This window comes from Elephas maximus, chromosome 1 (assembly GCF_024166365.1).
Source record: "Elephas maximus indicus isolate mEleMax1 chromosome 1, mEleMax1 primary haplotype, whole genome shotgun sequence".
NCBI lineage: Eukaryota > Metazoa > Chordata > Mammalia > Proboscidea > Elephantidae > Elephas > Elephas maximus.
The window spans coordinates 77671873-77816051 of record NC_064819.1 but is presented as its reverse complement, the minus strand read 5'-3'; the positions used below and the strand labels follow the sequence as shown (position 1 = coordinate 77816051).

The window sequence follows — 144179 nt, the reverse complement described above, 5'->3', positions numbered from 1 at the left end:
TTTGTCGACTGTTCGGTTTGAGTTGCGAGAGATGCGTCTTTCTCTGCTGTGCTTCCCCGGGGTATTGGTACAGACACTCTGGGCCTTTTGCAGGAGTATTCGGGGCTGTACATCTTTGAGGCAGAAAGGATTGCACTATGGACAATGGGAACAGAGTGAAGGCCAAGAAACGGAGAGTGATGGCCTAGTGCTTAAAAAAGTGCTTGGAGGGCCCCAAAACCGGGCGACCCTGACAGGGCTACCGGTTGTGATTGCCAAAGCAGGAAGAGAGTTAAGGCAGCCAAGAGCGAGAAGAAGCCTCAGGTATTGCGGGCTGGAAGGTTAAACTTTTAATCTTTTAACAAAAGAAAACCCTGTCACAAGTGGGATTCGAACCCATGCCTCCACCTGGAGACCAGAAACCCCAAGCACGGGAAGTCTGGCGTCTTGGACCATTCGGTCATCCTGACACTAAGTGTGGCACTTACGAATGATGACCGCGGTACATTTTGAGGACAGTTTCCTGCAGGAAAGACGAAAAGATTATTTTTAAAAACAGAAAAGCAGGAAGAAACACGTTTTGCAGGGAACCTGAAACTTGCGCTGGGCGACAGAATTAACGCAATTCTGAAGACCGGAGTCTACGCCACTCACCCCACATCCCCCCTACCCCAGCCTGCCCCAAAAGACCGCGAATTACACCGTCAGCTTTAAAGAGTAGAGGACGTGGGATGCAGATTTTGTCTGCGCTTTGTCGAACCGTCCTTCAACAGCTTTCCAGGAGACTTACAGTATCTCTTGCCCATATTTTATTTTAAGACGTTGTATTAGTGGGGATTGAACCCGTGCGCCGAACTTAAATATTCGCTGAACAATCCTATTGTCGGCATTTTTACTTCCGCAAGTGTACGCGGATTGCGTGACCATTTTCCACACTCCTCCAGTTCCCTCCCCTACGCACGCCCTCCGTAACCCAACCTCTCTTTCCTTTTCTTGCCTTTTTCCCGTTGCCCTTTTCTTTCTCTCAAATACCATACCCCTTTCTATTCTTTCTGCCGGCCGTGGGAGACAAGATGGGAAGTGAAATCAGCGCGGTCACAGGTTACATAATAATAGAAACATGAGCCCATAGACAAAAAACAACAAAAAGATTCTTCTCGGTATAAAAACTTAATGTAAATAGGTAGATAGATGGATAATAGATGATAGATAGATACATCCCTACAGGTTTGGTTCAGGTGAGAGGCATTCATTCACTGTTCACTTTCCATCCTGTCTCACAGTAACGTTTTATTAGTTACACCCTCAAAATGATAGCTTTCAGAGCCTTCACTTTCTGTGGAGGGCAATTGAAATATTGTATGCATGGACTGGCAAACTGCTAATGTAAGATCCTAATTTTTGTGCCCAGTGATCAGGGTAAGCTGTTTTATTTCGTTTCTTTCTTCTTTCCTCCCTACCCTAATCCTTATAGGAAGAACCTAAATATTGTTTTCAAGGAAATGTAAAGTAGTAGAAAATGTGAGGTCTTGAATTAGATGTAAGTGTACTTCAATTTATGCTTCATTATTTAATAAAGTGTGATATTTTCCATTACTTTGACCCTCTGGGAACCATTTCTTCACCTTTTAAGTAAAGGTAACCAAGCAGAAAGGAATAGAAGAAAGATTCAGAACAAAAGCAAGATAATACATTTTAAAAAATAAACCTAACCATGTTGATAAGTGAGGAGTGGGTTATGGTAGAATTAGAACAATCACTGTATGCAACCCCCAGAGAAATAATAGGCCTAGGCGAAGAGCATTAGTGATCTTAAAACCATTAGACAGAGGGTTATTGGTGTGCATGGTGCTAAAGTTACCACCCCACAGATTACTTGCCAATTGGAAGGGAAAAAATAAAGAACCCTGGGAGCACCACTTTATTTTCACTATCATTGGGGTATCCTGACAAATGACTCCTGATATGAACTAAGTACCGTATAAAGTATACATTTCAGGCCAAAAATGTTGAACCTGAATCTACTCAATTAATCAAAATGATATAACCAATCATTTAGACTTCCAGTGTACAAGAAATAGAGGAATAAAAGATTGCATGAGGAGACAATGAGACAAATCCAGAAGGTAGGGCATTCCACAAGACAATTGGCTTGGACTTCCAAAAAAAAAAAAAGGCAGCATCAAAACAAAGCAAAAACAGCAGTGATGGTAGGCTGGTCTAGACTAAAAGGGACTAAGAAAACAAACAAATGCAATGAATGACCTTTGATTGAATCCTGGTTAGAAAATCGTGTCTGAAAGATGTTGTTAGTTACTGCTAATTATTATTAAGTCCTTATTAAAACAAAAAATGGCATGGAGTAGATAATATATGATAAAATAGAGTACATTGTAAAAACCTCTAAGCATCTATAGTTATGGTCAGTTGGTTAAAGCAATGCACGAGAAATCCATCGGGGTCACCCCGAGGGACTATGAACACTGACTTTTATCTCTTCATATCAGTCTCTGATCATGAATCACCATATTGCATTGAAAGCTACTTTTAAAAATATTAATCTTTCTCTCTTGTCTTTTACAAGTTCCTAACAATGGGTTTCTCATTGCCCTGAAAGGAATTATTTTAGGTGGCTATGCTAAGTCAAGTGAACCAAAAGAACCTTGTTTTGTTTCAGTTCTGAGGTTTCTTAGGTTCAAAATCCTGATGACTGAATGTCATGGATTGAATTATGTCCCCCCAAAAATGTGTGTATCAACTTGGTTAGGCCATGATTCCCAGTATTGTGTGGTTGTTCTCCATCTTGTGATTGTAATTTTATGTTGAGAGTGTTAGGGTGGAATTGTAACACCACACTTACTGAGGTCACCTCCCTGATCCAAGGTAAAGGGAGTTTCCCTGGGGTGTGGCCAGCACCACCTTTTATATCTCAAGTGATAAAAGGAAAGAGAAGCCAGCAGAGAGTTGGGGACCTCATACCACCAAGAAAGCAGCACCAGGAGCAGAGCATGTCGTTCGGACCCGGGGTTCCCTGCACCTGAGAAGCTCTTCGATCAGAAGAAGATTGAGGACAAGGACTTTCCTCCAGAGCCAACAAAGAGAGAAAGCCTTTCCCTGGAGCTGACACCCTGAATTTAGACTTGTAACCTACTAGACTGTGAGGAAATAAATTTCTCTTTGTTAAAGCCATCCACTTGTGGTATTTCTGTTCTAGCAGTACTAAATGACTAAGACACTGAGGAAAGGAAGCTAAAATAAGGGCTTCATATAGTCACCTTTAAAAAAGCACAGCGATCCTACCACTTCCTTCTTCTGTAGGCGTAACGGGTGCAGCTCTTGATTTGAGATGCAATGTCATCTAAATCAAGAAATTTGGGAGACAGCTACCTATTCAACTGACTGGAAGAGATCCATATTTGTACCCATTCTAAAGAAAGGCAATCCAACGGATTGCAGAAATTATTGAACAATGTCATTATATCATATACAAGTAAAATTTTGCTCAAGATCACTCAAAAGCAGCTATAGCAGTACTTCGACAGGGAACTGCCAGAAATTCAATCCAGATTCAAAAGAGGATGTGGAGCAAGGGATATCATTACTGATTTCAGATGGATCATGGCTGAAAGCAGAGAATATCAGAGAGATGTTTACCTGTTTTATTTAGTTATTTCTTCTTGAAAATGGATTTTTATCTTTACTTAATTTTGATCAAGCATTTGGGATAATATTTAAATGATTAGCCTGAAGAATGAAAATGCTATGCTAGAAGAAACGGATTCGATGGTGTATTCTAAAACATTTATTTTCTTCTCATTCTTAGCCTCCATCGAAACCCTTGCTGATGTAAATATTTTCTGATCTTTCTCTAGAAACCCAAATCCCTGCATCCAGCATGAATAGATAACTCCTGAGCAGGAACCCAGATTGTTGAGAGAAAAGCACTAAACGTTCTTCTTAATTTCAAGAAACCAACACATAAATGAACCAAAAGAACCTCTGGGGACGTTTTGCCACATCACTTAAACAACAACAACAAAAAAAAAACCCAAACCAGTGGATTCTGATTCACAGCAACTTTATATGACAGAGTAGAATGGCCCCATAGGGTTTCCAAGGAACACCTGGTGGATTCAAACTGCCAACCTTTTCTTGGAAGCGGTAGCTCTTAACCACTATGCAACCAATGTTCCCTCAGACCTACATCTGGCTAAAATACTTAGGACCTTTAATATGCAATTGATTGAAACTAACTACAAATTTCTTTATCAGAATGGGGGATAGTGGTTAAGATTTTGGTGCTAACCAAAATGTCGACAGTTCAAAGGCACCAGGTGTTCCTTGGAAACCCTGTGGAACAGTTCTACTCTGCCCTGTTGCACCAATATGAGTCAGAATCGACTCGATGGCTGCTGGTTTGGCTTTTGGTTTTATCAGAAAGAGGCACTTGCTAACTAGCTTATATTGGCTTAGATTGACACTAATTGTGCAATACTCCCCATTCGCTGAATCCTGCTCGAAGCCACGGTGCAAGAAAGCCCAAGTAAAGCAGCCTTCAATGGTAGAGGGTAGAGCAGAAAATGGTCTTGGAAGGGGAAATGGAGAATAAATCAGTACACTGGTGCTATAATTTGTGTGATTCCTTCCTACATTTGGTTGGTGCATGAATTTCTATCCTATATAAACCTTGGATTATAAGGGAGATAGGAGCCTGAGCAGCTGATAACAAATAGTTACCTCTAGACATTTTTGTTTTATCTCCATGGCGAGAAGCAACACAAATATGTTTGCCATAAACTTTCACAAAGTGAGGATGCAGGCATCAAATATAGATTCCTTCCAACAGATGTACCCCAGTGAGACTGGTGTGTGGAAGGTGCAGGTTTTGTCAAGTAGGGCAGAGGAGGCATCTGGTTGTGGGGAGAATGTGGCGAAGCTCTGACTTCAGCTATAACTTCATTTATGCCAAGCAGCCATTGAAGGCTGCAGTAATATTTCTTGGCTGTACTGCTTCTGCTACAGAGCAACATAGTCTGTTTCTTTTGGGGACTTTGTGAGCTTCAGAATACTATTTTGTAAACCTCTTTCTTCTTATACTCCTATAACAAATTTTCATTTTGAAATGTGTAATACTGATCTATGTTCTAATGTTGGAATGCTTCTCTGATACCACACCAAAAAACCAAACTAATCGCCATCAAGTCAATTGCAACTCATGATGACCCCACGTGTTGCAGAATAGAACACAGCTCCATAGAGTTTTCCCGTCTGTGACCTTTCACGAGCAGATCACCTTTTCTGATGTGCCTCTGAGTGGGTTTGAAACTCCAATCGTTCAGTTAGCAGCTGAACCCTTAATCATTTGCACCATCAGGGACTCAATTCTCCATGCCAGTGGTGTGCAAAGGTGTCAGTTGGGGAACATCAGTTACTGGTTCACAAAAGATGTTAACTTCCAAGTCACCAACTTCATATGGAAGGGAAAGAGGCCCCGGATAAATAAGGCATTACTGAAAAAGAAGAACAAAATGAGAGACCTTACTTTACCTGATTTTAGAACCTATTATACCACCATAGTAGTCAAAACAGCCTGGTACTGGTACTACAACAGATACATGGACCAATGGAACAGAATTGAGAATCCAGACATAAATTCATCCACATACGAGCAGTTGATATTTGACAAAGGCCCCAAAACAGTTAAATGGGGAAAAGACAGTCTTTTTAACAAATGGTACTGGCATAACTGGATATCCATCTGCAAAAAAATGAAACAAGACCCATACCTCACTCCATGCACAAAAACTAGCTCAAAATGGATCAAAGACCTAAATACAAAATCTAAAATGATAAAGATCCTGGAAGAAAAAATACAGACAACATTAGGAGCCCTAATACATGGCATAAACAGTATACAAAACATTATTAAGAATGTAGAAGAAAAACTAGATAACTGGGCGCTCCTAAAAATCAAACACCTATGCTCATCCAAGGACTTTACAAAAGATTAAAAAGACTACCTACGGACTGGGAAAAAAGTTTTTAGCTATGACATTTCTGATCAGCATCTGATCTCTAAAATCTACGTGATACTGCAAAAAGACAAATAACCCAATTAAAAAATGGACAAAAGACATGAATAGACACTTCACTAAAGAAGACCTTCAGGTAGCTAACAGATACATGAGGAAATGTTCACGATCATTAGCCATTAGAGAAATGCAGATCAAAACTACAATGAGATTTCATCTCACTCCAACAAGGCTGGCATTAATCCAAAAAACACAAGAGAATAAATGCTGGAGAGGCTGTGGAGAGATTGGAGCACTTCTACTGCTGGTGGGAATGTCCAATGGTACAACCACTTTGGAAACCGATTTGGCGCTTCCTTAAAAAGCTAGAAATAGAACTACCATACGATCCAGCAATACCACTCCTTGGAATATATCCTAGAGAAATAAGAGCCTTTACACAAACAGATATATGCACACCCATGTTTTTTGCAGCACTGTTTACAATAGCAAAAACATGGAAGCAGCCAAGGTGCCCATCAACAGAAGAATGGACAAATAAATTATGGCATATTCACACGATGGAATACTACGCATCGATAAAGAACAGTGAAGAATCTGTGAAACATTTCATAACATGGAGGAACCTGGAAGGCATTATACTGAGTGAAATTAGTCAGTTGCAAAAGGACAAATATTGTATAAGACCACTATTATAAGGAAGTGAGAAATAGTTTAAACTGAGAAGAAAACATTCTTTTGTGGTTTTGAGAGGGGGGAAGACGGGGGTGAGAGAGGGTCATTCACTAATTAGATAGTAGATAAGAACTACTTTAGGTGAAGGGAAAGACAGCACACAACCCAGGCAAGGTCAGCACGATTGGACTAAACCTAAAGCAAAGAAGTTTCCTGAATAAACTGAATGCTTCGAAGGCCAGTGTAGCAGGGGCACGGGTCTGGGTACCATGGTTTCAGGGGACATCTAAGTCAATTGGCATAATAAAATCTATTTAGAAAACATTCTGCATCCCACTTTGAAGAGTGGCGTCTGGGGTCTTAAACGCTAGCAATCAGCCATCTAAGATGCATCAATTGGTCCCAATCCACCTGGATCAAAGGAGAATGAAGAACACCAAGGACACAAGGTGATTATGAGTCCAAGAGACAGAAAGGGCCATATGAACCAGAGACTACGCCATCCTGAGACCAGAAGAACTAGGTGGTGCCTGGCTACAATCGATGACTGTCCTGACAGGGAACACAACAGAGAACCCCTGAGGGAGCAGGAGAGCAGTGGGATGCAGACTCCAAATTCTCATAAGACCAGACTTAATGGTCTGACTGAGACTAGAAGGACCCCAGTGGTCATGGCCCCCAGGCCCTCTGTTGGCCCAGGACAGGAACCATTCCCGAAGCCAACTCTTCAGACATGGGTTGGGCTGGACAATGGGTTGGAGAGGGATGCTGGTGAGGAGTGAGCTTCTTGGATCAGGTGGACACCAGAGACTATCTTGGCATCTCCTGCCTGGAGGGGAGATGAGAGGGTGGAGGGGGTTAGAAGCTGGTGAAATGGACACGAAAAGAGAGAATGGAAGGAGAGAATGGGCTGTCTCATTGGGGGAGAGTAATTGAGAGTGTGTAGCAAGGAGTATATGGGTTTTTTGTGTGAGAGACTGACTTGATTTGTAAACTTTTACTTAAAGCACAAAAAAAGAAAAAAATATTTAGGGTCATGTAAAGTTTATTATAAAAAGGAATAAATGTTGTTTTAAGCCAAAAAAAAAAAAAAAGATGTAAACTTGTACCAGAATATAATTAAATGCACTACTGACTTCATTGAAGAACTCCTTCTACAACTAATAAATAAATGAATAATCAAACAATTGATCAAGAGAACTAGGCAAAATGCTTAGTGATATAGCTGATTTACATTCTGGCACTAGCTCTGTATCTCAAAATCGTGCTGACCGGTAGCAAACAGTTACGGATTAGCACTGGTCTGTAGACCACATTTTCAGTGACTGCGCTCTACATCATATTCTATGGAGATACCATCGTAGTCACTTACTTCAAAATCGCAACTATCCACTGACAGTGTCCACACACATTGGTATGACCTTGAGTCCATAGGTACCTAAGCAATGGTACACAAAACAAAGAGAGGTCCCAATTTTGCAATACAGTAGTTCCTTTTGGAGGTATCCAACAAACAGGACTCCACTAGAATTCATAACATCTCTCCTTAAACCTAAAGAAAGTGTAATGTGGTTGTAATTGTTATAGGCCTTTCAACTCTCCAACAGATAAGATTTAGTGGAGCAAGTATTTTTGTCTCCTCTGCTGGGAGCCAGGCTGCAAGGGCGGCCCCTCTGCACCCACTGCCCCCAGCATAAACATCAAAGAATCCCTGAAAAGTCAGGAGGAGCCAGGCTGCAAGGGCAGCCTCTCTGCACGCACTGCCCCCAGCATAAACATTGAAGAATTCCTGAAAAGTCAGGAAGAGCCAGGCTGCAAGGGCGGCCCCTTTGCACCCACTGCCCCTAGCATAAACATCGAAGAATTCCTGAAAAGTCAGGAATATCTCTGTCATCTGTGTTATGTTTCTGTTTCATTTTCAGCCTGTGTATAGCAGAATGTATAAGCATAAAATTCCATTATAGATTTAGGGACCTTTGGACGGGGGGCGTCCTACTCATAATCCCCTGGTGAAATCCCGGGTAGGGACAGCCCGTGTATTACCTGGGGATCAACATGAAGTTGTCTTAGGGGAAAAACAAATAGCTCGACTATGGAAAACAAAAACAGGATGGTGGAATCCTGGTATTTACCAAGGCCCTTTTTGTGATTAAACCACCACCCACACATGACCCCATAAAAGTGGAAAAACAAAAGGCAGTGAGTTCTCTCAGCCAATTTCTCAGCCAATTACAGGTCAACCTTCTCATCTACCCCGCTCACTGCTGCGCTTGACTGGTCTTTGGGTATAGAGATTGGGCTAATTGTCCTTGGCATAATCGCGGACAATATGACGTAACCCAAAGTGGCTGGACTTCAAAAATTTGGCCACCCTGGACAAAATGGACAAAGCCTATGTGGCAATGGTTTTTGCAAAAAGATTAATTATTATAAAAACTGTGGAAGGAATTGCAAGATTAAGCATAAAGTGTAAAGCAGTATGAAGTCAATTGTTACTTTGTGTAAAAATATATCAACAAAATATTCTCTTCAATTAAACAAAAACTCATTGTACTTGTGTGTGTATGCGGAACTGTACTATGTGTCACTTGGAAAATTATGTCTCTGGGAAATGATGTTTATGATTATATCTTGTACTGCCCCTTTATTGATCATGCGATGTTATGCTTTTGTAAGCTTATGATATAAAAGACCATGTAAAAAATAAAGAGCAGAGAGGCTTCTTTTTCTGCAAAATGAAAATATAAGACACACTACCTCTCATTCTTTTTCGCCGAACTCTACCCCTCCTCTGGTAACCCTGTTCATTGCTGAGGCTGGCCCCCGGCACTCCTCCTCTGTAGGATGGGAAGGAGGCAGCCACAGAACCTGAGAAGGTGTCAATACATTTCTAGCCAGGCATAAATAACTTTAGCTGGATTTGAAGAGGCTGGAAAGGAGTCCCAAGAATGCCAAAGATTCCATAAATACACCATTCTATTTCTCTTCCTGGAAGACTAAAAACACAAGAGTTTATTGGCCTTGTGGGAATTCTGTAGATAGTCTTTATCACCTTCTTAGGTAAAGAAACGTTGTCGAAGCGCACCAGAGTATGAAAAGAAGGCCAATAGAGCCTCCAGTGCAGCACAATTCAGTGGGTAATGGGCCTAGTTCTCTGCTTTCCACAGAGCTCTAAGCCGTAGATTCCTACCCCAAACCACTCTAAGTCATGCTTCTCCATAAATGGAAGCTTGTCCAGGATAGAGAGAAATTATTAGCCTAAGAAGCCTAGAGTTGGTTCCAAAATAAGCATGTTTGGTTCCTTTCCCTTCTTGTAATGTCAAATATGAATGAATACGAGCTCCCAAATCTTGTTCGAAATTTGAGTTCCATTATTTGACTTTGTTTTTTCTCTTCTGTAGTGTTCGTTTGTGATATTATCTTTTTTTCATGATTATTTTTGCAGTACTACGGCTGCACAACAAATTATCCCAAAAAACAGGGCCATAAAACAATAAAATTTGTTTGTTCAAAAGTCTGTAAGTTGGTAGGCCTGAAGGGGTGGAGAGGATAGGTCATCTGGGCTCCTCTCAGGTAGAGTGGCTTGAAAGCTGTGACTAAAATTCCCTGAATGCTTGTTCATTCATCAGTCTGTTTGAAGGATCACTTGAATCTTTCTGAGGCCTGAACAAAGGGTTTTACAGTCATGCCCTTAGCTTTGTATTTAGAATCTACTTTTCTGACAATGCCTTGGGTCTGCTGTGTTCCCAGAAGCCTTTTCTTATATGGCATTGTTTGTCATCTGGAGGAGCTGGAAATGAGAAGGTTTTATTTTTTAATATACACCAAGTCATGGTTCTTTTGTACTTAACAATTCACCCATCTTACCTTAGGGAACTAGAAAAACCCAGGGGTCACCATCAACACATTGCTTCTAAATATCCTTAACTAAATCACCCGGTTCATTAGGTATATTTTTTACTTTCTGCATTACCACAGTGACAGTGTTGCTAAAATTTCTGTCACTAGATGACAAGAACCCCCTTTCCTTCTGCTTCTAATAATAGTTTCTTCATTCTCCTGACTAGGCAGCAGATAGAAATTGTCTTCCCATTTTGGGGACCTTTTCACTAACAGTCTCCTGAAGGTCTTTCAGTTTCCAACTCCTGCCTGGCCCCAAAACCACATACCTTAGGGTGTGTTACAGTAGTACCTCATTCTCAGGTAAAAGAAAAAAAAAATATATATATATATATGTATTAGTGCCTATTACGGACTTATTTTCTCTCTGTCCCAAATCATCCTTTTACCTGCTTTGGGAAAATAAATCTGAATCCTTAAAATATTTTTCCTTTGCTCCCTAGCCCTGAGAATTTGCTGGAGGGAATGCTGGACAGGCATTGCAGGAGGAAGAGGGCTTTGCTTCCTGGTGTCCAGGTGTTGCTTGGCCTGCCACTTACCCAGTGCTCCTGCCCCATGCATGGTTTTCTCCTGCATCAAGCACCCCGGGGTTTAAATTTTGTCCAAATGGCTCTGGAAACATTCCAGAATTCTCTAGTTCAGGTCTTTTCGTTCGTCTACTGTATGGTTTGAGTTGCCATAGATGCGTCTTTCTTTGCTGTGTTTTGCTGTGAGATCAGTACAGACTCACTAGGCCGATGGCAAGAGTATTAGGGGCTGGGCACCTTTTAGGTAGAAAGGGTTGCACTCTGGACAGTGGAAAGAGGGTAAGGGCCAAGAAACGGAGAGTGATGGCCTAGTACCTAGAGGGGCCCAAGATGGGGCGACGCGGACAGGACGAGCTGGTGTGACTGCAAGAGCAAGAGGAGAGCAGAGCAAGAGGAGAGTTAAGCCGGCAAGAGCAAGAAGAAACCTCAGATGTTGTGGGCTTCAAGGTTCAACTTTTAATGCTGCCTGACAGGAACAAAATGAGATTTTGTCAGAAGTGGGATTTGAACCCACGCCTCTATTTGGAGACCAGAAACCCCGGGGGTGAGAATCGAAAAACTTTAGTCTGGCGCTTTAGACCACTCTGCCACCGCGACACTTCCTGCACCAGTCTTCGAGGATGGCAGTTGTAAAAAATGGCTGAAAACTGGTTCGTTTAGGAAAGAGAAAAAAGATTATTTTTAAAAACAGAAAAGTAGGAAAGAGCACGTTTTACAGCGAACCTGGAACTTGAGCTGGGCAACAGAATTAATGCGGTTGTAAAGACCGGAGCCCACTCCATCCACACCCAGTCTCCTTTTCCCACTGACCCTACCTCCGCCCCGCTCGAGTCTGCCCCTCAAGACCTCGAGTTACAGGATCGGCTTTAAGGAGCAGTGGACTCAGAAGCAGATTTTATCCGCGCTGCGTTGAAACAGTCTTTCAGCAGCTTTCTGCGATGCCCACAGTATCTGTCGCCCACATTTTATTTTAAGTTATATTAGTCCCATGCTCGGAACTTAAATATTCCCTGTACAATCCTGCTTTCGGCATTTTTACTTTTTCTGCAAGGGTACACGGTCGGTTGGACGGTTTTCCACGCTCCTGCCGTTTCCTTCCCTACGCACGCTCCCCTCCCACCCCAATCTCTTTTTCCTTTTCTTCTCCCGTTGCGCCTTTCTTTCTCTTTCTTACATACTATACCCTTCTTATTTTCTTTCTGCCTGCCGTGGGAGAAAGGATGTGACGTGAAAGTCAGGACGTGTTTAAAAAAGGAAAGAAAAAACCCACTGCGGTCGAGTCGATTGGGACTCACAGCGACCCTATAGAACAGAGTAGAACTGCCTCATAGGGTTTCCAAGGAGCTCCTGGTGTGTTTAAACTGCTGACTTTTTGGTTAGCAGCCATTGTACCTAACCACTAGGCCACCAGGGCTTGTGTATGGGATACATAATAAGAGAAGTATGAGACCACAGACAACAACAACAAAAAGATCTTTGTCTTGGTGTAAAATCTCTACATAGATGATAGATAGGTAGATAGACAGGGAGGCAGACAGATAGATACAGAGACTGACTGACAGATATATTCCTACAGGTTTGGTTAAGGTGAGAGGCACTCATTCACTGTTCACTTTCCATCCTACCTCACAGCAAAATTTTATTATGCAGTCTCCCAACTGATAGCTTTAGAGACTTCATTTTCTGTGGAAGATAATCCAAGTATTGTATGTAGGGATTGGCAAACGACTAATGTAGGATCCTAATTTCTGTCCCCAGTGATCAGGGATAAGTTGTTTTATTTTGTTTCTTTCTGCTTTTTCCCCAGCCCTCATATAGAGAACCAAAATACTATTGTGAAGGCAATGTAAAGAGTAGAAAATGTGAGGGCTTGAATTAGATGTAAGTGTACTTAAATTTATGCCTTATTACTTATAAAAGTTGATGTTTTATATTACTTTGACCCTCTGGGGACCCTTTTTTCACCTCTTAAGTAAAGTTAACCAAGTAGGAAGGAATAGAAGATTCAGAATGAAAGCAAGATGATGCATTTTAAAAAATAAACCTAACCACATCGATAAGCAAGGAGTGAGTGTATTCCACAGGGCAAAAAAAAACTTAGTGTTTGAGATTATCTTTTCTACTGGGCAAAATGGTACCACAACTGAGCAAAATTGTTTGCATTGATGCGTACAAGTATCATATGTATTGTTATCACATTTCCATGATTTCTACCAACTCAGAGGTCTGAAAGAGCCTACTGATTGGAACTTATCGGTGAAACTAGCCTGCAAGTTTCCATTTACCTCAGGGCCATTACAAATTGGTTTGGAAAGAGAACAGGTCGTGAAACAAACACATAATGTGGAGTTAGTCTAAGTTACATTTCTTAACTTGGAGCAGTAGCCGTTCTTTTCTTATGTTCTCTAGGCCAGTCCTTTTATCATCGTAATGAGCTTACTTACAGATGACCTAAGAATCTGGTTAAAATACAGGTTTGCATTTAGTATATACAGTATAAGTAAGAATCTCCCAGAGCATTTGTTAAAACACAGATTTATGGACGTGACCCCCAGAGATATTGACTTGGTAGGTCTAGATTGTGGTCCAAGAATTTGCATTTTTAGTTGACTCCTGGATGCTGCTGATACTACTGGTCAACTCACCACCCTTTGAATAACACTGCTCTAAACCAGTACTTCTCACACTATAATGTGCATAGGAATTGGCCTCAATATTTTCCTAAAATGCAGATTCTCTTTCTGTAGATGTGAGTGTGTCTGGAGACTTTGTACTTCTAACCATCTCCCTGGTGCTGCAGATGTTACTGATACAGGGACCAGACTTGGAGTAGAAAGTTCTCAATGATCCCCAAATATTGCTGTACTTTGAAATCACCAACAGATCTTTTAAAAACTGATGTCTGAGTGGCATCCCATAGCATTAAATCAGATTGTCTGTGGATGGGAGCCAGCAAACTGATATTTTATAAATATTCTGAGGTGATTCCAATGTCCAAAGCTTGGGAAGCATTACTCTAGGCCATTTCTTCATCATTGGTTATTCTGATTATGCTATTTGCATGCGTACAGTTTTTATTGCATATGATAAAATCAAATTTTTTTACATGCAAAAAATTCCACCCATAATCTAGCATAGATCATTTTTAACACCATCCACCATGTAACAACAATAAAGTAATGAAGACTGCACACTATGCAGTCACCACAGAATGCCAAAATGTACAGTTGGATGGGTATATTTTCATCTTAGGAAAGTATGTCTTTTTTGGTTGGCATCTTCCATAGCTCTAATTTATTAAATCGTCTGTTGTTCATATGTAAGAAGCAAAACCTGTGGTCTTGGCCAAAAAAGAACTGAGGGAATATCAATTGAGATGTTTGAACAAACAGATGCAGCAGTGGAGATGCTCACTCATCTATGCCAAGAAATATGGAAGACAGATTCCTGGCCAACTGACTGGAAGAGATCCATATTTATGCCTATTCCCAAGAAAGGTGATCCAACTGAATGTGGGAATTATAGAACAATATCATTAATATCAGCAAACTTTTGCTGAAGATCATTCAAAAATGGATGCAGCAATATATTGACAGGGAACTGCCAGAAATTCAGGCTGGTTTCAGAAGAGGACGTGGAAACAGGGATATCATTGCTGATGTCAGATGGATCCTGGCTGAAAGCAGAGACTACCAGAAGGATGTTTACCTGTGTTTTATTGACTATGCAAAGGCATTTCACTGTGTGGATCATAACAAATTATGGATAACATTGCAAAGAATGGGAATTCCAGAACACTTATTTGTACTCATGAGAAACCTTTACATAGATCAAGAGGCAGTTGTTCAGACAGAACATGGGGATACTGAGTGGCCTAAAGTCAGGAAAGTTGTGTGTCAAGGTTGTATTCTTTCACCATACCTATTCAATCTGTATGCTGAGCAAATAATACCAGAGACTGGACTACATTAAGAAAAATGGGGCATCAGGATTGGAGGAAGACTCATTAACAACCTGCATTGTGCAGATGACACAACCTTGCTTGCTGAAAGTGAAAAAGACTTGAAGCACTTACTAATGAAGATCGAAGACCACAGCCTTCAGTATGGATTGGACCTCAAGACAAAGAAAACAAAAATCCTCACAATTGGACCAATGGGCAACATCATGATAAATGGAGAAAAGATTGAAGTTGACATGGATTTCATTTTACTTGGATCCACAATCAACAGCCATGGAAGCAGCAGTCAAGAAATCAAAAGACGCATTGCATTGGGTAAATCTGCTGCAAAGGACCTCTTTAAAGTGTTGAAGAGCAAAGATGTCACCTTGGACACTAAGGTGTGCCTGACCCAAGCCATGGGATTTTCAATCGCATCACATGCATGTGAAAGCTGGACAATGAATAAGGAAGACTGAAGAAGAATTAACACCTTTGAATTGTGGTGTTGGCGAAGAATATTGACTATACCGTGGACTGCCAAAAGAACGAACAAATCTGTCTTAGAAGAAGTACAACCAGAATGCTCCTTAGAAGCAAGGATGATGGGACTGTATCTTCATACTTTGGACATGTTGTCAGGAGGGATCAGTCCCTGGAGAAGGACATCATGCTTGGCAAAGTACACGGTCAGCGGAAAAGAGGAAGACGCTCAATGAGGTGGATTGACACAGTGGCTGCAACAAAGAGCTCAAGCATAACAATGACTGTAAAGATGGCGCAGGATTGGGCAGTGTTTCATTCTGTTGTGCATAGGGTCGCTATGAGTCGGAACCGACTCGACGGCACCTAACAACAACAATAACAGTGAAGTTATTAGAGACTAACTAACATAAAGTATCTAAATATATTAGCAATTAAAACCTGCTGGCAGCTTTTATGTGCTGAATTTTGGAAAATCTTCATAATGAAAAATAGAAACAAAAATTTGTTTCATTACTCTTTCAGGTGAATTTTTTTAATTATTATTTTGTTTATTGTACTTTAGATGAAGGTTTACAAAACAAACTAGTTTCTCATCAAACAGTTAGTACACAAATTTTTGTATGACACTGGTTAACAACCCCACAATATGTCAACACTATCCTTTCTCAACCCTGGGTTTCCTGTTACCAGCTTTCCTGTTCCCTCCTGCCTTCCAGTCTCTGTCTCAGGGCTAGGGTGCCCCTTTAGTTCTGTTTTGTTCCATGGGTCAGTTCAATCTTTGGCTGAAAGGTGAACCTCAGGAGTGACCTCATTACTGAGCTGAAAGGGTGTCTAGGGGGCATACTCTCAGGGTTTCTCCAGTCTCTATCAGGTCAGCAAGGCTGGTCCTTCTTATTGAGTTAGAATTTTATTCTACGTTTTACTCCAGCCCCTTCAGGGACCTTCTATTGTGATCCCTGTCAGAGCAGTCAGGGGTGGTAGCCGGGCACCATCTAGTTGTACTAGACTCAGTCTGGTGGAGGCCATGGTAGATGTGGTCCATTAGTCCTTTGGACTAATCTTTCCCTTGTATCTTTATAGTTTTCTTCATTTTTTCCTTGATCCCAAAGGGGTGAGACCAGTGGAGTATCCTAGATGACCGCTCATAGGCTTTTAAGACCCAGACGCTACTCACTAAAGTAGAAAGTAGAACATTTTCTTTGTAAACTATGTTTTGCCAATTGAGCTATATGTTCACCAAGACCATGGTCCCCACAGCCCTCAGCCCAGCAATTTGGTCCTTCAGGGAGTTTAGATGTGTCTATGGAGCTACTATGAGCTTTCCTTGTACAGGTTGTGCTGGCTTCCTCAGTATTCTATACTGTCTTGCCCTTCACCCAAGTTACCAGTTATCTATGGTCTAATACCTATTTTTCATCCCCAGCCGTCCCCTCCCTTGTAACCATCGAAGACTGCTTCTTTTTGTGTGTAAACCTTTTCATGAGTCTTTACAGTAGTGGTCTCATACAATATTTGTCCTTTTGTGACTGACTTATTTCGCTCAGCATAATGGCTTCCAGATTCATCCATGTGATGAGATGCTTCACAGATTCATCATTGTTCTTTAACATTGTGTAACACGCCATAGTGTGTAGGTACCACAGTTTCCTTGTCTATTCATCTGTCGATGGGCATCTAGGCTGTTTCCATCTTTTTGCTATTGTGAACAATGCTGCAATAAACATGGGTGTGCATATGTCTGTTCATGTGACAGCTCCTATTTCTCTCGGATATTTTCCTAGGACTGGGATTGCTGGATCCTCCAGTATTTCTATTTTTAGCATTCTAAGGAAGCTCCATATCATTTTCCAAAATGGTCATATCATTTTGCATTCCCACCAGCAGTTCATAAGGGTTATAATCTCCCCACAGCCTCTCCAACATTTGTTTTTTCCTGTTTTATTGATTTGTACCAGTAATGCTGGGGTAAGAAGCTATCTCATTGTGGTTTTGATTTGCATTTTTTTAATGGCTAGAGTTTGTGAACATTTCCTCATGTGTCTGTTGACGGTTCGAATGTTTTCTTTGGTGAAGTGTCTGTTCATTTCCTTTGCCCATTTTTTCATTGGATTATTTGTCTTTTTGTTGTAGAGGTGCTGGATTTTCTTGTAGATTTTAGAGATTAGACCTTTGATTTGTAATAGCCAAATTTTTTTCCCAGTCTGTAGGTTTTCTTTTTACTCTTTTGGTGAAGTCTTTTGATGAATATAAGTGTTAAATGTTTAGAAGATCCCAGTTGTCTAGCATATCCTCTGACGCTTGTATGTTGTTGGTTGTAGTTTGTACCCTGTTAATACTGTGTATGAGGGCCTCTAGTATTGATCCTGTTTTTTCTTCTATGAATTTCATAGTTTCTGGCTTTATATTTAGGTCTTTGATCCATTGTGAGTTAGTTTTTGAATATGGTGTGAGGTATGGGTCTTATTTCATTTTTTTGCAGATGGACATCCAGTTTTTCCAGCATAATTTGTTAAAAAGACTGTCTTTTCCCTATTTGATGGACTTTGGGCCCTTCTCAAAGATCAGGTGACCATAGGTGGATGGATTTACATCTGGGTTCTCAATGTATCTGTCATTGTACCTGTTTTGACTACCGTAGCTGTGTATTAGGTTCTGAGGTCAGGTAGTGCGAGTCCTCCTATTTTATTCTTCTTTTTAAACAGTGCTTTACTTATCCAGGGTTTCTTCCCTTTCCATGTAAAGTTAATGATGTTTTTCCATCTCTTTAAAGAATATTGCTGGTATTTGGATTGGTATTACATTGTATTTGTAAATCGCTTTGGGTCGAATTGTCATTTTCATAATGTTGAGTCTACCTATCCATGAGCAGGGTATGTTTTTCCGTTTATGTAGATCTTTTTTGGTTTCTTGCAGTAGTGTTTTGTAGTTATCATTGTATAGGTCTTTTATATCCCTGGTTAGATTTACTCCCAAGTATTTGGGGGGGGGTTATTATAAATGGTATTGTTTTCCTGATGAAAACATTGTTCTCTTTACTGGTGTATAGGAATCCAAATGATTCTTGTATGTTTATCTTGTATACTTCTACTCTGCTGAATCTTTCTATTAGTTCCAGTAGTTTTCTCATGGAGTCTTTTGGGTTTTGTATATATAGTATCACATCATCTGCAAATAGGGACAGTATAACTTCTTCATTACCAATTCGAATCCCCTTTATATTTCTTCCTTTATTGCTCTAACTAGGACTTCCAACACAATGTGAAATAGGAGTGATGATAAAGGGCATCCTTTTAGGGGAAATTTTAAGAGCATCTGATGACTCTTGATATTAATGCAATTATATTTTTTAATATACCTATTGGCCTTTAAAAGCTGGGCTAATTCAATTCTAACATAATAAATGTATTTATTGACTTAAACGTCTTTTAAAAATAATTCTTCAACACTGAATTTATATGTCACTAGAAAGTATGCTCTTTAAAGGCAGAATTTCTTTTTTTAAATTCATAGTAATGGAACCAGACAGATTTAACCAGTTCAAAGGAGAATCCAAAGAACAGGCATGTTTACAGAGGATGAATATCAAAGCAAAGGTGAGAATGGATACAAAGTTAGCCCCTTGCACAGTAAACAAACCAAACCAGGAAGAAGGAAATTATATGAAACTCTAGTAGACAGATCAGAGTTACACATCTATAGACAAGAATTATTTTGTATTGCTATCAGTTATTTAGTATTTACACAGTTGGAAATTGAATCAGAATAGGTAGATAACCCAGAGAGGTATCTTCTAGAAAACGCATCATTTTCCGCTGACCCAGGACTTTTTATCCTACAGTGCTAATTAAATTTTTTACGTTTTTTTTCCTTTAATCTCAATTTATTTATTTTTTATTGTGTTTTAGGTGAAAGTTTACAGTGCAAATTAGTTTCTTATTCAAAAATTTATACACATTGTTTCGTGACATTGGTTGAAATTCTAGCAATATGTTAGCACTCTCGCTTTTTCCCTTTATACCCAGAGTTCCCCGTGTCCATTCCTCCAGATCTCCTGTCACTTCCTGCCTTCTCATTTTTCCTTTTGGGTAGGTGTTCCTCATTAGGTCTCCTATACTTCATTGAACTAAGAAGCACATTCCTCACATGCGTTATTGATTGTTTTATAAGCCTGTCTGATCTTTGGCTAAAAGGTGGACTTCAGGAGTAGCTTCAGTTCTGCGTTAGCAAGGTGTCAGGGGACTATATTTTTGGGGGTGCTCATTAAATCTTTGTTGACTAAAAAAAAAAAAAACCTTTATAAAAGATAAAAAAAAGTCTTAGTGCCAATAAAATGTTTGTTTTCTAACATCTAATTTCGTGAACATTAACTGTTTTTTACTCCTTTTCAGAGTAGTTTTATCTTTTTATACTTGAGCTTGGACAGAATTGTTTCCAGTTATTGGAAAACCAAATGCATGCTATTTGGTATGATTTATAAAGATGAAATTGCAAAAGCATTAGCTTTTATCTCTTTCCACAAACCCCGGGGTACTGGAATCACAGTAATACAAAAATAATTTTTGTTTGTGGGTTTCAGTGAAAATATTTTTCCCTCAATAAAAGAAAGATAGTGAAGGGGTTGTACTGGCAGGAATCAAAACAAGACAAAAATACTGGAATACTAAAGTCATGTTAATGTAGACATTAAGCTGTGGGGGTAGTTTCAATTCTCACATTCAGTACAAGGCTCACATAAATTAAAAAGATGCATTTTCTTCAGGTAATCTTAAAAAGCAGTGTATTAAAAAATAAGCTCTGGAAAAAATATTAACCAGAAGTTATTAGTTGTCTTACAGTAAAGTTTAAAATACTCACTGCTTTACTATTCCTCCTGATGGAAATTAGAATCTACTTCCTAATATCCTGGGTTTTTAAAATAAGCTTTGGATTGGCATTTTATGGAAATGATATATTAGCTTGGTTTCTACAGTGAAACAGAGGCAGAATGTAACATTTCCTTACCAAATGCTGGAATCAGTAAATATGGTTGTAATATATCAGTATGTTAGACATCCTAACTAGAGTATGCAGTGGGGGTGGTGGTGGGAAATGAAATCAAATGCTCAGCTAAAAGATAAATCTAGTAAAAACAGAAGAGTATGCATATATCAAACCTGAAATTGGGAAATCCATGTGTGAGACTGAATAAAAACGTCACTTTTGTTCTCAAAAAACAGAATAATTTTTAAAGTCATTTTTAGAAATCAGTCAACCTCCCAGACATGATTACTGCTTCTTTTTTGTCTCTTGTTCCAGGCTTTGGACCTCAGCTTTATTGGTAGACTAAACTCAGTGAAAATATCACCTGAGGGTAATAAGGTTCTAGGCACTGATTCACATTAATAGGGATCACAGGAACCTGATGTTGTAAATCAGAATACAATTTATTAACTTGGAGGGGTGTTTATCTTTTCAAGACTGGTCTTTGTAGCTGCAGTTCAGGTCACCTTGATTCAGGTCATAAGGTTCTCTAGACGGTGACTCAGTGGTAAGAAAGGGGTCTGGTGGCATACCATCAAAGGAAAAGAAAATAACTCTTAAGGGATATTTCATCCAGGTTATGATAAATCCTGATGAACTGCCCAAGGATTTTTGTTTTGTTTTTTTCAATTTTGTTGTGTTTTTGTTAAAAGTTTACAGCTCAAATTACTTTTTCATTAAAAAATTTTATATACAAATTGTTTTGTGACATTAGTTGCCACCCAAGGTTATTTTTTTAAAGGAGATTCTTATATGTTATTCCATTTCATGCTGCAAGAGCCCAACAATTACAGCTAAACTATCTACCGCATCTTTCATGGTACAGAGAAATGACAAGATATAAGAAACAATGTAACATGCTTTATGCTGTTCTGACTTCTTAACTCTTACTCTGTCTAATTCTCTTCCAATTAACAGACAATTATGAATCTCCTACCACATATTTAGCCCTAGGTGTGGCTCTGGATAAAACATACATGGTTCCTGCCCTCACTTGTTTTGGAGTTTGAAGGAAGAAACAAGCTGGTAAAACATGCAATTTCACTTAATTGAGTTAATACAGTGACAGAATTATTTCAAGATACTATGGAAGCACAAAAACATAGCATTTTTAAAGTTTATTGGATACTTTAAAATAATCATACCACCTTTTCATGTACAAAACCCATGTTGGGAGCTCAGAGCCTTTTTTTGTTTGTTTTTCTTGTTCTTGGTTTGTTTTTTGTTCATATATGTAAAAACAAGCAAACAAGCAAAATTGTATCTACCTAGCATACAAATTTCTTTTCTGCCCTCCTACCTGTTTTTTCCATCATAGATATCTCTTATTTATGGTTCAAAAATCTGCTCCATTGTACCTGTTCTCTGAATTCTTCCCTGTCTTAGGCTGGGTTCTCTAGAGAAGCAAAACCAGTAAAGTATATAAATATATATATAAAGAGAAAGATTTATATCAAGCTGTAGAAGCTGTAGGGTCCCAATTCCGTGGGTCAGGAAAGAGGCTTCTGATTCACAAAGCCTCAGGTGCTGGCGAGCCCAAGATCTGCAGGCAAGAGAGCAGGGCTGTTGCTCACAGGTTGTGAAGATCGACAAATTCCAAGATCAGCAGAAAAGACCGCAGGTAAGCTGCTAACTGAAGTCCCAAGAACCGAAGGTCAGATGAGTAGCACCCAGCTGCAGGATCCAGTAGGAGCAAAAGCGTTCCAGCCTTGCCAGAATGTCCATCCATACTCAATGCAGGTGACATGCCCAAGGAAGCTCCCCTTCAACTCATTGGCTACTTACAGCAGATCCCATCATGAGGGTGATCATGTATCAAATCTCAACAGGGAAGTGATCACAACATTACATGACTGCCAAAAACCTAAGACTCATGGCTCAGCCAAGTTGACACACAATCTCAACCATCACAGTCTACCCCTTGTCACTTTGGCACCTGTACACATCTCCTTAAACCATACATAATTTCTAAATGAAGACAATTATGAAGTCATACATGGTCCTAAAATGATGGAATGAACACACATACAACTGAAAATGCAATAGCTCTGTTTACATCTTATAATCAGCTGGTGGTTACGTGGCTGTAACTGGTATTTATAGCTACGTTCTTCCATCACCCATTCCATATTCCGTTTTCCCTCAGCAAACACCTCAGCTGGCTGTGCTTCTTTGCCTGATGGGGTGACCCCAAACATCATTGCTGAAGGGTTTGGACCATTAGTAGTCATGTCAGAATTGGGTTGCTGTAGTTTCCCATTTAATCACAAGGCATGGTAGTACTAAGAGATGTCCCAAGGGATCTCCTGCATTCCAGAGAAACTGTTCTTTACCTCCCTTATGTAATATCAATTCAATTTCTTCTTGGTAATCAGGATCAATCACAGCACCCAGTTTGGTAACTCCTTTCTTTGCCTTTGATCCAGAGGCATAAGGAAACCAAAGTGGCCAGGTGGCATTCTTAGTTTCTAGTTCAATGGAATCAGTGATATGCCTCCAGGTGGGAGCATTCCTCCATTTGGAACTAAGACCTCTAGACCTGCACAGCATAAATTCACGGGCACAGGAAACAAAAATCTTGTGAGTAGTTCACTAGTGGTAATAGTGAGTGGTGCCACTCCCATTTCCACCCTTGGATTCCTGGACCCATGAATCCTGGCTATCGATGATACAGCACAATGTATTGAATGCTGGTTTAGAGCATATACAGCTTCCTGAAGAACACTGCCCCAACCCTGCATGGTATTGCCACCTAACTGGCACCATAATTATGTCTTTGGGAGCCCATTTCATCATTCTATTAAGGATGTTGGGAAACATGGTAAGACCGGTGAATTCCATAAGCATGGTCCCACTGCTGCAATTCATTTGGTGTGAAGTGATTATGTTGACCTGAACTAATGCTTTGTGGAATGCCATGATGGTAGATAAGGCATTCTATACCTCCACAGATGGTACTTTTGGCAGAAGCATTGCGCCCTGGGAAGGAAAATCCATATCAACAGTAAGTGTCTATTCCAGTAAGAATAAAAAGCTGCCCTTTCCATGATGGAAGTGGTCCAATGTAATCAACTTGCCAACAGATTGCTAGCTGATCACCTCAAGGGATGTTGCCATACTGGGGACTCAGTGTTGGTCTCTGCTGCTGGCAGATTGGGCATTCAGCAGTGGCTATAGCCAAGTCAGCCATGATGAGTGGGAGTCCATGTTGCTGGGCGCATGTATAACCTCCATCCCTGCCACAAAGGCCATTTTGTTCACGAGCCCATTGAGCAACAATGGGAGTAGTTGGGGAAAGAGAATGAGTGGTTTCCATGGAACGCATCATCCTATTCACTTGACTGTTAAACTCCTCCCCTGCAGAGGTCACCCTTTGGTGAGAATTCAAAAAAGACACAAATATCTTCACTTCTTTGGCCCATTCAGAGAGGTGTATCCACATACCTTGTCCACAGAAATCCTTGTCTCCAATTTTCCTCTCATGTTCCTTCCAAGTTCCTGAACATCAAGCCAAACCATTGGCCACAGCCTATGAATCAGTATACAATCACACATCTGGCCATTTCTCCTTCCAAGCAAAGTGAAGAGTCAGGTGCTGTTCTGCTTATTGGGAGGATTTTCCTTCATCACTGCCCTTCAGGGTGGTCCCAGAAAAGGGTTATGGTGCTGCCGCTGTCCACTTTCTAGTGGTGCCCACATATTGCCCAGAACCATCTATAAACCAGGCATGAGTTTTCCCTTCCTCAGTCAGCTGATCATAATGAACTCCCCATGAAGCCATAGGTACAGATTGGGGTATGGAAGATAATGTGATAGGAGTGGAGACCCTGGACATTTGGGCCACTTCCTCATGCAACTTACTTGTCCCTTCAGGCCCTGCTCAGGCCAAATCTTGTATATACCACTTCCATTTAATGATGGACTGCTGCTTTGCATGTCCAACTTCATGATTTTGCGGGTCAGACAACACCCAGTTCATGATGGGCAGCTCAGACCGCATGGTCACTTGATGTCCCATGGTTAAGTATTCAGTCTCTACTAAGGCAGAGTAAGAACCCAAACTTGTTTCTCAAAAGGAAGGTACTTATCTGCAGATAATGGCAGGGCTTTCCCCAAAAGTTCTAAAGGTCTGTGCTGTGATTCTCCAATGGGGACCTGCCAATGGCTTCAAACGGCATCTCTATCTGCCACGGACACTTCAAGCATCATTGAATCAGATGAATCATATGGCCCAAGTGGCAGAGTGGCTTGCACAGCAGCATGAACCTGTTGCAGAGCCTTCTCTTGCTCTGGGTCTGTCATGGACTGAATTATGTCACCCCAAAATTATGTGTATCTGTTGGTCTGGGCCATGATTCCTGGTATTGTGTGATTTTCCTATATGTTGTAAATCCTGCCTCTACGATGTTAATGAGGAAGGATGGGCAGCAGTTGTGTTAGTGAAGCAGGACTCAACCTACAGGATTGGATTATGTCTTGAGGCAATCTCTTGAGATATAAAAGATAGAAACAAGCAGAGAGAAAGGGAAGCTTACACCACCAAAAAAGCAGTGCCAGGAGCAGAGTGCTTCCTTTGGAGTGGGGGTTCCTATGCAAAGAAGCCCATAGTCTAGGGGAAGATTGATGAGAAGGCTGACAGAGAGAGAGAAAGCCTTCTCCTGGAGAGTGACACCCTGAATTTGGACTTTTAGCCGACTTCACTGTGAAGAAATAAATTTCTCTTTGTTAAAGCTATCCACCTGTGGTGTTTTTGTTATAGCAGCACTAGATGACTAAGACAGGAACTCACTAAAAACTAGGAGCTTTTCGAGTCACTTGAAAAATAGGCCAGAGTAGCACACACAAATGAGGACTATATTGCCTCCAAAACTCAACGAGGCCCACAAGGTGTTGTACCTTCTTTTTAATTGTGGGAGGAGCCAGATGCAATAACGTTGCCTCCTCTTTAGAAGCAATATCTTGACATCCCCCACACCACTGGACACCTAGGAATTTCACTAAGGTGGAAGGTGCCTGAAATTTTGTGGGATTGATTTCCCCACATTCTAGCACACAAATATTTTGCCAAAAAGTCCAGAGTCATTGACATTTCTTCCTTACTAGGTCCATTCATCACAATATCATCAATGTAATGGATCAGCATGATGTCTTGTGGAAGGGAAATGTGATCGGGGTCCCTGTGGGTTAAATTATGACGTAGAGCTGGAGAGTTGATGTAGCCCTGTACAACTGAAGGTGTATTGCTGCCTTTGCCAGCTAAAGGTAAACTGCTTCTGATGGTCTTTCAAAACAAGTATGGAGAAAAAGGCATTAGCCAGATCAATACCTGCATACTAGGTACCAAGAGATGCATTAATTTGCTCAAGTAGTGAGACTACATCTGAAATAGCAGCTCCAATTGGAGTTGTTACCTGGTTAAGTTTCTGAAAATCCATTGTTATCCTCCAAGGTCCATCTGTTTTTATTGCAGGCCAAACAAGTGAGTTGAATGGGGAGGAGGTGGGAATCACCACCTCTGCATCCTTCAAGTCTTTGGTGATGGCAGAAATCTCTGCAATCCCTCCAGAATTGTGGTACTGACTTTCATTTACCATTTTCCTACTTAGGGGCAGTTCTAATGGCTTCTACTTGGCTTTTCGTACTCTATAGACCTTACTCTATTTGTCAGGGACCCAATATGGAGGTTCTGCCTGTTGCTAAGTATATCTATTTCAAATATGCATTCTGGAACTGGGGAAATTACTACAGAATGGGTTCAGGGACACACTGGACCTACTGTGAGACTGACATGAGCTAAGACTCCATTAATAACCTGATCTCCATATGCCTGCACTCTGGCTGGCTGGCCACAGTGACATTTTGCATCTCCTGGAATTAGCGTCAGTTCAGAGCCAGTATCCAGTAATCCCAGAAAATCCTGATTATTTCCATTTCTCCAATAAACAATCATTCTTGTAATAGGCTGTAGATGTCTTAGGGAAAGGCTGGGAGAAAGACTAACAGTATAAGTTTTGGGCAGCGTATTGAAGTCCTTCTTGAAAGGGGCACGTCCTCCCCTTTAATCAAGGGGTTGTGGGTCTGTAAACTAGCTCAAGTCTGGGTATTGATTTAGGGGCCGTGACTCTTTATTTTTGTGATTTGAGTTAGACTGCTGTTCACTTGACCTAGAATCCATCTGCTTGTACAGACCAAGTAAATATTTAGTAGATTTCATATCTATTCCACTTCTAGGGACACCATGACTAGGTAGCCAACTCCATAAGTCCATCTGAGTTGGACTATTCTGATTACTGATTTGACTCTGCTGTCCACTATGGTAACCATGCCCACTTTTACTTCATCAGTCGAGTGCTGTCACCTGGCCCTTACCACCACAGGCTGTAATGGGTCCCATTGTAGTTAGGTGTCTTAACTAAGTTAGGGCAGTTCCCACTGTCAAATCCGACACATATAAAATAGCAATCACAGATTCAAGGATGCTGGAACTCCCTTCACAAATTTGTTCCTCACAGTTGTGGTAAAAGGTGTATCTTCTGGGCACTCCATGTGTGGGTCTGTGGGTCTAACCTGATAAATGCACTCTAGCATGCCGATTTCCCTAAGTCTTGGGATACCTTCTTCTACAGGATATCAAGAGAGGTCTGGTACTTCAACTTCATTTAGTGTAGGCCACCATGTAATCCATGCTTCAGCAACCCAACCAAATAAACTATTAGATCCTTTCCTAAAATCTTGAGCTGAAACTTTGAATGAAGAATCTGTACTTAGTGAGCCCATATCAATAAACTCAGACTGACCCATCTTTATGTTCCTTGCACCATTATCCCACACCCTTAATAGCCATTCCCACACATATTCCCCAGGTTTTTACTTGTGCATATTAGAAAAGTCAAGCAGTTCTTTCAGAGTGTAGCATACATCCTCCTGGGTTACACTTTCTACTTCATCTTTTGGGGCTTGCTGAGACTTAAGTCTAGTTATAGGTCTAGGAGCCAGAATCGATGTGGAAATTTTCTGAGTACTTTCAGCATTGTCTTTTAAAGCATCTGCCTCAGGCGATGTCCCAGGCAATGGCTCAGACAAGGGCATTTTAGATGCAGCTGGGTTAACCTCATTAGATGGGAGTGGAGAGGCTAATAGTTCTACTGTTAGCAGTGATTCCATGGGATTTAGGGGCTGAGTGTCTCCAGCTTCCTGATCGTCTGCCCATATGTCCCTATCTCAGGTTTCAGGATCCCAATTCTTCCCAATAAATGCCCTCACTTTAACTTCAGATACCTCTTGAGGTTGGCAGTTGAGTTGGAGTTTTAATTCAGCCACTCTTATGATAAGACTCTAGGTTGGGTTTTTGGCAATATTAGCCCTGTTACTACAGGAAATAAGACTTCTCTTCAAGGCACCAACGGAAACATTGAGGTCATATATGTGGTGCTCAAGCTTTGACTCTGAAGCCCTGAATGAATCTCTTTCTTTCTCTACTTTGTCTAGAAAAAGTAGGACAAAACAACCAGCTTCCTTATACTTCTCATTATGACAAAATTGTAGAAAAGTATCAGACATGCAATCACCCAGAGCCTCATCTTTCACCAATACCTGATCTATTGGTGGTGATATTTTTCATCTTTGGATTGCCCCCTCATGTCTTGAATTAACAGCACCATCTTTACTACTTGAAGCAGAGTCATCAACATCTTTAAGACTAATCAGACTTAAGAACCAATTTAGGAAATTCCTCCTTGCAATTTTGTTTCTCTAGAACCACTGATTACCAAATGTCTTAGGCTGGGCTCTCTAGAGAAGCAAAACCATTAAAGCATATATATATGTGTGTGTGTGTGTGTATGTATATATATATATATATATATATATATATATATATATATATATATATATATATATAACAAAAAAAAACAAACCCAGTGCCGTCGAGTCGATTCCCAATCATAGCGACCCTATAGGACAGAGTAGAACTGCCCCCATAGAGTTTCCAAGGAGCATCTGGCAGATTCAAACTGCCGACCCTTTGGTTAGCAGCTGTACACTTAACCACTACGCCACCAGGGTTTCCACATATATATATATATATATATATTTTAAAACCCCAGTACAACTGAGTCGATTCTGACATATAGCAATCCTACAGGACAGAGTAGAACTGCCTCCAAAGAGTTTCCAAGGAGCTCCTGGAGGATTCGAACTGCCAACCCTTTGGTTAGCAGCCATAGTACTTAACCACTACACCATCACTTTTAGAGAGAGAGAGAGAGAAATTTATATTAAGGAAAAGGCTCACACGGTTGTAGAGGCCGTAACTTCCCAAGTTCGTGGGTCAGAAAAGAGGCTTCTCCTGATTCACTTAGTCCCAGGGGCTGGTGAACTCAAGATTTGCAGGCCAGAGAGCAGGGCTGCTGCTCATGGGCTGTGAAGATCGACAAATCCCAAGATCGACAGACAAAACAGCAGGTAAGCTGCTAGCTCAAGTCCCAAGAACTGAAGGTCAGACAAACAGGAGCCAGCTGTAGGATTCAGAAAGGGCAAAAGCCCCTAGCATTGTCAGAATAGTTGCCCACACTTGATGCAGGTGACTCACCCAAGGAAACATCCCTTTAACTGATTGGCTACTCACAGCAGATCCCATCATGAGGGTGATCACTTATCAAATCTCAATGGGGAAGTGATCAAAACATTGTAAGTATCGTGCCCCAGCCAAGTTGACACACAGTCTTAACCATTACACTCCCTAAGTCCCACACTCTGTACTCTTGACACTAACACTGTCCATCAGAGTCAATCACTTTTAAATCTCTATTAAACCTGGGTCAAATGTGCTTGTCCTTTTATGTTTCATAGTTTATGCTAATTATGAACTCATGCTGCCACCGTTTCCAGAGCAGAAGCTCCTGTGTATGATTCCTCTTTCTATAGAGCTGGCAGAACACATGCTCAGTAACTTTTTAAAATAATTTCTATATTTTCCACTTTTTAAATAAAACCTTATCCTTATGAAACATTTGAAAAATACAAGTCAGCAAAAAAAGAAACAAATTGAATTAGTGTCTAATCTCATGCCCAGAGATAACCACTGTTAGTATTGTAGTGTTGGCATGAGCTCGTTAGACTTATGAATCATATGGGTGTAAATCTAACTGGATGATATAGTACCAGTAAATAGTTGCCAAATGCATCTTTTGTCCACTTCAAATGTCTTAAACATCTTTCTGTATCATTAGTTATTTTTCTTTGATATCATTTTAATGGCTACATAATATTCTACTCTGTCATAAACATACATTTCTTTAACCAGTACTCCCCTGTTAGTGTTTTGTTTTGATTGACCATCAAAAGATGAGTGTCTGAATCATGCAGTGAAGGACATAGAACATTCCTTAGAGAGGAAATGGCAGGGGCAAAGACCCTGTGGTGGGAAGGAGCATAATGCATTGAGGAACTGAAAGAAGGCCCCTGTGGCAAAGGGTTAATAAGCACAGCTAATTATTTTGTTTTCTTTTTTGCAAGAGAAAGTCAGTATAAGACATGCATTTAAAAGCAAGCATAATAAGAAGACCGATTTAACAGAGCAAGAGATTTGGAGAGAGCAGCTAGGAGGTTAGTGTCAATATCCCTGACAAGGAATAATTGGTGGAAGGAAAGAGGTCACTGTGGTAATGAAGAGAGGAAGACAGCGTGTAACATATTAGGAAGTAAAGCTTCACATAACTCGCTGCTCAAATTGGGAATTAAAGAAGAGAAAGTGTAGTCCAGGATGGCTCCAGGTTCTTGGCTCATCAGGGCTGGGGATGAAACGGTGGGCCAGATGAGAAGAACGCAGGAAATGTTGGAGGCCTATAAGAAAAGGAACAGTCCGGAAGCAAACAAGGGCCAAGAAATCGTCTCAGGATTGGCCAATACTTAGGTGGATGGGAGGGTCTTGAGTAGCTAAGGAAAGTGAGAAGTGATAAGAAAGGAGGGTACTAGGCGACTATGTAGTCCCTCGTGTCAGCGAGGAGACTTAAATATCTTTTTAAAGTAAGGTAGCACAAGATGGACGGCCTAGGTGGGGATTCTGTCCCCCATCTTAGAATCCCAACAGCAAGCCAAAGACAGAAGAGGAGATACAGTCACATCCCACTGAAACTCTAGAAAGGTGGATCATCTGTTCTCTTTGTGTCTACTCAGTCTCAGGCAGCCCTAACAGGTCTCACACTGGGGATCAACTTCAGGCAACCATGCTTCGAAGGTAAGTAGACTGTCAAATGGATTTTTTGTTTCTCTCTCCAAAACGTAATCACCGTGACCCCGACGTGATTTGAACACGCAACCTTCTGATCTGGAGTCAGACGCGCTACCGTTGCGCCACGAGGTCACAGGCAAGGGTCCCTCCTCCTTCCTTCCATAGAATTCTGAATAATTCCCCTCCCCTATCTCCAGATCCAAAATATTTATTTCCTTACCATTAACTTTGAACATTTTCTCTCCACCGTTTACAGTTTTGCTAATGCTTCCTTGAGAAAAAATAAGGGATTGACCCTATTAAATATTAATTCCAAATGCTCCGTATTGAGAAGAAAAAAAAAAAAACAGAAAGAAACGTTCAATCTTTCCCCTTGTCGAAATTTCTGTTTTGAGACAAATCGTGTACTTACTCGGTTTAGACCCTCAGTGAAACAGGAATATAAACGGCTACAAAGTTTCCGGTATTGCTTTTCCTATAAAGTCACTAGACACCACCCTCTTCCGTCACAAACTTGTAGCCTTGCCGGGCCCGGCTTCGCATCTTCCACGTTCCGCCTCCCTATCTGCGCACCCGCCCCATTTTCAACCTGCTAAAAAAGCTGCTTGTCCTCAAGGCATAGCGCCGGTGGCACATCTTCCCAAAACTCTTATTTCCTCAGTCAGAATCCAAGAGACTTGTGGTCTCTCTCCTGTGCACCTGACATTCACTTCACAGCATTGACCCAGACAAACCGCTAGCATTTACTGAGCGCTTAGCATTCACTGCTAGTCCTGTGTTAACGAGCTTTTTAATTCGTATTATTTTATGTATGTGGCAGGAAACTATTCCATTTTCTGCCCCGCCTTCCAGGTCTTCAGGGGCGGATGAGAAGAACACAAGAAATTTTGGCGGCCTATAAGAAAAGGAAGAGTCCTGAAGTAAAGAGGACCAAGGAAGAGGCTTCTTCAAAGAAGCTTTTCAAAGCCTCAAAGAAGTTTCAAAGAGGCTTTTCAAGGAGCCAGGGCTTTGGCAATAGTAACTTGTTAGAAATTACTAACCACCCCCCAGACATACTGAATTTGACACTCTGGGCTTGAGGTCCAGCAATCTGTGTTTTAACAAGCTTTCCAGGTGATCTTGCTGCGCGGAAAAGTCTGAGAATCTCTGACCCAGCCTAGAGACCATATACTTTATGCTGTCAAGAAAATAAACTTCCAGCCTTCTTCCAGAACTGAGGAAGGGCAGTTTCCAAATGAAGCTAGTGCTGAAATTCATGAGACAATGAGGTTATTTCATGGGGGGTGGAGATGGGGGTTCTGTGGTGAAAATCTTGTTGCTTCTTTGCTTTTCCCACTATTTGCTTAGGATTCAGCTTTCTAAGGTCTGACAAATCAGCTCTCACTTCTCCAGATTACGAAACTTCGTTGCTGTTATTTCCTCTCTGGAAATTTTTGTCCAATGTGAATTTGTATTTTAGGATTATTCGAGTGTGATTTCTGGGGACGAAAAAGTAAATTTTTGTGTTTCATCCACCATCAATGTTTACCTGGAGGTTCCCGGGTTCTGTAAAGCAACAAGGTTCTGTCTTGGCTTAGTTTACCCCTGTCAGCTCTTCAAATAAATAAATAAATAAACCTGTTGCCACCGAGTCGATTCTCGCTTACAGCGGCCCTGTAGCAGAGTAGAACCGCCCCACAGAGTTTCCAAGGAGCGCCTGGTGGATTCAAACTGCCAACCTTCGTGGATAGGAGTGTAGCTCTTAACCACTATGCCACCAAGGTTTCCTCTGAAGCACTTCCTCCCTGGTGCGGCCTTTCTCCCTAATTCCCACACTAAAATAAGGCAAACTGTCAGTTAGGACATTCTTTCTATTAACAGTGCCACCTTTCAGTTATTTTAGCATTATATTCCTCTCCTCGGTGGTTATTTCGTTGTACCTTTACAGTATTTTTGATAGATTAATTTTTTTCCCTAATACATATATTACATTTATCGCACAAATAAAGAGGAGTAGATTGTTCTTCTTTTAAAAAGTTTCAGTACGTCTCGTTCGGGAACCACGTGGCCTAATGGATAAGGCGTCTGACTTCGGATCAGAAGATTGAGGGTTCGAGTCCCTTCGTGGTTGTGTAGCGCCTTTTGTATTTCTATTGGAAAAATCCCAAAACGTTTTGTTCCTAGTGGCATTTCTGCTCCCTTTTAATACTTTTTTTGGTTAAAGTCGGAAGTAAGAAATTTACTCATTTTCATCTTAATATTTTATCCTCCGTGTGTTTCCCCTCCACATCCTTTGCCTTTCTTTTTGTGTCTTTTTCTCCCTCCAAGTGCCTTTCGTTTATATGTCCTCATTACCACTAAACAGCCTGTCCATTCTCTCGTCCGGCCCTACTCAAAATTTCCTCGGTGGACCCTCGGCAACCCCTGGGAGCTGCTTAGAAATGCAAACTTCAGCGGTGCTCCCGCAGCTCCGCACCACCCTCGATTTACTGAATTAGAATCTCTGGAGGTGGATGGAGCCCAGGAATCTGGTTTTTAACCAGTTATCCAAGTGATTCCTGTATGCACTCGAGTTTGAGAACCACTGGAGACTTTACAGTCTGCATACTGCCGCGTTCTTCCCGTCCACTTGGACCGGAAAGTGCAAACTCTCCCGAGCCTTTTAGCGCCCACCAGCCAGAGTTTCCAGCTTGCTACCGAAAGACTGGGAGGCGCGGCGGGAAGGAGAGGGAGGCAAGAAAGAGGGCAACAACCTTGACAAGAATGACCTCTCACAAATGTAGAAAGAATGGTAGAATGAAAGCAATCACTATCACCAACCCCCAGAGAAATGGTAGACCTAGGCAAAGAGCATCACCCCGAAAACCATTAGCGATCTTAAAACCATTAGGCAAAGGGTTACTGGGAAATAACAGACGTGCAAGGTACAAAACTTACCACCTTACCAATTACTTGCCAATTGGAAAGGGAAAACATAGAGAACCCTGGGAGTACCACTTTATTTTTATTATCATTGGGATATCTTGACAAGTGCCTCTTGATGTGAAGCAAGTACTGTATAAAGTATACAGCATCAGGCCAAAAATATTTAATGTGAATTTAATCAGTTAATGAAAAGAATAGAACAAATCCTTTAGACTTCCAGTGTACAGGACATAGAGGAATAAATTAAAAGATTGCATGATGAAACAATGAGACAAATCCACAAGACAATTGGCTTGGACTTTTTTAAAAAGTCCGTGTCAAAATAAAGCAAAAACAACAAAAAATGATGGGATGCTGGCCTAGATTAAAACAGATTAAGGAAACAATCAAATAAATGAATGACTTTTGATTGCATCCTGTTTAGTAAAAATGGTTCTGAAAGATGAAGTGTTGTTATTAGTTACTGTCAGTTATTATTAAGTCCTTATTAAAATAAAAAATAGCATGGAATAGATGATACATGGTAACACAGAGTACATTGTAAAGAATGTATGGGCATCTGTAGTTGTGGTTGAGTGGTTAAGGTGATGGATTAGAAGTCCATTGGGGTCTCCCTTTGGAACTAGGAACATTGACTATTATGCCTTCATTTCCATCTCCGCCCGCTAATTACCATATTGTAATGCAATCTACTTTTAAAAATATTAAACTTTCTTTTGAATCCTTTACAAGTTACCTAACGAATGGATTCCTCATTGCCCTGGAAGAAATTATTTTGGATGACTAAACTAAGTCAAGGGAACGAACAGAACTTTGTTTTGTTTCAATGCTGAGGTTTCTTGTGTTCAAATTCCCATTGACTGAAGAAAACCAAGCTATAAGAAGGGCTTCACATAGTCACATTTAGAACGACACAGTAATCCCACCACTTCCTTTTTCTGTAGGCATAAAGGATGCAGCACTTGATATAGGTTGCGATGTCACCTAAATCTAGATACTTGAAAGGCAACTGCCTATTCAAATGACTGGAAGAGATCCATATTTGTATCCATTCTGAAGAATGGTGATCTAAAGATTGCAGAAATTATTGAACAGTATCATTAATGTCACAAAAAGTAAAATTTTGCTGAAAATCATTCAAAAGTGGTTGCAACAGGACATCAACAGGAAACTTCCATAAATTCAAGCCAGCTTCAGAAGAGGATGTGGAACAAGGGATATCATGGCTGATGTCACATGGATCATGGCTGAAAGCAGAGAATATCAGAAACTTGTCTACCTGTGTTTTATTTTTTTATTTATTTACTTTGAGCAAATGGATTTTTATCTTTATTTAATTTTGATCAAGCATTTGGGATAATATTTAAATGATTAGCCTGATGAATCATAGCACTATGCTAGAAGAAACAAATTGATGCTACATTCTAAAATACATATTCTCCTCACAACTTACCTCTCACCCAAATCCTTGCCGCTGTCAATATTTTCTGGTCTGTCTCTAGAAACCAAAATTCCTGCATCTGGTGTAAATAGATAACTCCTGAGCAGAAACCCAGATTATGGAGAGAAGAGCACTAAACGTTCTCGATAATTGCAAGAAGCCAACACATAAACAAATCAAAAGAAGTTCCGAGGTCCTATTGCAGCCACACATAAAGAAGAGCTGCAAATTAAGTTAATGTTCCCAGGCCACATCAGAGAGTGAGGATGAAAAAATTCTAATGACCTCAAGGGTAAATTAAGCCCTATGGTATAATTACTAACAAAGGACACCCAAGATTAGTCTAAACTGTTTAAAGGCAGCAACAGTGCTTTTTCTAAGCTAAATCTGAGTTAATGGCAAGAGTCATCCTATTAAAGCGAAGGATGGAATTTGTCTAAACTATTTTTGCAATGGGTGACATTAACTAGGCCTCATGGGTGTGACTGACATTATCATTCTGTATTGTAGCTGAGCTCCCCAGAGTTCAGGATGAATGGGAAATGACAGAGTCCATCGGTACAGTTGCACTGGATGGTCCAACTCCATCCCCAGCTTGAGAAAGCAGCAAATACTCTTCCTGATTCAAAGCCTGAGACTCTGATGTAAAATGGTGTCCAGCTGGGCCCCTTTTCTTTTCAATACACAATCCACCATTTGAGGAAGAATTGGGTCAGGGTATTATTATCAATGCTTGTTTTTTGGTATCCCCAAGATTCACCTGTGTTTTTTTGACTATGCAAAGGTACTCGACTTTGTCAATCATAAGAAATTATGAATAACATTGTAGAGAATGGGAATTCCAGAACACTCCGTTGTACACGTGAGGAACTTGTACTTAGAACAAGGGGTTATCATTAGAACAGAAAAAGAGGATACTGTGAGGTTCAACTCGACGGCAGTGGATGGGTTTGTGAGGTTTAAAGTCAGGAAAGGAGTGCATCAGGGTTTTATCTTTTCACCATATTTATTCAATCTGTATGCGGAGCAAATAATCCAGCTGGACCATATGAAGAACGTGGCATCAGGATTGCAGGAAGACTCACAAAAACCTGCGATATACAGATGATACAACCTTGCTTGGTGAAAATGAAGAGGACTTGAAGCACTTACGGATGCAGATCAAAGACTACAGACTTCAGTAGATTATACCTCAATACCAAACAAAAATCCTCACAGCTGTACCTATAAGCAACATCATAATAAACGGAGAAAAGCCTGAAGTTGTTCAGGATTTCATCTTATTTGGAGCCACAATCAACACCCACAGAAGCAGCAGTCAAGAAATCAAAAGACTCATTGCATAGGACAATTCTGCTGCAAAAGACCTCTTAAAGTGTTAAAAGGCAAAGATATTACTTTAAGGACTAAGGTGCTCCAGACCGAAGCCATGGTGTTTTCAATTGCCTCATATGCATGTGAAAGCTAGACACTGAATGGGGAAGGCTTAAGAAGAAACCATACCTTTGCATTGCAGTGTTGGTGAAGAATGTTGAATATATCATGGACTGCCAGAAAGACGAACAAATTTGTCTCGGAAGAAGGACAGCCAGAACGCTCCTTGGAAGCGAGGATAGTGAGACTCATCTCACATTGGACATGCTATCAGGAGGGACCAATCCCTGGAGAAGGACACCATGCTTGGTAGAGCAGAAAAAAAAAAAAAAAAAGAGGTTCAGAGAAAAGGAGGAAAATGTTAAACGAGGTGGATTGACCCAGTGACTGCAACAATGGGCTCAAGCATAAGAACGACTGTGAGGATGGCTCAGGACCTGCAGTGTTTCCCTCTCTTGTACGTAGGGTTGCTATGAATCGAAATCGACTTGATGGCACCTAACAACAAAAACTCTAACAAGCTCTAAAGGAGTGGGCCAGTGGCGCAATGGATAACGCGTCTGACTACGGATCAGAAGACTCCAGGTTCGACTCCTGGCTGGCTCGTTTTTGCCTAAGTCTTTTGGGTTCCACAAATTTAAAAGGTTAGTGTGGAAATAGCAGGTCCTGAGAGATGCCCTTTGCAGGGGTTTTGTTCTCACACTAACAAGTATTTGTTATGTGTCTACTTAATACAAAGTACAGTGAGAAATGAAAGGTGTTGGAGAGACTCCGTGTCTGACTTCCTGTAACGATCTCATGAGTGCTGCTTTGTGTTCTCATCTCTGTCTCACTCTAACCAAATACAAAAGAGCTCTTGCTGCCTCTTCAACTGTTTCTTTTCTTTCTTTCTTTTTTTTTTTTTTTTTGGCTGATCGATATAATTTTGAAGAAATAACATTGCCTTAGGTTGGGTTCCCTAGAGGAGCAAAACCAGTGAAGAGTGTAAACATATATACAAATATATATAGATATCTATATCTATATATCCAGTTGCTGTGGAGTCAATTCCGACTCATAGGACAGAGTAGAACTGGCCCATAGGGTTTCCAGAAGTGACTGGTGGATTCTAACTGCCTTTGGTTAGCAGCCAAACGCTTAACCATTGCACCACCAAAAAACCAACCCCATTGCTGTCGACTCAAATCTGACTCATAGCGACCCTACAGGACAGAGTAGAACTGCCCCATAGGGTTTCCAAGAAGAGTCGGTTGGACTCAAGGTACCGACCCTTTGGTTAGCAGCCTTACCTCTTAACCGCTATGCCACCAGGGTTCCTATTGTACCATCAAAACCAAAACCAAACCAGTTGCCATCTGGCCGATTCCCACTCATAGCGACTGTATAGGAGAGAGTAGAACTGCCCCACAGGGTTTCCAAGGAGCACCTGGTGGATTCAAACTGCTGACCTTTTGGTTAACAGCCAAACTCTTAACCACTTTGCCACCAAGGTTTTCAAAAGGTGAAATGGAGGTGGCAGAGATTAAACCAGGGACCTCGTACGTGCGAAGCACACACTCTACCACTGAGCTACATCTACTGATTGCAGCATCAGGGCCCACTAATTAAACATTTCCTTTTAAAGCCCTGCTCGAGTCATCCCAATTTGAAAAGGCCATTTTTCTCCTGTTGAGACCCTGACTGATAGAAACCATGATACAAGTGATGAGGTCATTATGAGCGGCTGGAAATAATTTGCGGAGAGGGTGGCTAATAGATAATATTATAAATGTTTTGAATATGGGGCAAAAAACACGGAAATGAACGTATACTAGTTTCGTAATAGTTATAAAAATACAGAAAGATCACTGAGTTTTTGCATGCTTTTTAAGAAGGAGATGAAGACCTGATAGCAAGCAGTAATGGTACGTGATACTCAAATTCTCTCTCAGAGAGATGATTCTGAAGGACCCAAGACTCATGGCTCTATTCATTCTGTTCCAGAAGAATTAGATATGGTCCTGCCTCTTTTTGCCATCTGATGAAAATAATTAGCTTTTTATAACCTAAGAAAAATGCCATTTACTTTTGGTGTGCTTTCTACTCACAAAATCTGTAACAATACACTGTTGTCATTGTTGTTGCATGCCATATGGTGGATTCCTATTCATAGCAACCCTATAGGACAGAGTAGAACTGCCCCCACAGGTTTTCCTAACCTGTGATATTTACCAGAGCAAATCCCTGTCTTTTCTCCTGCAGAGCTGCTGGTGGAACAAGACTCCTGTCTTCAAGGAAGCTCAAAGTTCAGTAGATAAAAAATTGATGATAGAAACAACAAGTATAACATAGTTTCTTTAGATCTACAGCTGGCTAAGTTAGTTAGCGCTCTTAAAGTTGCAAGCGACTGAAACAAATTACAAATTCGTGTGCGTAGTGGTTAAGAGCTAATGGCTAACATGAACCAGAGAGTACCTTATCCTGAGACCAGAAGAACTACTTGGTGCCTGGTTACAACCAATAACTACCCTGACAGGGAACACAACAAAGAACCCCTGAGGGAGCAGGAGAGCAGTGGATGCAGACCCCAAATTCTCATAAAAAGACCAGACTTAATGGTCTGACTGAGACTAGAAGGACCCCGGTGGCCATGGCCCCCAGACCTTCTGTTGGCCCAGAACAGGAACGATTCCCGAAGCCAATTCTTCAGACATGGCTTGGACTTGACAAAGGGTTGGAGAGGGAAGCTGGTGAGGAGTGAGCTTCTTGGATCCGGTGGACACTTGAGACTGTTGGCATCTCCTGCCTGGAAGGGAGGCTAGAGGATAGAGGGGGTTAGAAGCTGGAGAAATGGACACGAAAAGAGAGAGTGGAGGGAGAGAGCGGGCTGTCTCATTAAAAAAAAAAAAAAAAAAAAAACTAGTGCCAGAGTAATTGGGAGTATGTAGCAAGGTGTATATAAATTTTGTGAGAGACTGACTTGATTTGCAAACTTTCACTTAAAGCGCAATAAAAATTATTATTTTTTAAAAGCAAATGGCTACTAACCAAGAGGTCTGCTGCTTGAATCCGCTAAACCCTATGGTTCTGTTCGAATCCACCAGGCGCTCCTCGCAAAGCCTATGGGACCCCTACCCTATACGGTCGCTATGAGGCGGAATCGACTCGAAAGCAAAGGGTTAAAGGGTTTTATCAGAAAGTTCCACTTGTTAACTCGCTTAGATAGACACTAATCGTGCATTGGTAGCTTTTAGCAGGTTTCTTACAGCCGAATTTCCTGTATTTTCAACAACTGAGCCGCTTTGTTTCCATTTTTTCTGAGGAATTTTCGTATTAGAATTTTCTATATTTGTTAGTAGAGAGTTCCTGTATCCTGAGAAGGTAAGCATAATAAAAAATAACGGGCTCAAATTCCTAGAGATTTGGCTTTAAGGAAACCCAAATAACCCGTTGACCTCCAGTCCGACGTGTAGCGACTCATAGGACAGAATAGAACTGCCCTGTAGTGTTCCTGAGGCTGTAATTTCTACATCTTTCCCCTGCGGAGGAGTGCCTGGACGGTTCGAACTGCTACGTTTCGATGCTTAACCACTTTTTTAGGAAACCAAAAAAAGAAAGCAAACCAGTTACCACCGAGTAGATTACGACTCCTAGCGATCCTATAGGACAGAGTAGAACTGCCCCATAGAGTTTCCAAGGAGCGCCTGGTGGATTCGATGCGCCGACCTTTTGGTTAGCAGAAAGCCAAAAATAAACAAACAAACAGATTGCCGTCGGTTAGCAGCCGTAGCACTTAAACCCAACGGTACCAGGGTTTCGAAAACAACCCTTCAAATCATCTAAACAACGAGAAAAGCAGCAAGCTAAGGCTCCAGTGAGATTCGAACTCACGACCCCTGGTTTACGAGACCAGTGCTCTAACCCCTGAGCTACGGAGCCTTTTCCTGAAACTGATGACTGACACAATCAAACTTTAATTTTTAGTTTTATTTCGTTTCTAGAAAATCTGACCTTCCACCCTCATTTCCTCTCTGGTTTTCTGTGTTGTTTTCGAACAAGTCCCACACTCTGGTAGTTTTAACTTCCCGTCCATTGACCTTTGTCAAAAGAAAAAAAAAAAAAGAAGTGCCCCCCAAAACGAAACAAAACCTGTTGCCATGGAGTCAATTCCGACTCATAGTGACCCTATAGGACAGCTTAGAACTGCACCATAGAGTTTCCAAGAAGTGCCTGGTGGATTCGAACTGCTGACCTCTTGGGTAGCTGCGATAGCTCTTAACCACTACGCCGCCAGAGTTTCTAAAAGAAGTATAAAAAACCGTAATACTCCTGAGAATTTTGCTAAAATCCCGCATAGTCGAAGATCAGGGACTACAAGTTGACCAGAGATGGAAATAACAGTCTGTTCGTTGTCAAGAGAGGGAATTTGGGGTGAGGTCTTCGGTGCCGTCTTGATTTTACTTACAGCCAGGCCCTCCGCTGTGCAGTACTTTTCTCAGGGTTTGCGCCCAGGTATTCCGAACTTCAGTTCTTAAGAGACAGGCTAAAAGGGGGAGGGTCGGGATGACGGTGACGCAGCCTGAAAGGGGAAAATGAGACCAGCTCCCAGGAACAGGAGCCTAATCGAGGGAGTCCTCCTGTTGCACCTTGGTCTTTGAGGTTGAAAAAATTGTTTCCGAGCGTCGATTCAGGTCTCAAATCCCGTGGCCGTGTTTCTTATTCTCCATCCGGCGGCGCTGAAATCCAAATAGAAGAGTCCTGTCCAAGCGCGTTGTGGCAAAGAAACTAGAAAATTGTTACCAGATAAATTCCACTGTTACTGGAGCTTTGAGTGGGGGCATCAGAAAAGCTATTTTGGGACCCGGCGGAGAAAACCTACAACCATAAAGTAAGTAGACAGGGGCAAAAAGGAAAGTCAACCGTGAATCCTAGGTCTCCTGTTCCAAGCCAGGGTCCCTGCACGTCCGCCCCACAGGGCATCCGAAAAGAAGCAGGAATTGTTTTCCTCTCTACTTTAATACTTTGATAGCTCACCATAAACAGTAGCCCGTAATAATAATAAAACAAAATCCTCTACTACTGATGAGTACAAGTAACTTATTAAAACGACCCAGAAAAATAGGAGTCGCTAGTCAGAAGGCGAGGAATCCCGGCTCTGTATGTTTGTTCCATCTCGGGGATACAGCTCTCTCAGCTTCCAGAAAAGAGACTGCAAAATGTATGGTTTAAGGGCAGGAGGAAGGAGTGGAGTTTCCAGAACCTGGCATGAGCTCTCGCCAGCAGAGAGGAGCCACCCACCAGGGGCTGTGCCCTTGGGAGAAACGCAGCCTGGCAGGGAATGAGTGGGAGGAACATTTGCATCACCTCTCTCTCTTCCTGCCATGTGATCTCCTGCTAATGCTTCCCATTGGAATTCTGAATCCAGCCAGAACCCAGGGGGCAAGAAAGCCCGAGTGAAGCAGCCTTCCAAGCTACAGAGCAGAGCAGAAAATGGTCGTGGGAGGGCAAATGGAGAACACAACAGCACACTGGTTTTGTAATTTGTGTCATCCATTCCTACATTTGATTGGGGCATGAATTTCTATCATATATATATATATATAATCCTTGGATAACAAGAAAGATTGGAGCTCGAGCAGCTGATAGAAAATATTTACCCCTAGACATTTTTTATTAGGGGCATAACCATGACAAGAAGGAACACAAATATGTTTGCCATAAACTTTCATGAAGTGAGGTTGCCTGAACACCTAACCTAGTGCTAAGTGAGGTTGCAGACAGGCAATATAGACTCTTTCCATCAGATGCACCGCGGCAAGACTGGTATATGGAAGGCATATCTTCTTTCAAGTAAGGCTGAGGAGTCAAGTCAATTGCAGCTCATGGTGACCCCATGTGTTGCAGAGTAGAACTGAGCTCCATAGAGTTTTCATATTTGTGACCTTTCAGAAGCAGCTTACCTTTTCTAAGGTGCCTCTGGGTGTGTTTGAACCTCCAACTTTTCAGTTAGCAGCCAAGCATTTAACCATTTGCACCACCAGGCACTCATTTCTCAGTATTGGTGGTGAGCAAAGTTGTCCATTAGGGAACATCAGTTACTGGTTCGCAAAAGAAGTGAACTTGCAGCAGAATATAATTAAATGCAGTACTGCTTTCATTGAGGAACTCTTTCTACACATGAAAAATAAATAAATAATAAATTGATCAATATGCTTGGTGATATAGCTGATTTACGTTATGGCACAAGCTCTGTATCTGGAAATGGAGCTGTATGGTAGCAAACACATGGATTAGCACTCTTCTGCAGACCACATTTTCAGTGGCTGTGCTCCACATCATATTCTATGGAGATACCATCATAGTCATTTGCTTTGAGAGTATCCACTGACAGTGTCCACACGCATTGGCATGACCTTGAGCCCATAGGTACCTAGCTGGTTCTGTTGGACTAAGTGAGGGTATATAAAGCAAAGAGAGATCCCAACTTTGTAATACAGTAGTTCCTTTTGGAGGCAGGTATCTGACAAACAGGGCTCAACTAGAATTCATAACATCTCTCTTTAAACCTAAAGAAAGCCTAACGTGGTTGTAATTGTTACATACCTTTCAAATCTGTAATAGGTAAGATTTAGCGGAACAAGTACTTTTGCCTCCTCATTTGTAGGATGAGAAGGAGGCAGCAGCAGAAGCTGAAAAGGTGCAGATACGTTTCTAAAATAAAGAATTTTAGCTAGGTTCGAAGAAGCTGGAAGGAAGTCCCGAGAATGCCAAAGACTCCATAAATGAGTCAATCTCTTTTGCTTTCAAGAAGAATCAGAACACAAGAGCTTATTGGTCTTGTGGACAGTCGGTAGATAGTCTTTATCACCTTCTGAGGTAAAGAAACGTATTGAAGTGCACCACAGTGCAGAAAGAAGGCTAATAGAGCCTCCAGTGCAGCACAATCCAGTGGGCGTTGTGCCTAGTTCTCTGTTTTCCACAGAGTTCTCGCTAAGCCTTAGATTCATACCCCACACCACTCTAAGTCATGCTTCTCCATAAGTGGAAGCTTGTCCAGAATAGAGAGAAATTGTTAGTCTAAGAAGCCTGGAGTTGGTTCCAAAATAAATCAGCCTGGGTCCTTCCCTTCCCCTTCCTCTAATATCAAATGTGAATGAATTACAAGCTCTCAGTCTTGTTAGAAATTTAAACTCCTTTATTTGAATTTATTTTCTTTCTCCTTTATAGTGTTTGTGATATTGTATTTTTTGTCATAATTATTGTTTCAGTTCTATGACTGCATAACAAATTACAAAAAAAAAAAAAACAGAGACATAGGATCACTGTGATTCAGTGCTGACTCAAGGGCAATGGGTTTAGTTTGGTTTGGTCTTTATGACAATGAAGCACTGATGGCGCAATGGTTAAGAGCTCAGGCTGCTAACCAAAAGAATGTCAGTTTAAATCCATCAGCTGCTCCATGGAAACCCTATGGGGCATTTCTACGCTCTCCTGTGAGTCGGAATCAACTCAATGGCAACGTTTTGTTTGTTTAACAATGCCTTGGGTCTGATGTTTTCCAGAAGCCTTTTCTTAATTGTAGCATAGCTTGTCATCTGGAAAGTCTGAAAATGAGAAAATTTTATTTTTTAACATCCACCAAGTGGTGGTTCCTTTATAATTAACAATTATTTCTTTAGTTTATCTCACACACACACCCACACACAACCCATTTTACCATAGGCAGCTAGAAAAACCCAGGGTTCACCTTCAACACATTGCCTGGAAATATCCTTAGCTAAATCATCCATTTCTGCATCACCGCGGTGAGCATTGCTAAACTTTGCCACTAGGTAACAAGAGCCCCCTTTCCTTCTGCTTCTAATAACATTTTCCTCATTCTTCTGACTAGGCAGCAGATAGAAGCTGTATTTCTGTCTTGGGGAACTTTCACTAACATTCTCCTGAAGGTTTTACCAGTTTCCACCTGCTGCCTGGTCCCAAAGCCACGCCTTTGGGTGTGTTACAGCAGTATCTCATTTTCAGGTAAAAAAAAAAAAAAAAAAGTATATATACATATACATATATACACATACATAGGTGGAAATCCTGGTGGTGTAGTGATTAAGCGTTATGGCTGCTAACCAAAAACTTGACAGTTCGAATCCACCAGGCGCTCCTTGGGTACCTAGTAAGGCATTTCTACTCTGTCCTATAGGATCGATACGAGTCGGAATCGACTGGACAGCAATGGATTTTTATACATAAATCTGTATTAGTTTTTGCCCATTATCGATTCATTCTCTCTCAGCCCCAAATCATCCTTTTCCCTGCTTTGTGAAAATAAATCTGGGTCTTTAAAATATTTTTCCTTTGCTGCCTAGCACTGAGGATTGCCTGGAGAGAATACTGGAGAGACATTGCAGGCGGAAGAGGGTTTTGCTTCCTGGTGTCCAGGTGTTGCTTGGCCTGCGGCTTCCCCAGTGCTCTTGCCACACGCATGGCTGTCTCCTGCATCAGGCCCCTGCACCACAGAGCCAACAGCACCCAAAAGCCAGTGACTTCCCCAGCATCCCCTTTGAGCATTTTGTAGCAGAGTGCCCCCCACCCCCATCTCGGTGAAAGACCTCTCCATGATTCGCTTTCGGAGCATCCTAGAAAATGGATTTCCAGCAAGTTCCAGGCGGCGGAATTCAAGCAAGTTCTGCGAGTTTGGCACAACAGTGTCAAATTTCTGTTAGTCAGTGCCTTCCCCAACAAAGGGAGGTGGCGAGCAAGCGGAGGGCGCGGACGGTGCTGGGCCTAGGACTGGGCCAGGAATACTAGGGCGGGGGAGGAGAGAGGGACGAGCTGCCCTCAATAACCTGGCTCCCTCTTCTCCAGGCCTGTAAGAATCATTCAGCTCCTGTCTACCATCGGACTCTCCTGCTTTTTGAGTTCTTTTTTTTTTTTTTTTTTTTGGTCAGTGAGTTTAGAGCTTCCACTTAGTCCAACAAATACCACAATTTCTTTTTTCTGTTGAGTGCTAGGTAGGAGCTGATACTTTAGTCTGCTGAAAGACTAATATAACATCTTATGTTGTATGTCAGGATGGCCGAGTGGTCTAAGGCGCCAGACTCAAGCTCCTGCTTCCCACTCTTGGGGTTTCTGGTCTCTGAATGGAGGCGTGGGTTCGAATCCCACTTCTGACAGAGTTCTATTTTGTTGCCGTCACGCTCAGTCAAAAGTATCACCTTTGAACCAGCAACATCTGAGGTTTCTAAGGTTTCTTCTCTTTCTTAAACGGTTCTCCTCCCCAATTCTCCTACTCTTGAAATCCCTGACTTTCCCCCTGCGTGTGCCGCCCTAACTTGGGCTCCCCCTTCACTAAAATCACTAGCACATCACAATCCCATATTTCGCCTTCCTCCTGCCTCCCAAGTGTAACCTTTTCTCTTCCAAAGAAACCCACCACTGACAGCCCACCCTCAACCCTCACCACTGACCTGTTTGTTGTTAGGTGCCATCGAGTCGGTTTCAACTCATAGCGACCCCATGCACAACAGAATGAAACACTGCCCAGTCCTGCGCCATCTTTACAATCGTTGTTATGCTTGAGCTCATTGTTGCAGCCACTGTGCCAACCCGCCTCGTTGAGGGTCTTCCTCTTTCCCACTGACCCTGTATTCTGGCAAGCATGATGTCCTTCTCCAGGGACTGATCCCTCCTGACAACATGTCCAATGTATGTAACACGCAGTCTCCCCATCTTTGCTTCTAAGGAGCGTTCTGGTTGTACTTCTTCTAAGACAGATCTGTTCGTTCTTTTGGCAGTCCACGGTATAGTCAATATTCTTCACCAGCACCACAGTTCAAAGGTGTCAATTCTTCTTCCGTCTTCCCTATTCATTGTCCAGCTTTCACATGCATATGATGCAATTGAAAATACCATGGTTTGGGTCAGGCCCACTTTAGTCTCCAAGGTGACATCTTTGCTCTTCAACACTTTAAAGAGGTCCTTTGCAGCAGACTTACCCAATACAATGCACCTTTTGATTTCTTGCCTGCTGCTTCCATGGCTGTTGATTGTGGATCCAAGTAAAATGAAGTCCTTGACAACTTCAATCTTTTTTCCGTTTATCATGATGTTGCTCATTGATCCAGTTGTGAGGATTTTTGTTTTCTTTACGTTGAGGTGCAATCCATTAGGAAGTGCTTCAAGTCCTTTTCACTTTCAGCAAGCAAGGTTGTGTCATCTGCACAATGCAGGTTGTTAATGAGTCTTCCTCCAATCGTGATGCCCCACTCTTCTTCACATAGTCCAGCTTCTCGTATTATTTGCTCAGCATGCAGATTGAATAGGTATGGTGAAAGAATACAACCCTGACGCACACCTTTTCTGACTCTAAACCAATCAGTATCCCCTTGTTCTGTCTGAACAACTCCCTCTTGATCTATGTAAAGGTTCCTCATGAGCACAATTAAGTGTTCTGGAATTCCCATTCTTCTCGATGTTATCCATAATTTGTTGTGATCCACACAGTCGAATGCCTTTGCATAGTCAATAAAACACAGGTAAACATCCTTCTGGTATCCTCTGCTTTCAGCCAGGATCCATCTGACATCAGCAATGATATCCCTGGTTCCACGTCCTCTTCTGAAGCTGGCCTAATGTACCTGAAAGAAAGGTATCTCTTGCACCTCAAATGAAACACTCGACAACTGAAAATCCCAACTACAGATTCTGGAATATTTTCGGAGCTAATGGGACACATTTTAAATCCTGGCGTCATTGGTGACTCCTTCTGCAAGAAAGAAGGATGGATTTCCACCAAAAGGTCAAGCCTTTTGACCATAACACCACAGAATTTGGCCTTAAAAACAAGACAAAACATACATATAATCTTCCCACAAGAAGACCTCTAGCCAGATTGCAGTGAAAACAAAATAAAACCCATTGCCATCGAGTATATTCCGATTCCTAGGGACCATATAGGACAGAGTAGAACTGTCCCACAGAGTTTCCCCAAGGAACAGCTGGTGGATTCCAGCTGCCTCCCTTTTGGTTAGCAGCCAAAGACTTAGCCATTGCACCACCAAGGCCGCAGATTGCTGTGGGCAGGAGGAAAATGCTACATTGTCTGCCTTGATGTTGGACACTCATCCATCTCCTATGTGAACAGCAAGGATATTCCTCACCATATGAATGAGAAAAACATACACTTTCTTTAGTGGTAGTTTGGGTGACTGAGCTCCCACACATCTGTCCCAGACTTTTCCAGGTGAGGAATTACTGGAAAATTTACTGATTTTCTCCATATGGAGGAATTTAGGAAAATAAAATGGAGACATAATAAACTGCTCTAATCAATTTGCAGCCATTGTATTTTTGTATTATGAAGACATACTGTGGCAGTGAATACATACATTTTTTTGCTTCTGCGTTTTGCATTTAAAAATAGCATCAAAATGCATTGTATTATTACCTCTTCTATGTTAAGTAAGAAATAACACATTGTAGAAGGTGGCAAATACTCAGAACATGAATTCATAAGTTTCTATCAAGCTCCACATGCTTTCTTGGCTAGAGGAATCTTTGGAACTCAGTACTCAACATCCTAAGCAGGGGGTGGGTACTTAATAGAGGAAGCAAACATTGAAAAATGGTTTCTATTTTATTTTATTTTTTGGGTTCCTCCACCTAGTCCAAAGTACATTGTGAATGCCTTGAAATGCAGAAAGTAAAATGAGTAACAGAAAAATGAACAGTTCCAATTCAAAAGAAGGGTTGGAAAAGATGAAAGCACCCTTTGGCACCCCAAAATTCATGTTCTTTCCACATGCAAAACATGTTCACCCCATCACATCATCTCAAAAGTCTTAAATCAACTGCAAGTCCAAGATCTCATCTTCTGAGTCATATAAATCAGATACTAGTGAAAATTTAAGCGTATTCCATCCTGAAGCAAAATTCCTCTTGATCTGTGTACCTGTGAAATGTAGACTACAAGTTACCTACTTCCAAAATACAATGATGGAATAGGCACAAGGTAGACATTTCCACTACAAACCGGAGAAATTGGAGGGAAAGAAGGGATAGTAGGCACCAAACAAGTCAGCAGGACACATTACATTAGCTCTCAAGGCTTGAAAATAATCCTCTGTTCTCTGAGATCATCTGGGCACTTGCTCTGCCCTCCAAACTATGGATACTAGTCATGCCTTCTGTGTTCTGGGTGGGGATCCTTGGCCTTGGGCTTCAGCCCAGGCTCTAGGCCTACTAGGTTGGCAATTCCGCTCCCTCAGCTTTGGGCAGCCCCATTCTCCTAGTCCATCTGAGTGGTGACCCAACACCTCAGGCTGGGTGGGCTCCATTCTCCTGTCTCTTGAGCATGGCAGCCCCGTCCCCTCAGCTTTGGGAGGCAGCCCTATCCTCTTGGCCTTTGGGCCTGGCAGCCCCACACTCCAGAACAGAGTTGGTAGAGATCTTAATCTTTGAAACCTATGAGGCGGGAACTCCACCATTTGGAACAATGGTAGCCCTGCTTCCGTTGCTCCTTCCAACATTTCTGCTGATCTCTCAGCTGCTCCAGGGATGGTCCTTCTCTTTTCTTGGAGGACAACAAATGTGTCCACATATCTAGCAACATACTGTGGCTAGTGCCATATGTGTTCTCTAAGATGATAGAGACTATCCTTATGGCTCTCCTCACTTCCTTCTGAGCCCTCACCAGAATTGCCTTTGACATCCATAATTTTACCAACAGTCTCTTCAAGGAAATCTAGGATTTTACTATACTATTAGACATCTTAAAACTCTTCCAGTCTCTACTCATACCCAATTCTAAAATCTATTCCATATTTTAGGTTAACTCTTAGACCAGCACCCCACTCCTAGTACCAAATTCTTAGTTATCTCTGCTGCTGTAACAGAAATAGCATAAACTGAAATTTATTTTCTCACAGTTTAGGAGCTCAGAAGTGTGAATTCAGGGTTCCAGCTCTAGGGGAAGGCTTTCTCTCTCTGTCGCCTCAGAGGAAGGTCCTTATCTCTTCTGAGGTGCTTCTGCACACTCTTCATGTGGCTTGGCATCTCTCTCCTCCATCTCTACTTCTCTCACTTGCTTATTTAATCTCTGTTATATCTCAAAAGTGATGGACTTAAAATGCACCTTACACTAATCATGTGTCATTAACACAACAAAGAAAACCCTTTCCCAAATGGGATTATAACCATACTCGAAGGCAACAGGTGGGGTCAGGGTATACCCAGAAAACCCACTGCCGTCGAGTCAACTCATAGTTGACTCTACAGGACAGAGTAGAACAGCCCCATAGAGTTTCCAAGGAGCGCCTGGCGGATTCGAACTGCTGACCTCTTGGTTAGCATCCCTAGCACTTAACCACTATGCCGCCAGGGTTTCCACCATGGATATAGGGGTTAGGATTTACGACAAGTATTTTGGGGGAACACAATTCAATCCATAACACAGAGAATGGAAAAAATTGAAAATTTGGAAGATATGTAAGGGAGAATGTAAAACAGAAAAGAGTGTTAGGTCTTATGAATCTGTAGGGATGAGAAGGAGAATGTAAAAGTAGACTTTAATCCTTGGAGTGGGGTGTTGTGTAGGGTCCAGAGAGGTAAATTAATCACACTTGACTCTCTGTGGCTCATTTTTGTTATTGGTCCATGAAAGGCGACCCTTAGTTTTACTTTGTTTATTTTTCCCTGTCATGCCCTGTGTCCAGCCTCTCCCCCATCATTTGGACACCCTCTCTAATGTATTTAATATATTATTTAGAAAAGAAATTATCTTAGAAATATGTGTTCGTTGAATTGTGTGATTTTAATCATCATAATCGAGATATATTTTTTTTTCTTTTACTTGACACAGCTTGAAAAAACTATCAGTCTTGCTACACTTACATTTGCTTCATTACTTGAGGCTGCTGCATAGTGTGAAAATCATAGGCAGCCACTGAAGTACATTTAATGGACTTCTAAATTGCCTCTAACAACCTGTTACCTCAAAATGCTACAAAGACTATCCTAGGGAAGGCCAGCCAGAGAGCTGAGCTGGAATTTATTTCACTGAGATCCACTGTCAGGAAAGGAAATGGTGGGTGGTAGTTTAAAACTATACAGAAAAAAAAAAAAAAAACTAATTCAATGACAATGCTGCAAAAATCTAAGACCAAGTTCCATGTAGAAGTTCACATGTATGAAAGTTTTATCTTTAAAAAACAAAAGAAGTGACGTCTTTATAGATAGAACGTTATAACAGATTCTTGCCCGTGTGCAGAAAGCCGTGAAGATTTCATTAATTCTTTCCACAGGAAAAGCCCAGGACCAGACGCATGGATAACACGCCAGTAAAAAGACTGAGAGAACTCTTACTTTACCGTAAGCACAACGGTGGGTTTTTAGCTTGCTACTTGTGAGGCCAAGTTTCATAGTTTCATTACCCAACCTGGAGACAAGTAATATACATTACGGAAATCTGCATAGAGGCCTCTCTTCCTGAAAGAGAAGCCTTTTTCTCTTTTGTTTCTATGTTTTTTAATGGAATTTCCCCGTTTTTGACTTCTCAGTTGGCTCACGGAGCATGTGATGACTAACTAATGGAAATCCACTGCCTGCTTTCTTCTGAAAGGAGAGAACCTGAGGCGGCGCCGGGGGTTTAAATTTTGTCGAAATGGCTCTGGAAACATTGCAGAATTCTCTAGTTCAGGGCTTTTGTTTTGTGGACTGTTTGGTTTGAGTTGCGATGGATGCCTCTTTGCTGTGCTTTTCTGTGGGATCGGTGCAGACGCGCTGAGCCGTTGGCAAGAGTATTGGGGGCTGAGCATCTCTGAGGCAGAAAGGGTTGCACCAGGACAGTGGGAACAGAGAGAAGGCCAAGAAACGGAGAGTGATGGCCTAGTGTTTGGAGGGGCCCAAGATGGGATGACGCGGACAGAGAGAGCAGGTGTGATTGCAAGAGCGGGAGGAGAGTTAAGCCGGCAAGAGCTAGAAGAAACCTCAATTGCTGGCTCAAAGGTGATACTTTCGATTAGGCATGACGGGAACAAAACTAAGCTCTGTCAGAAGTGGGATTCGAACCCACGCCTCCAATCGGAGACCAGAAACCCCGCGAACGGGAAGCTGAAGCTTGAGTCTGGCGCCTTAGACCACTCGGCCATCCTGACACTGAGCGCAATATGCTTCCAGGATGGCAACTCTACACAGTGACCGAAGACTGTTTAGTCCAAGAAAGAAAAAAAAAAAAGAGGAAGACATTATTTCTAAAAACAGAAAAGCGGAAAGAACACGTTTTACAGCGAACGTATAAGTTGCCCTGGACAACGGAGTTAATGCAATCCTTAAGACCGGAGCACACGCCACCCACCCCACGTCCCCTTTTTCCAATGACCCCTCCCCCGCCCCGCCTGAGCCTGCCCCTAAAGACCGGGAGTTACAGGATCGGCTTTAAGGAGTAGAGGACTTGGGATGCAGATTTTGTCCGCGCTGAGTTGAAACAGTATTTCAGCAGCTTTCCGCGATGCACACAGTATCTCTCGCCCATATTTTATTTTAAGAAGTTATATTAGTGGGGATTGGGCCCGTGGCGGGACTAATATATTCCGTGTACAATCCTATTTTCGGCATTTTTACTTTTCTGGAAGGGTAGAGGAGGGCTTGACTGTTTTCCAGGCTCCTCCAGTTTCCCTCCCTACGCACGCCCCGCCTAACCCAACCTCTTTTTCCTTTTCTTGTCTTCCTCCATTGCCCTTTTCTTTCTCTCTCTCACATACCATACCCCCTTCTATTCTTTCTGCCAGCTGTGGGAGAAGGAATGTGAAGTGAAAGTCAGGACGTGGTTATAGGATACATAATAAGAGAAATATGACACCACGGAGAACAACAACAAAAAGATCTTTGTCCTGGTGTAAAGTCTCTACATAGGTAATAGACAGAGACAGACAGATTAGATAGATAGATAGATAGATAGACGGATGGATAGACGGATGGATGGACGGATGGATGGACGGATGGATGGATGGATGGATTGATAGATATCCCTACAATGTTGATTCATGTGAGAGGCATTCATTCACTGTTCACTTTCCATCCTGTCTCACAGTAACGTTTTATTAGTTAGTCCCCCAAATCCATAGCTTTTAGAGACTTCATTTCCTGTGGAAGACAATCCAAATATTGTATGCAGGGACTGGCAAACAACTGTTGTAAGATCCTAATTTGTGTGCCCAATGATCAGGGATAAGTTGTTTTGTTTTGTTTGTTTCAACATTCCCCCTCCCCCAGCCCTCATATGGAGAACCAAAATATTGTTTTGAAGGCAATGTAAAGTAGTAGAAAAAGTGAGGTTCTTGAACTAAATATAAGTGTACTTGAATTCATGGTTCACTACTTTAAAAAGTATGATGTTTTATGGTACTTTGATCCTCTGGGAACAGTTTCTTCATCTTTTGGATAAAGTAACCAAGTAGGAAGGAACAGAAGAAAATTCAGAACAAAAGCAAATTAATACATTTTTTAAAATAAACCTAACCATGTCAATAAATGAGGAGTGGGTGTATTCTATAGTGCAAAAAAAACTTAATGTTTGAGGTTATCTTTTCTACTGAGCAAAATTGTACCTCAACTGAGCAAAATTCTTTGCACTGATGTGGACAAGTACCATTATATTATTATCACATTCCCATAATTTAATTTCTACCAACACAGAGGTCTTGAAGTCCACTGAATCAATCTTAGTCATTCAAAGGCATATTCCCTCTATGTATCAGATAATTCTTGGAGCATGTGCTAGGCAATGCCCAACATTTCACTGAAAGGCAGGACCCCGTAATTTCTTTGGTCCATTTTTAAATTTTTGACAATTTTTCCTGACACACGTAACACCATACATAAAAAAAAAAAAAAAAACCAAACCCAGTGCCGTCGAGTCAATTCCGACTCATAGCAACCCTATAAGACAGAGTAGAACTGCCCCATAGAGTTTCCAAAGAGCCTGTATGTTATTTAAAAGTAAGTTAGTAAGTAAGGTGTTAGCAAAAATGGAGATGACATGTTTGATCAGATCACTTAGTTCTAACTCTGGTCCTTAGTTTATCATTTATAAAACTAGGGGCTCATATCTATTTTCAGCACTGTGGTTAGGTGGAACATTTTTAAATATTTTAGAGTTTCCTTAGATATACACTCTTTCTAATGGACTCTTATGTTTCTGATATGAATAAAAACAAATGTTTTATTTTGTTCTGAATCTTTCTTCTATTCCTTCCTACTTGGTTATCTTTGTTTAAAATATCAGATATATGTAGTGTGAAGGGATTTCAAAATCAACAGGCTTCGCGTGCCCAAGGCAACATACAAGTCAACTGAGAACAATGTGGCAATCTAGAGATATAGCAAGGTCATTAAAGACTCCACAATGTAATTGATTGAAGTTTTCATTTGTAAGGATGTCTTTTAGAATGGAGAGCAGTAAAAATGCATTTTCTATTAATTATATCTGTGCTCTTGAAAGAAGTATAGACTTCTTAGTAGACTCCTTACACAGTAGTTTGTGACCACAGCTGTTTGCACAAAAGTCACATAATTGACTGATAAGCTGTGAGGTGAGTGGAATATAAACCATTCTGCAAGTCATTTCCATTTATCTCAGGGCCATTACAAATTGATCTGGAAAGACCAATTAAGTTATTTTCCTGAACTTGGAGCAGGAGGCTTTCCTTTCTTACATTCTAGACCAGGGCTTTTTATCATCTTAATGAGCTTACAAAACAGCTAGAAATCTGGCGAAAATGCATATTTTTTATTTAGTATATGTAGTATGTATAAGAATCACCTACAGCTATTGTTAAAACACAGATTTCTGGACCCACCCCCAGAGACACAGATTTAGTAGGTCTGGAGTGAGGTCCAAGAACTTGCTTTTTTAATTGGCTCCTGGGTGCTGCTGGTGGCAGCTGACCACCCCTTGAGTAACACTGCTCTAAACCAAAACTTCTCACACTCTAAATGTGCATAGGAGTTGCCTCAATATTTTGCTAAAATTCAGATTGTCTTTCGGTAAATCTGGGTGTGGTGGAGATTCTGTACTTCTAACCAGCTCTCTGGTGCTGCAGAAGTTGCTGGTACAGAGACCAGACTTGGAATAGAAGCCTCTCAATATTCCCAAATACTACTGTATATTGGAATCACCAGCAGAGCTTTTAAAAACTCTGATGCCTGAGTGACATCCCATACCAATTAAATCAGGATGTCTGGGGGTGGGAGCCGGCAAACTGATATTTTATAAAGATCCTGAGGTGACTCTAATGTGCAAAGTTTGGGAACAAGTGCTTTAGGCCATTTCCTTATCATTGGTTATTCTGATTATCCTACTTGCATGCTTACAGTTTTTATTGTATATAATAAAATCAAATCTGTTTTTACGTGCAAAACTCTCATCCATAGTCTAGCATAGATCGTATTTAACACCATCAATCATGTAACAACGGAAATTCTGGTGGCATAGTGGTTAAGAGATCCTCTTGTCCATTAGTCCGGATCTCCCGTCACTCCCTGCCTTCTCGACATTGCTTTTGGGCAGGTGTTGCCCATTAGGTCTTCTATATTTGATTGAACTAAGAAGCACGTTCCTCACGTGTGTTATTGTTTGTTTTATAGGCCTGTCCAATCTCTGGCTGAAGATGGACTTCAGGATTGGCTTCAGCTCTGAGTTAGCAGGGAGTCTGGAGGCTGTACTCTGGGTTGCGGGGGCTGGGCGGGTCATGAAACTTTGGTTGATTAAAAAACAATTACCATTGTAAAAAAAAATAGTGTCACAGTGTCAATAAAAACATTTGCTTTATGAGAGCTTCTAACACCTAACTTCGAGAAGATTAACTTTGTTTTCTCTTTTTAAGAGAAGTTGTTTTATATTTTTATACTTTAACTTGGACAGAATTGTTTCGGATTATTGGAAAACCAAACGCACGCTAGTTGGAATAATTTATACACATGAAATTGCAAAAGCGTTATCTTTGATATTTTTCCAAAATCCCTGGGGTAAGAGAACCATGTTAACTGTATAATAATTTTCGTGTTTTTGTTTTTCAGTGAAAGTGTTCTTTTCCCAAAGAGGAAAAGATGGTCGACAAGCTGCATTGGCCGGGAATCGAACCCCGGCCTCCCGCGTGGGAGGCGAGAATTCTACCACTGAACCACCAATGCTTCCCATTGCGCTGTTTTTCTTTTTTAAGCCTCATATAGCTATACTAACTCCATTCCTAAATTGTTAGTAAAATAAAAATGCATGTTTTTTTTCCCTCTGGGAATTTCGTAAGTCCAGTTAAAGAAAAGATTATATCTAAAAGATGTTCTGAGAAAACCCATAAAGTAGCAGGAAGCTAAACCTCCTCTGATATGTGACCCTTGATGAAAAATACCTACAAACACAAAACATAGGAAAATGTCTTTCTCCATCCCACCATCAATTTAAATCTCTAGTGAAAACAAATTCTGAAAATCCCTCTTTTAGCATGCAAGCCAATTTTATTAATGTAGTAGATCAAAGCACTCAATTCAACTCTGAAACACCAAGTTACAACATCTCCAGGAGAAAACAAAAACTTCTATTGACATTCTGTTTAGGAGACCCAAGATTGGAAAGGAAGGTATTGTCACTGAAAGTGGGAATGATAACGTAGAATTCTGAAAGTATTCTTCTAATCTCCTCCATATGGGCATCCCCATTACTTGACCCCTGGAGAGGGTGACCACCAGTTACTGAGATTGCTGTGGCACTTTGCAACCAAAAGTCAAAAAGAGGCCTCAAAATAAATGAAGATATGACCCTTGTTTCTGAGGATTTTGGAGAAGAAGCCAACACATAGAAAACCAAAGTCAAACAATGAAGAGTAAATTGGGAGAAAAAAGCTGAGTTAATTGGGTAAGGAGGAACGCAACCTCCAGAGTCTTAAACGTGTCTTACAGGTTATAAGAGCAAAGTTGAACTATTTATTGAGATTTTGAAGTCCAGTTTATGGTGGTCTTTCAAAGTGAGGAGGAGGTTCAGATTGGGTAAGGATCATGATATAATAGTTTAGAATTGGTAGACACAGCCAGGAAAGGATTTTGAGGTTGTAAACATTATCTATTGCTGTGTAACAAATTGTCCTAAAAAGTAGTGGGTTACAGCAACAAGCATTTATCATCTCATAGTTTCTGTAGGTCAAGAATTCAGGGGGCTTAGCTGATGGGGTTTCTTATGAGGTTGCAAACAAGATGCTGACAGGGGCTACAATTATCTGAAGGCTTACCTGGGGCTGGAGAACACTCTTCCAAACTCAGTCACTTGGCTGTTGAATGGAACCTTAGTTTTTGTTTTGACCACATGGGCCTCTCCATGCTATGTCCTCCTGATGTGGCTGCTGGATTCCACCAGATCAAGTGATCTGAGAAAGCCAAGAGGAAGCTGTAGCATCTTGTATGACTTAGTATGGCACTGTCACTTGCACATTATTCTATTCACTAGAACCACTCAAGGGGAAGGAAATTGAAGGACAGGGGTATTTAAGGCTGTGTGGACGTATTTTAAAAACACCACAGCTACTTAAAGAGTATTGGTGTGTAATCCGTCATTCCGTATCTTCTAACGAGAAGTTGATAGGCCTTCCAAGAAATTCCTGCAATGAACAATAAAGTTCCTGGAATAAGCAAAAAGTTTTTTGCAACTTTCGTCTTCCTAGGCAAGAATCTCAGAGAATGGTAGTGTTATGCATGAAAATACTGGAATACTAAACTCATGTGAATGTAGACAGTAATCTGTGGGGATGGTTTCAATTCTCACATTCATTATAAAATCAAACCCGTTGTCGTGGGGTTGATTCTGACCCGTAGCAACTCTATAGAACAAAGTAGATCTGCCCATAGAGTTTCTAAGGATCGCCTGGTGAATTATGAACTGTGGAATTTTTGGTTAGCAGCCTTAGCTCTTAACCACTAGGCCAAGGCTCCCATAAATTATGCAGATACAGTTTCTGACAGAGGAACTTAAAAAGCAATATTAAAAACAATAAACTCTGGAAAAAAATTACCTAGAAATTACTGGCTGACTTACAATAAAGTTTAAAATACTCATTGTTTTAATATCCCTCCTTTTTCAAAATTAGACACTACTTCCTAATATTCAGGATTTTTAAAAGCAGCTTTGGATTGGTATTTTATGGAAATGATACACTAGCTTGACTTTTAAATTGAAACAGAGGTGGAATGTAGCATTCCCTTATCAAACATCAGAGTCAATAAAAACGGTTACAATGTATCAGTATGTTAGACGTTGTGACTAGAGGATGCCCTGGGGATGGCAGTGAGATGAAACTGAATGCTCAGCTAAAAGACAAATCTAGGGAAAACGGGAGAGTGTGCACATATCAAACCTAAAATTGGGAAACCCATGTATGAGACAGAATAAAAATGTCATTTTGTTCACCTAAAACACAATAAAATATCTTTTTTTTAAATCTCGTATTTGGAGGTAAGTCAACCTCCCCGACAAGATTACTGCCTCCTTTTTGTCTCTTGTTCTAGGGTCTGGGCCTCAGCTTTGTTGGTAAACTCAGTGAAATTATCACCTGAGGGTAGTTAGGTTCAGGGACTGATTCACACTAATAGGACTCACAGAAGCCTGATGTTATAAATCCGAACACAATTTATTAACTGGGAGGGGAGTTTAATTTTTCAAGACAGATATTCATAGCCACTCTTCAGGTCACCTTGATCCTGATCATGAGGTTCTCTAGAGGGTGACTCAGTAATGATAAAGGGGCCTGGTAGCATGGCATCGGAGGAAAGAAAAGCGGGTCTTGAGGGATATTTCATCCTGGTTATGATAAAGCCTGATGAAGTGCCCAAGGTTATTTTTTAAAGGAGATTCCTACATGTTATTCTATACCGTATTGCAAGAGCCCCACAATTACAGCTAAACTACCCACTGCATCTTTCATAACACAAAGAAATCATAAACTATAAGAAACAATGTAACATGCTTCACGTCATTCTGCCTTCTCAACTCTTGATCTGTTTAATTCCCTTCCAATTAACAGACATTTATGGATCTCCTACTATGTACTTTTTTTTTTTTTTTTTACTATGTACTTAGCATTGGGTATTTAATAAAAAAAAAAAAAAAAAGGAGTTCCAGTAGACCCAGTTCCGACTCGTCGATCCGCCCCATTCGGTTTCCAAGGAGCTCCTGGTTGAGCCTAGATGCCCACCTTTTGGTTAGCAGCCGTAGTTCTCCACCACTACGCCACCAGGCTTTCTTAACGTTACTTATGGCTCTCAATGAAGTAGACATAGTTTCTGATGCCATAAAAATGAGAGTTAAATATCTTTTTAAGTAAGGCGGCAAAAGGTGCACGGCGCATCTGAGGATTTTGTGCCCCCATCATAGAATCCCAACAGCAAGTCAAAGGCAAAAGAAAACTCTGAAAACGTACAATCTTCTAGTCTCTGCAGCCTTAACAGATTTCAAACTGGAGATCTTCACAGTTAACTACGCCTCGAAGGAAAGTATACTGTGAAATTTACTTATTTTTTCTTCCTCCAGGAGACAACGACCCGTGACCCCGGCGTGACTTGAACACGCAACCTTCTGATCTGGAGTCAGACGCGCTACCGTTGCGCCACGAGGTCACAGCTCACCGATTTAGCCTATTTAAAATAGGATCTTGATTCATCCCCCTTCCTCCAGAGCCAAAATATTTATTTCTCTGTTATTAGCTTTGACCGTTTTTCTCTCCACCTTTCACAGTTTTGCCAACTCTTCCTTGAGAAAAAAATGAAGGATTGACCAGAGTGAATATTAATCTCAAACGTTCCGTGTAAGAAAAGCCCAGGAAAAAACTTTCGATCTTTCTACTCGTCGACATTTCCCTATTATTGGGTTTAGAGTCTCAGTGAAACAGAAGTAAAAACGGCTACAAAGTTTGCAGTATTACTTTTCCTATAAATTCACTAGATGCCTCTCTCTTCTGTATCCCACTTTCAGCCTTGTGGTGCCAGGCCTCGCGGTCTTCTGCCTTCCTCCTCCCTATCCGAATGCCCACCGGCCTCTCCTCAGCCTGGTGAAAAGCTGCTTGTCCTCAAAGCCTAGAGCGGGTGGCATCTCTTGACAAAATCCTCACTTTCTCAGTCAGGATCCGTGGGCACTGCGGCCTCTATTGCGTGCAAGTGACATTCAGTTTACAACAGGAACTCCGGATTTATAAACGGTTAACATTTACTGAGTGCTTACCACTTACTATTAGTCCTGTGTTAATGGGATTTTTAATTCATATTACCTTATATATGTGGTAGAAAACTATTCCACCTTTGCCTGAATGGTGAAGGTCTGGAAGCCAGGGCTTTGGGAATAAGTAAATTGTTAGAAATGTAAAATCTCCGCCACACTCCAGACGTGCTGAATGGGACACTCTGGGCTTGAAGCCCCAGCGATCTGTGTTTTAACAAACTCTCCAGGTGGTCGTGATGCACAGAAAAGTTTGAGAATTGCTGCTCTAGCCTAGAAACGCTATATTTTACTTTCTCAAGGAAATAAACTTCCCGTCTTCTTCCAGGATAGAGGAAGGGCAGTTTCCAGGTGAAGCTGGTGCTGACAATTCCTGAGACAATGAGGCCATATCATGGGTGATAGAGATGGGGGTTCTGCGGTGCAAATCTGGTTGCCTCTCTGCTTTTCCCACTGTTGGTTTAGGTCTGACAAATCAGCTATCACTCCTCAACAGCCTTTCCAGATTATAACACCTTGTTGCTGTTTTCTCCACTCTTGAGCTTTATATCCTACATGAATTTGTATTTTAGAATTATTTCAGTGTGATGTCTGGAGTACCCAAAAGTAAAGTGTTGTGTTTACTTCAGAAACTTTACCTGGAAGGCAAGGGAGTGGAGGTTTCCTGGACCTGTAAAGCAGCTGGGTTCTGTGTTGGCCTAGTTAACTCCTCTCCTCCTTCAGCTCTCAGCTCAAGCATTTCCTCCCTGGTGTGGCCTTCCTCCCTGATTTCCATACAGAGATAAAGCACTCTATCAAGTAAAGCCTTCTAACTAATAATAGCACCATATTCCAATTATTGTAACATTGTTTCCCTCCTTTGCAGTTATCTAGTTGTAACTCTACAGTATTTTTGATCATTAAATTAAATTTGTTTCCCCAGTTAGTCTGCAGCATTTTCGAGGCATTGGAATCTCCCTGAAATACAATAATAATTTCCCTATATTATATATACACGTACCAAAAACAAAAAAAAGAAACCCAAACCCGTTGCCTTGGAGTCATTCCAATTCATAGCAACCCTATATATATACTGTAAAAGGTATACATATGTACTTTACAAAGTATATATATATACTTTATAAATTATAAATATGAATTTATAAATACTTTATAAATTATATGTGTATGCTATATTAGCGGAAACGCTGGTGGCGTAGTGGTTAAGTGCTATGGCTGCTAACTACAAGGTCGGCAGTTCGAATCCACCAGGCGGTCATTGGAAACCTTGTGGGGCAGTTCTACTCTGTCCCGTAGGGTCGCTATGGGTCAGAATTCACTCGACGGCAATGAGTTTGGTTTTTTTTAGTTTATTACATTTACAGCTCAAGTTTTAAAAGTTTTAAAAAGTTTTCGGCACCCAGTTTTACAGGCTTAGGTTGACTAATGATTAGGGCGTCTGACATTGGATCTAGAAAATGGAGGAGGTCGAATCCTTTAGTGGTTAATGAATAGCTTCCACTGGAAGAATCCCAGAGCTTGTTGGTCGCTGTGCTCGGTTTTAAAATGTGTATTTTCTTTTCTTGGTTAAAGTCGGAAATAAGAAATCTACTTATTTTCACCTTAATATTTTATCCTCCATGTATTTCCCCTCCACATTCTTTGTTTTTGTTTCTTTTTTTCTCCCTCCAAGTGTCTCTTTGTTTATATCTGCCACTTCTCGTTACCGAGTCCTATGAGTCGGAACAACTCGACGGCACGCAACAACAACCCCTCATTACCACCACACCAGTCAGTCCATTCCGGGTCGGAGCTACTCAAAATTTGGTTGGTGGACCGGCAGCAGCCGCTGGGAGCTGCTTAGAAATGCAAATTTGGGGAGTACATCAAGTGCTACAGCTGCTAACCAAGAGGTCTGCAGTTCCTATCCGCCAGGCCCTCCTTGGAAAATCTAGGAGGCAGTTCTACTCTGTTCTATAGGGTCGCTATGAGTCGGAATCGACTCGACGGCACTGGGGTTTTTGGGATCCCTCAGCCCCGCGCCACCCTCCATTTACTGAATTAGAATCTCTGGAGGTGGGGCCCAGGAATCTGGATTTTAACAAGATATCCAAGTGATTCCTATATGCACTCGAGTTTGAGAACCTCGGAGACCTTACAATCTACATAATGTCACTTTCTTCCCGTCCACTTGACATGAAAGTGAAAACTCCTCCAAGCCTTTTGGCGCCAATCAAGTTGAGTTCACAGGTTGCTAAGCAAAGACTTGGAGGCGCGTGGAGAGGTGCACCCGGGAAAAGAAAGCAGGAAAGAAGGCAACGGTCTTGACAAGAGTAACCTCTCACAAATGCAGAAAGAATGATAGAAGTAGAACAATCACTATCCGTAGCCCCCAGAGAAATAGTAGACTTAGGCAAAGAGCGTTCGCGATCTTAAAACCATTAGGCAAAAGGTTACTGGGAAATAAGAGATGTGCATGGCGCTAAAGTTACCATCCCACAGATTAAGTCCCAAATGGAAAGGTAAAAAATAAAAAACCCTGGGAGCACCAATTTATTTTCATTATCATCGGTATATCTTGACAAGTGCCTGTTAAAGTGAAGTAAAACAAACAAAAAAAAACAAACCTATTGCCAATAGCGGCCGATGGATTAGAACTCCCAATCTTTTGGTTAGCAGCCGAACGCTTAACCATCGAGCCTCCAGAGATCCTTAACAGCATACAGTGTCAGGCCAAAAATGCTGAACCTGAATCTAATCAATTAATCAAAATGATATAATCATTCCAGTGTACAGGTAGTAGAGGAATGAATTAAAAGATGGCATGAGGAAACCATGAGACAAATTGAGAATGTAGGACATTCCACAAGGCAATTGGCTTGGGCTTTTTAAAAATGAATGCCAAAACAGGCAAAACAAGAAAACATGATGGGAGGCTGGTCTAAACTAAAAGGGATTAAGGAAAAACCAAAGGCAATGAATGACCTTTGGCTGGATCCTGGTTAGAAAAAAACAGTTATGAAAGAAGTATCGTTGTTATTGGTTACAGTCGATTATTATCAAGTCCTTATTAAAATGAAAGTATCATGGAATAGAGGATATGTGGTAACAGAGTACAGTGTAAAGAACCTATGGGTATCTGTAGTTGTCGAGTGGTTAAGGCGATGATCTAGAAGTCCACTGAGGTTACCTCGCGGACTACGAGCGTTGACTTTTGTCTTCATCTCTGCCTCTGATTGCTAATTACCATATTGTATTGCAAGCTACTTTCAAAAATATTGAACGTTCTCTCGGACCTTTTACAAGTTACTTAACAATGGATTTCTCATTGCCCTGGGTGGAATTATTTTGAATGACTAAACTAAGTCAAGGGCACCAATAGAATCCTATTTTGATTCAGTTCTGAGCTTTCTTGGGTTTGAAATTCCGACGATTGAAAAAAGCAAGCTGAAAGTAGGGCTTCACATAGTCACCTTTAGAATGACACCGTAATCCCATCACTTCGTTTTTCTATGGGTGTAATTAAAAAACTTCTTGTGTAGACGGGCCAGTGGCGCAATGGATAACGCGTCTGACTACGGATCAGAAGATTCCAGGTTCGACTCCTGGCTGGTTCGTTCCCAACTGCGTTTTTAAGATTCCACTAATTAAAAAGGTTCCATGGAAATATTAGGTTCAGAGAAATAACTCCACCAGAAATATTATTCTCTCACCATCAAAGTGTTTGTTCTGCGTCTACTGAGTACAAAGGACATTGAGCAAAGACGTTGGAGAGACTCCGTTGTCTGACATCCTGTAATGATCTGCTGAGTGCTGCCTTCTGTTCTCATTTCTCCCTCGCTCCAAATACAAAAGAGCTGTTGCTGCCTCTTCCACTATTCTGTAGGTGTTTTTGTTTTGTTTGTTTGATTGATTTAATTTGGAAGAAATACCTCTGTTTTAGGCTGAGTTCTCTAGAAGAGCAATACCAGTGAAGTGTCCCATAAACTTCCAAAATGCGGCTGAGGGGTTCGAACTGCCAATCTTTTAACCACTGCACCGTTAAAAAATAAAAAAATAAAAAGCTCCATAAATATATATACAAAAAGCCAAAACCAAACTCAGTGCCCCGAAGTCGATTGCGACTCTATAGGACAGAGTAGGACTGCCCCACAGTTTCCAAGGAGCTCCTGGCAAATTCGAACTGCCGAATCCATTGGTTAGCAGCTGTAGCACTTAACCACTACGCCACCAGGGCTTTCCGTAAGGATTCGTAAAATCTAGCCCCAGAAACCTCTTATGTTACCTGCTATACTAGTCATTCGCTCATTTCCAGGCACATTGGCCTTTTACCATTCTTGGAACAAACGAGGCTGCTCCTGCCACAGAATGTTTGCATTTTCTGTTCTCTCTGCCTGCAACCACCATTCCTCATATAGCAATGTGGCTCTCTCTCTCATCTCTTTAAAATAGTTGCTGAAATTCATCTTCTCAGTGAGACTTTCCCTGACTTTTCTGTTTAAATTTGCAACACCTCCACTGCCCACCAACACAAACACTCTTTATTCTCCTTCCCTGCCTTATCTTTCTTCACGGTTTATTTATTTTTTTGTTTCCTCCACTGGAATGTAAGCTTCATAAGAGCAGGGTTTTGTTTTGTTTTGTTTTTCATTTATTGGCTGCTGTAGTCCTAGCACTACACAGTGACTGGCAATCAAATATTTTTTTGCTTGAATAAATGAATAAATAACTACAAAAATAGAGTAAAGAGGATTTTGGAATTAGTAAAGGAATAAATGAATGCAGCAAGAGCTTTTGCTCTGCACAACTTTGAACAAGTTATTTAAACTCTAAAAACTTCAGTATTCTCATTTGTAAAGTGAGAATAATAGTAGTACTTTGTAGAATTGTGAAGATTAAATGATTTGGAACTGGGACTAGTGAATGGCACATAAATGCTCAAGCAATCAATAAAAGCCATTATTGTTGCTTTTATTGTTCTAGTTATTTTTGAGAGTTGGTTTTTGGATAGTGGTGTATGGCAGACAGAGAAGCAGAAGTCTGAGAGAACTGCACATCAAAAAGTTTCTTCTCAGGCCCCATGGCAACTGTAGCAGGTTCCCCCTCATATTACAAATTAGTGCCCTTTTTCTCTTATCTAAAGCAGATGCTGGGAGTAGGTCCGAATCATGGCGACACTTCTCGGTGGTAGATCGCCAGGTCTTTCTTCAAGGGGCCTTTGAATGGACTCCAGCCTTTTGGTTAGCTGACAAGAGCCGTTTTCTACCACCTTGGAATTTGGGGCGAAAAAGATATCAAGATAGCAGAGGATGGTTTCGATCCATCGACCTCGGGGTTATGGGTCCAGCACGCTTCCGCTGCGCCACTCTGCTCCCTCATTGTTAGTCTTTTCTTTGAACAATCCAATGTAAATTTCTAGTTGTTTTCTGTTTGCATCGGGTATGGTATAAGGTATTTCCTTTCCGCTTTCTCTGACCTGTAAACGCTGGTGGCTTAGTGGTTAAGTGCTATGACTGGTAACCTTAAAGGCTGGCATTGTGACTCCACCACGCGCTTCTTGGAAATTCTACGGGGCAGTTATACTCTGTCCTAAAAAGCCACTAGGAGTCGGAATCGACTCGACTGCAACGGGTTTTTCTGGTGGTTTTGGTCTTTCCACCTACCTCCTCTATTTTTCGTCTTTCATCTTGGGCCTGCTCCACATTCCCTTTTCAAAATCGTTGCCTAAAAACAGTTTCTAAGATGTCTGCACTTTTGCAGCTTACTGAAGAAAACCGAAGCTCTGAAACTCTGTCTTAGGAACTTGGCACTCAACTCGTTAGAGTCTCAAATACTGATTTCTAGGAATGAATTTTGAACTCAGGTTTTTCCGGCGCCTCCCACGGTGCACGTACTGACTCTGCAGCTGGAACCAACTCCTGGGTTCTTCGCGTCCTTGGGAAGGCAGAGGAGAGGAAGGGGCGCTGACTAGTCCTGTGGCCCTTTTCCTGGCCATGCTGGAGCGACCAAGTCAAAACTGAAGAGGGAGCAGAAAAGAAAAGCAAATCATTCTGTGAGTCGTCTTTCGCGAAGGATGCGGGAGACGTGGAGAGCACACGCTGTGACTATACACAAGGTTCAGCGCTCCTTTTCCCTTACACGGTGAAAGTTCACAAAGATTGTAGGGGCGATTTCTCTCTATTTACAAGACTGAATAAGAGAGTGTGTGTATTGACAACTTGTTCTATGGACTTTGGATCAGAAAATAAAGGCTAAAATCGCTTTCTAGTTACGCTTGTCATCGGTTTTTGTCAGCGAGTCTTGGTTCTTCCAGGGAAAGAATCGGGCAAAGTCATTTGAAAACTTTTCCATTGCGTCATTTCTTAGGCAACGCCCTTTCCCTCAGTTTCCCTTCTTGTTCCTCCCACCGACTATCTATTCTTTCCACCATCTGCCAGGGACACTCGCGGAAGTATCTTTGAAAACTCCAGAGAGCCCGAATGGACCCGCATTGTTCTGAGCCCAACTCTCCTCGTCCTTCTCCCTGCAGTAAACACTGAGCAGTAATCGTGTAACAAACAGCTTGGCGGTTAAATAGAACGCTCAGTATAATAAGGCTCGGTTGCAGTCCTGAGGCCTGGGGTATGTGATTAACAACTTTAAAAAATCCTAGTAATTCCCGAAATCATGATAATTTCTAATACTTCTTGGTGATCTCGGTCATTTTATATAGTGAATTAAAGAAAGTACATCTCACTTGTGGTCTAAATTGCTTAGTTGCTAGAGCATCAGACCTTTAAAATGAGAGTTCAAGGTTCAAGTCTCTATTGAGTTGATGTACGCTGTTTTTGTTTCACTTCTGGATAGGTAACAGAGCCAGTTTAGGGACGTATCTGGAGTTGGCATACATGACAGCCCAAACCCACAAAGGCACTGCCCTGAAAGAACTTATGCTCTAGTCTGTCTTCATTTGTTACCCTTTCCCAATGTTAACTGAACCAACCCCCCGCCAAGTTTCCAAGGAAAATAGAAAAAGTTTCATGTAAAAATAATAAGCTAGTGATGTAATAACTAGGAAGTCAAGCCTTTAAAAATTCCCTTTGGGTGGTTCATTAATCTGGGTGTGGGAAGAGCAGTTTAGGGAAGCCCCAGTAGAATGTAAAATCTTTGAGAGCAGTGACATTTGCATCTTCTGTCTCCAGAGCAGATGTATAAAGACTTAGGGACATGGAATGTGGCCGTTGTTCTCGCGAGTTCCCCTGCCACTTGGGTCATATGACCCAGCAGACTTTTTAATACTAGAAGTGTCTGTGAAGGGAAAAAATGACTTGTGGAATTTTTTTGCAAGTCTTAGTAGCAGAATCTGGAACAGGACCAGTATCAATGTATTAATGTGGGGTGGACACTACATGTTTAAGGTCTTTCTTCAGATCCAAGATAGTTCTCCTGTTCTATGCTATAACAATTCCAAAGGATTCTGGAACAAAGCCATGCCACCATTTGAAAAGCAGTTCTGGGTGTGCTACTGCGTCCTGGTAAAGACGGATCATATGACCACAAGAAATTAAATGGTCTTGTAGCCAGGATGCCCATCATCAGCTGGGTTTGGTTAGGAACAATAAGTTATAAGATAAGGAACCTGTTGTACAATCAAAGAGATTCGTCCAGGAGAAGAGACAAGCAGGGCCAAGAGATGCAAGTAATCTGCATGAGCATGTGTTCCAGACCACCAAGTCAGTCACCACTTGGGCCCCAATTCCTCTCCCTCAATTCAAAACCATTGCTTCAGGTGAATCCTTATGATGAGTAGATGAAGGAAGAAAGTCCGAGTTTAATTCACAGATGTGTCAGCTTGGCATATGAGTGCAAGCCAAAAGTGATTTTCTGGAGCACTACAGCTCCACACTACAGCTCTGAATAACAATGGAGAGGAAATATCCCAAATTGATAGGGCTTGTCTTAATTTCCTAGGGCTTCCAAAGCAAAAATACCACAAAGTGTGTGAATTTAAAGAACAGAAATTTATTTCCATCAGCTATTTTCTCTTTGTCAACTCTAGGGAACAGCCTTCCTTGTCTCTTTCAGTTTCTGACAGTCCCAGGCATTTACTGGCATTCTTTGCCTTTAGACAGATCTTCACATGCTGTCTTCCCCCTATGTGTGACTCTTTTTATAAGACACACTGGGGAGGGGAGGGAGTCCCTAAAAAAAAAAAACTAACCAAAAGGTTAGTAGATCAAACTCATCCAGAGGCAACTTGGAAAAAAGGCCTGACAATCTGCTTTCACAGCCTTACGAACCTATGGAGTGCAGTTCTACTCTGCTCACGTGGCGTTGCCGTGAGTCAGAATTGACTCCATGGTAATTGATTTAGTCTCCTGGTTTCTATTGAGAGGGGATTATACCCACCCTACTCTGGCAGGATGTTGTTAACTAATAACACCTGCAAAGGAAAACACTGTTTTCCCAAACAAGGTCACAATCTCAGGTACAGGGGTTAAGACATCAACATATCTTTTTCAGGGATTATTATAGAATGTATTGAATATGTATTGAAGTCCTGGCACCTCTACCTGTAGTTGTGACCCCAACTGAAAATAAGATTTTTCTTTTGTTATATTAATGAGGTCATACTGAAATAGGATGGGTCTTAAACCTAATCACGTATGAGTTATAAAAAGAGCAGAATAGACAAAGAGACCCACAGGAGGAAGACAGATGCTATCTGAGAATGGAGACAACCCCAGGAATTCCAAGGATTCCGGCTACTAGAAACTGAAATGGCCAAAGAAGAATGTCTCCCTAGAGCCACGCCCTGAATTTGGACTTTTAGCCTTCTAAACTGTGAGAAAATAAATTTCTGTTCTTTAAAGCTACCCACTGTGGTATTTCTTGTAGATCGCACTTATCTATTTGTCCTCAGATTTATACATCACCCATGCTGTTTTGTGCTCTATACAACCAAGATGGTGGACTGTATAAGTTGCATTTCCCATCCTCTCTTATCAGCTGGGTTCTGGCTGGGGTTAGCCAGCATCAGGCACCAGATAGAGATTACAGGCAAGAAAGAAAATTGAAATTGAGATATCACCCACCCCTGCTTGGCCTTGATTACATCTTTCAATGACTCGAATGCCTGATGGACAACTGGTTCAGGTTCTTCCAGGTGGCCCAGGTTTTTGGCCTTCAATGGATTCAAAGGATTACTATTGGTAATCGCTGTCCCATTTATCAGATCAGCTCTTCCATCACCAGTGTAGTCAATTTACTGTTTTAAATTTTCTCCATTTTATTATCTACAATAATCTATGCAGGGTTCTCATGGATTCACATACATACTAACAAGAGTTAAAAGTGTCATTTTTGACATTTATATCCTTGATCCTTCTGATGTTAATTTTTAATCAACTTCACATTTTCCCCATGAGAATATATTTTTTCCTAGATCCATTTATTAAACAGCTATAACTCTCCTCTAATCTGACATGTTGCCTCTGTCAATATACCAAATTGTATATATACATGAATCTGTTTCTGAACTCTCTATTTTATTTGTCCATTTGAGATTCTGTATCAGTGCCTGTATTGTAATGTTTTAATAAATAGTGTCTCATAAGTTCTGCAAGTTTCTGGCAATTATCTCCCTATTTTTAGTCGAAAGTGTATGTGCTTTTATAGGTTCTACCACTTTTGCATAATTGTAAAACCAGTATAACAAGTTCTTGGAAAACACTGTTGAAATTTATGTTGAAATTACGTTGAACCAATAGGTCAATTTAGGATGAAATTATATACTTGAGATTAAGTTTTTGTATCTGTAAACATATATTTATCTGTGTATTTAGGTCTTTAACGTCTGTCTGAAATTAGGCTACTTGTCATTCTACCTCTTCTAATATCATTAGAAAGTTTGTATTTTTCATCTATTAGTTATCTTCATCATTGTATCATTGTATAAGAGCATCATTCCCTCTTTCTTTAGACAATCTTTTATTTGCTTAGTTTAAGAAGTAATAACAAGATTGTGTACTCTTATCTCCCTACCTCCCTTTCTTCTCCACAACCGAATTTAATTATTTTTGGCTCTTAACGTTTACATTAGTGCAGTTAGCTAAGCTTGTGCATGCAGCACTTTCCCCCTTATTCTTATTTGTTAATGCTTTTTTTTTTTTTTTTTTCCTTTTCCTCAGTACATAATTTTGGTGATGGCCATCCAGGTTGCCTCCAACTCTCTGCTACCTCAAGCTGTTACAATGACTAACCTCACCGAAGCCGTCTAGGATGGGGCTCAACTGGAATTTTACTGAGGAACTTTCTATGGAGTGGAATTTCATTTAATGCCAGCACTGTTCTAAGACCTAGATTTTAAGACTGGATCTTAAATTTATACATATGCAATTTTCATCATCACAATCCGAAACATAGGAGGAATATCTAACTCACACTGGTCTGAGAAAAGGTCCCAGGGGAAGGTGGGCCTAGAGATAAATCTAAAATACTGAGTAAACTTGAAGTGAAGGGAGAAGTTATTTTGAGCGGAGGAACAGTTTTAAGTTTAACGCACTCTTTGCTCTTAATAACGTTTGCTATTAATGACCTAAAAATATTTACGGCAATGTCTTCTACGGGCCTGTCCTTCTTGGAGTTTTGACGTAACATGGAGAAACCCGTTTTATAGACTCTTACTGTAAGTTCTTCATGTGAGGTTCAGTGAATTCCCCGGTGGTTTTCTGCCCAGTAAAACTTGTACCCAAAGTGTCGAGGTTTCCTCAATAGATATTTCTTTTACACCTGTTTCCTGTCTTCCTCGTTAGTATAGTGGTGAGTATCCCCGCCTGTCACGCGGGAGACCGGGGTTCGATTCCCCGACGGGGAGGCTAAGGTATTCCGTTTTGCAGTAATTTTTTTTTTTTTTTTTTTTAACATGTGTTCACTTGGCTCGAAAATACTCCAAGATCTCTGCTGTCAGGTCTTCGTTTGCCCACTGTTTGGTGTGAGGTGCGAAAAATGTCTCTTACTTTACTGCAACGCATTCCAGCACTGAGTCGTTGGCGAGTGTCTGTTGCAGACATGAGGGGGAAGGAGATGTTTCGCGGGGAAAAAAGGGTGAACTGTGAATGGGGGCCGAAGGTGAAATAACAGAGGCTAGAGCTCTATTGCGCAGGGGAGCCTAACTTGGGGCGAGGCTGGCAGGGCGAATGGGTGTGATTGGAAGAGCCGAGGAAAACTGAAGGAGGAAGAGCGGAAGGAAACCTCAGGTGTTACACACTGAGAAAAGAGAGACTCTGAAATGGCCAAACAGCAAAATTATGCCTTTGTCAGGCAAAGAGTTCGAACTTATGTTTCCACGGGGGCCAGACGCTTGGCCAAACGCAGCAAGTGTCTACTTTAAACCATTCAACCACCGCCTCTCTGAATGCCACAGCTCCTGTGATAGTCCAACACTGCAGGCAACAGTCAAGGTTGCATCTAGGCGGGATTTTATAAATGACTTCTGGACGAAGCAGCAGTTCTGAGCTGAGTGTGAGGTGGGATGGCGGGAAAGGATGAGTTTCGGTGGATCTGAAATTCGTCTCTGGACTCAGAGACCCTGCGGCCCTGCAAACCGGAAGAAAGTGCCCGCCGCCCACTTCCTCCTGCCGGTGTCCTCGCAACTCCCGCCAGCTTCTACCAGCGAGGGTTCAGCGATCTCAGGAAAAAATGGAGTTGGCGTCCGGACAGCGTGGGCGTAGAGCTGCCGGCACGGCCCACGCCATCTCTCCTGAGCTCGAATTTTAATTTAAGAAATAACGTTGGTGTAGAGGGTGACCATGGGCGGGGCTTAAACACTCCTTGTAAAAATCTAATTTGGGAATTCGAACTGTCTCCTCTGACTCAATGGCGGAGGGTTTGGTTTGGTTACTGTGAGGTGGTGGCTGGAGTATCGAAATTTGTTTCACTTCCTCTTGAGTCCCCTGTCCCCCACCCCGCCCCTCTCCAGTCACCGCTTCTCCTTCATTTATTTTCCTCCCCTGGCTGCCCTCTTCCGGCTCCCAGTTATCCTTTCTCCACTTCCCTCTGCTGGACGCAGGAGTGGGAATGTGGGTTGAGGAGGCGAGGTGTGACTTACTTTAGGACAAATAATAAGAGAAATGTGAGAGTAAGAAGGACTAGAAGGAAGATCTGTGCTTGGTTTATAACCACTACAATTACCTTAAAAACGAAAAAAAAAAAACTGTCCTACTGTGGTTAGGTAGAGAGGTGTTCATCGACTGTTCACTCTTTCCTCTGTGCCATAGTATCATTTTATCAAAGTCCCTATCAGAGGCTTTCATTTTCTACAGAAGAGAATGTGAAAATTATGGGAACATATTGGCAATCAACTGCAGCTGCGTATTTTGTGTGGGCAGTTGCTTTGTTTAGATTTTTAATGTAGAGTAGTGGAAAACATGGGGCTCTTGGATTAGGTATATGAAAGGTTAAATTTAGGTTCTACCACTTATAAGTTTGCTGATTTTTAGGTTATTTTGCCCCTCTGAGCCTTCTCCCTTCATGCAAGATCCTAGGATAATAATTCCTACTTTAAGATCCTCGGATTTATATTTCTTCCTCCAGCAAGTCCCAAATCAGTATCCTCAGAGTTAGCGACCTCTGTCATGGCAGTTGTTGCCTTATCAGCTTTAGGAACCCTGACCTTAAGTTGGGCTTGAATTAATCCCTTGGCATTTTGATAAGCCAATGCATTCAGTTGAACCCAGAATCTTTATCAGTGTCTTTCACAGTTATCCAATAGGATGATGGTGCCCTCCCATCTTTTAAGAGGTGTGTGGAAGGGTGAGTAAATCATTCAGAGCCATTTTTATGGTCTGCTGCCCCAGGGGTGCCATGAATGTTTTTCTTATAACCTCAGAATCAGGATCTTTTTGGTGACACATTCAAAGGCAGCAGCAACAGTAGCAGCATAGGGTCACAGTGAGCCATCTGCTTTAAGAGTATTGACCTCAGCATATCATATGGTGACTGCTCTTCCTCAAATGTGTAACCACCTGATGGGCCCATGTATTCTACAGGTTATCGGTCTTTCCCTTGAGCACTCTATAGAATGGGGGCCAATGCCCAGTTGAGACACACAAATAATAGTCACAGGGTAAAAGTGGTCCCCCTGAGCCTAGTGTCAGTCACAGCTTATGCTGGAATCAAGATCCACAATTCAGTCTGAGTAACAGAGATCCAGGGATGGCTTAACCAGTAAACAAGGTATGCACAGGCTTACTTGTGTGTATTTACTAACCTGTAGTGAACTGTTTCACCTGAAATCCATGTGGAATTGTTCACTATAGTTATCACGGTTAGGCCGTTTGAGGACAAAATTCTTTAGGAAACGGTTGATCCATTTACAGATGAACACATTCTCTTTCTGTCCTCATCCTAGGCTGAGAAGAGAAAACACACTCAAATTGGTGAGTCCTGTCATCTCCTTAACACTTGTAAATCACAATATCAGTTCCAGAATGCTAGAGGGAATGATCTAGAAATATGGGAAAATCGTTCAAATAATATATGAGAGTAAAATAAAATCTGGGAAACTACAGTATTATTATTACTATTACTAATGCTATTATTATTATTGCTGAGAGTAGACTATAGACATTTAACCTTACCTTAGCCATTACAGAATACTCGAGCTGATGGAAAGCTATTTAAGTGGAGAGCCGGGTGGAAATGAATACAGGGTGAGGGGTTTGTAATGGTCTTAAAAGGAAGACATTTTTCTTAAACAGCTCAGAGGGAACCAGAGATTGCAAGAAGTCTCTTTCATCCAAATACTGGTGCCTTCTGAATAATGTAATTTGTCATAGCACAAATAAAAATTCCTGACAATTTAAACCCACACTTTCAGAACTCAATTATTGATAGATAATGCCTTTAAACACTCAAATATCACGTTACAGGGTGCATGACTTTGGATCTTTTTTATACCATATCTTAATACTACTGGTAAATTGATTTCGGCAATACCCACTTCAACAAGCCAATTGCCTACCTTAGTAGAAAGAAAGCCTGAGAATGTTAGATCTAGGAAGGGGAGAAAAACCTGAATTTAACTTTCTCAGGCAACAGAAAACTCATGAAAACTTAGAATTAACTTGGGTTCCAGCTTCCTTTCTATAGCTTTCACCCTTGCAATGCTCACATCCATGACCACACTCACCCTCATATCCATCCCATTCTTCTGCTTGCTAGTAGACTATATTCAGAAGAGGAAAGAAATTCAGGAGTATGGAGAGAAGGGCTAGAGGAAATGAGTGAAATGGCAGGAAAATAAATCAAGAAAGCTGAAAAAACAAAACAAAAGAAACTGGGCCTCTGCATTCTTGAATTAATTTGTTGCATCAAGATGATTATCTATCCACCAAGTAACTGTGAAGCAGAGTGGCGCAGCGGAAGCGTGCTGGGCCCATAACCCAGAGGTCGATAGATCGAAACTATCCTCTGCTATGAACTTTTTCTCATCAGACCCTTGCTTAGGGACACAAATCATGTACGCTGTTTCTCTAACGCTGAAATTGCCCAGCACAGAGAAGAAGCAAGCCGCCCTGCTGTCAAAAGCAAGACATCATCACACAGCTTTTCATTTCTTTTCTTGTCTAGTACCTTACCTCATTCTCAAAGATTTAAAAACTGACGTTATTATGGGAAACATCAGGCCTCTTTAGTCATCTCTGTTTGGTTTCTACTTCACTGCTCCCTTCCCTCTTCAGACAAGGTGCTCAAAAATGTCTCATGACTACTTCAGCCTGAGACCAGAAGAACTAGATGGGGCCCAGCTACAACCCATGATAGGGAACACAACAGAGAACCCCTGAGCAGACAGGAGAGCAGTGGAATGCAGACCTCAAATTCTCATAAAAAAGACTAGACTTAATAGTCTGACTGAGACTAGAAGGACCTCAGGGGTCCTCAGGCCTTCTGTTAGCTCAGAACAGGAACCATTCCCAAAGCCAACTCTTCAGACAGGGATTGGACTGGACTACAGGATAGAAAATGATACTGGTGAAGAGTGAGCTCCTTGGATCAAGTAGACACATGAGACTATGGGGGCACCTCCTGTCTGGATGGGAGACGAGAGGGCAGACTGGGTCAGACACTGGCCGAATGGACATGGAAAAGAGAGTAGAGGGAAGGAGTGTGCTGTCTCATTAGAGAGAGAGCAATTAGGAGTATATAGCAAGGTGTATATAAATTTTTGTATGAGAGACTGACTTGGTTTCTAAACTTTCACTTAATGCGCAATAACAAAAAATTTTTTTAAATCTCTCAGGAACGACTGAAGACCTAATGTGACCGTGGCTGCGAACACTACTTCCTCAAACACAAGATCATTCCTATGTTTGAACGGAATGGAACTCAAGATGAAATGCGGTGATACACAGTAGACGAGGACCTGGATTAACGTGGAATCTTCAAGTGTTAGCGGGTGATGGATTATCCAGTGGTTCCACTTTGCCCTCGTGGATGAGAAAGGATGGGTTTAAATGGCAAATGAGGGATAATGGGGAACCAAGCAGGGAAAAGAGCAGAAGAGGGCATAGGAGAGGCCACTGGAGAGAGGTGTGCAGAAAAGTGAGAAGTGCAAGAGAAGTGGGTTCTGAGGGAGGTGGTCTTTTCCCACTGAAGAAACACTTCGAAGTGGGCGTCACCCCCCCCCAAAGAACCTGGAAATCCCAATTATGAAAGTGCAGAAAAAACTCTGAAGGGGGGCAACAGAATTAACCCCCCTGTCTTGTGCTGTAAATTGTAACCTTCCTTTTCTTCCTCAGTCTCTTAATTCTCTTGCAGTTTCTTCTAAACTGAACACATCCTAAAGCCAAAATCCCAAACCTGTTGCAGTGGAGTCAATCCCGGCTCATGGAGACGCTACATATAGGACAGAGTAGAGCTGGCCCATAGGCTTTCCAAGAAGTGTCTGGTCAGCAACCAACCTCTTAACTACTATGCCACCAGGACTCCTAGACACAGCCTCTTCTTAAAATCATAAAAGAACTTGCTCATCCTGCTCTTCTCCCCTGTCCGTTAAGTATAGGCCATCTCCCAGGGCCCCTCTGTTCTGTTCAACTACCCCCTTTCTGCAATCATTGATTGACCCCAGTGAAAATGCTCCTGAATGGATTTAACTCTTTTCTGAGCTGGACTTTCATTTCCCCTGCGGTTCAGCGCCTTAATTGACTGTTTAACAATGCACAGCTAGAGATTAAATTATTTCTCAGAGATAAAAAGTTCCGGTACCAGTTCCAGGCCCTGGATGATTCAGACGCACTTCCGGGAGACCCTAAAAGTCCCTGAAGCCATGGACTTCTCTAGCTCTTCTTGGACATCTCATGCTTTCACAAACCGAATTAGGACTCTAGAGAGGACTGGATGGTTCAATCCGGAGAACAGCAGACTTGATCTTTTATTCCATGTTCCTGTTGAGAGACTAGTTCACGTTTTTATGTCAGGCACTTCTAGATACAGAAGATTCCTGCTGCTCTACTGCTGGAGGGTTCCTGAGGCCCAGTTTAAGGTGGGGTTAGGGGTGGAGGGGAAAGACCTCACCACTTTTTAAATATGTGTTTATTTGTTAGGAATCCTTTCACTCCTAACCTAGGGAAACATGACATCCTGGAAATGAGAGAAACAATTATGAATAATGCAATCTTTCTCTGCACACACAGCATTCACTGGGTGAGAATCCTAACTTTTTGTCTAATAACCATTTAAAGTCTTAGGAAAGTTGATGTTTTTATCGCTAGGTGCGGTCAGGTCAGTTCTGACTCATAGTGACCCTATGCACAACAGAACTACACACTGCCCAGTCCTGCGCCATCCTTAAAGTGGTTGTTATGCTTGAGCCCGTTGTTGCAGCCACTGTGTCAATCCACCTCGTTGAGGGTCTTCCTCTTTTCTGCTGACCCTGTACTTTATCAAGCATGATGTCCTTCTCCAGGGACTGATCATCCTGACAACATGTCCAAATATATAAGATGCAGTCTCGCCATCCTTGCTTCTAAGGAGTATTCTGGTTGTACTTCTTCCAAGACAGATTTGTTCATTCTTTTGGCAGTCCATGGTATATTCAATATTCTTCACCAACACCACAATTCAAAAGCATCTGCCCTTCTTCAGTCTTCCTTATTCTTTGTCCAGCTATCACATGCATATGACGCGATTGAAAATACCACAGCTTGGGTCAGGCGCACCTTAGTCTTCAAGGTGACATCTTTCCTCTTCAACTCTTTAAAGACGTCCTTTGCGGTAGGTTTGCTCAGTGCAGCATGTCTTAATTTCTTGACTGCTGCTTCCATGGGTATTGATTGTGGATTCAAGTAAAATGAATCCTTGACAGCTTCAATCTTTTCTCCATTTTATCATGATGCTGCTTATTGGTCCAGTTGTGAGGATTTTTGTTTTCTTTACGTTGAGGTGCAAACCATACTGAAGGCTATGGTCATTGATCTTCGTTAGTTAGTGCTTCAAGTCCTTCTTCCTTTCAGCAAGCAAGGTTGTGTCATCTGCATAACGCACCTTGTTAATGAGTCTTCCTCCAATCGTGATGCCCCATTCTTCTTCATATAGTCCAGCTTCTCAGATTATTTGCTCAGCATACAGATTGAATAGGTATGGTGAAAGAATACAACCCTGACTCACACCTTTCCTGACTTTAAATCACTCAGTATCCCCTTGTTCAGTCCGAACAACTGCCTCTTGATACATGTACAGGTTCCTCATGAGCACAATTAAGTGTTCTGGAATTCCCATTCTTCGCAGTGTTATCCATTATTTGTTATGATCCACAGAGTTGAATGCCTTTGCATAGTCAGTAAAACACAGGTAAACATCCTTCTGGTATTCTCTCCTTTCAGCCCACATCCATCTGACATCAGCAATGATATCCCTGGTTCCACATCCTCTTCTGAATCCAGCCTGAATTTCTGGCAGTTCCCTGTTGATGTACTGCTGCACCCCGTAGCACTGCACAAAGGAAAAAAAGAATGCACAGAAGCCATTTCCAAAATTTGTATAGATTATCTAAGTCCCAGGGAAAGGAGGCTGGTTTTATGATGAGAGGACAGACGGACAACTAATACAATTTCAAAATGTGTTTGGATTTTAGTTTATCAACTGTTTTTTTGTAGGGTGGGGCAAAACTTCTGTGTATTAGGATCTGGCCTAAGGCTTGGGAAACCTCTAAGATCAAAAAGCCAATGTTACTACTCTCAGAGTTTATATTCTAATAGGGCCCACCCAAATGGCACCCCACCCACTGGAATAATGAGCAACTCCCACATGAACCACAGAATTTAAGTATGGGTTACTCACAACTAATTTGATTACAAATTAATTTTTGTATTGCTGTAATACCGTTTTTCCTATTTCTCAAGATTTTAAATTCCCTTTGAAAGCCTAGGAGTGCTTCAGTTTGTCTTTAAAGGATCCTACATGTGATTGAAATCAAAACAACCGGTAGCGCCTGAACAGGGACTTGAACCCTGGACCCTCAGATTAAAAGTCTGATGCTCTACCGACTGAGCTATCCAGGCCCCCTGGGGCGTTTGGTTTTAGATCGTCATGAAGAGCCTGGGTAATCCTTGGCTACAAGCAAGTCTTTGGTCTTTCAGAAGTATGGCTGAATCACCTAGGACTAAGTGTTCCTGAATCACTTATCACCAAGCAGATCCTTTAACATCCACGCTGTACATTCATTAAACAGTTGATTAAAGAGCACAATTGCAAGGAAAATGAAGATTATTCCTACAGCCAATTGTTGCTGAAGAGGTATCGTTAGTCTGGCCAGAGAGTTCCTCGGAGACGGAATTTACTCCTCAGATATGTTTGAAGAGAGGATGAGCAGGCTCCCTCACCAGGCTGTAGAAGAGCAGGCAAGAGATGACCACTTCAGGAACAACCGGAGTAACTGGGTAATTACTAATTGAAAAACAACTGGAGTAATCCTCTAGAGAATCAAGATGGGGAAAGAAAATGAAATGGTCACTTTGACACAAAGCAGGGGAATCAAGTTCGGTTGCATCCTTCGGTATTTTTCCCTGCACTTTCAGAGATGGAATTTCTGAGTTCTTTAAAAAAAAAAAAAAAAAGTTCTTTAGGGCCAGGTAAAAACATCCAGGTCCTTCCAAAATTTTCTCCTCCACATTTAATCTTGAACCACAACTCATTCAAAGACAGGAATGACCTGTAAGTTGAAGACACAGTGTTCATGGTTCATTTCAGTGTTCATTGGTTCTTGAGAATCTTTTTGAGCACCTACAGAGAGAGACCATGAGGACAAAATACGGAAGCAAAGGTGGAGGAAGATAGGAAGAGCCTGTACAAGCTTTGGACTGCCTAACACAGGGCTACTTATTTTTGAGTCAATAATACTTCTTTCTTATAACAATATTTATTGGTTTTTGTGTATATGAAGACAAATACAACTTTAACCATATATGAATAACGCGTAAAAATCATGTTATGCATGGTGCCAAATATTATAAAACAGTATATTGTGTCACTTTAGTATATAGATTACATACAGGATTTCAGGAATTAAATATAATATGACGAATATATACCTAAGGAACTTTATGTATTAATAAATGTCCATCAGGGAGCTCTGGTAGTGCAATGGGTAAGACTTTGTGAGGAATTGTCACAGATGTGTCAGGGTGGCCGAGTGGTCTAAGGCGCCAGACTCAAGTTCTCGCTTCCAGCTATTGGGGCTTCTGGTCTCCAGACGGAGGCGTGGGTTCGAATCCCATTCCTGACATAACGATTTTTCATTTCTGCCAAGTTTGCTACAAAAGAATTTCACCTTTGAGTGCCTAACGCTCGGAGTTTCTTCTCTTTTTCCCTCCGCAACTACTTGTTGACCGAGTCACAAACTGCGGGTTTGGCCACATCACCAAAACTTGCCCTTCCCACCTTCTCCAATGTCCTCTGTTTCTCTCACTAGAGTTTTGCCCGTATGCCACCTTCCCATCTTCCACCTCCTGCTAGTACTTCAACCCTTTTCTGGCTCTTTCTTTCTATTAAAATCACATGTGTATCAATTTTTTGTGGAATAATGGTAATATCTCAGTTTTAAAATTTACGTCTTAAAAAAAGATGAAAAGAGAGCTGCAAATTGTAATTTCAGTATTTTAACTGTCCTGTTTTTTTTGGTGAGGTTAGCGGCAGGTGTTTTGAGCTTTTCTTCCTCACTTCTGTGTGTCCCTCGCTGTGCATATTCCTCACCTGATCCTAGTCATTTTCTTCACCTGCTGGTTGTCTTCTTTCCTTCCTGCATACCTTGACTCCCTCACTTCCCTCTGCTGGCCTAAGGATATAGGGATGTGATATATTTTATGGCATGTAGTAAGAAAGATGTGAAAGACAGAAGGAAGATTGTTCTTAACGAGGGATTTTGCCCCACCTCCCATTCCCCCACGGGACATTTGGTGGTGTCTGGTGATATTTCTGGTTGTCACAACTGGGTTCAGTGCTACTGGCATCTAGTGGGTAGATGCAGGGATGCTTCTAAATATCCTACCCCTCAACTAAGAATTATCTGGCCTAAAATACTGACAAACTCTGGACTAGAAAGAACTCTCCTGCTTGCTTTATAATCACTATTCAGTAACAAATTATCACAAATTTGGTCGCTTTAAACAACCCAAATTTGTTCTCTTACAGTTCTGGAGATCAGAAGTATAAAATCAAGATTTCTGCAGGGCTGCATTCCTTCTGGAGGCTTTAAGGGAGAATCTGTTTCCTTGTCTTTTCTAGTTTCTAGAGGCAGCCTGCATCACTTGACTCTGTTTCCCTCACTAGGGCATTGCCTGTATGCCACTTTCCCATCTTCCACCTCCTCCTGGTACTTCACCTCTTTTCTGGCTCTTTCTTTCAATAAGAATCACAAGTGTATCAATTTTTCGTGGAATAATGGTAATACCTCAGTTTTAAAATCTACATCTTAAAAAAAAGATGGAAAGAGAGCTATAACTCATCGCCCCTTCCTCCATCTTCAAAGTGTATCACTCCAGCCTCTGGTTCCATCATCACATTTCCTCTTCCTCTCTCTTTGATCTTCTTGCTTCCCTCTTATAAGGACCCTTGTGATTACATTGGGCCCGCCTGTATAACCCAAAATAATCTCCCCATCTTAAAATCCTTAATCACACCTGCAAGTCCCTTTTTACCATATAAGGTAACATATTCACAGTGTCCTGGGGTTAGGATGGGACATCTTTGGGGGACCCTTATTCAGCCTACTACCAATAATTTCTTCTGTCTTTCCTACCCTGGTGAAGGTAAGAGTTGTTCATGCAGTGGTCACTCTTCTTACTAGTATTTGTTAGTTTTATTGGTTACTTCTCTAATTAATAGCTTTCAGAGGATTTCATTTCCTATGGAGGATAGTTCAAATATTATAAGCAACAATTGTCTATCAGCTATTTAAGGCTGTTGTGTATTTCTTGTATGGGTGATCATCTGGGAGTATTGTTTACTTACTGTTACTTGCTTGATTTAATTTTGTTGTTCTTTCTCAGATATAAGACTCAGGATATTATTTTTAAAAATGTATAGAAATCAAAAACATGAGGACGTATACAAGCTTGAATTCAGGTGCTGTCACTTAGTAGTTCCCTTTTATTTCAGATTGTTTACTTCTCTAACTGTTATTCTTTTATTTATAGAACAGAGATAACAATTTTTACCTGGAGGTTCTTGGGGGGAGGAGAAAGGGATCATGAATTTGATAAATTGCCTTCAAATCATATGAAACAAAGCATGTGAGCACTAAATGATTAGCCTTCATAGTTCCATTTGCTCTGACATTCAAGGCACCCCTTGTTTGCTCCAAACCCACTTCCCAAATTTATCTTCCTAGGTATTTAACATTTCATGGGCACTGGAAAATCTGCCCTAGTCCCTCCCCACTAGCATAACGTGTTTCTTGCCATTTCTGCTGCCCCAATCTTTTGAAGTTATTAAACCCATCTATTTTGTATGTTCCATCATCTTGGTGTCCCAGTCAGAAATTACCTTCCCTTCTTTTGTCCCCCAAGAACGTGTTATTGTTTTCAATCTTATGATACCCCAAAAGTTGTAATGGATTGATTCAAAACTAATCAATAAGCATAGTATTTCCAGACATTTAACTGATAGGGAAGATGGTAAGGCCTTTGGTTAGGTCACATGGTTCTGTCTCTTGCCTTCAGTTTAACCAGTTGTAAAATTGTGATATTATATATTGTCATTGGTGTAGAATATATTGTCATTGGTAGCAGTTTCCTATTATTTTTCTCTTACCTTATTTTCCCATCTTTCTAATAGGTTTTTTTTAGTATATACAAAGTATATGAAAACACACTTTTAAGGTGTATTTTTCAAAAAAGTAAAATCATGGATTTCATGAAAATATAAAATCAAAAGGACAAAATATTTTTTAAATATATTAATTCATAAGGGAACAAATTTGATGTTAAAGCCAGTTCAAAGAGCATTTGAGAAGCTAGATAATTATAGAAAATTTAATAAGGAAGTGTTAGGATGAGATTCCTGTGTTAGATATAAATCTGCTTAACAATCTGTAGGGCCATAAACCATAACATTTGGGGTAATCTGTTCCATCAGGCTGTGATACACAATGTAAGTATCTATCAGGCAAAAATTCTACAAGTTAATCTTGCTCTTACAGACTCATAAAATAACCCAGTTAATAGAAAATCAAGCCTAGCACTGCACCAAAAGGACAACCACTAATCTCTTTTGCCTATTTCTAAGTTTCAGATAATTTTTCTGACCATACATTTTGTCTTTTGTTCCAGATCTTGCTTCCATCACTACTACTTGTTTCCCTTTAATCTGAGGTGTCAGTTTTTTACAGACTGGGGAGCAATGTACAAGCTGGTGCTGTTGATTACATGGACACCCATTCTTCCCCTTATTTTTTGGACTCCCCTGACTCTGTAATTCCATGAACTGACAATCTTCTGTATAATATAGGTTCATGCAGTTGTGGACACATTTTAGGTCTCTGGCTACCTATGAGCCATCGCCAGCTCTTGGGTTTGAGCTACAGTGTAAGTTTCTGCAGCTACTGTTGCTGTAAGTATAACATACTGAAAATAAAAGCCAAGAAGGTGTGAAGAGAAAAAAATTGGGAAGAAGCAATATTTGAAAAGATAATGACTAAAAATTGATCTAAATATTCAAGGAGCCATATTATAATTGAGCTGAATAAAAACAAAGAAAACCACACTTTGTCATACCTGGTAGCCAGCCTCCAGGATGGCTCCCCAGTGATCCCTGCCCTCTGGCATTCAAACCCTTGTGTAGTCCCATCCACATGGTATCAGGACAGAAGTGATGGGTGTCTCCCTAGTTCTGTCTCATTTTTGCCCATCTTCTGAGAAAAGGCATTGTCTTAGTCATGCTGTAACAGAAATACCACAAGTGGATAACTTTAACAAAGAGAAGTTTATTATCTCACAGTCCAGTAGGCTAGAAGTTCAAACTCAGGGCACCGGCTCCAGAGGAAGGTTTTTGCACTGTATGGGCTCTAGAGGAAGGTCCTTGTCATCAGTCTTCCCTTGGCCTGGGAGCATCACAGCACAGGAACCTCAGGTCCAAAGGATGCATTCTACTCCTGGGTGCTGCTTTCTTGGTGGTATGAAGTTCCCATGTCTCTCTGCTCGTTTCTCTCTTTTATATCTCAAAAGTGATTGGCTTAAGACACTACCTAATCTTGTAGACCTCATCAGTATAATTGCCTCTAATCCATCTTATTACATCATAGTGACAGGATTTGCAACATATAGAGAAATCCCATCAGAAGATAAGATAGTAGACAATCATACGATAATACAAGGGAATCATGACCTAGCCAAGTTGACAGATATTTTGGGGTGACATAATTCAATCCGTGACAGGCATTAACAGTTTTTGCTCCACGCTATCTTTTTGTGGACATCTGTATAGCAAGAGGCCTTGGAAGACATAGGGACTCCTTATGGAGATTTGTTTACTGTCCTAAATAATAGACAATGTCTTTCTCTGGGGGTGAATACTAGGCAGGTTTGTTAGCAAACACTTATATAAGATTTGAGCTTCTTGATCTTGGAGTTCTTTTCTTATGGTGTACCTGCTACATGTGCAGGCATCACCTGGCCTTCAGTGTACCATCCTGTGGGAAATGGTGCTTGGGGAATCAGTGCAACTGATGTTACTCTGGTTACTACTATCACAGTGAATAATAAAATGTCCTTTGTCTCTCACCCAGGGGTCTCATATTTTCTGCTAGTATCCGTGAACCTGTAACAGTCTAACTTCTTAGCATACGAGTAAAACCCCAGATTCGTCAGTTTTTGACAGTGGCATGTGATTTCCAAGTCTAAGTCATAAAAGACATTGTGTCTTCTCCTTTGTTTTCTCTTTCTTGAATTGCTCACTCTAGAGAAAGTTAGCTACAATGTTAAGAAGACAATCAAGCAACCCTGCAGAGAAATTAATGTAATGAGGAACTGAGGCCTCCAGCCAACAACCACGTGAGTGAGGCATCTTGGAAGCAGATCCTCCAGCCCTAGTCAAGTCATCATATTAGTGCAGAGCTAGTTGACATCTTGACTGCAACCTCAGCAGGAGAGACCCCGATCCAGAACCAACCAGCTGAGGCACTTCCAGATTCCTGAAACTCAGAAACTATACTTGATAATAAATATTTGTTGTTTTAAGCAACTAAGTTTTGGAGTAAGTTGTTACACATCAATAGACAATTAATACAGCATAGTATAGTAAAAGTATCTACAGGAAAAAGTAAACCTAATAGTGTAAAGATATGGGAAATTTCAGGAGATAATATGGAAACTCTTAAAAATAACAAAATGGAACCTTAAAACAAAATACATATGATGCCTGAAATAAAAGCCACGTTGGATACAACAGAGGAAAAAAAAAGATTAATAAACTGGAAGGTCAATAGAAATTATATGCATTAAAGCAAAGAGGGATAAAAGGTTGAAAAATATTTTAAAAGTCTCCATGGTGGGACAGTATCAAGTAGTTTAACATATATGTATTTGAAATTCCCAAAGGGAAAGAGAGATAGAATGAAGCAGAATAAACCTTTTGAAGAAATATCAGATGAAAATTTTCCAAATCTAATCAAAAACAGGAAATAATAAATTCAGGAAGAACTGCAAATCCAAAATCCAAACCAAGATAAATACAAAGAAAACCACACCTAGGTAAGTAATAGTCAAGCTGCTAAAACCAAATATAAGGAGAAATTTTTTTTGTGAACCTCAGGAGTAACTTCAGTTCTGAGTTATAAGGGTATCCGGGGGCCATACTCTCAGGGTTTCTCCAGTCTCTGTCAGACAAGTAAGCCTAGTCTTCTTTTGTGAGTTAGAATTTTGTTCTACATTCTTCTCCAGCTCTGTCTAGACCCTCTATTGTGATCCTAGTCAGAGCAGCTGGTGGTGCTAACCAGACACCATCTAGTTGTGCTGGACTCAGTCTGGCGGAAGCTGTGGTACTTGTGGTCCATTAGTCTTTTGGACTAATCTTTCCAATGTGTCTTTGGTTTTCTTCAGTGTCCCTTGCTGTAGACAGGGTGGGACCAGTGGAGTATCTTAGATGGCTGCTCACAAGCTTTTAAGACCCCAGATGCTACTCACCAAAGTAGGATGTAGAATATTTTCTTTATAAACTATGTTATGCCTATTGAGCTAGATGTCCACAGAGAGCATGGTCCCCAGCCCTCAGGAAAGTAATTAGGTATGTCAGGGAGCCCTCAGGAAAGTAATTAGGTATGTCAGGGAGTTTGAATGTATCTATGAAGCTTCAACCACCATGCCTTGGTCAAGTTGTGCTGACTTCCCCAGAATTGTGGACTGTTGTACCCTTTACCAAATTTACCACTTATCTATTGTCTAGTTAGTGTTTTTTCTTCCCCACCCCTCCCCTCCTTAGTAACCTTTAAAGGTTGTTCTTTCTGTGTATAAACATTTTCATGAGTTTTTATAATAGTGGTCTCGTACAGTATTTGTCCTTTTGTGATTAACTTATTATACTCAACATAATGACCTCCAGATTCATTCATGTTGTAAGATGTTCCAAAGATTCATCTTTGTTCTTTATTATTGTATAGTATTCCATTGTGTATGTGCCCTTGTTTGTTTATCCATTCATTTGTTGATAGGCACTTAGGTTGTTTCCATTTTTTTGCTACTGTGAGTAATGCTGAAACAAACATGGGTGTGCATATGTCTATTCGTGTCATGGCTATTTCTCTTGGATATATTCCTAGGAGTGGGATTGCTGGATTGTATGGTGTTTCTATTTCTAGCTTTTTAAGGAAGCACCATATTGTTTTCCAGAATGGTTGTACCACTTTATATTCCCACCAGCAGTGCTAAGAGTTCCAAGCTCTCCGCAGCCTCTCCAACATTTGTTATTTTCTGTGTGTGTGTGGTTTTTTTTGTCCAGTAATGTCATGGTGAGATGATATCTCATTGTAGTTTTGATTTGCATTTCTCTGATGGTTAGTGATCTCAAGCATTTCCTCTTGTGTCTACTAGCTGCCTGAATATCTTCTTTGGTGAAAAGTTTTTTCATACCCTTTTTTTTGCCCATTTTTTACTTGGATTATCTGTCTTTTTGTTGTAGAGGTGTTGGATTTTCCTATAGATTTTAGACATTAGGCCTTGTCAGGTTTGTCATAGCCAAATTTTTTTCCCCAGTCTGTAGGTTCTCTTTTTACTCTTTTGGTGAAGCCTTTTGATGAGCATAAATGTTTAATTTTTAGAAGATCCCAGTTATCTAGCTTATCTTCTGGTGTTTGTGTATTGTTAGTTATGATTTGTATGCTATTTATGCCACATATGAAGGCCTCTAGTGTTGACTCTATTTTTTCTTCTATGATCTTTATAGTTTTAGTAAAGAAAAATTTTTAAAAGCACCAGAGACAAAAGACAAATTATATGCAGGGTAGTAATAATAAAAATAATGGTTGACTTTTCATTAGAGCTAATGCAAGTCTAGAACACAAAGGAACGGAATCTTTGAAGTATTAAAGAAAAACAAACAGACAAAAAGACCCTATCAACCTAGAGGTCTATATCCAATGAAAATATCTTTTAAAAAATAAAGGTACAATATATATATATTCAGGTAAAGAAGAGCTGAGAGGATTTGCTACCTGCAGATTCTCTCTAAGGGAAATACTAAATTTCTTCAAACTGAAAGAATAAGATTTCAGAAGGAAATTTGGATCTCCAGGAAGAGATTAAAAAAAAAAAAAAGCTGGACATTGAAATATGTAGATTAACATGAAAAACTATACTTTCTCTTATTTCTTAAATTTGCTAAAAGGCAAGCAACTATTTGAAGCAAAAACAATAATAAAAATGTACTGTGGAGTTTGTAACATGTAAAAGTAAAATATGTGACCATAAGAGCACAGTACGGATATGAAAACTCCAAAGCCAAACTCACTGGGGTCGAGACGACTCCAGATCATAGCAACCCTATAGGACAGAGTAGAGCCGCCCTATAGAGTTTCCGAGGAGCGCCTGGCGGATTCGAACCACAACCGTTTGGATTGGAAACCGTCGCACTTAACCGCTATGCTGCTAGGGTCTCCATGCACGTATGACCAAAAAACCAAACCCACTGCTGTCGAATCGATTCTGACTCATAGTCGACCCTATGGGACAGAACCGTCCGATGGAGTTTCCAAGGAGCCTGGCGGATTTGAGCTGCAGACCTCTTGGTCAGCAGCCATAGCACTTAACCACTACGCCACCAGGGTCTTCATACATACATGGGGGAAAAAAAAAGATACATGAGAGGGGTTTAAATGGAATTACGATGTAGAAACATTTTTACATTATACGTTAAGTGACATAGTATTAATTCAAAGTAAACTCGCATAAATTAGAAATGCATATTGTAAACCCAAAAATGTATTTTTAACAAAAAAAAGTATACGTAAAAAGTCAGTGGAAGTAATAAAATTATTTTTAAAAATACTCAACCCCCCCCCAAAAAAAAGACAGGAAAAGAAGAACAAAGGGACAAAGAAAAAATATGACAAATAGATAACGAATAGCAAATTGATACAGTTAAACTCAATCATATTAACAAGTACATTCATTGTAAAAACTAAAACTCCAACTTAATGGCAGAAATGATCAGATTGGATAAAAGACAGTTGAGTGGAGATATATGAGTGAAAAACATTTGGGAAGATCCACAGGATACTCAAAACTAGGTACCAGTTGAGGGAATTAAGGAAGAAGTGGTCTAGGATGTATAAAAATGTATAGGAGACTGATTTTTTCTGCTCTTTGTATTTGTACAGTTAAGGGAAGGAGGGAGTTTTACTGATCTTTGTTTTGGACAAAATCATTTGTAGACATTCTCATCCATAATATTTCATTTAAAAGCAAATTAAATTTTAATTATTTTCTTAGAGGTGAGAATTTTGTGCTTACAATGAGTGCTACTGGGCTTGAGGGGCAGTGTGGAAAGGGTGGACTTGGATTTTACCAGCTAGAAAACAGGGGCTGTTTCAAGTGGACGCTGCGGCATTCTTAATAGAGACAGTTGTGAAACCTACTGGTAATCCTCAAACAGAGGCCAGGAAAACACAAAACTGATCCACCCCAGGAAGCTTTTTCATAAGGAACAATCTTTAGTATTCATTTTAACATTCAACTTTTATTGTGTTCATTCTCTTTCCCTTACACTTTATGTAATTATCAGAAGCTATTTTTTTTTTTTTATGGACACATGCAGGAATGTTCATGAAGAAGCTCCTCAAACGTAAACACCATTAAAAGAATTGATTCGCAGTGAGCCTTGTACGGACAGAAGATTCGTAGACTACGTGTAAAATTACCTGAAGGGATGAATTAAAAAGAAAAGTAGCGACTCTGGCGGGACTCGAACCCGCAACCTTTGAATCCCTTATCAGAGGAAAGCTAGAAGTCCAATGCGCTATCCATTGCGCCACAGAGCCTAGGTGACAGCCCGCTTTTGCTGGCATCCTAAGATTGCTGAGCACATTTATTTGACTATTAATACATTTCACGAAAACCTACACTGTTCCAGGAAGCATAAAAGCTCAAGGAACGCAAAAAAAAAAAAAAAAAGTAGGACAACGCAAAGGACATGCAATTCTCGACATAGGGGAGCTTCTGAACCTTCCGGTGACTATTATCTTTCGTCTCGGTGAGATAAAGTGGATCAAAGACCACATCTCATTTAATTTGAGCTATTTCGATCCCACACTCGAGACCCTTTGCTACACAAGAGAGAATTGGAGGAACTTTCAGCTTGTGCTCGTAGGAGATATTTCTAATAAGTAGCCAGGCCCCACCACTCCTTCTCCTCAAACTCCAGCCTGGAGTTCTCTCTCCGGAAAGGAAGGCCCTTTTTATTTGCGTCTGTGTTCTTTTTAAAAAGACCGGTTCCATATGTTATTTTGTCAGTGTGCTCCCGGAGAAAACGCTGGCCTTGTGACTGACGCAAGTCCACTGTCGCCTTCCCTCTGGGTAGAAAGGTCTGAGGTTTTAAAACATGTCCAGGTAACTTTAGAAATATCACAGGTTTTCTGTTTGGGCTGAGAAGCAAGAAACGCCTTTTTTGCTGGAGTTTTTCTCTGACGCACTGGCTCTGCTAGCGACCGTCGGTGAGGTGGGTCCACGTCTTTGTGGAAAAAAAGATGAACTACAGGTGATGCTACCGAGGATAAGATCCAAGCGCAAGCGAGTCCACGGTTTGTAGAAGCGAGCGGTTTTATCTGAGCAGCAGGAGAGTTGTGGAGGGAAGGGAAAAACATCTCAGGTGTCCCGACCACAAGGTGGTCTTGGCGCAATATGTCAGAAGTGAGATTTGAACTCACATCTTCACGGGGAGACCGGAATCTCCGAGTTGCCTATCCTCACATACTTGTTAATAATAAAAAAAACCCCAAAAACAAACCCGTTGCCACCGAGTCGATGCCAACTCACAGCGATCCTACAGGACAGGGTAGAAATGGCCCGTAGGGTTTCCAAGGAGCACCCTGCGAATTCGAACTGTAGACCTTTTGGTAGCAGTCATAGCTCTTAACCATTACGCCACTATTGTTAACGTTGAAGATGGGTGGAAAGGTAGTTTGCGGAGTCTACGACTTCTCAACTCCGTCTTGCCTCCGGAAAACAATTCTGAAACGTGCAGGACAAATCACGAGCTCTGAACTGACCGTCTGCAGAAATACAAGGCAGAAAGAAGTTTTAGACCAGGACTGAAGGTTGAGCCCTAGAACTTGCGAGCCCAGGTACCGTGAGAGCAGTTTTCCGTTCACTTCCCCCTCCTTGTCCTCCTCGTCTGGCCGCCCTTCCTCAGCGCTCAGCTCCTTCCACCGGTCTTACCTCCCAGCACCTCCCTAGTGCCTCGGGGGGACTTCGGGGAACCTAAGGAAAGGGAGAGGTGGTAAGCAGATTCCATCGAAGCCCGACTGCGGAGGCCTCTTTAGGCCAAGTTCAGTCTCAATCAATGTAAACTCACTCTCGATGCCTCACAAACTAAGAATTAAAATAACAGCAGGGAGCTTCGGTTGAGAAAGGCTTAGGGCTCCTTGTACAATCCTCTTTCAGCATTTTAACTGGCCCCCTTTGAGTGGTCCTCCCTCCTCGTAGCCCCCACCGCTCCTTCTTTCAGTATTATATTTTCATTTTCTGGGCTTTCTTCTCTTCCTTCCCTCTTTCAACTTCTCCCCTTCATTTTTCCTGCTGCCCAATGGAAAAAGAAGTAAAGAAATGGAATTTTGAGCTCTATGAGAGTTATAAATTTGAAGAAATCTCTTCACCTTGGTAACCACCTGGTAACCATCGCTAAGTAGTGGTTTCTTTTTTATTTTATACCTTGGTGAAGGTGAGTGGTTTTCACCCACCCTACATTCTGTAACATAGCAACTCTTCCTACTAAATAGTTTTCAGAGACTTTTTTTTATTGGAAGGATCCAAACATTTTAAACATCTACTGTAAATCATGTATTCTAGACTTCCTATTTTCTATGTGGGTAATAATCAGGGGGTATTTAGATTTTTTTTATTTGTCTGTAATATTTTGGTCCTGCAGTAGACTCGGGAACCGGCCGACAAACGGCCTGGGACCGAGTGTGGCCTCTAAGTACCGTCGGTTTGTAAACGCTAGTGGGACAGGGGACCGGAGTGAAGGGAACTGGAGAGAATCGGGGCCATCTGCGTTTACTTTGGCGTTAAACTCAATTGCCCCCTGGCTCAAAGGACTAATTGAAATGGGACTTAAGCGGAATGCTGATGAGAGGCGATGGAGAATAGACGAGCAGGGTCGCCAGGAGTCGGAATCGACTCCGCGGCAATGGGTTTGTTTTTTGGGGCGTCTTCCTAACTGAAGAGGAGGATTCCCGGAAGGTCTCCAACAGCTCGGAAAAATTCACGTCTCTGCTCCTGCGTGAGGGACACAAGAACATCCCTCGAGTGAGGGAGCCCCCGCCAACAGGGGCCAGAAGAAAAGGGACGAGGGCAGACGACAAGTTTTCGAAAGAACTGGGTTTAGCGGGGGCCCTTCTGTCCTGCTCAGGAGAGCAAAGGACAGATAAAAACATGTAAACGCTAGACAACATTAGGCTGTATTATTAATAGGGTTGATTCGGGACTTAGACATTACATGGTTTATAAGGGAAGGATCCAGCTTCATTTTAACGAGTATGGCACGGAAAGCTTATTTACAGACTCTAGGTTCCAATTTTGGGAACAAAAGAGCCCTGACAGGACACAAACAAGTAGATTTCCTCAAATTCTGAGACAAAGGGGGAAAGTTGCCTTACGCCCTTGTCCCAAAAGCTCTTTCGCAGTTAAAGTTCACCCACTTCCGATTTTCTCTGAGACAACAGAAGTAATGTTCCCTTCTCCATACTCCCACAGGATGTTACTTCTTCCTGCAATCATAGGGTTAACAAATACAGCCATTTCCATAACGTTTGAACCAGTAGTTCGTTTTCAGTACATTGTACACTGTCCTAGGGAATTAATCTTAACCAAACACAAACGTTTTGTATACAGAAACAGTTACAGTGTTTTTATTTATAATAATAATAGCAGAGTAGAAATAACATGGTTATCGAGCAAGATTTTTCATGTTCACATATCAAAAATGGCACATGCTACCCTAATAGTAAATGACTTTGGAGGCCAGTTTGAGCCATAATTTTAAGTCCATTATGGAATTTATACTTTATCTTTTGTGTTGTTGTTGTTGTTTTTTGTACTTTACTGACTTGTTTGCCGATCAGAATGAACTACTTCCTCTTTTACTATTAGCATTCATAAACTGCACTCTTGCTGTGCTTTTTGTATATGGAAAATCAGGGACTAGCCCTTCCCTCAGACCAACATTATCAATTCTTGTCCAAAACAGAAATTTCCATTTTCATTTGTATTTCAGCTTTCCCTCTTATCAGTTATATTAGGCTGCTCTTTTACAACCATTTTCTTCAACCTGTCCCTGGGAGGGCACTTTGCTTTATGTACATGTTTATGGAACATCTCTCCTGGTAGACACTGATTTTCACAAAAGCAGGAATTGTGACTTTACCTCATTTACCTTTGTGTCTTCAGCACCATGCGCAACACCTGGCTCACTACAAGACTTCAATAACACTAGTTAAACGAATGATCTTGTAAAAGGCTCTAATCTAATTACTTTTTTTAAATAATAAGAACCTAAAAGAATATACTGTCCTGTTTGAATCCTTCAATTTATTTCGGTTCTGTTTTCTTCTCTTCCCAATTCCTCCTCCCTGCTTTCAGGTTTGTGTAGTCTCTTAGATCAACTCTAGGCCAAGAAAGGGCTGCCCAGAGGGACATCAGCTATCATGGGGCCTGAGAAAGTGGTTCCTGCATTTAGTGAGGGGGAATTGCATGTCCATATTTTACAAGTGCTTGTTCCAAATTTTCTTTATAAGTATTTCCTTTGGCTATTTTTTTGGTCTATACTGTTGAGAGTTACAAGATAACACCTTCTTTATTTCCTGTTGCCTTACTTATCTAGTACTGCTATAACAAAAATACAAGTGGATGGCTATAACAAATAGAAATTTATTTTCTCTGGGCTTAGAAGATTAGAAGTCCAAATTCAGGGCACCAGCTCTAGAGGGAGGCTCTCTGCGTCGGCTCTGGGGAAAGGTCCTTGTCTTTTTTCAGCTCCTGTTTCTGGGTTACTTGGAGATGTTCATGTGGCCTGGCATCTGTCTTCCCCCATCTGTGCTTCCTTGATTCTGTGCCGAATCTGCTCTTTTTATATCGCAAAAGTGATTGCATTTAAGATACACCGTAGACAGGTAAAAAAAAACCTCATTAATGTAACGAAGAGAACTATTTCCAAATGGGATTATATCCACAGCCATAACAGGTTGCCATCAAGTCTGATCCTACTCATAACTGTAGAAATTACTGTTCCAAGACTTTTTTTGGGGGGGGAACACAATTTAATCCATGACACCTGTGCTAGAAATCATACCCAGTTATAGATAGTGTGCACAAAAACTGAGTCTGGCACGAGGTCCTTGCCCTAAGAACGTGCTCAGTATAAGAGAATTGCATGGAAATGATGTTTTGCAAAAACACACAATAAACTAAAGTTTACGCTGAAAGGGCTTAAATGTGCTTTTTTTCTTTCTTTTTTCTAATCAGTTTTGTTCATCCCAGTTGGCTGGAAGATCTCTTTCTATGGCCTTCTTCCATGTAGGTGAGAGCATCAGGGTGCAGGGAGCGGCTGTGAGGGAGAGGGATGTTCTCTCTCCAAGTACAGAGGCCTCTAGTCGCTTAACTCGCAGAGCACACGGTCCTGAGGGCGGATGTACGTTTTAACCGGGTAGTCACCGTGCCACCTCATTTAAGCTGGTGTTAGAAGCCATTGTGCAAGAAAAATATTCGTGGGAGAATGCCTTTCATCCTCTGGGATAAGTGTGCAGAAGACAACCTGCACCCCAGTAATTCCACCAACACAAATTCCAAAGAGTAAAAGTTCTGTTGAAATTTTGATGAAATTTTGCTGCTGAGCAGCCTCAATGCGTGCTGCGAATGAAGGTGAGAGACCAGGAGAGTTGAAGAAGAAGCGAGAGGGGCGATAAGGGACTGGTGTGGGATCGACGCCAAGGAACCGACTTAGCCCGGCTCTGGAAGGAAGCGCGCTAGGCCTAAAAGAAAGGTCTCGGTGGAATAGCAGCAGGGAACGTTTTGGCAGCCTTCACTGGGCACCTTCCTATTGGTGAAGGCGAGTAGGGTGACTTGGTTAAGTCTATGATCTCTGATGTGCCTCTCACCGCCATGTGACAAGATTGAGAACTTTTCTTCGAGCACACCTTTTTCCTTTTTCTCGCAAGCACAGAATCTACTGCTAGTTTTCTTCCGTAAATGCACCAGAATCCAACATATTAAAGTTTGTTGAGCTAAATAATCTAAGTGAAGAAAATTTCATACAGCTGAAATTGAGCAGAGTTGCACATAAAAGATGAGATTTCTAAGTCTCAATTTTCCCATCTACGTGGGGACTAAAATTACCCATTTCGCCAGGTTTTAAGCACTAAACTATAAACCGATTATAAAACATTTGGGTCCAGTGCTGGCATATAAGAAGCGCTCATTCAGTTACTCCTAAGGAAGAACTGGGCGGGGCGGGGGGGGCGGGGAGACTATGTGGGTTAGAGTACTTGGAAAAAAATAAAAGCTTCCAAGGATCTGTTCGAAATACTGCGGTGAGCAGGGAGGGGTAGACTAAGAATTTCGATTGCGAAGCTAGGGTTAATGCTTTCAGCAGAGTCACTATTGCCTATCGTAAACCGTTATGGGCGGTGCTCACATAAGCGGGGTTCCATGGTGTAATGGTTAGCACTCTGGACTCTGAATCCAGCGATCCGAGTTCAAGTCTCGGTGGGACCTGTGTCATTTCTTCTCTTTTTCCCCTTGTCTCCTTTTTCTCTTCCGGCTCGCGTCATAGAAAAAACTGCCAGCCTAAATGACCCAAATAAATCTTGTCTGTGATATTTCTCTTGAGTTCCTAAAAGTCCCAGCACACCTGCATCTGGGCGTAAAGACAGAGATAGGATTTTATTTAGGTTTAATGCAATTTATTTTAAGGGGAAGAAAAGCAGAAGCATCAAAGTAAATAGAGGAGGAATCCGGCAAAAATTCTGTTCTCTGGGGCTACTAGAAAACAAACTCTAGTAAAAAGCAATAATCAACTCAAAGGTTTTTTTTTTTTTTTTTTGCACATTAAAAATATTGTTCGAAAACATTAAATATTTTAAACGTGGAACATAATTCTAATGGTATAGGAGGATATACAATTAATAGCAAATTTCTTTTCCGTTCATGACATTTAACTGCACAGTTTATACTCCATCCTCCCAATGGTCACTGAAACCAGCATATATAACCTTAAATTAGGTGACTTTAAAGAATACATAAAACTTAAAAAATTACGAAAACAAATCTGCAAATTTAACAGATTTCAGGGTCAAAATCTGGGAAAAATCCTTAATGATACTTTGATTATAATGTTAATCTGGTCGCTATGCCACCTACGAAACACCAGCTACGAGTGACCGCTGTTTCTTTAGTAATTGCGTTCTTTGTACAAGTTTTCTTCTTTTATATTTTTTTCATTTGTTCTTGTGCTGATTTGCATACCTCTTGGGAATATTGCTTTTAGCATAGTATTTCTTTTGGTTGAAGTGAGAGTTTTTTGTTTTTTTCTAGATTAGAAAGCTGCAGACATTTCCTGTGGAATAGGGGATGGGGTGGATTCCACTCCAGCAGGCACTCTTATTATAATACCACATTGTGTGTGTGAGATTTTTAAGTAAGTGTTTTTCTCACGACCTAGACATATTACTACCTCCAAATGTGTCCAAAATGTGGATTCTCCACTCCTACCATCCTCTACTGGACTTACCCTCTGCTTCCTCCCAATACAGTCCTTTGTGTAAATTGTTTACTCAAACATTCACAGGTTCTACTTCATAACAAAGGAGTTCTCTGAAGCTTCTGCTGCTAGATGCAAACACATTTCACTATTTAAAACCAGGCTGTAGATTTTCTCCCTCAGAGTATGTCACTAACCATTAAACACTATGCATTTCTGGAATTTTTGCAAGTATTGTACTGGGGAAATATGACTTATGGTCTTACTACACTCGTGTTGACCTTCACAGTATGTGGAATTCACTCTTCATCCCCCATCATTCATATAAATAGATTGCTTTAAGTTTGTTCAAAATTGAAGTTTGCTTTCTTCTTTCTTATATTCCCCCAAATTTTCATTTTCTTTCCTAGAGGAAAATGTAAAAGATGTCTTCACTACGCAACTGTAAAACCCTAAGTTTTTTTATCTCATACATCGATATCATCAGAAAATTGCATAGGTGAATTGAAATTAGAAAATTGAGAGAAGAGATTGTTAATGCATATTTTCTCTCTGCTCAAAAATTGGTAGCCACATTTGATTAAAACCTATCAACCTATGGATTATTCTAATTATCATCGAAGGGAAGTGGGAGCATTCTTTCCCTGTCTGGTTTTTCTTATTAAGCCTAGGAGGACCCAGCCTAATGTAGGAAGAAAGAAGGCATGGACTGAAGTAGATTAGTATATGAACAGAGAAAGCAGAAACTTAGTTTACCCACAGCCAATGCCAATCGCTCCGTATATATCGATGATAAAAGCTGCCATAGGAAAAAAAGTTAAGTATTTTCTGTTCCCCAGAAGAAAAAGAGTTTACATGCATTTGTGTATAATCCTCCCTCTAAAAATTCAAGTCTTACCAGCTGGATTATTTAAGCTCTCTGGCCTTCCTTATTGATTCTATTAAGAAAAAAACCAGGTGTTTCTTTCAAATGTGATCAGAGTCATTTTTGTAATGTTCTCCTATCAAAAGTATTGCCACATACAACAACACCATTTTAATGTCTGTATTCTAGAATATTCTATGCATAGATTATTTTATTGTCTGTAAACTAAACATACCTCGCTGACAAGATTAGACATTTTCTGTACAGGGATTGTCCTAAAATAGAATTTATCATGCTAATGACCATAGATCAGCTCAAAATTCATTCATCTCACACCAAACTAGTGATTCCATTTTAGATTGTTTTAGTGTACTTCATTACCCATATGTTAGATGCTGTCTCGTTGTGAGATGAAACTCAAAGAGTTTGGTCAAAATCAGTGTCTCATTCCTATCCCAAAAGAATTTTGATGTATTGAGTCTCAATTTTAAAGTTAAGAGGTAAAACAGCATTTTGTCACAAGAGATGTGTGGCTACAGAAGCAGCCTACAGCTTCCAGAAGTTGGCCTGGCACCCAGATATAGGCCATGTTGCTCTCCTATTGAACATAAGCAATCTCACAGAGTACAAATAACAGGCAAAGTTACTCCGAGACCATAATAAAGGAAGAAGAAACAAGGTCACTTCATGTTTTTATCTAAGAACAGACAAAAACAATGTCTCTGTGCCAGCCACAGAGTACCAAATATCCCTCTTTCTCAGCTAAAATGAGTGACTGTCACTTTGTTTTTTTAACCAGTTACAACTTTATCCTTGCTGTAGTTTGCCTGCCTATAAATAAGATTAATTAAGAGACCCAGTCATAGAATAGCTTCTGGCTTCTGACAATATCCAATCTAGAGCTTCTTATTCCCTCCCCTAAATCACCCAACCAAAGCCTGCATCCTAGAATAGGTTCTTCCTAATACCCTCTTACTCACACACTTCACGATTCCCCATAGTATGCACATTCCTATCCTGCAATGAATAATAAACTGAATTTATTTGACTATAGGTATATTCCTGTGGTCTTTGGCTAGAGGAAAATGATACTATCCACAAAATATCAAAGGGTTCTAATTTGTTTTTGGAATTCAAACATAGACACTTGAGTTCATTGTATTTCACAGTTCAGGGCACATTACCATTATTGGTCCATGTAAGATCCCTTTTTTGACTTAATAATTGATTGACATTTTCCATTTCACACCATAACAATCCATGCCTTCTAATTATAGTAGCAACTATTTTACTACTTAGTATGTAACTTTTTATTTGAATATTTTCTTGTGAAATATGCAATTTTGTTTGCATGTTTTCATTTTGTATAAATGGTAAAGTATTCATACATAATTTTTACACTTAATCTATTGCTTCTACTTCCTATATGATACTTCAGTGTGTGCATACACACAAATTTTGTTTATCAACTCACCAAGTTCTGGACAAATTGGCTAAGAATCTTACCAATATAAATACCACTGCATTGAACATACTCATAGACAGCTTCCTATAGGCTTGTTGGGAAAGTTCACTGGGATTTGTATTTTATTTAATTGGATGGTGCCAGATTTCTATTCAAAATGACTCCATAAAATTCCAACCGGCATTTCGCAAGTACTTGAATATCCCTACAACATTGCCAATACTTTGAAAATTTTTGTCATTCTAATGTTTATCCATTTAAAGGGTATCAAATGATACACATAGAGTTTCAGTTATACTCTGTCCTATAGGGTCGCTATGAGTCAGAATCCACTCGACAGCAGTGGGTTGGTTTTTTAAGTGATACACAGGCATAAGCAGATTGGGACAATTGTTAAGCACCAAGACCTTGGAGCCAAAAGTACGCAAAGTTCAAGTTCTGACATTGTTTTACCCTGTGTCTCAAAGATTACAATGATTTTAAGCACCTGTAGAAATTTTAGGTTATCTCATTCGTAAATTGGTCTGTGTAAAGACCTCTCTTTGACTGATTGACTCTTCCTTGTCTCCATAATGGACTCCCTCCCTCCAATCTCTCTCACAAAGGCAATTTTAAACGTATGTAACATTTACATTTTTACTAAAATGTATCCCTGCAAAAGAGATATTAGTATTATATGTACAATTAATTTTACTTTACCTGAATAATGTTTAGCTATCTATCTCACTTTCCTTCTGAAATTTTCAACATATCTTTTGGATTCAGCCATATGTACGTACCTATTCCTTTTCGATACTGCATAATACTTCCTGGTGTGAATCCACTTGTCTTTGGCACAAAATACAACTTAGCTGAATACGAAATCTTTGACTCACATTATGTTTCCTTAAGTTTCTTGTAAGTATTTTCCACTCTCTTGAAATTGAATATTAACCTAGAAAGAGCTGTTTCCAGGGCAATTTTCTTCCCCAAAGGTGATTTTTTTATTGGCTCTCTAAATGATTATTCCTTCATTTTCAAAGTCAAGTAATTTTACAAGAAAATATCCTGGTCTGACCAGTTGGGATCAATTTTTTCTTGTAAACTTTATGTTATACTTATCTCCTTTCCTATAGTCCACATCTGTAAGTCTTTTTCTCTAGTTAATGCTATCACCTTTTTATGTTGCCCTATTCCTGCCATCTCTTCTTTCTCACCCAGAACTTTGCTAACATCTTTCTTTATTCTGTATGGGAACTAAACTCATTAGCCTCTGAATCTACTATTTGTTTCTTCCAATCATTTGTGAAGCCCACAGAAACACTTTTTTTTTTTTTTTAAATTTTTATTAAGCTTCAAGTGAACATTTACCATTCCAATCAGTCTGTCACATGTAGGTTTACATACATCTTACTCCCTTCTCCCACTTGCTCTCCCCCACAGAAACACTTTTGTCCCCTGAAAGTACTGGAGGAGACAAGGAGTGTTGACAAAAGAATTTTCTCTGGCATCTCTGTGCAACAGAATTGAGGCATTAATTTTTACTAATGTAATTTGAACTAATTTGTGGTTCTTAGCTCTGCAGATTTCTAGACATCTCACTTCCTTCCAACATGTGTGGCATACCGCCAATTTCTCTCCATCTCTGGGCCAAGATAGTTTTTTTCTTTTTCTTTTTTAACCTTTCTCTAAGTAGTCTTGGATTCTGCACCCAAATCCTGTTGATTAAAAAAGTCTTTCTGAGAATCAGGCTCTGGGACCCAGGGGCTGAAAAGATCTAATGTGTGGAGACCTCTTTATAAACTGTTAAGAAACACACAGCTCGAAAACAAGTAATAATAATCCCTGCACTGGAGATAACAAAAGCCCAGGCACTAGATAGGCAACAACACCACACTCCAGGCTAAATCCAGCAGGTTAAATCATACCACTGGTGGCCTGATAAGGAAATTGCCAAAGACTCCATTTACCATGGAGGAGAAATCCAGAACAACAAACCGACTCTGAATGATAGAGACAGGTTGTGGTGTTAATCCCTAGCACAGGCAGAAGCAGACTGGGACACCAGCTGAGCACCAGGCCTTGGAGACAAAAGCATGCAAGGTTCAAGTTCTGACCTGCAGCTCTGTAGCTCTGTAGCTCTGAAGTCTTGGCTCCACTATTTCTGTGGACTCTAAACCCACCGACCCCCTAAAAAGGGACTCTATGGTCTGTAAAATGAGCATGTGGTGAGAATGCCACAAATTAAAAGGCATGTAAAAACCTTTGGAATGGTGACATATAATAAGGGTTTGAAAAATAGGATCTGCTCTGTATCAGTTTTGTATACTAAGAAATTCAACCCTGAATATGCAAACAACTTGATAATTTTAGGGATATCCCTTGTGGAATGTATGAAAACCTGGGTTCACAACTCTGTCTAGATGTCCTCGATTTAAGTAGATTTCATCCTTTGTCCTCAAGCAAACTAATTTTCAATTTCTTAATCTGTAAAATGGGGAAAAAATTTTATGTGATTGGTACTTAACTCATGTCTTAGTACGTCTTAAGTACTCCAAAGAAAAATCCGTCAGTGCTACTGCCTTCTGTGTATCCTGACAGCCCTTGACTTGACAGTGGCTAAGAGGGTGCCACCTCAGCGCTAGTACAGCAGGAGAGGCAGGAGTCTGACAGGATGTTAAGAGATTCGTGCTGGCTATGACCTGAGGCATTTAACGAAGTTTAGGAAATTGTCCTTGGTAGATTATGCTAATTTTAAGGTAGGGTCCACAGAATGTCTTGAGGAAGTCTCCAAACACGGGGAAAGAGGCCGCTGTCTGATCTTACGGATGGAGGATGAGCGTTGGAGAGGAACAACTGGAGTGCAGGAACTTGGGTTGATTGTGGCTAAATGACTTGAGAAACCTCAGGAAGGTCACACAACGTTGGTGGTAAAACCGTAGTCGGCAGGATTCGAACCTGCGTGGGGAAACCCCAATGGATTTCAAGTCCATCGCCTTAACCACTCGGCCACGACTACTCACCGTTCGGTAGTCTTAAGGACCGAGGTGAACAAATAACGGAAGAACGGAGCTTTCACAACTAATACACTGACAACAAAGAATTTCATAGTTTTGTCCAGGCCTCTGATGAATGCAAAAGCTCATCAAGAGCAAATCCAGAAACAGTGGATGATGTTGCAATTTAATAAATGGCGCCTCTTTTTTTTAGACAGGCGACTAGACCTTCCGGGAAGCTCGTCCAGTAGCCGCTGATACCCGCGGACATGCGCGCTCACACCGAATTCTCAGAAACAGGCAGAAAGAAAGACTTAAGTCGACAGTTCTCTCTAAACAACATCAGGCTTGTGAATGCCAATGGTAGAAGGACCGGCAATGAAGAGTACGTACTAGAACGGGGTCACCAGCGTTTGCCTACGAAGTTAAAAATCTAAATCAAGAATCTCTTCCAGGGCCTGAAAGTGACTTGCCTCTCCAGAGGAAGGGTTAAAACCGGACTGGAGCGGGGAGTGAGGCGGGAGAAGGGGGGGGCAGTTTCTGTTCTAACTAGAAAGGACCATGCTGGGAAAGTCTCCGACCACTTCAGGGAAAGGTGACTCCAGTCTGTCCTGATGAAGGACCAAGATCGTTCACAAGAAAGGGAAGTTCTCGGCCACCTGAGGCCCGGGAAAAGGGAGGAACTCAGAAAACGGGCTTTTCCAAGGACCCGAATTCCGTGGGAGGATATTCTCTGTCCCTCCCAAAGCACAAAAACCAAAGAGAGATGAAAGCACGTAAATGTCAGAATAAATTCAGCGAAATTAATAGGGTTGATTTTTGAGTCAGAGACCGTATGGTTTGCATCAGATTTCATCTTACGGAGATGTCAACCAAAACCCCAAAACCAAACCCACTACTTATAGCGACCCTATCACCAAAAAAAAAAAAAAAAAAGAACAACTCAGTGCCGTCGAGTGCGACTCACAGCGACCCTACAGGACAGAGTAGAACTGCCCCATAGAGTTTCCAAGGAGCGCCTAGGCGGATTCGAACAGCCAATCCTTTGGTTCGCAGCTGTAGCACTTAACCACTACACCACCAGGTTTCCATAGTGACCCCATAGTATCGCCATCATTGTTTCTAAGGAACATTCTGGCTGTACTTCTTCCAAGACAGATTTATTCGTCCTATAGGATTCGCTCTGTCCTTGGAAACTCTATGGGGCAGTTCTACTCTGTCCTATAGGGTCGCTATGAGTCGGAATCGACTCGACGGCAGTGGGTTTGGTTTTGGTTTATGGGTCACTATAGGACAGTTTTTTTATAGGACAGAGCAAACCCTATAATAGGACGAATAAATCTGTCTTGGAAGAAGTACAACCAGAATGTTCCTTAGAAACAACGATAGCGATACTTTGGACATGTTTTCAGGAGGAATCGGTCCCTGGAGAAGAACATCATGCTTGGTAGAGGGTCAGCGAAGAAGAAGATGACTCTCAGCAGTGACACAGTGGCTGCAACAATGGGTTCAAGCATAAGAACGACTTTGAGGATGGTGCAGAACCCGTTCTGTTGTACATGGGGTCGCTGTGAGTAGGAACCGGCTCCACAGCACCTAACAACAACATGGGACAGAGTAGAACTGTCGCCTAAGGTTTCCAAAGCTCAATCTTTATTGCCTATTCTTTTACCAACACCATATTTTTTCAATTACTGTAGCTTTAAAACGTGTCTTGGTATTTGGTAAAGTAAGTCACCTGAATTTGTTTTTCCCTTCCAGGTTGTCTTGGCTATTTTAGGCCCTTTGTTCTTTCATATTTATAAAAATTAAATTGTCAAATTTCGCACAAATGCTGGCTTATGAATACCCAACCCACCCAGTGCCTTCAAGAATAGAAGTGCATAAAGTCTACAGACCAATTTCATAGAGGATCAACTTTTTGACAACGCTGAGCATTCCACTCAACGAATATAGTACATGTTGATTAACTCGATTCTTTTTCAGTCTGTCTTAATAAGTTGTTATATTTTCCTCTATGGTGGTAATATACATCTTTTACTATATTTATTTATATGTATTTGATGTTTTAGGTGATATTTAAATGATATTTATTTGCATTTTAATTGCTTTCTGTTTTATGGAAATATAATTTATTTTTTATATTGGCCATATATCTAATGGCCTTGCTAAATTTACATATTAATTCACTTATAGATTTGTGCAAATAAATTTTTTTTCATTTGTACCTCTGTTTATTTTCCCCATACACAATAATACAATGTATGAATCTGACAATTTTTCTTCTTTCTTTAAAAGCCCTGTATCATTTATTTCTTTTTCTTGCCTTACTGTACCAACTGGATCCTGCAGTAGAATGTTGAACAAAAATAGTGAAACTGGGTATCCTCGTTCAGCCTTGTACCATAAATATGATGTTTGCTGTAGGGTTTTTTTTTTTCCCCTCCTTTTATTAGGAAAGTACTCTATTTTTAGTTTACTTTGAGTATTTTAAATTTATAAAACAAGGATGTACTTTACCTAATTATTTTCTATACATATTGAAGTTATCTTATAATTATTCTTATTTATTCTATTAAAGTGGTGAATAATTTCTGAAATTAAATATGTAATGATATGCTTCTGTCTATATACACTATCTTATACACACATTTATTGTGTTTATTTGTTTTACTAATTTTTTGTTTAAGACATTTGCATCTAAGTCATGTGTGAGATTGGACAAGTAATTTTTCTTTTTATAATATCCTTACCAGCTTTTGGTGTTATGATTAGCCTGGATGCATAAAATTATGTTAATAGACCTGCCATTATTATTTCTGATTTTTTTTATTGTTAATTGTTTCTGCTTTCTTTAAAATTTTTTAAATCAAATTTTCCAGGAATTTATTAACTTTAGTAGTATTTCCGTATAACAGAGTTTGGCTTTGTTAGTCTGCTAGGTGTCTGCCTCCTTTGCCTCTTTTGTATGGTGTATTGTAAAAAAAAAAAAAAATTATCGTAGGTAAGCACTTTCTTCCTATCATCATCTACAATTCCATTCTACTGCAAAATTAGAGTTTTTATTTTCATTTGTGATTTCCACATTATCTCTGCCAATAAGCTGCTAGCCAGAAGCAGTTTCCTCAAACTCTTCCTTTGTGGGCTGTATTTTTGTGCAAGTTTATGGAGTCGAACTCCATACAGAATACAACCGCCCTTACAGAATAGAACTGCGCCATAGGGTTTCCAAGGCTGTGATCTGTACGGAAGCAGATTGCTACACCTTTCTCCCATGGAGCAGCTGGTAGGCTCAGAACCACTGACCTTTCCCTTAGCAGCCAAGCACCAGGGTTCCTACGGATCCCTCCTAGTGGATACTAATCTGCACAAGGTCAGAGGGCATGTCCTTTACCTGTTTATCTTTGTTTCTACAACACCAAGAGCATTATCTGGCTTACCACAACATTACTGAAACAACCAATATTTGTTATAAGAATGGCCTTGAAGGAGCTTTTAATATAATGTTTGGTTCAGTTTCTTCATCTCCACAATGGACACTAATATGTAAATATTATATAACATAATGATTTACACCGGTATTTCATATTTAAGAGTTCTATAAGTTTTTCTCAGTGAATAAAGCAAGTCCCAAGACGGCTGAGTATATGAGTAATTAGAGAAAACCAAGAAATGGGAATTATGAGTTTGGGGGTGGGGGCAGGGGTGGGAAGGGGTAGATATTTTCTTACTATTGTTTTTTTTCTGAAGGGTTTCCAGAATATGCATGCAGATGTTCCTAACTAAAGATTTATTTCCAAGAGAGATAAATACAGATGGGAATTTTAGATTCCAATCAATAACACTAAACACAATGAAGAACGGGGCTTTAACTATATCATGAAGGAATGACTTTTCAGGGTAGTCCCATGGTGTAATGGCTACACTCTTGGCTCTGAATTCAGTGATGCAGGTTCAAATCTCTTGGTGAATCTGTTTCTTTCTCAACTTTATTTTGCTGAGGTTTTTTTTTTTTTATTTTTGTCTATATAAAGGTTAAGGGGGTTTCAGGCAGCTGCAGCCTGTTTTGTAAGGAAGGGAAGAAGGGTCAAAAGTAAATACTGGACAAAAAAAAAAAAAAAAAAAACCACTGCCATGGAGTGGATTCTGACTCATAGCAAGCCTAGAGGACAGAGTAGAACTGCCCCAAGGGGTTTTCAAGGAGCACCTGATGGATTGGAACTGCCAACCTTTTGGTTAGCAGCCATAGCTCTTAACCACACCACCACCAGGGTTTCCAATACTGGGCCAGGACAGCAAAATTTCCCTGTTTCTTTGTGACTAGAAAACCAGGTCTAATAAAAAGCAATAACTAACTGGCATAAAGTTTATTTTCCTTGCACATTAAGAATTTCATTTTATAAACTGAAATATTTTAAAAATAGTAAGTACCGATCATAGAAAACTCAGGTTATATTGAAGTATATTTAGTGAAAACTAAAATCTCCCTTCTACTGTATGCTCAGTGATGAAATTTCTATCCACAGCAGCAAACTTGTAGAAATCAGGCTTGGTATAATCTTCCAGAGTTATAACATAAATGTGTGCTCAATCTTCTTTCCACTCTCTTTTTGTACCATTGGTAGCAAATCTGTTTGCTTCTTGGTTATTTCTTTCCCCTAAAAGTATGTCCTGGAGTGCATTTCCTATCAGTACATAGAAATGCACCATTCATTTTAACAACTGCAGAATCTTCCACTATATGAACTTTCCAAAATTTGTTTAAAAAGTAAAAAGCTAAGGATCATTTAGAGTTTTTCAAGTCTCTGCTATAACTCATGATTCCTCAGGGAATGTTAGTTGTGGCATAGAACCCGTGGATCCCCATCAGAGGCTGACAGAGAAGAAAACTGGCCTCTTGAAATGTCTCTTTCCATCGACCCATCAGAATAAGGTGTCCTACCAGTTCTGATGGTAAAGTGTCACTTGACAATTCAGCGCAACAGCATTATGGCCATCTAAATGACGTCAAAGAGTAAGAAACACTGACAGGAAATACACTTTCTGATACAAAACGTGATCTTGTGAAGAGTTAAACTTCACTACAGCTACTTTATGCTGAGGAAAAAGTCTGGTGCTATGTAGTCGTGGCCGAGTGGTTAAGGCGATGGACTAGAAATCCATTGGGGTTTCCCCGCGCAGGTTCGAATCCTGCCGACTACGATCCTGTGCTCTTTGGGAAGATAATTTACTGGCATGTTACCAGTCTGAAAGTTTGGCCGAGTGCTTCTCAAAACAGAGGTTATTATTATTATTATTTTAAGTAAGTTCGACCGCAGTCCTAATGGTGTTTTCTTTTCCTCTAAGAAGAGCCCAGGCTCTGGCTATGTCTTTGTGTTTTCTGCAACCGAAACCCTGCTTGAAGGCAGCCCTTTCCTAAAGGAAAATGTTGTTATGAGTGTTTGCGTCTTTGCGGGATTGTTCTCTTATCAGGACTTTCTCCAGTCATGTCCGTCCCTATCCACATTGAAAAGGAAGTTTCAAATACAGGTGAAAGCCAAGACTCATAGCAGTGGTATCCAAGATGGGAGCTCGAATTGCGTATTAAAAAGCAAACTATTACACAATTAAAGAAATTAAGGCAATTTTCTTCGTAATCCAGTCAAAAAGCGTCAATGACCTCATGCCAAGTTGGCTTGTCCTGGGGTCCAAGATGGTGGTGAAGCGAGAACGAGAAAATCGAGGTGAGATTTTGACGCATTCTGGACTCAGACCCAGCCCCGGCTCAGGTGCAAAATCACATTGCATGAGGAACAAAGTATGGATCAGTGTATTGACCAAAGGAAGGCTTACCACAGGTGAATACCTTCATGGGGATTATTAGGAGAATTTGGCCAGTCACTGCCTTGACAGTTTAGTGGGACTTTGTCCTTACATCTGTTTTGAAGAGTTGTCATACTTTATTGCATCGCATCCAAGAATACTTTAATAAGTTTTTGCAAACACAGTTCTGGTCCTGATCATTGATCAAATACCAGATTCCAAATAAAAAACTTAGAGTTGCAAAATCACCCGCAGGGAAAACACGACTTGGCCCTGTGTGCTGAGGCCTGAGCTTTGGGAAGATGAGCATGTTCTTTCTTTGTAAAAACTCTTCATTGTTTTTTGAATTACTTTTTGCTGCTTTATGAATTTAAAAATTGACTCTTTATTGCCGTCCACGTATCCAATACCTTTCTAAATGCATACATTAAAAAGTTCATCTGTAGGTATTTTCGCATTTTCCAGTAGAGATTTCGATCACCTTTCTATTCAGCCTCCACTGTCCCGGACCTGTAAGTGTCTCAGTTTAGTGTCTCAGACTGTATTGTGAAGGACCCACACCCCATGAGCCCTCTGAGAAAAGAGAGAGAAGGTCAAAGAACTGGTTTGACTAGGATCTTAGCTTTGGGTCTGGGTGCACTTTTGGCCTCCTAATTTACAAGATTGAAGTTAATGAATCATTTGGCCTCAATTCAAAGGTGATATTTCTTAAGCAGCCTCCTGCTTAACTACAGTTTGGTGATTCCGAACCTTATTGGTTAAATTAGGTTATGACATGAAGGGGAGTTCAAAATGAAGGGGATTCCTACCTTGTCACTCATGGTCTTCCACAATTCCTGTAATCTCCCTGACATGGTTTCCACAATTGTATGTTTTGTGCCAGAGCATCTTTCTGTGATAGAGTTTATATGTTTTATTCTATATGCCTTGGGATTTTGAATATGTCCCCCCCTCCCCCAAAAAAAGTTAAGAATCTCTTTCCTGATAAAACTTTGTGACGTGAGATGGGACAGAGAAGAATTTTCCAGCTGCTTTTTGTTGTTTTGGGAAATGCATAAAATACTATGAGAGAATAGGCGGAGTCCAAACAAGTGTCTTCTAACTGTTGCAAACAGTTTTTCTGACATGGGCCAAGCATCTGTTTTCCCAGTGACAAGCCTACCCTCATCACTGTACCAGGGAGGAAAGCTTTTTTAGAAATGGCTGAGCTCATTACCATGGCCCATGTAAATTGCTGATCTTCACAAACTAAAGCAGATACATGTGCACCTAAAGCAAATGACTTTCAAGACCTTGCCTGAGCCATGCTGCTGATCCCATTGCCAGACTTATTATTTCTATCTTCTTTCATGCTGTTGCTCCTCAGAATCAAGCACCTTCTCTAACAATCAGGGGCCACAAGCTATCCCTCTACTGTGCACATCATATATGTGGGATGTGGTAGACTCATGTTTTCTTCCAGTCAGTCTCTCTAATATTCATCCACCTAGAAATTACAGTTTTCATTTTTATCCATGCATTTCACTGCATTTGTACCGTTATGCCAGCCACAAGCAGTTTCCCCAAACTCTTCCTGTGTGAGCTTTATTTTATTTATGTTTTTAGAGTATCCCTCCTGGTAGGCACTGATCTCCACAAGAGCAGGGACTGTGTCTTTTTCTTGTTTACTTTTGTGCTTGTAGCACCAAGCACAGCACCTGACCCACCACAAAAATGTAATACCATTTGTAGAAAGAATGGCCTTGATGGAGCTTCTACTCTAATGTATGTTTCACAGGCAAGAGCTTAGATAGCTAGCTACCGTTGAATCAACTCCAACTCATGATGACCTTATGTATAACAATGAAAATTTGCCCAGTCCTGTGTCATCCCCTCAATCAGTGGCATGTCTGAGTTCATCATTTAAGCCATTGGGCCAATCCACCTCACTGAGGGACTGCCTCATCCCACTTCAGCAAACATGATATATTCCTTCAGTAATTGATCCCGCCAGATGACGTGTCCAAAGCAAGCAAGTCAGATAATATCCTATTGTGATCCATAAGGTTTTCATTGGTTAATTTCTGGAAGTAGACTACTAGGACTTTCTTCTTAGTCTGTCTTAGTCTGGAAACTCCACTGAAACCTGTCCACCATGGGTGATCTTGCTGTTATTTGAAATGCTGATGACATAGCTCCCAGCATCACAGTAATATACAAGCCACCACAGTATGACAAACTGACAGCTAGGTAGTGGAGCAAGAACCTAGATCAGTTATTTTCCATACATGAACCCCTTGGTTATTCAGTTCAAATTCCTTCTCATCTTAACTCCTCTTTCTAGGTCTATATTCTCCCTTAAAACAGCTCTGAACTTGTCAAGAAATGGCTGCTTACAGGACCATTGACTATTGCTGGGTTCCGGAAATTAGCCGATTTACTGAAGCAAGATAAATTGTATGTGTTATGTTGCAAGCTCTGGTTTCTAAATTTCTTTTGGAGAAATTCCTTCCTTCGTCTACATTCTTGTTCTTAATTCAAGTGAGAATAGACTAACACTTGATTCACTAGATCATACATATTTACATATTTGTTGCAGAGAGCCCACAGCCTGTCACAAAGGGCTTCCTTTAAGCAAGTGTTCACTACAAATGTATTGGATGGAATTAAATTTAAAATTTACTGTAAACTGAAACTAATGTTAAAAGTGCTCTTTGTATGTTTTTCCGCTTGAGACTGCTGGTAGAAACGGTTTGACACCTTTGTTTAACATAGTTTTTTTTTTTTTTAATTCCAGGTCTCAGGAGGTTTTTTGTTTTCTACACTCTCCCTCTAAGTGGGCAAGTGGACTGTGAGAGAGAGAAGGCAGAGATATTTTCCTCTGTTAATCCAGTGGCTGCTATCCTTAAATCACAGAGCACACAGTCCTTTGTGCAGCACAAATTTTTACTGAGTAGTCATAGCCATCTCATTCAACTTGGGAGTGTCTCCTCCCATTGTATTAAAAAACATTCACAAAGCAATAAAATTGTCTTTGCACTACGGCTGTGAAGCCCACTGGGGTCTAATTGGGTAGGTTCAAATCCTGACACCTGTGATTCTTTAGTCTTTTGCAAAGACCATTTCTTTCTCCCTGCAGCCCTTCAGGTTGACAGTCCGAGGTTGCTCCTCTCTCCTGCTTTTCCCTTGTCATCATTGGAGTAATTATGATCAGTTCTTGATGTTTCTTCTACTGTTCTTGGTACCAAAAAAATTTTGTTGCAGAAAAGCCGGGAAGAGGTTCATGGTAATTGCTCAAAAAGAGCCTAGAACAGTGTTTTCATGTAAGGATTATGTTCCAAACTCTGTTAGAAAACAGCTCTCTATAAAGCCTGAAATATGAGAATAGTATTTTAAGGCTGTATATTCTCAAAAGAGTGGAGTGGTGGAGCCCATTCCAAGAAATTGAAAGCATCTGCTGGTACAAGTATTTTTTTCTTTATAAAGCCCTCAAAATGGCCAGATCTGGGTAACACGCCACACCAAATGAAGTCATCCACTAAGTTACACCCTAAATTCACCTCTTCTGTCCCATTGATGACCTTCATTGTTCTGCGTTCATTGATAGATTCTCCAAAATCTTTACTTGTCTATTTTGGTCCCTGTGATGTCTTTAGGCCCAAAATCAGAGTCTAGATTATATTTAGCACTCGGTAAAAGAAGTCTTGAAAATAAGATGTTTGTCCAGAGTACATTCCAGGAGAACAAGTTTCTGCAAAGGTTTTTTACTGTGTGTGTGTGTTTTTTTTTTAAATCTCTGGAAAGTCTCTTGATGCATCTGTGGGTATTCTTTTGATCATGTTCTGTATTTAGTTTTTAGGAAATCATAGAGTGTAAAATATTGATGTTCAGATTAAACATTTAATGTAGTATCAATAGAGATATTACAAAGTTTTCCTAGTCATTTTATGAACATATGGAATCGTTAGCATGAACTAACTGAGGCCATGATAGCAAGGAATGTTAGCATCATTCCAAAGTGTTGCCTTGTAAGCAATTGCTTTATTTGCTTTTTTTTCTTTTTCTGCTGTCTCTGCAAGTTTGGAGATCCAGGGCAGGACAGGAAGGAAGGAAGAGAAGAAGAGAGGAAGGAAGAAAAGGAAAAGAAGGAACCCTTTGTGTGATAGTTCTTCACATACAATCTAGGACTGTCAGTGTGTTGACTTTTCCTTTAGGTGTATTAAATAAGAATCAAATAAGCCCAAAAGCAATGATGGATACCATCAGAGATGGATCTGCAAACTGTTGTACTTTTTCTTCCTCTTTACTTACTGGGTTCCCAGCAATTTTCCAATGGGTAGGATCCTCCCTGGTGGTGGGCGGGCCATATCTATTGAGCCTAAAATCAAAAGGAAGAAGACAGGAATTTGAACCCTAGATCTAGATTAAAAGTTTGCCAGTCTATTGACTAAGCTGTCCATGAATTGAGGGAATACAAGGTCTTTCCCAAGTTTTGGTAATTTCTAATTCACCTTAGGTCTTGGCAATGGGGAAGTCCCGGGCAGCTCAGCATTTCTCAATGAACAGATCATTGAGCCTCAGCACTGCTGATGATTAGTGAGTGCAAGTGCAGAGGCAAAGTAGATTAAAGTCTGGTTCTGTAAGTTGGGCGAAATTGACTCGGGAGAGTTTATTCCTTGAAGCAATGACTGCACAAAGGGGATCATCTTACCTCTGCGGAGTCAAGAGAAAACCACAAGGCTCAAGTCACATAAAAATTTGCAGAGGGAAATGGGTGTTGATGTGAAGGAGGAGGAGAGCTCACTGACGGTAGAGACAGGAGGATAAGGATCTCACTTGATACCTGTTAGGGAGGTGGTGATATGGTTCGGCAGTATTTAATTGCAGATCAAGAGGTTCTTGGTTCAAGCTGGGAGTTCCATTTGGTCCCTTACCTGAAGGGACTCCAGAGCAACTTCAGTTGATGAGGAGCAACTCCCTTAAGCCTCACATTGTCCAAATCCCATACTTCATTCCTCTTTCTGCACTCTCACTCAATTGCCCCTCCTCTCTGTCTCTCTCCCTCTGTCCTCACTTTCTCCCCCTTTTCTCCACCCTCTCTCTCCAATCTCCCTTCTCCTATTCTTTTCCCACTTCTTTCCACTCCTCCTTCCACCCCACTCTCCGCCATTACCCAGAATTTACCAACTGAACACTTTTCCCTCCATTTCCCTTCCTCTACGGGTTTTGACAAGGACAAGGTGGAATCACATGCTAATCTACCACCCTCCTTAACTCAACGCACGAAGATTTTCACATTATTCCAGGTCTTTCTCTAATGTTTTCCCTCTACACTATATCTTGACCTCATCCCATTAAAAAACAAGAAGAGCCCGACAGTTGAAGAAATAACATGCACTGCCATAGTCATGGTAAGGCTTCTCTGATTCATCAGATATTTTGAGCATGGGGTCACCATGAATCAGAATCTACTCAACTAGGAACTAACAATAACAGTGAGAGTCACACAAGCAGTAAGAGAGTAAACAGTTGAGGTAGAAGACAAATGAAACTGGGGAGTATTTAGTGAGCTTTGAGGATATAATAGTAGGAGCAGTGAAAGTGAGGTAATTCAATCCATGAGCAAGAATGGTTGTGAAGCTGTTACTGGTGCAGTCCTTTCTTTTGACTACCATTCCAGCTTTGTGGATTTTCTAGTTGGGGAGGGTGGCAAGAACATCTTCGTGTACGTTCAAGATCAAAAGGCAAGAACCTAGCAGAGAATGGCTCCTATCCATCAACCTCTGGGTTATGGGCCCAGCATACCTCCCCTTCCCCACTCTGCTCCCAGGTATGAGAGAGATAGTTTTCTGATTCTTATTTACTCAAAGGAAATCCTGGTGGCATAGTAGTTAAGAGCTATGCCTGCTAACCAAAAGGTTGGCAGTTCAAATCTACCAGGGGCTCCTTGGAAACTGTATGGGGCAGTTCTAATCTTTCCTATAGGGTCATTATGAGTCGGACTTGATGGCGATGGATTTGGGTTTTTTGGTTTTATTCATTGAAAAAGTACCTGAGACACAAGGTCCCTAGGTGGTGCAAACCGCACTGGACTGATATAGGTTGGTGGTTTAACCCACCTAGCGATAACACGGTAAAAAAGGCCTGGTGATCTCTTTTTGCAAGACTACAGTCAAGAAAACCCATGGAGCAGTTCTATCCTGTAACACGTGGGGTTGCCATGAGTTGGAATGACTCCAGGGCAACAAACAACAAAGACATCTTCCTCCTTCACCCATCTCTTATATGCACATTACTCACTTTCTTTTCTACCATGAGTGTCATTCTCAAATTGTTATCATCATAAAACTTCTTGCTCGCAATCTTTACAGTCTTCAGTTCTTTCTTCAAGGGTTTGCCAGTCATCCCTTTTGAGTCTAAGATGACCATTAGGGCTGGATTAAGAACTCGGATTTCTTTTGTTACTCCCACAATGCTTTGTGGTTGTTTTGTGGATGTATTTTTGTTTACGAATGATAACTCTCTAGAAGAAAAATCTCACAAAGCCTATTAAAACTTAAAAAAAATTTTTTTTTTTTTGCTCAAAACTCCATGGTATGTAGAATAAAACTTATTCATCCTCTCATAAAGAGACACCTCTGACACAAAAGTAGCAATTGTGGCAACATGTCGGGGAGTTCTCAAATACTGTTAGAGATTATGGATACCAAGCTGAGAATCCTGTGCATTCAAGTGTCTCCTTTATGTCACATACCAAATTTAACTAATGAGGTTCACCATCATTAAACTGTAATTAAGCACAAAGTTGCTAAGGAAATACCTTTGAAATGTGGCTGAATGGGTCATTAACCTCAGTCTTATAAGTTAGGAGTCCAAAGGTGTACGCATTCCTGAAGCTAACATCTTAGTCATGCTAGTTTTATGAGCTTCTCTCTCCTTTCTCAGAAGGCTCTTGGGGTGTAGATTCCTGACAATACACTTTTGGAATACTAGAATGAGACACAGGTAGCTCGAGCAGAATGGAGTGGAATCCAGTTCTTTTTTTAACCAGAGGATGATTGTTGTTGTTGTTGTTAGATGCCATCGAGTCGATTCTGACTCATAGTAGTTCTATGTACAACAGAACGAAACACCATCCAGTCCTGCATCATCTTCACAATCACTGTTATGCTTAGGCCCATTGTTGCAGCCACTGTGTCAATCCATCTCATCTACTTTAGCAAGCATGATGTCCTTCTCCAGGGACTGATCCCTCCCAACAATATGTCCAAAGTATGTGAGATGTAGTCTCACCATCCTTGCTTTTAAGGAACGTTCTGTTTGTACTTCCTCCAGGACAGATTTGTTCATTCTTTTGGTAGTCCATGCTATATTCAGTTTGGTTCTCCTACACCACAATTCAAAGGCATCAATTCTTCTTCAGCCTTCTTTATTCATTATACAGCTTTCACATGCAGAGGAAGTGTTTGAAAATCCCAGGGTCAGGTGCACCTTAGTCTTCAAGGTGACGTCTCCATTTTTCAACACTTTAAAGAAGTCTTTTGTAGCAGATTTGCCCAATGCAATGCATCTTTTGATTTCTTGACTGCTGCTTCCATGGGTGTTGATTGTAGATCCAAGTAAAATGAAATCCTTGACAACTTCAATCTTTTCTCTGTTTTATCATCATGTTGCTCATTGGACCAGTTGTGAGGATTTTTGTTTTCTTTATGTTGAGGCTTAATCCATACTGAAGGCTGTGGTCTTTGGTCTTTATCAGTAAAAGCTTCAAGCATTTAATTCACTTTCAACAAGCAAGGTTGTGTCATCTGCATAAAGCAGGTTGTTAATGAGTCTTCCTCCAGTCCTGAAGCCCCATTCTTCTTCATATAGTTCAGCTTCTCAGGTTATTTTTTCAGCATACAGATTGACTAGATATGGTGAAAAGATACAACCCTGACACACACCTTTCCTGACTTTAAACCAATGAGTATCCCCTTGTTCTGTTCAAACAACTACCTCTTGATCTATGTACAGATTCCTCACGAGCACAATTAAGTGTTCTGGAAAGCCCATTCTTCACAATGGTATCCATACTTTGTTATGATCCACACAGTTGAATGCCTTTATGTAGTCAAAAAACACAGGTAAACATCTTTCTGGTAGTCTCTGCTTTTCAGCCAGGATCCATCTGACATCAGCAATGATATCCCTGGTTCCGCATCCTGTTCTGAATGCAGCTTGAATTTCTGGCAGTTCCCTGTCGATATACTGCTGCAGCTGCTTTTGAATGATTTTCTGCAAAATTTTACTTGTGTGTGATATTAATGATACTGTTCAATAATTTCCACATTTGGTGGGATCACCTTTCTTGGAGATAGGCATAAATATAGATCTCTTACAGTTAGTTGGCCAGGTAGCTGTCTTCCAAAATTCTTTGCATAGACGAGTTAAGCACTGGCAACACTGCCTCTGTTTGTTGAAACATCTCAATTGGTATTCCATCAACTCCTGGAGCCTTGTCTTTTCCAGTGCCTTCAGTGAATCTTGGACTTCTTCAGTACCATTGGTTCCTGCTCATATGGTACCTCCTGAAATGGTTGAACGTCCACCAATTCTCTTTGGTATAGTGACTCTTTATATTCCTTCCGTCTCCTTTTGATGCTTCCTGAGTCGTTTAATATTTTCCCCAGAGAATCCTTCAATATTGCAACTCAAGACTTGAATTTTTTCTTCAGTTCTTTCAGCTTGAGAAATGCTGGACGTTTTCTTCCCTTTTGGTTTTCTATCTCCAGATCTTTGCATATGTCAATGTAATGCTTTACTTAGTCTTCTTGGGCCGCCCTTTGAAATCTTCTGTTCAACTCTTTTACTTCATCATTTCTTCCTTTTACTTTAGCTATTCGATGTTCCAGAGCAAGTTTCAGAGTCTCTTCTGACATTCATTTTTGCCTTTTCTTTTTTTCCTGTTTTTTTAATGACCTCTTGCTTTCTTCAAGAGACTCTGGTGGCTTAGTGGTTAAGTGCTAAGGCTGCAAACCTAGAGCTTCTTGGAACATCTATGGAGCAGTTCTACTCCCCCTGCTCCCCGCCATAGGGTCACTATGAGTCTGAATTGACTGGACCACAACGGGTTTGGCTTTTATTTTTTTTTTTCATTCTTCATGTACGATGTCCTTGATGTCATACCACAGCTCATCTGGTCTTCTGTCATCACTGTTCAACGTGTCAAACCTATTCTTGTGATTGTCTCCAAATTCAGGTGGGATGTACTTTGGCTCTTGTCAACTTGTTCTAATTTTCTTCAGTTTCAACTTGAACTTTCATATGAGCAATTGATGGTCTGTTCCACAGATGGTCCCTGGCCTTGTTCTGAGTGATGATATTGAGCTTTTGCATCCTTTCTTCCCATAGATGTAGTCCATTTGATTACTGTGTATTCCATCTGGCGAGGTCCATGTGTATAGTGGCTGTTTATGTTGGTGAGAAAAGGTATTTGCAGTGAAGGAGTCCTTGGTCTTGCAAAACTCTATCATACAATCTCCAGCATTGTTTCTATCGGCAAAGCTTATTTCCCAACTACCGATACTTCTTCATTTCCAACTTTCATATTCCAATCTTCAGTAATTATCATTGCATCCTGATTGCAAGTTCGATCAATTTCAGATTGCAGAAGTTGGTAAAAATCTTCAATTTCTTCATCTTAGGCCTTAGTGGTTGGTGTGTAAATTTGAGTATGAGTTGTATTAACTAGTCTTCCTTGTAGGAGTATGAATATTATCCTATCATTGACAACGTTGTACTTCAGGATAGATTTTCAAATGTTCTTTTTGATGACGAATGCAACACCATTCCTCTTCAAGTTGTGGTTCCCGGATAGTAGACCATATGACTGTCCAATTCAAAACAGCCAATACCTGTCCATTTTAGCTCACTAATGCCTAAGATATCAGTCTTTATGCATTCCATTTCACTTTTGATGACTTCCAATTTTCCTAGATTCATACTTTGTACATTACCCATTCTGAGTATTAATGGATGTTTTCTGCTGTTTCTTCTCATTTTGAGTCATGGCACATCAGCAAATGAAGGTTCCAAAAGCTTGACTCCATTCATGCCATTAAGTTCAACTGTCCTTTGAGGAGGCAGCTCTTCCCCAGTCATCTTTTGAGTGCCTTCCAACCTGAGGGGCTCATCTTCTGGCACTATATCAGACAATGTTCCTCTGCTATTCATAAGGTTTCCACTGGCTAAATCTTTTCAGAAGTAGACTGCTTGGTCCTTCTTCCTAGTCTTAGTCTGGAAGCTCAGCTGAAACCTGTCCTCCATGGGTGACCCTGCTGGTACTTGAATACCAGTAGCATAGCTTCCAGCATCACAATAATAAACAAGCCCCCACAATAAGGCAAGCGAACAGACACATGGGGGAGAGGATGATTGGAACCTCCATTTCGGCTCCTTTTAAACCCTTAGTCTGAGATCTCCGCTGAGAAGCCTTTAATTTATGATGTTCTTTCTTTCTTGTTTAGGAATGAGGCATGGAAAAGAGAGGCCAATGCAAGGCAACATTATTTCCATTAAGTCTCAAAGAGTACTCTGAATCCTGTGTTTTCACTGGGTTTTTACTGCAGTTTCTACTTGGAAGTAGCACTTTCCATGTCAGAATCATACACACTTCATAAATAACATTTTATTTAGGATGTTCTGTTGTTTTGGAAGACTAACAGATGAAGCAAAAGAAAAATTAAGGATTCTTAAAACATACAAAGAAAAAGTGATGAATTAATTGGTCACCTACATTATTGAGACCTCTACTAGCACCAAGAATGCCAAAGAGATTAAGGAACACTCTAAAGGAACTTATTATTTTGTGGAGGACATAAGACCAACCTAGGAGACCAGTAAGATTAATAAACAGGGCTAGTTTCTGTATGGAATAAAACTGTCATTTAAAGTTATTTAATAACTGACCACCTGGAATGTAAGCATTCAGATATGACTTAAACAGTTCATCTCTCCATAAACACACCCACCAGCATGGCAGAATGAATCATAAATATAGAAACAATTTGATATGTACAAAGGGGTATATAGGAGCACTTATTTTGTTGTTTACATTTTCTTAAACAATTCTATCTCCAAAGACACTATAAGGGCATAGAAGCAAGTGGAGGAGGGAAGAACTTAAAGACTTTTCAGGGTAGGGGACATGGGACATGGGAGAGCAGTCTTTAAGGATTTAAAGTAAAGAAGCTGGAAGTGACAGACTCCAATGCTGAAGATAATTCTCAATTTCTACAGTTGAGGACCCCTACCTTGGCTTTAACTAGAACAACCCAGCCAATAATGGATGAACACTGGGCATGGCTGAAACAAACAAAAAAGACTGATGAGTGGAAGCAGTATATAGACTTCTTGGCCTCTATCTTCCCAGAAATAGCCCCTGCCCACAGTACTGAAACAGGAGCTGTCCATGATGGTGTCCAAGGAGTTGTCGACCATATTGAGACAGGAGCAGCACACACTGGGCTTTGGCAGACACAGTGAGGAAGTAGTGAGTTTAGTATCTGGGAGCAGATGCTATAGTAGATGCAATAGTCATTAAAGCACCAAGTAGAGCTGGCTCAAACAGGCTGAGTAGCCAAGGAGACTTACATCTTGAACTGTAGCAGGTTGTTTCCATTAGAGCACACCTTGTTTCAATTTTCTATCAGTTCAATTTTATACTCTTCACACACTCTAGAGTCATGGTGTCCAATGTTGTAGCCACTTGCCACATGGGCTGTTGACAGTGAAATGTGACTGATTCCTATTGGGATATGCTCTAAGTGTAAAATACACACCAGAGTTTGAAGATTTTATACAAAAAAATAATGTAAAATATCTCATTGTCCATTTTTCAAATTGCTAACATGTTGAAATAATAATATTTTGGATATGTTGGGTGAAATAAAATATATTATTAGAAGTAATTATGCCTGCTTCTTTTTCCTTTTTATGTGGCTACTAGAAAGGTTTTCATTACATATGTGAATTGCGTATATTTCTTTGAAATATACTGATGCTCTAGCACTTCTCTCTGAATATTGAAATGACCAGGTAGTGAAGCGTGGCTCTAGCAGGTCTCCACTTCCTCATTTACATCTCTGTTGCAACTCCGGTTTTGGTGACACTGCCCACCCATATCTAGTTTTCAGTTTTATTTTCCTTCTTTACAAGCCACCTCAGTAGTTAAAAAGTAAGGAGACAAGAATTCCCTCTTGAATCCTGACGGAAGTACTCAGAAGCTAGAGCAGACACAGTTACTCCACAAAGCAAAATTGTATGTAATGATCAGTCCTGACCCAGGACCTCTGCTTCCGCCGCCAAAACCTGAGAATATTTTCCATGGGTTCTGCCAGGAGGAAGCACCCAGAACAGAAGGAGCTCCCGCCTATGCCACCAACACTGTAAGGATCTGTTAACAAAATTTTTTATTTTCAAATTCTGTACTAAGATGCAGGACACACTCACAACTCAAATTAGGAGTTATTTTGCAGAAGCACCTTAACATTTCATTAGCTTTGACTTTCTAGAATTAGATTGTTTTACCGAGTCTAAGCAACCAGCAGTGGGTGTGGGAGAGGGAGAGAGGGCCGATGAAAAGTTTTGCAAAGAAGGAGCAGGCTCCTCCTCCCGAAGCCCAGGTTTTAGTAGAGAGTCAAGTATTTCTTTGGTAGAAACCTAAGCCATGCTTTCTTAATCACACATCGCCATTCTGCGTCTGAACTGGGACTGGTGCCCAGAGTGAGTCAAAATCACCTCATTTTTAGCCGCTCTCATTTTTTTTTTTTTTTTTTTTTTCTCATTTCACCACGGTCCTAGACCGCAGGACAAGCCGGCTCAGCGTGACGTCGTCCACCCTTTACAAAGAAAATTGCTTTACTGAATTTCTTTAATTGTGTAGTGCTTTGCTTATTGATCCCCAATTTGTATTCGTGTCTAGGCGACCATAGCTGTGAGTCTTGACTTTCCCTTTGGTTTGATCCTGAATTTCTTGAAATTTTGTCTATGTGAACGAAGACGTGCATGATTGGAGAAGATCCCTGACAAGGGACGGTTTTGTAGGGATGCAAACACTCCTACCAACATTTTTCTTTAGGAAAGGGCTGCCTTCAAACAGGGTTTTGGTTGCAAGGAACACGAAGAATCGTCAAAACCTCGGCTCTTCTTGAAGGAAAAGGAAACATCATTAGGACTGAGGTTGAACTTACCCCCCCCCCCCCCAATTATATATAGAGACAGAGAGGGAGAGAAGGAATTTTTTACTGGTTGGGATGAATGAGAAGTTCTTGGTCAAATTTACCTTACTTTTTAAAAGACCGGTAATTAACTTTCCAAAGAGTAAAGGACCGTAGTCGGCAGGACTCGAACCTGCGCGGGGAAACCCCAATGGATTTCTAGTCCATCGCCTTAACCACTCGGCCACGACTACCTGGAGGACACCCTTCTCCTTAGCATTAAATAGCTGTAGTGAGGTTTGTGGGCGTGAGGTTTACCTTTTCATAAGATCACATTTTACACCAGAAAGTGTATTTGCTGTCAATGTTTCTTACTCTTTGACATTATTTAGACGATTGTCATGCTGTTACACCAAACGGGCAGATAACATTTGATCTTCAGAACTGAGAGGACTCCTTATCCTGCTGTGTTGAAGAAATGAAGCTAAACAGAAGATATTCCAAAAGACCAGCTTTCCGTTCTGTCTGCCTCTGATGAGGATCCATGAGATACACCCACAACTGGAACAGGCTCTAATAGTCATTGCAGAATTATATGGTATAGCCACGACCTGAAAACCCCTAAATGACGGTTAATTTTTGACTTTTAAAACATCCATAGAGTGGAAGATTCTGCAGCTGTTAAACTAAATGAGGTCTACTTCGTTGTGCGTTTTACACTTACTGCAGTCGTGGTCCAGTAGTCAAGGTGGTGGAGTGGAAGTTCACGGAGATCTCTCTAAGTAGCTTGTAATCCTGGCCGTTGCACGTGTTTCCTGTTTGGGAGTATATTCGTTTGACACTGACAAAAGGTTCCAAAATCTTTTATTCCAGTAAACAACTCCTGCTTCACAAAACAGAGAAAGATTATTACTGGGTTTGTGTGGAAAGTAAATTGACACTTATTTCCAAGATTTTAAAAATTCTGCAACATAAAACCAGACCTGCTGGGGGGTAAAAAAAAAATGGTCGCAAATTAGGCAAAGCAACTTCCCATCAGTAAAAACTGTAAGGATAGTCCTAAATGCCTTTAACCCGCAACCTAGAGACGCTACTTTCTCCCTGCGTTCTCCCTACCTTCAGTACTTTCAGTGACTTTGAATACTTCTGTGAGCTTCACAAATGATTCCGGGAAACAAATGGCAGATTCGTTGAGTTAGTTTGGTCTCCAACCAAAAGAAAGAAAGATGAGAAGAAAATTCCTTGTGGGAGAGAGAAGAGAAGAAAGAAATGGAGCAGAGGAGAAGCGTCAGTCAGCGCTAAACACAGAAGAGTCTCCTGGCTCTAAATCTGAGCATCTGCCCTCGCTTTGCTGATGCCTGTCTGCTACCATTGCTTGATAAAATTAACATTAAACTTTAAGATATTTCACAGAATTCACGTCCTTCACCCTCATCCTTCCATATCTCTCTCCACTCCTCCCCATTTTCCCGGTAAAATTTCTTAGGCCTTTATACCGCTATCATATTTAGATTGACTCTTCCTTGAGTCCATTATCATTCTCAACCTTAGATTTACTTCCTGGAAGAATCACAGAAGAAGCTCATGTTTTTCTCTGCAATGGAGGTTAAGATTTCAGGGCCCAGACTCCTGGGTTCCCGGGCAAGTCCGAACACCAACTCTACTACCTGGTACCTGTGATTATAAGTGAGTTATTTAAGATCTCTGAACCGGTTTCCTATTCTTTAAAATAAGGATTTATGGGTTTAATATGTGCAAAGTACTTAGAAAAATCCTGCCACAGAACAACCGCTATATTAAATGTTGTTTTTAGGTGCCATGGAACTGGTTCCAAGTCATGACGAACCCATGTGCAACAGAACAAAACACTGTCCGGATCTGCACCATTTTCACAATCATTATGCTTGATGCCATCGTTGCAGCCACTGTGTCAGTCCATCTTGTTGAGGGTCTTCCTCTTTTTTTCTGACCCTCTACTCTACCAAGCATGATGTCCCTCTCCAGTGACTGATTCCTCCTGATAACATGTCCAAATTATGTGAGCATTCTAGTTGTACTTCTTCCAAGACAGATCTATGTTAAATACTGAGGTTTATTATTACTTTCTCTAGAATCAAGAAAATAATGATCTTTGTTTTTATTGAAATAAAACGTACATGGAAATATGCACAAATCTTAAGTGTATGTTCCTATGACTTTTCTCAATGTTCACGAACCAGGGTGACCCAGATAGAAATAGATCACAACCAGTACCCTAGAAGCTCCTTCCCATGCACTGTCCACCAAGATAACCGTTGTCTTCATTTCTAACAACATAGGTAAACTTTATCTTTAAAAAAAAAAAAAAAACAGTACATAAGTAGGATTATACAGATTATTCCATTTTGTGTCTGTTTTCTTTCATTAAGTATTTTATATTGTAAGAAAAAAAATTTTTTTAAGAGTCACCCATAATTCATATATTAAGAGTTTGATTCATACTGCCATATGGTATTCCCTTACAAAGCCACAGCACAATTCTTTTATTTATTTCACTCTTGGGAGCACAAACTTGAATGCGAATGGGCACCCTTGTAGTGTTTTAGCTTGATCCCACATTACCTTCAGAACCAGAACATGAAAGCAGAGTCTAGAAATAATGGCTTGGAAAAAGGAAACCAACCTCTGGCAATCAAGGGACACAGGGACAGGAGTCCTCATCACGTGAGCACAAGTCTTTCAAATAATCTTCAGATCAACTCAGCAAACACTGATAGCCTTTTCCAGGATTTCAGTTGAGTTCTGGGTTGGGCAACCAAATTTTCTTTGCACCAAGGTGAAGCCAGGCTTTAACCTTAGTTCTAGGCCAGGATGGATCCAGCAAATGTGCTGGAACTTCCTGTAGCCCAGGGGTACTCTATGCATGGTAAAGTGAGCAATGGGTTTCACACAGGAACTTGCTTCCACTCCTTTGTGTCCCAAGCGTAAAAAGTGAAAAATTATAGGAACAGCAACAACAAAAACCTCGCTATGATGATTCTCAGCAAAGAATGTGTATTCTTTTGTATTTGTATTTTAAGGTGTCACTCACTTCCCTTTAAACTCCAAATAACTCTCCATCAATTGTCAATGGTTTACAAAAACAGGAAATGACATGACATGGGTATTAAGTAAAATAACTAACATTCCGTTAGTTCATCAAGTTTCACAAAATTTCTTCACAAACATAGCCTGATTTCATACTGCCATCAGCTCTGTTAAGTGCTCCCATCCTCATTTTTAAAAGAAAGAAAATGAGGGAATAAGAGAAATGCTCAAATACCTACAATTACTGACTACTGGAATTAGAGTGGCCCCTAAGTTTATTTTAATCCACATGCCATGCTCTTTCCTCATGGAAAAGAAAAAAAAAAAGCCACTGTCCCTTCACCACCATTTCCACGTGTCCAATGGTAATGAGATGAGGAGGACAGTCAGTTGTAAATTCTAACTTTCTTTCAAGCAGTCCTAGAGATTATTAAACTGATGAGCATTGTATTCCCCCAAATACCTCAGGATAGAACAACTGCCAACTCCCTATGTACCAGGTTGGCTTTTAAGAGAAAGGAACATCAGTAAGGTAATGGGATAAAATCCACACAAGGGCACAATGGTTTAGTCACTTCACCTAAATACTGGCTAGCTTGCCACAAATGCATACATACGAAGTCCTCCATTCTAAGACTAAAAAAATGATAATTATGATGGGTGGCTGGTGACTCAAATGACAGATGATGGGACTTCAAAGCAATAGATGTTGTTGTTGTTATTAGTTGCCATCATGGCAACCCTATGTAAAACAGAATGAAATGTTGCCCAGTCCTGAGCCATCTTCACTATTGTTGATATGCTTGGGTCCATTGTTGCAGCGACTATGTATTTTCAGTGTCCTCCAACCTAGGGGATTCATCTTCCAGCACTATTGTGGACAATAGTCTGTTGTGATCCACAGGGCCTTCATTGGCTAATTTTCAGAAGTAGGTAACTATAGAAAGAACATCATATATTTTCACTTCCAACGAATGTTTATGTTTATATTAGAGTACAATGAGGAGCAATAAAGATGTGATTGTATCTTAACTATTCATTTCTAGAATATTTTTAATACCTTTTTAAAACTATTTTTTATTTTGGCCTTGAGTCTTCAGGAAAAAAAAAGTTCTATTTAAGAATTCTCTCCATCTTGTCAAGATAATTTAAAAGCAAAATATCAATTTTGCCATATTAAACTTTCACAAGAGAAAAACTCCAAAATTACGTATAGTATCCATGATATTTTCACTTATTCAAATTTAATAAAATCTATGAAAAAAAGAAATAATTAGAAACAACTGAGATCCATCTGGTTGAAAGTGGGCTCAATTGTATAGTAGAATGACTGAAGAATAATCTAGTAAACTGCAATGATGTATAAAAATATCAATCTTTTAAATTTTGACCACTAAAATTTAATGACATAATTCCAATAATAATTAAATTTTCAGTAAAATTGCATAATTATTTTTATATCCTGGCAAGGTATCCCTTTATTGCAAAAGGGTGCTATATGGCTTTGGCCATAACTTTAGACAAATTCTGGTTTTAATAGTCATCATTCATCATTTGCATGAATTATGAATTCAGTGAATTTTAGTTTTAATCTTTCAGCATAATAAATGACTCTACTATAATTTGACCTTGATCACAACATCCCATTTTATATATTACTGGTGACTATTGTTTTAGTTCTGTCAAGTTTGTACATTTCAAAGTTAGTAATTACTAGTAATATTGTCTTATGCATTCACTGTTTAGATATTCTCATAAGTTTCTGAATTTCCCTGTTCTTTATAGCTTTTTGTATACTATTCATTAGTCGCGGTTTTTAGTTTACTAATTTGTTCATCACTTTTCTTATAGGTATTGTCCGAACTATATACTTAAGTTTTTATTATCAATGAATACGTTTTTCATTTATGGTTCTATTCTTTATTAAGTGGTCTTTTTCATAATTAAATTCTTAAGGATCTATTCTTTTGTTTACTGTGTTTGATTAATTTCCCTTAGAAGAGATCCTGTGGCTTAATCAGAGTGGAAGACAAAAATAGTGGAAGAAGAAAAGTTTGGAAAGTTATGAAAAAAGAATTGTAGATGAAAATCAAATTGATTAACATGTTGGTCTAATATGATGAAGACTTCATATGTTAGGCAAAATTCCCTAGCAATGAATTATGTGTCCTCAAGAGAAAAGTCATAGGTAAATTCCCCAGGCTTTTGTGCAGCGAAAATGCTAGCATGTGCCCAAGGCTTTGCCAATCAGATGTACCAAAGCAAGATTTCTTTTTTTCAGAAGAAAGAAACATGTGCAATAACACTTATGCAGAATTGCTCCTTGTTAAGAGAGAGTGAGTTTATCAGGGAGATATTTATGTTTTAGAGGCAGAGATAGTATAGGCCCTAGTAATGGCATTCCATGATGGGGATATAATTCTGCTGGCAGTTAGCTCTAGAAATGCATGATGAATTAGAAGGATTGAGTAGTGTAATGTAAAACGGTGAGTGGTCATTACTGTGCCAAGGCATTTGGAGGAAAAAATTGACAAGTTTAGAGTTATGAATTCTCAGCTAAATGTGTGGTTACAGAACCAAGGATTTCCTCTGCCTTAAGACAATTTCTAATTTCTTGTAGCCTCAGAGCTGATATAATTCAAATTCATACTATGTACAACTTGAGAGTTTCCCATTAACAGAAGAGTGGATAAATGAATTGTGATGTATTCACACAACAGCCCATATGCCCTTCGACAGGTGAATGGTTAAATAAAGTGTGATACATTCATACCCTGGAATTCTAAAAAATGAAGTAACCCAGAGGAAAGCAGGAATGAAAACAGGCAGAGTGTTATACGGCAGCCAGCGTGGATAATGAATGACAGCTAGGTGCAACAAAAGTAAAAATTGATTTTAGCAGTATATTATTAATTGAAGAGCGTAAGATCCATAAGATTGTCTATAGTCTTGTACTTTACCTGAAATTTAAAAATACAATTTTTGGAAGTATATGTAGGTGAGATAAAACTAAGGAAGATAAAACTAAGGAAAGCACTTTGGACTTACTTCTTGAGGACCTCAGTAACTTCTTTGTCTTGCCTTAAATTGTGGCAAATCCAGACATCTGCCAAAAAATACACTAACTTGCAATAGAAGACATTATTTTTATGAAAACAAAATTACTACAGGGACATCCGAGGACACAGTTTTAAAACTATGATTTCGGTGGGACATATTCAGCATAAACGGGCAATTCTATATAGTAGGTTAGGGTGTAGAAATGCCTAAAGAAACATCGTGGAAGCACTCAGAAGATGTACCTGGATCTTGTTCTATTGCTAGTGCTTCAGTTTTTCATGGGGGAATCCAGTTGTGTTCAAATATCTGAGAGAGTTCAAGCAATTCTTTGTTTAAAATACAAATATAACAGTTTAACACATTTCGTTTCTCAGTGGAAAATGAAACACAATTCTGGTCATTGTACCTAATGGGCATTTTAAAGCCTGATTTTCTCTGGGCATTTGAATCTATCTTTTCCCTCAGTCCTATTGGTTCTTCTCACTCCTACACAAAACGAGATCACCATATTTTATAAGGTAATTAATCAAAGGAAAAGTTTTTACTCAATGCAAAATCCTTATATGTGCGTGGTTAACAGAGAGAGGGGAGAGAGAGACGTTTCCCTGTTCTGAATATACCTCTTTTAGATCACACTCTGGGTTCTCGAGAACATGGAATTCCTTGCCAGCCATGCCTGAAATGGAGATGTGGGGGAAAAAGGAAATAAAACTAAGCCAGGTTCCACCGAGATTTGAACTCGGATCGCTGGATTCAGAGTCCAGAGTGCTAACCATTACACCATGGAACCCCACAGCTGGAAGGCTTCTTAGTCCTCCTTCCTGATGGGATAATCTCCGTTCCTAAAAGCATGTAATCTTTATAAAAGTTTAAGTGTGTATCTTAGTTTCACTATCTGCCTCCATGGCACACGTCCCTTTTCTCTTGCGCACAGTGCTCTCACTCAGTGAAAATCCAAAGGCAAATCTGTTTCTAGAGATAGATAAAACAGGCCTGTGCCTCCCGCAGCCTCCTAGCGCCCCTCTGCCTTCTGCAGCTCGCCAGGCCCCTGGCCTGCGCTTGGCCGCGCTCAGCCAGGCTGCCCAGGCGAGGGGCAGCAGCTCCAGCAGGGCCTCAGCCGAGCTGCGAGAACGAGTCGTGTTGCTGGAGGAGCGGCAGGGCCCGCTGGTTGCCGAGCCTTCGTTCCTTGTTCTCACCCCCGAACTCTAGAGACAGTTTTGGAAGTTCAATTCCGTGACCACATAAATTGTGGATGATTTTATTTAACACGGCGTACCCACCAGTCCTGGCTCTTTCTGGCCTTCCCCGGGAGAGGAGTGGGGGGAAGCGCGCTGCCTAGAGATGCCTTCTGCTTCCGGGAAAGGCTCCACCTTGCGGAGACCTAAGGGCAAAAACACTGTAAAAAGTCCAAATGTTTTCAAAGCAGGGTTTTGTAACTTGGCTCTCACTGAGAAAGCTTTGACTTGGGCTCTTTTACCGGCAGCAACTATGAGGCTCCCAAACACCGCAGCAGTAAAGATTTACTCGTGTCAAGGACGGGACAGGACTTTTTGTTCGTGGCCGCCCCAGCCTTGGCAGGAGGCAGGGACGGACCCAGACGGTCAAGCTCAATGGCTAGTGAGAGAAGAAAATAGCCTTTACTAAGAGTAAGTAATCGCAGGTGTTAGGATTTGAACCTTCCCCACAAGATCCCAAGAGAGGTATTGGAATTCTACTAAGACGCTTTTTGTGGCATAAAGACGTCTGATTCCATAAAATGAAATCCTTCCCGCTTGAATGAGGGGCCACCGTCACTACCCTGTTAAATCTAGCCCGTTTGCAAGGCCGTGTGCTTTGTGATAGGTGGCCGCTAGGCTGGCAGAGGGAACATCTCCATGTATCTCAGTCCAACTCTCAAACCCCTACGTCCTCCTGGTCCACTGGCTCAGGAGGAGGAAGACAATAGAATGAAAACTTCCTGCCCTGTGGGATAAATCAAAGTGATTTACAGAAGCCTCAGGAATAAGAAACAGGAAGATAGTGAGCCCTTTCAACATAACCGTAGCTTGCTGCAGGCTTTTGAAAAACCTCAGGTCCAGGTAACAAGCTTATTATGAGCATTTCTGAGGGCTAGATTTTGTACCAGGTTCTGGGCTTTCTGAAAAAAAAAGGTGTAAAAATATATGCCTCAACGGCCAAAACTGGAACAATTGGAGCAACAAGAAACAAAACAGTACTGAATTTTAACCCAAAGAATAAAATAAATATACATGATTCCATGCTGATATGAATTATTGAATAAATAAATAAATGGAGGAGGGGAGATAGTTGGGAAATAAATAAAATGTCTATAAGTGAACATGAAGACTCCAAACCAATTTCTACAGCTTGGTACCAGCAGCTTCCCTGTTGTAGAACCCACCTCAGTCTCCCAGGGAATGGGAATTCCAAAACACCTAATTGTGCTCATGCAGAACCTGTACATAGATCAAGAGGCAGTCATTTGAACAGAACAAGGGAATAGTGCATGGTTTAAAGTCAGAAAAGGTGTGTGTCAGTGTTGTATCCTTTCACCATAATCATTCAATCTGTATGCTGAGCAAATAATATGAGAAGCTGGACTATATGAAGAAGAATGGGTCATCAGGACTGGAGGAAGACTCATTAACAACCTGCGTTATGCAGATAACACGGCCTTGCTTGCTGAAAGTGAAGAAGGCTTGAAGCACTTACTGATGAAGATCAAAGACCACAACCTTCAGTATGGATTCTTAAGAAAGCAAAGATAATGTTTTGGCCTTCACCAACATGTTTAACCAGAGGTTCCTTTGGACAATGACCACTTGAGCCAAATGTTTTACTACTGAGTAACATCAAAGTGCTCATGTCTAGAGACTACATTTTTTTTTTGTTTCAGCAATAAAATCACTATTTCTGTATGCTTTCATTTTTAAGACTGTAGTGATGATGTTTGCTTCACACTAAAAAAAAAAAAAGAAAGAAAGAAAAGAATAAAGAAACCCACAATCCCACAAACTGGAAACTGCATTAGCAACATTTTGGTATAGCCATTCCCCCCAGTTACACATACTGAAAAAATTTTACATAACCAAGGCCATACTGTACATAAATGTTTTTATCTTGCTCTTTTCACTTAACATTATATCATATGCTTTTCCCTTGAGTTATTATAACCTCTTCCAAAATATCATTTTTAATGGCTTTGTAATATTCTGCCAGGTTGATGTAGCCTAAGTTGTAATCATCCCATCTCCCACTGGTGGAAATATTTGTTATTTTAATTATTTAAATAGTATAACTACAACTTTCATATATGTCTTTGCACATGAATGATTTTCCTTAGTTTGGATTATTTCCCCAAGAGAGTTTTCTCCAAAATAAGTTTACCACAGTTGAAGGGAGTAAGTGTTTGTATGAGTTTCCCGGGTGGAATGTAGAAATGCCAAGGTGGCAACAGCAAGGATTTTGTTCTGAGCATACAGTGAAGGGAGCTGTATTAGTTTCCTGTGGCTGCTGTTACAAATTACTACAAACTTGTTGGCTTAAAACACCAAAAAATTATTCCCTCAGAGTTCTGAATGCCAGAAGTCCAAAATCAAGAAACAGGAAAGGTTGGTTCCTTCTGGAGGCTCTGAGGGAGAATCTGTTCCATGCCTCTCTCCTAGTTTCTGGGGGTTGCAGGCAATCTTTGACATTGCCTGGCTTGTAACTGGATCACTCCATTCTCTGTGTCCATCATCACAGGATGTTCCCTGAGTGTCTATATCTCTGTGTGCCTACAAATCTCCCCACTCTATTCCAGTAGGACTTCATCTTGACTTGATTATATATGCAAACACCGTATTTCCAAAGAAGACCACATTCACAGGTACTGGGGATTAGGACTTTGACATATGTTTCAACCCACTACAAAGCAATCATCTTTTTTTTTTTTTTTTGGAAGTTTTTACTACAAGAGTGAGTTTGACGACCTTACATGTGGAAGGAACTCTCCTGTTTGTATCTGAAAGCCTGTCTGAATCTACTTGATGGTGCTTTGGAGAAGCACTTCATTTCTCATAATTTGAAGCTATAGTCCCTGAACTTACCCATAAAAAAGAACCTGGTCCTCACTGGACCAATAGGCTTTAAGCCCAGAGACAATCCTACTAATAGAGCTAAATTTAGTCTGTCATTCATATGCTCTTGTGCATTGGGAGGGACAGAGAATGTCTTCAAGCTGGAAAAACTTGCAAAACATGTTCTCTAAGTTTCTTCTCCCTATTCCCCAGGCTCCTGGGTCTGTGTGCTTCCCTCACTGGGGAAGGCTGAGAGGAGTGAGCGTTTCCTGAGGGGATGGAGACCTTCCTAGCATCTTCTCCAGTTAGGACAGGTGCTAGACAGTCCCCTCCCGCCCTCACCCTGCATTCCCGCCCAAGTCGGGTTTCAGCCAGTTCTTTGAGCTAGGGAAAGGACGAAGTAGTTTAAAGTCATCGAAGATACTTTTCTTTTAGTATTCAGTGCTGAAAGCAAACGCGGATGACGTCAAGGTTTCTGATTTCCACAAATTTCTTTCAGCCCTTTTCCCGTCCTGCTGGCATTTTCAATCCGAGGCTAGAAGAGTCATCTTCGGCTCCAAACTCCCTTTTTTGACGGTTTCTGAGAAATACCTGTGAACGGGAGTGTCATCTGGGACTAGTGATGGAGAAGTTCTGGGGCAAAGGAAATTCTGATCTCTTGTTGTGGTATCCTTTGAATTCCAGCTTCTTCGGTTGAATCTTGCTCTGTTATGAATAATTTCTTTCATTAGGCAACAAGAAGTCTTGGATGAAGTTAGAAAATTCTCTGTCACCAGATCTAATAATTACACCCAAAATATCTTTCAATATTATAGTACCTCCACTAACTGAGAATGGCATAGCGTTCACTATATCTTCAAAGATGTTAACAAGGAAACTCCAGTATCTGGTAGTCGTGGCCGAGTGGTTAAGGCGATGGACTTGAAATCCATTGGGGTTCCCCCGCGTAGGTTCGAATCCTGCCGGCTACGGTGTAGTTTTGTTCTGTAGGTTTCTGACCATTTGCACAACAAAGCGAACCCAAGAAAACCCAAACTCTGTTCTACTTGTCATCCTTTTTGCACATCCTCCCTTACCATCTTCCTCATTCCCTGTGTCAAATAACTTCAAGTCCCATTTAGAAGTTTGTGTCTGAAACATTGACAACTGTCTCAAGAGTAAGAGTGAATCTTACACCTGAGGTAGACGCAGTGTATGAGCATCACTTAACCTTAAGCGTGATTCAGGGAGGCAATGCTCTTCCTCAATTACAAGCCATAGGCAACCTGGATTTGGTCTGAGTATCAAAGTCAAACTCCATCTTCTTTTGGTAGGGTGGAGGTGCTTTCATTGCTACTATCTGTTCTAGGGATCTCAGAATTTATAAAACAGCATTTACTCTAGCAGCTACCGTTTTTAAAACTCTTGCAATTTGCCAGGTACTGAGCTGGCATTACATGCATCATCTCATTTTATCACCAAAATAACACTATCAGGTAGGTATTATTAGTCCCATTTTAAAGATGAAGAAACTGAGGACTGACTTGTCTAACACTTTACAGTAAAGTGGTATCTAGACTAAGGACTTTCTTAAATACGGTTGTGAAGTCACTTTTTTGCAATTACTACAAGGAACACTTTTTTGAAACCGGCGATTACTGGCTCAGTTCTAGTGTAGTGTATACATAAAAATGGTTTCAATATTAGCCCCTATTTGTCAAGCACTGATTACATACATATTCTTCCAAGTGTTATTAAGTTGTACTATCTTTACAATATTCTTTTGAAGTAAATACTATAACTACCATCATTTTGCAAACCTGTAAACTGAGGTCCATGGGAGTTAAATACTTTGACCAAGGTGAGCAAGCTAGTAAGTGGCAGGCTTGAGCTTGAACCCTGCCTGGATTTGTGTCTATAGCCAGGAAGCCAAACAATTGGGGAAGAGGAGGAAGGTCAGTGGCCCTTTTGTTGCTATGTCTAAATGTGGAAATTAACACCACTGCCTGACTCTCTTATTCAGAGTCTGGTCTCTATGGATAAATCTAAGTTACTGGTTGGGGTGTCATGGTGTTGCCCATTGTATTAAGTGTTTTGCTAGCCCGGGTTTAGAAAATGTCATTCAACAGGTGATGAAGCTTTGTTTCTGAGTAATAATAGCAGTGATTGTTATTGTAGCTTGCCAGAAATGACTAGTTTATAAACAGAACCATATCCACTACATCTTATCAGCCTGAAAACTCCAGAGCCCGAGAGTGGAAAAGGTTTGTTAAAACCATAGGAGGTAAGTGCTAAAGCCAACCCCTGGCTGCCAAGCCTAGGGTATTTCTGATTTGAAACTAAAAGCAAAATCCCTGTGGAAGCCTCCGTATAAAAATCACCAGGGAAGCCTGTTGATCCTACTATGCTGGGTTTATTCAACTTGCTGAGCAAGGAGAGCCCCATTCTGTAAGCTCCTCAGTAGTGTTTCAAAAGGGAGAGTTAGGGAGGGGGACATATAAATGAGTTTGGGGCCAGGGTTAACCATAAGATCATTTTAGAGCAGAATGGTTTTAGAGAAGAAATTAGTAAAGGAGGTCTGTAAAGAGAGTGATCAGGATTTAAACTAAGCAAATTACTGGAACAATTAGTCTTCTCATCTTTGGAATATGAGTCCATGTGGAGTTACTCTTACTGTGGTATTACTTTGGAATATATAAAGTGATGTAAGAAGTTGAGCTTAGGTAGTTTGTCTTGCACATGACGGTTAGGTACAGATTAACTGTTGTGAATGTCATGGTACCTTTCCTTTTGTGTTGCCTGCTTTTTGTGCTCTGCTTAAGAAATTCTTGCCCACACCAAGGTCATAAAGATAGTCTTCTAAGTTATCTTCCAGAAGTATTATTGCTTTACCTTGCATGTTTCGATGTACAATTCATTCTATTGAGTTTTGTATATGTCATGAGGTGGGGATGATGCTACATTTATTTCCATATGGATAGCCAACTAAGTCAACAAAATTTATTGAAAAGAACAACATTTCCCTTCAGGATTATCTTTGTTTTAAATCAAGTAATTGTGAAATAGTGGGTCTGTTTAGGTTGCTTTCTTCTGTTCTGAGCCAATAACACACTGTCTTGACTGCTATGTCTTTGTAACAGTCTCCCCACCTCCAAAGGAAAAAAAAAAAAAAGGCTCAGTCTTCAATTCATTACGGTCCGACATACATTCACAAACACATTGCTGGGAGCTTCAGATCTTGCTGAAAGCACTGATGTTACCATGCCTCACATGCTTCTAGAACTTACTGATTTCCTCTTTCAATAAGCCTGTGATCTCTTTGTCATCTTCCTCCACACATCTGATCTGTAGTTTGTGGGCCCTGTAGTCCACAGGCACCAGTTTGGAGTTGCCCAGGTTAGCAGGTGCAGCTAGATATAACACACACAAGCCCCAAACTGGGCCATGTTGGTGTCATCATCCACAAGGGATTGATGTCTAGGATGATGGAGGACTTGGACACCTGCATAAGCTTTTTAAAATATAATATTTTATTGTATTTTTGGTGAAGGTTTACAAAAGAGTTTAGGTTCCCATTCAACAATTTCTACAGAAATGGTTCAGTGACGTTGGTTACTTTCTTCAGAGAGCATGAGCATTCTAATTATTTCCATTCTGGTTGTTGTATGTCCGTTAATCTAGTTTCCCTGCTCTCTTACATTCTAATCTTTGTTTTAAAGAAATAGTTGACTGTTTGGTTCCATGTAAGTGATTTTTTTTTTTTAAAGCACAGTACTTACAGGTGATATTCACTATTTTACAGGCCAATCTGTTATTTAGCTATAAAGTTACCAAAGGGTTAGGTAACTTTAGGGTTAAGTCCTCTAGTCTCAACCAGTTCAGTAAGTCTGCTTTTTTTTTTTTTTTTAAATGAATTTGAGGTTCTGTTCCACATTTTTCTCCCATCCTATCAGGGTTCATCTATTGTGGCCCTGATTAGAAGGGTTGGTAGTGGTAGCCCGGCACCATCTAGTTGTGGGCTCAGGTTAGATGAGGCGGTGGTTGGTGCAGACTATTTGTCCTGCAGGCTAATTTCTTCTTTGAGTCTTTGATTTCCTTCTTTCCCTTTTGCTCCTTACATGTAGAGACCAATAGTTGTATCTTAGATGGCCACTTGCAAGCTTTTAAGACCCCAGACACTGCTCACCAAACTAGGAAGTAGAACGTAACTTTATGAACTGTTATGCCAATTGACTGAGTCGTTCCACGGGATTATGGTCCCGCACGGGCTTTTTGATCTTCTTGGCACACTGTCCCAGCTGCCCTTTCTGCATGCAAAAGGGAGGCAGATGCCAGACAACCATATTCTTATTTACTCTCAATGAGTATTCTAAAGCCTGTGTCATTTAAACCTAGATTCTCCTCTGAGCATTAACGCAGGACATTTTAGAATTGTACTGAAACATTTCTCTGATCAAAACAGCCGGAACTAGAGGTGAGGGAAAGGGAACCGAGAGAGCTGCTGTGGAAAAGTCCTGACAGAGGAAGAGCAGCCCCCCACCCCCCCACCCCCATAGTGGAGCGCGCGCCAGAGGACCGCAGAAGCTGCAGCCAACCGGTAGAATCTCAAGTCTTTCACGCTTGGCCCTGCTTGAGTGATTTTTCCAGCTTTCAAGTTAAAGGAAGACGGTATCTAACATTTGATCAGAAAAGTGACAATACAATTGTCAGGAATCCTAAAATACATGACGAAGTGCAAAACGAGTAGAACTATTTCTCCGTCGGAATAACCGTGGTATCCGGAGTGACAGGCAGTGATAAAATAACAACTCAATTAGGCATCAATGGGTGGCGCAAACGGCTAAACGTGAGCTGTAACCTGAAAGGATGGCGGTTCGAACCTAACCAGAGGTGCTTCCGAAGACTTGCCTGATGGCCTGCTTCCAAAAGATGACAGCCTCGAAAACCCTCTGCAGCTGGCCTTTCCCGGAGTTGGGGTTACTGTTTTTCTTCTTCTTCTTCTTCTTTTTTGTTTCTCTTTCTAGATTTGTAAGTCGCAAATCCGGCTTTGAATTCGGACAACCAGAGCAATTGAGCCACTGATTCCACGGAGCCTCTCAGCTAATTGACCGAAGACTGTGATTTCTAAATAGGGCGCAGTTCCACGGGGGAAGAAAACACCGTATAAAGACTTGTCTTGAAAGGGTAGATTTCAAGTGGGTTTGGAGAAGAGGGAAACGCGCGGCTTACAGGAGAACTGTACAGAGGACCTCTGACGAGAACAGGGTTAATTAAAAAAAAAAGCAAAACCCCGCTGCTGTTTAGTGGATTCCGACTCACAGTGAGCCTACAGGACAGAATTGAATTGCCCCACAGAGTTTCGAAGGGGGGCATGGTGGACTTGAAATGCCTACCTTTTATGGGGTTAGCAGCCATAGAACTTAAACACCACAGCACCAAAGCCTCCGAGGAAAGGGTTAAGGTTCTACCAAGACCACTATAATTTTAATGAAAGTAATTAATAATAACTTACTTCCTCATGGTAGAGGTGTTTTGACCTGGGCGAAGAACCAGACACTGTGGTTTGATTCAATTTTCTATCTCGACAATTTAGTATTCCTGGAGTCCCAGTAATTTCCAGTTAGCAAAAGAAACTCGTAGTCGGCAGGATTCGAACCTGCGCGGGGAGACCCCAATGGATTTCTAGTCCATCGCCTTGACCACTCGGCCACGACTACTCACGCTCCACGGTTTTTTCCAAGCCGTAAACCGAAGAGTCATAAATCAGGGTAAAAATGATCTGTGCTCAAGAAAGTCGGTTTTGGAGTCGAACACAAACCAAACCTTCATTTTACCTGAGTGTTTGGTTTAAAACAACAAGAAAAAGCAAATCTTTCGCGTTGCTTCGGCAATCAGGAGCACTGGAATGAGAGTCTTTACCGCGTGACCATCAGCATTTCGAGCAAACTTCAATTCAGTAAACACTGAGAGTGCGCCTGCCGGCTCCGGGGACCAGGCTGTGCTTTAGTCCTGGGAGCTAGGGTCTTTGTAACTGGAACAAAACTTTGCTTACTCCGAGGTGGAGTCAAACCTTAACCTCCAATTGTCATGGGCCTTTGAACAACCTGCCATTCAATAGTCCCGGACACTAATAAGCACACTGAAGAGAGGGTCGGAGATTGGATAGCTTGTGTGACATATGGATGTGAAGGGAAAGCCTCACTACTTTGTCCAAGGTAGAAACAGGACAGAAACAACTGGGGATTTACATGGTTACAATGTAAGAATGTCCACTGCACTATTGTTTGTAATAGCAAAAAAAAAAAAAAGGGGGGGAGGGGGAGGGGAGAAGTAACATATATGACTCACCAAAGGAATGGTAAATATATTATGATGCATTTCTAGTGCTGTATACCATCCATCCTCTAAAACATAAGGTAGATCCTTGTCTTTTGACTTGGAAAAATGTGTGTGAATATTACTACACAAAACAAAAACCAAATATAAATAACTCTATTTACATCAAATAGAACCCAAATTAAATAAAGAAATTTAAAACATCTGAAGGCATACCCAACCATCTAATAAGAGAGCAAAGTGAAGTGGAAGTGAATAATTAAAATGTCTATTTCAATTACTTTTGTATTCTTTAAATTTTTTATAAGCATTGATTTCTACATCATTTATATAATGAAAAAACATATAAATGGAAAAAGTATGTTAAAAACAGCATAACGTTACATACCCGGAAATTAAAAAAAAAAAGAAAACTGGATATGTATAAGTGGAAAATAATACTAATTTTACTGGGGTATTTTCTTCTTTCAGTTTTTCTCTCTCAAATATTCAGGAGTGAAATAGATAGGAAATCTACAAAAGACTTACTTGATCCGTACAAGCTGAAGAATTCTAGGTCAAGTGAATGACAACCTAACTAGAATTGCCAGAATGAGAGAGTCACGGCCCAGACTTTAGCTGGTTTACAGACCTACAACCCCTTGAATGAAGGGAAGGCTGGGTCACCTTGAGGAAGGACCCCACTACACTGTCAGAAGTTTATACTGTTAATCTTTCTCCCTGTCTTCCCCAAAGGAATCTATGACTTTTTAAGACAGTGACTGTTCATTGGGAAAAAGGAAATAATCAGACTTTTTGGAGATTACTGGACACTGGCTCTGAACTGACACTAACTCCAAGAGACCCAAAACATCACTGTGGGCCACCAGTCGAGTGGGGGCATATGGTCGTCAGGTTATTAATGGAGTCTTAGCTCATGTCCATCTCACAGTGGAGATGCTTATAAAATGCTTATAAAAAATTTAAAGAATACAAAAGTAATTGAAATAGACATTTTAATTATTCACTTCCACTGGCAGAACCCCCATAGTCGATCCCTGACAAGTGGAATAAGGGCTATTATGGTAGGAAAAACCAAGTGAAAGCCATTAAAACTGCCACTGCCTAAGAAAATAGTAAACCAAATGCAATACTGCATTCTTGGAGGATTGCAGGGATTACTGCCACCAGAAATGACTTCAAGGATGCAGGGGTGGTGATTCCCACCACATCCTCATTCAACTTTCCTATTTGGCTTGTGCAAAAACACAGATGTATCTTAGAGAATGACAGTGGATTATCGTAAACTTAACCAGGTGGTGACTCCAACTGCAGCTGCTGTTCCAGATGTGATTCCATTGCTTGAGCAAATTAATACATCTTGTGGTACCTAGTATGCAGCTATTGATCTGGTCAATGCATTTTTCTCAATGCTGATTTCAAAAGAATAGCAGATTGCCTTCAGCTGGCAAGGCCAGCAATACACTTTCACTGTCGTACCTCAGCGGTATAAAAACTCTCCAGCCGTAGGTCATAATTTAGTCTTCAGGGACCTTGATCACCTTTCCTTTCCACAAGATGTCACACTGGTTCATTACATTGATGACATTATGCCAATTGGACATAGTAAGGAAGAAGTGTCAACAGCTCTGGACGTATGAGTAAAACATTTGCACACTACCAAAACCAAACCAAAGCCATTGCCGTCAAGTTGATTCTGACTCATAGCAACCCTATAGGACAGAGTAGAACTACCCCATAGGGTTTCCAAGGACAGCTTGGTGGATTTGAATAGCCAACCTTCTGGTAAGCAGCCCAGCTCTTAACCACTACACCACCAGGATATTCACTTGCATCCTGGAGGGTGGGAAATTAATCCAACAAAAATTCAGGCACCTTGCACCTAAGTGAAATTTCTAGGGGTCCAGTGGTGTGGGGCATGTCGAGATATTCCTTCTAAAGTGAAGGAAAAGTGATTGCATCTGGCTCCTCCCACAACTAAAAACGAGGCGCAACACCTACTGGGCCTTTGAATTTTGGAGGCAATATATCCCTTATTTGGATGTTCTACTCCAGCTTACTTATCAAGTGACTAAAAAATCTGCTAGTTTTGACAGAAAGGGCCGCATAAACCAGAGACTACATCAGCCTGAGACGGGAAAAGCTAGATGGTGCCCGGCTACAACTGATGACTGCCCTGACAGGGAACACAACAGAGAACCCCTGATGGAGCAGGAGACCAGTGGATGCAGACCCCAAATTCTCATAAAAAGGCCAGACTTAATGGTCTGACTGAGACTAGAAGGACCGCAGTGGTCATGGCCCCCAGACTTTCTGTTGGCCCAGGACAGGAACCAATCCCAAAGGCAACTCTTCAGACAGGGATTGAACTGGACAATGGGTTTGGAGAGGGATGCTAGTGAGGAGTGAGCTTCTTGGACCAGGTGGACACTTGAGACTATGTTGGCATCTCCTCCCTGGAGGGGAGATGAGAGGGCAGAGGGGATTAGAAGCTGGAGAAATGGACACGAAAAGAGAGAGTGGAGGAAGGGAGCGGTCTGTCTCATTAAGGCGAGAGCAGTTGGGAGTATGTAGCAAGGTGTATGTAAGTTTTTGTGTGAGAGACTGACTTGATCTGTAAACTTTCACTTAAAGCACAATAAAAATTAAAAAAATATATATCTGCTAGTTTCAAGTGGAAGCCAGAACAAGAGAAGGCTCTGCAATGGGTTCAGGCTGCTGTGCAAGCCATTCTGCCACTTGGGCCATATGATCCCCCGATCCGATGGTGCCTGAAGCGTCGGTGGCAGAGAGAGGTGCTGTATGGAGTCTTTGGGAGGCCCCTACTGGTGAATGACAGCACAGACCATTAGGATTTTGGAGCAAAGCCCTGCCATCCTCTGCAGATAATTACTCAACTTTTGAGAAACAGCTTTTGGCTTGTTACTGGGCCTTAGTAGAGACTGAATGCTTAACCATGGAACACCAAGACACCACGTGGCCTGAGACACCCATCATGAACTGGGTGTCATCTTACCTACAGTGCCATAAAGTTGGATGTGCACAGCAGCACTCCAACATTAAATGAAAGTGGTATATATGAGATCAGGTCCAAGCAGGACCTGAAGGCACAAGTAAGTTGCATGTGGACGTGGTCCAAATGTCGGTGGTCTCCACTCTTGTCACATTACCTACCCTCTTCAAGTCTGTACCTACGGCCTCATGAGGAGTTCCTTATGATCAGTTGACTGAGGAAGAGAAAACTCATGCCTGGTTAACAGACTGTTCTGTGTGATGTGCAGGCAGCACTTGAAAGTGGACAGTGGCAGCACTACAGCCCCTTTCTGGAACCTCCCTGAAGGACAGTGGTGAAGGGAAATTCTCCTAATGGGTAGAACTTCGAGCAGTGCACCTGGTTGTTCACTTTGTTTGGGAGGAGAAATGGCCAGATATGCAACTGTATACAGATTCATGGGCTGTGGCCAATGGTTTGTCTGGATGGTCAGGGGCTTGGAAGGAAAGTGACTGGAAAATTGGAGACAAGGAATTATGGGGAAGAGATATGTGGACAAACCTCTCTGAACAGGCCAAAGAAGTTAAGATATTTGTGTCTCATGTAAATGCTAACCAAAGAGTGACCTCAGCAGAGAAAGATTTTAACAATCAAGTGGATAAGATGACATGTTCTGTGGAAACCAGTAATCCTCTTTCCCCAGTCACTCCCGTCATTGCCTAATGGGCTCATGAACAAAGTGGCAATGGTGGCAGGGATGGAGGGTACTCATGGACTCAGCAACATGGACTTCTACTCACCAAGGCTGCCATGGCTACAGTCACTAATGAGAGCCCAATCTGCCAGCAGGAGAGACTGACACTGAGCTCCAGATATGACACCATTCTTTTAGGTGATCAGCCAGCAACCTGGTGGCAGGTTGATTACATTGGACTACTTCCATCATGGAAAGGGCAGCATTTTGTTCTTACTGGAATAGACACTTTTCCTGGATACTGATTTGCCTTCCCTGCACACAATGCTTCTGCCAAAACTACCATCCGTGGACTTACAGAATGCCTTATCTACCATCATGGCATCCTACACAGCATTGCCTCGGATCAAGGGACTCACTTCATAGCCAATCAAGTGTGGCAGTAGGCCCAGGCTCATGGAATTCACTGGTCTTACCATGTTCCCCATTATGCTGAAGCAGCAAAATTACAGCACCAAGTATGTGACAATACCTTGCACAGTTAGGGCAATGTTCTCCAAGAGGCTGTATATACTCTAAATCAGCATCCAATATATGGTGCCATTTCTCTGATAGCCAGGATTCATGGGTGGAGTTGGGAGTGGCACCTCTATTACCCCCTAGTGACCCATTCACAAATTTTTTGCTTCCTGTTTCTGCAACCCTATGCTCTCTAGGTCTAGACTTCTTAGTTCCAAAGGGAGGAATGCTCCCACCAGGAGACACAGCAATTATTCCATTGAACTGGAAATTAACAATGCCATCCGGCCACTTTGGGATCTTCATGCCTCCGGATTAACAAAGAAGGGAATTACTGTATTCGCTGGTGTGATAGATCCTGATTATCAAGGAGAAATTGGATCGATATTACACAATGGAGATAAAGAAGAGTATGTCTGAAAAACAGGACATCCCTTAGGGCATGTCTTAGTACTACCATGCCCTGTGATTAAATTCAATGGAAAATTACAGCAACCCAATGCCAACATGACTACTAGTGGCCCAGACCCTTCAGGAATGAAGGTTTGGGTCACCCTCCCAGGCAAAGAACCATGACCAGCTGAGGTGTTTGTTGGGGGCAAAGGTAGTACGGAATGGATAGTGGAAGAAGGTGGTTCTATATACCAGTTGCAGCCATGTGACCAGTTGCAGAAATGAAGACTGTAATTGTTATGAGTATTTCTTCCTTGTATGTGTGTGCCTTAGTCATCTAGTGCTGCTATAATAGAAATTCCACAAGTGGATGGCTTTAACAAAGAAAAATTTATTTCTTCACAGTAAAATAGCCTAAAAGTCCAAATTCAGGATGTCAGCCCCAGGGGAAGGCTTTCACTCTCTGTTGGCCTTCTCATCAATCTTCCCCTGGACTAGGTGCTTGTCTGCACAGGGACCCTGGTTCCAAAGGACACACTCTGCTCATGGTGCCTCTTTCTTGGTGGTATGAAGTCCCTCTGCTCACTTCTCTCTTTTATATATCAAGAGATTGCCTCGAGACACAATCCAGTCTTGTAGGTTGAGTCCTGTCTCAGTAACACAACTGCCACCCATCCTCCCTCATTAACATCACAGAGGCAGGATTTACAACATATAGGCAAATCACACAATACCAGGAATCATGGCCCAGCCCAATTGATACACACATTTTGGGGGGAGGGGAGGACATAATTCAATCCATGACAGTGTGCATGAAATATTTTTGTTTACTTCACTTATAAAATATAAGATGTAAACATGGCTAGTGCCCTTTCAGTTGTACACATGTTAGTTGTATCATGTTAGGTGCAAGTATGACTTTGTAATTGTCTTTATTTAGAGATTGTGTATGGTTTAAGGAGATGTGTACGGGTGCCAAGTTGAGAAGGGGTGGACTCTGATGGTTAAGGTTGTACGTCAACTTGGCTGGGCCATTATTCTCAGTGGTTTGGCAGTTACGTAATGATGTAGTTTGGCAGTTATGTAATGACATAGTTATCCTCTATTTTGTGATATAATGTAATCACCTTCATGATGTGATTAACTAATCAGTTGTAAAGGGTGTTTTCTCAGGGGTGTGGCCTGCATCCAATATATATGGACCTTCTGGCAAAGCTCACTGGCTTCTGCTTGCTCTGGATCCTGCATCTGGCTCATCATTATCTGACCTCAGGATTGTGGAACTTGAGCCAGCAGCCTGCTGACCTTGGATTCATTAGCCTCTGCAGCCCATGAGCTAGCAGCCTGCCATTTGACTTGCCAGTCTTGGGTTCATCAGCACCTGCAGCTGCATGAGTCAGGAGAGGCCTCCAGCCTGATGCCTGACCCATCGACTTGCGACTTGCCAGCCTCTACAATCACAAGATCCAATTCCTTGAGATAAATCTCTCTCTCTCTCTCTTTATATACGTGTGTGTGTGTCTAAATATGAATATCTGTGAGTTTATGATACTTGGAGTTCATTGAGCTTCTCGGATGTCTTTCACCAAACATAGAATGTTTTCTGCCATTTTTTTTTCCTTCAAATATTCCACCTGCCCCCTTCTCTCTCTCTCTCTCCTCTTTCTGGGACTTCCACAATAAAAATGTTGATCCTCTTAATGGTATGTTGACCCTCTTAATGGTGTCCAAATGATCCCTTAGGCTCTGTATATTTTTCTTTCTGTTCCTTATACCAGATCATTTCAATGGTCCTATCTTCAAGTTCACTGATTCTTTCTTCTGCCAGCCCAAATCCACTGCTGAATACCTCTAGTGAATTGTTTATTTCTGTTATTGTACTTTTAAGCTCCAGAATTTCTGCTTGGCTCCTTAAAAAATTTCTGTTTCTTTATTGATATGCTCATTTTGTTCATACATTGTTTTCCTGATTTCCTTTAGCTTTTAAATGTTTTTCTTCAGCTTTTTGAGCATATTTAAGAGAGCTGTTTTATAGTCTTTGTCTTGTAAGTTCAATGGCTGTGCTTCCTCACAGTTTCTGTCACTTCATTTTATTCCCCTGAATGGGCCATTTTTTCCTGTTTCTCTGCATGCAATGGCAATTTCTGTTGAAAATGAGACTTTTGGATATTATAATGTAGTAAATCTGGAAATAAGATTCTCCCCGTTCTTCAGGATTTGCTGTTTTTGTTTTTATTGTTGTTACTGTTTTTTATTTTTGAAGGCTGTAGTAGTCCACTGGTTTAAATACTTTTCCAAACTATTTTTGCAAAGAGTAGATTCCTTGACAAGTGTTGCCACTGAAGTCTCTGTTTCTTTAGCTTGTGTTCAGCTAGTGTTCTGACAGAGATTTCCTTGATCCCAAGAGTTAAAAATAAAAACAATAGGGAAAAAAAGTATAAAACCACTTCTTGCAGTCTTTGCAGATTGATTTAGTGCTTGGGTATTCCTTTAACACTTAGCCAGGCTTACACTAAGCCTAGAGATCGCCTGAAGTGAAAACTTGGGTTTTTCTCAGTTTTTTTTCCTGAGCATTTGTCTTTCCTGGGACATGTGTATGGCTTTCTAGAATCCCTGTTTACATGCGTGCTTTTGAGTGCCCTAATTTTCCAAAGAAAATCTCTCTAGCTTTTTCTCCTTGGCCTTGGACCTTCTATTGTACATCCCTATTGCACTTTTTTGCTTAGACAGCTACAGGCTGATAGTTGGCCTTAAAAAGTTTCCAGGAATGCTTGACTCTTTCCTGCCTTGCATGAATTCTGAGATGGTTGAAACAGATACATGTGGTTTGCTTCTTTACCTTAATGAGCCACCTAAGAGACTGGAACAACCACAATAATTTGTGAATAGGTCTGCTCTGCTTCCCCTGGAGCCAGGGATCAGGATCCCAGGCTGAAAACACTGGCTGCTTCCAAGCTGGGAAGGGGGTTGGAGCACAAGCCAGGAAAAAAAAAAAAAAAATCAAATAGCTTTCCTACCATTTTTGAAGGATCTCCCTGGTGGGACAGTGGTTAAGTGCTCGGTGCTAACCAAAAGGTCAGCATTTCAAACCTACCAGCCTGCTCCTCCTGAGATAGATGTGGTAGTCCGCTCCTGTAAAGATTATAGCCTTG

At 40.8% G+C, this 144179-nt stretch overlaps 21 non-coding genes across 21 annotated transcripts; 10 read left to right on the top strand and 11 right to left on the bottom strand.

Moving 5' to 3' along the window:
* Positions 1-30849: 30849 nt before the first annotated feature.
* On the bottom strand, positions 30850-30921 carry TRNAW-CCA (transfer RNA tryptophan (anticodon CCA)). Its single transcript has one exon. It is a non-coding gene; the product is annotated as a tRNA-Trp (tRNA).
* Positions 30922-32826: 1905 nt separating this feature from the next.
* Positions 32827-32899, top strand: TRNAR-UCG (transfer RNA arginine (anticodon UCG)). Its single transcript has one exon. It is a non-coding gene; the product is annotated as a tRNA-Arg (tRNA).
* Positions 32900-37041: 4142 nt separating this feature from the next.
* Positions 37042-37114, top strand: TRNAR-ACG (transfer RNA arginine (anticodon ACG)). The gene has a single exon. It is a non-coding gene; the product is annotated as a tRNA-Arg (tRNA).
* Positions 37115-40353: 3239 nt separating this feature from the next.
* TRNAT-CGU (transfer RNA threonine (anticodon CGU)) lies at positions 40354-40426 on the bottom strand. Its single transcript has one exon. It is a non-coding gene; the product is annotated as a tRNA-Thr (tRNA).
* A 5124-nt stretch (positions 40427-45550) lies between these two features.
* TRNAL-CAA (transfer RNA leucine (anticodon CAA)) lies at positions 45551-45657 on the top strand. The gene is made up of 2 exons: positions 45551-45588; positions 45612-45657. It is a non-coding gene; the product is annotated as a tRNA-Leu (tRNA).
* A 5872-nt stretch (positions 45658-51529) lies between these two features.
* Positions 51530-51636, bottom strand: TRNAL-CAA (transfer RNA leucine (anticodon CAA)). Its single transcript has 2 exons — positions 51599-51636; positions 51530-51575 (listed from the first exon to the last, which is right to left on the bottom strand). It is a non-coding gene; the product is annotated as a tRNA-Leu (tRNA).
* A 3965-nt stretch (positions 51637-55601) lies between these two features.
* TRNAG-CCC (transfer RNA glycine (anticodon CCC)) lies at positions 55602-55672 on the bottom strand. Its single transcript has one exon. It is a non-coding gene; the product is annotated as a tRNA-Gly (tRNA).
* Positions 55673-59065: 3393 nt separating this feature from the next.
* TRNAW-CCA (transfer RNA tryptophan (anticodon CCA)) lies at positions 59066-59137 on the bottom strand. Its single transcript has one exon. It is a non-coding gene; the product is annotated as a tRNA-Trp (tRNA).
* Positions 59138-63255: 4118 nt separating this feature from the next.
* On the top strand, positions 63256-63328 carry TRNAR-ACG (transfer RNA arginine (anticodon ACG)). Its single transcript has one exon. It is a non-coding gene; the product is annotated as a tRNA-Arg (tRNA).
* A 7166-nt stretch (positions 63329-70494) lies between these two features.
* TRNAD-GUC (transfer RNA aspartic acid (anticodon GUC)) lies at positions 70495-70566 on the top strand. The gene has a single exon. It is a non-coding gene; the product is annotated as a tRNA-Asp (tRNA).
* Positions 70567-74096: 3530 nt separating this feature from the next.
* Positions 74097-74168, top strand: TRNAM-CAU (transfer RNA methionine (anticodon CAU)). Its single transcript has one exon. It is a non-coding gene; the product is annotated as a tRNA-Met (tRNA).
* A 4009-nt stretch (positions 74169-78177) lies between these two features.
* Positions 78178-78250, bottom strand: TRNAK-UUU (transfer RNA lysine (anticodon UUU)). Its single transcript has one exon. It is a non-coding gene; the product is annotated as a tRNA-Lys (tRNA).
* A 1116-nt stretch (positions 78251-79366) lies between these two features.
* On the top strand, positions 79367-79473 carry TRNAL-CAA (transfer RNA leucine (anticodon CAA)). The gene is made up of 2 exons: positions 79367-79404; positions 79428-79473. It is a non-coding gene; the product is annotated as a tRNA-Leu (tRNA).
* Positions 79474-88622: 9149 nt separating this feature from the next.
* Positions 88623-88713, bottom strand: TRNAR-UCU (transfer RNA arginine (anticodon UCU)). The gene is given in 2 exon segments: positions 88623-88658; positions 88677-88713. It is a non-coding gene; the product is annotated as a tRNA-Arg (tRNA).
* A 5875-nt stretch (positions 88714-94588) lies between these two features.
* Positions 94589-94660, top strand: TRNAQ-CUG (transfer RNA glutamine (anticodon CUG)). The gene has a single exon. It is a non-coding gene; the product is annotated as a tRNA-Gln (tRNA).
* Positions 94661-100891: 6231 nt separating this feature from the next.
* On the bottom strand, positions 100892-100973 carry TRNAS-UGA (transfer RNA serine (anticodon UGA)). Its single transcript has one exon. It is a non-coding gene; the product is annotated as a tRNA-Ser (tRNA).
* A 5097-nt stretch (positions 100974-106070) lies between these two features.
* On the top strand, positions 106071-106152 carry TRNAS-AGA (transfer RNA serine (anticodon AGA)). The gene has a single exon. It is a non-coding gene; the product is annotated as a tRNA-Ser (tRNA).
* Positions 106153-120102: 13950 nt separating this feature from the next.
* On the bottom strand, positions 120103-120184 carry TRNAS-AGA (transfer RNA serine (anticodon AGA)). Its single transcript has one exon. It is a non-coding gene; the product is annotated as a tRNA-Ser (tRNA).
* Positions 120185-126774: 6590 nt separating this feature from the next.
* TRNAQ-CUG (transfer RNA glutamine (anticodon CUG)) lies at positions 126775-126846 on the bottom strand. Its single transcript has one exon. It is a non-coding gene; the product is annotated as a tRNA-Gln (tRNA).
* A 4157-nt stretch (positions 126847-131003) lies between these two features.
* TRNAS-UGA (transfer RNA serine (anticodon UGA)) lies at positions 131004-131085 on the top strand. The gene has a single exon. It is a non-coding gene; the product is annotated as a tRNA-Ser (tRNA).
* Positions 131086-135728: 4643 nt separating this feature from the next.
* Positions 135729-135810, bottom strand: TRNAS-AGA (transfer RNA serine (anticodon AGA)). The gene has a single exon. It is a non-coding gene; the product is annotated as a tRNA-Ser (tRNA).
* Between the last annotated feature and the right edge of the window lie 8369 nt (positions 135811-144179).